This window comes from Catharus ustulatus, chromosome 4 (assembly GCF_009819885.2).
Source record: "Catharus ustulatus isolate bCatUst1 chromosome 4, bCatUst1.pri.v2, whole genome shotgun sequence".
Taxonomy (NCBI): domain Eukaryota; kingdom Metazoa; phylum Chordata; class Aves; order Passeriformes; family Turdidae; genus Catharus; species Catharus ustulatus.
In genome coordinates, this window is record NC_046224.1 from 21458564 (window position 1) to 21602170 (window position 143607).

The window sequence follows — 143607 nt, forward strand, 5'->3', positions numbered from 1 at the left end:
AAACGACACCACTGGCCCAAGATCTGGCCCTCATTCCTGGATTCAGAGAGATGTCCTGTGCAGCCTAGAAGCTGACACAAACCAAGCCTGCACCTGAGAGGCAAAGTGGGGAACAGGGCACTGCCCACGCCCCATGTGAGCGGTGCCACTGCTGTGCCTGGGGACATGGGAGAGATGGGGCATGAAACTACACAGGGGTCAACACACTGGCAGATTAACAAATACAGAATGTGGTTTTGGGAGGAACAAAACCACACCTGGGCGCCCTGTGTGCTTGAAACTGCACCCATTTTCTCCACCTCTATTTGCTCCAGGCCCTGTTACCCCATTTGGATCAAAACCTGCAGGACTGCTTTCATCGTTTTGAAATCAGCTGGGCAGGTTTCCAACTGGAGGGTGTTTTAGACCAGGTTCCCAAGACACAGTATCTCATAAAATTGTCATTTCTGTTCCCCTCCCTGCCTTGGGACAGGGAGGAGCACTGAGAACAGTCTCAGCTGCACTTTGTGCCTCAGGATTTCAGCCCTCCAGGGAAGCAGTGCCAAAGATGTCCTCAGAGGAAGAGCATTGCTTTCCACAAAGGCGTATACCAGAATCTTGTGCAAAGCAGATGGCAACACAGCAGGAGTAGAGTCAGGCAGGGAATTTCCAGGGAGATCTTTGTCCCCTGGGCCCTGCTGTGGGGAGGAGATGTAGTCTGTCTCAAGCAGGGCTGGAGAAGTTGGGAGGAACCTCTGGTTCCTCTTCTGTGATGAACTGTGCTGCAGCCACCACAGCATGAGCCCTATTGGAAGGGGTTTGTCAGCCTCCCTGCCAACACCCAGCAAGGCAAAAGGCCACCCAAGACACTGCATACAACAAACCCACCCTCACACCGCCCTCCCCTGAGACAGCACCACCAAGGCATCAGCCTTCCCCTTCCTACACCTCCACAGGATCTCCTCTTCCCCTCCAGCCCGGGTTCCCCACATGCAGGTATGGGTGTGCAGGTGTGTCGTGGTTTAACCCAGCCAGCAGTGAAGCATTGCACAGCTGCTCGCTGGTTCACCCACCCTGGGGATAGGAAAGAGAAGCAGAAGAATAAAAGTGAGAAAACTCGGGAGATACAGACAGTTTGATGGGTAAAGTGAAAGCCTCATACGTAAACAAAGCAAACCAAGGAATTAGTTCACCACTTGCCATGGGAAGGTAGGAGTTTCAGCCGTCCCCAGGACACCAAGGCCCCTCACATGGAACAGTTCCTCAACAAGAACAATGACACCACTCTGAACATCCCCCTCCCTTCTACCCCCACTTAATCTGCTGTGTGGTACCATTATGGAATGGAATATCAGCTGAGGTCAGCTGCCCTAGCTCTGTCCCCTCCCAGCTTCTTGTGCACCCCTGACCTACTTGAAACAAGAAGCAGAAAAGGCTCTGGCTCTGTGTAAGCACTGCTCAGAAATAGCAAAAACATCCCTGTATTATCAACACTGTTTTCAGCATAAATCCAAAGCACCACACTAGCTACTGTGAAGAAAATTAACTCTATCCCAGCCAAAACACACACAGAGTGGAAGCAAGGTACTGGAAAATGAGAGGCATGGTAATTACACCAAAGAAACACCACTGCAGTAACCATCCCCTTCAAAATACCAAGTCTAAATAATACTACAGTTCATAAAAGATACTTCAATGAGCCAGCACATGTTGATTTGGAAAGATTTTCCTTCACAAAGATGAGTCATAAAGAAGATTGAGAAGGTCTACAATCAGTGATTAAACAGCCTAGAAGCAAGGGAGTGCCCAAAATTGTCATGCTGTACACTATATTTTATTTCAATGCTTTGCTTTAAGTAAAAGGCTTCATTTATTTCATTTGTCTGGGTACAATGCATTTCAAATTTCAGATCTCCTCTTACTCACAGCAAAATTCAATTCTGTTGATCGTGTACTGCACAAGCTGTGTGGGAAGGTGTCCGAACTTTTTGTCTAATCAGAGAATTTGCTTCAATTGGTTTTTTTGGACTCCAATTAGGAAAGACCTTAAATTAAACACTAGGGATATAAGAAAAAAATGAATAAGATTGGAAAACGCTGGAAAAATACTTGAGAATAGTTGCCATGGCAATCCTTCTCTGCTTTCATGTGCTGAAGAAGACACATGCCAAGCATGAATGTCTCTTAGAACCCACCTAGCTTCCAAGTCAAAGCAGGGTGGGTGCTGCAGCTGCCCACGTGGCACGGGCTGGGCTCTGCTGTCCCACCACAAGGAGCCCTAGAGTCGGGGTCACATTGCACACCCAAGGTCATTCAAGTCACAGTGCAGATCAGGGTGCTGCAGCACATGGTGTATTGCAGGATGTGGTTTCTGGGATCTTTCACTTCCCCTTTTAAAAAGTCTGCACCTTAGATTCAGGCTCCTCAACCCAGTCTTCTCACAAGGACTACACAGAAGATACATCTGAGATTTCCTTGGGACCTTGGGCTGCTGATCAGTCAGACTTCACACTCAGTCTAAGAACAGTGCAGCTCCTTTCACCACAGTCACTCAAATTTCTCTTCATGGGGGTGGCAGCAGTGAGGGGTATGGGAGTGGCATGCACCAAACTCCCACCTAGGTATAGGGTCTGGATGTAGAATTAGATCTCAGGAATCAGGCAGCATTTGCACTGACCCATCTTCTGCAGCAGCTCCCACAGAGGATTGGAAAAAAAGCATCTGCCATGGCTGAAACCTGTCTTGTGCAACGGATTCTGCTGAGAGCAAAGCAGAGATTATGAATGAGCTGACAAAACCAGCCTGCTGTTGGCATAGGCACCAAGCAGAGACAGAGTAGCTACGCTGGAAGTGTTTCATCCATTACTGTCAGAGAAGTCACTTTTACCACTGATCCCGCTCTAATAAATCATGTTGCCAAGCAGTTTTATAGAGGCGTTATACATCCAAAGCTACTTATGGTCCTGTTAAAAGAGATGCATTTCTTTTTTAGCTCAGTGTGGCTGAAATGCTGTCACAGAAGAAAGAGAGCTGCTGCTCAGAGCGCTATTCTAAAAGAAGTATTATTGTAATAGGGAGGGACAACATGAGCTAGGAGCCACAATCTGCCTCCTCTGACCCATCGCCTTGGGGCAGCATTGCAAAACTGAAAATCTGTGACCATAAGCACAATAGTTTTGCACACACTCTTTGCCACGGGGATTGATGAAAATGGGGAAATAATGATGTTACTCCCTCACTCACCATAGATCACCCATCCCCTCAAAGTAACTGGGGTATTGTAAGTCTGGCAAGATGCATATGGACAACTTAACCAATTAGCTCTTTTATAAAGGCTGTCATCTTCTTAATGCAGTGTTAGATATATTAAGGCATGTGTCTACAAAGTAAAGAATTTTTTTCTGAAGCTAACAAAGCTCTCATTCTATCAGTCTTAAAACTTCAGCCTGCAAATGCTCACCCTCTGGCTGCATTCACTCTAGTGAGTTATTCAGTGACTACAGAAGCCAGACAATAGATCAAAGTAGCTGGTCTACACACACACTGCATATACATACATTTATACCCATATGCACTTACATATATATTTATTTATATATATGTATAAATGTATAGGGTTTGCCATGGTTAATACCAGCAGGAAAATTCCTTACCAACAAGTAGAGTAGCTTAGGAAGGTTGTATATCCAGCACAGCTAAATCTACATGGCACGTGTATAATCCCCATCAAAATTATGCTTTGAAATTTGGCTCTGTTTAAACATAGCCATTCCTGTGGCCAGTCTTGTCACCATCACACCACTGCTTTGCATAGCACTGAGAGGGACCTGCCAGTTGCTAACAAGCAGCAGGGGCACTCCTGTCACTGGAAGGCAGAGATAATTCCCAAGGCCACTCCCCTGCTCAGCCTGTCCAGCCCAGCAGGCAGCACTGGCAGCTGTGGAGCTGTTCCACTGACGAGTGAGGAGATGGGAAAGGGGCCAGGGGCAGCAATGCAGTATCTGATGCACAAACCCACCACATCCCAGCAACCCAGCAAGGCGACCTCTGAGAGCGCTGAGGGGCCTCAGCACGGAGAAACATCCACCTTTCAGCTTCCCCAGCACTGTCTTCTTAAACCAACACACAACAGGAAACGTCATGGTGCCCTGTCAAACAACTGAAAAGCACCAAAATCTCTCCATTTCAGCATTCACTGGAGACAGAAAAGAACACTGCACAGGCACAGAAGTGAAGCAAGGAGGTCTCTAGGCAATCTGCTGCACTCTAATCGCTCAGAGATACTGCAGGGAATGGAGAAAGTTTTATTTGTTTTAACATCAGTTCAGGAGTCAATTGCATGTAACAGTGCCTGTAGTCATGCTGGCCTTGGGTCAAAATCCAGAACCTCTGACTTCTGGCCCCAGCACGAAGAGGTTGCTGGAAATCCTCCAGTGTCAACAGCAACTCTGGCTGTCCAAACAAACACTCACTGGCAGTGACAGAGGCATATCAAAAAGCTGATTGACACAGCTGCCTAAGGAGCAGAGAGACAGCCTGCTGGAAACCCTCAGACAAAGAGTATTCCTACCCTTCCATAACTAAGGAAGGACAAAACGATGGACAGTAACTTTACCTTATTCCTAGAAAGCAACCTGACAAATGCATGAGAAAAAATCTACCTGGGTCCACCAAGTACAATAACGAAAATCCTTGGGCCACATCATACTAGAAACAGGGAAATACTTAGAGGAGGTCTGAGCCCACTGCTCCTGTAATCTTGTCTCAGGTGTCCACTGCTGTTCATCACAGGGACAGGTCACCAAGCTAGATGAATCTCAGTGGGACAAAATGTCTGGATCATAGATCATGTTGAAAATCAATCACGAGTATTTACCTGAACATTCATGTGCTCACTGCCTGTGAACCCCAGCCACAGGAACTCATAATTTTCCTCAGGTGAGCAGGCCCCTTGTTTCTACATTAACAAAAATACATTGCTTAAAGCCTCTCAGTGGCTGGAACAAATGGAAGGAGATTATTTTATCAGTTTCTGTCTTTCATAGTCAGATGATGCAGGGTCACACCAGGACACCCAAAATAGTGATTTATTGGAAAAAGAATTATGATTATTTATAAATGCTGTGACACAATTAGTACCCTAAACAGAAAGATAAACTGGCAACCTACAGTCTAGCAAATTAACTACTCCCCCTGAGCTCACAAAGTCAGTGATCAGCACAGAAGGTATAAATCACAATATTCTTTTTATTTATTTCAAAACTGTAGAAAATGCAGACAAAACACAGGCATCTTTGTGAGTACAGAAAAGACAATTCAGTTTGCATAAGGTTTTGACATTATTTAACAATGTTTATGAAATTCTATCCTGCCTGCCTTATGCAAAGGCCATAGCAGGGCTGCACAGTCAGAGACTACAGATGTTTACTCTCACTGTTGGGTCTCAAGCTCTCACTCTCTGTTCAGAGGGTATGTATTTTATAAAAGAACCCCATCATGCTGCTCAGCTGCACAGCTCTGTTTATACCAGGTTTACTACTGGCATCCCTAACATGAGATTTCACAAGATAAATTTTGAGAATTTTCAAGGTTTTGATCATTGAAGGTTGCCAGACTGTATCCAAACAAGCTCCAAAACGACCCTGAGAAGGCATAAGCTGGACAATACTGTGCTCCTCCATTCCTCACCCCCACAGGTTAAAATAATCTGGGACATGAATGATCCTTTTAGATTCAAGTGCAAGCTTAAAAGGGCATTTGCTGCTTCAAAAAATCATTCAAAAGCCTAACTCTTTGTTAGTTTTGATTTCTCTTTTTATTCTTCCTCCTCTCCACTGCAATCACTAACCACAGCCAATAGCTTTTCCCCATCATTGTTGGGGTTTTTTTTGCTTAATTAAATGATATCTGCTTCTTTTACCCATCCTGAGCTAGCTGCTCTTGCACACAAGTGACTGAAATTCTTATGAAGTTCACAGCAAAGCTCTTATATGGCTCAGCAAGAGAGAAAAGGAAGGCACATCAAAACCTCAGGTTTTCTCCTTTCACTGCTGAGATTTGTTCTCAGAAAGCAGGCGCTCGTGCAGCAGCTTGGCCAGCCAGAAGCCACAATGCCATCTGACAAATGTCTCTCAGCTCCAGGGGAAAACAGCTTTTGCAAAGCACCTGAACTATGGGGCACTTAACCACTGGAGGACCACACCTCTTTTAGTGCAAGTAAAGAAGAACCCAGTAGCAGGGTGTGTGAGTGCTCCCACTGGGGGCATTCTGCTGTCTCCCTGGCACAGCCAACACTAAAATGCTTCCTGAAACATGACCCACACTTGCTAATATATTTGAAATTTTCAAACAGCTACTCATTATTTGACCCAAGTCCCTGTTTTCCAGAACAGCCATGTTTTCCTTTTCCTCCTCTAAAGAATACAGCTGGTCTGAGTAGCCCTTCAGAAATTGACACATTTTAAGAAAAGTTTTTTTAGATTGGCACCCATGGTAGTTTCACCATATGTTCACCATTCTTCAAATGCACCCTCGGATCACAAGTAATAAGCATCTGCTTTCTTCCCAGCCTAGCACTTCTCTAATTCAATTAGATAACCACACACATTTCTGCTTTGGCCCTTGTACAGGCTAGTTTTAAAGAAATGCTACACAAAAGTAATAGGAAGGTGAGGAAACAATCTTGAGGTCTCCAGGTCCCATTGTCCAGCTGCTAGCTGAGATGAAGGCACAGCACATGCCAAAACATCCCTCCTCAAACAGAAGAAAGCTGCAAACTGAATCTGGATCTTTCTCTGAAAAACATTTCTCAGACAGATGACAGAAGCGTTGATCTTCTGCACACTCTGAATTAATGTAAAGGGTTTTTATTTTCTCTATGCTGTGTTGGCAGCAATGCCGTGTCCCTTTAGATTGTTTGTGGAATGGCAAAGATAAAAGCAGCATTTTACAGCTGCAGCAAACTGAAGGAGATAAAAACGTCTCTGTATGCACTTTTGTCATGTTCTCCTGCCCGTCTCAGGTGAGACTAATAGTCTGCCTACACTTGGACGTGACTCCTGTCAGGCACCAATCAATTAAGGACTTTTGGTTTTCTCAGCACTGAACTCTGGAAGCACAAATGAGATAAAAACAAGCCACAGAGAGATCAAGAGAGTCTGTGGCTGAGGACCTGGTCTGGAATGAAGGAGCAGAACCAGGAGGGTCAGCAAGTGTTCTTCTAAAATGACTTTTATGGTCCATAAAAGACTAAGGCATAGGCATGGAGAAAGGCAGTGATAGTTTTTTGCCTCTGCTGAATTATTAGTTTATTTCAAAGAGGACAGGGACATAGTGTGGGGAGGTTATCAGTGCAAGGCAGCACCATGGGGAGCCAGATGTTCACTCCTTCACAAACCAGACCTCATTGCGGCGTCCGTAAGGCTTCATAGGGGGGTCATAGCCATTGCACAAGTAGAAATCCTTGCGGTATGCTGCATCACTCCCCAGAGCAGCCTTCAGCTTGGCAGCATAGCTCACGTAATCTGCCTCTTTGGCATAGCCACCAAACTGCCTGCAAAGAAACCAGAGAGGGGTTGAGCAGTCCTGGCAAAGCACAGAAGAGAGAGAGAGAACAATATATAGCCACAGTGTATTTAGACACGCATTTTGATCCAGGCCCTGCCAACATGCACTCATGCGTGCACTGTTCACAGTGAAGCAGCACATGTCATCTGAGACAGATGAAGTCTCATGGGTGACACAGCCAAGGTGCAGTCATCCGTTGGGAGGCCCCAAAGTAATCCCCCCAAACACTGCCATGTATGTCAGCCAGCAGAATGGCCCTGCCCTGTGAATCAGCACCATATCAGAGAAACAACTTTCTAAAACACAAGGTTATCTCCAAGTCAGCTCAGCCCACAGTCCCCACCAATGCTGTCAACAACCATGTTGACTGTGGTGTGAGCAACCATCTGCTGGAAAGGTCATGAAGGAAAGCCAAACTCTAGATAGCCCAAGAAAAAGGGGAGGTAGGAGCAGACAACTGGCAATTACAGAACACAGTGCTATTTAAAAGGAGTGGACTGAAATGGGTCTGGCTTATGTCGACCTCCCACCAACAAGAACTGTTTCCACATCAGCCTGCACCTCACCACCCTCCCTCAGGGCCAATGTTTGAGACAAAATAGGCTGATATTGCAGAAGTGGCCCACACCCACAGCAAAGACCAAGCAGCAGTTGGAGACAAGAAAGAAGTCAGTTAGAGTCAGCCAAAATAGTCCAAGAAAGTAGGCAGGGAAGCCTCCAAGGGGTAAAGACAAGGTGAAGAGCTTATTGCTATTGTGATGCTAGTTTGAGTTCAGGCTGTCAGCCAACAGCCCAAGGCATTCAAAGGTGATTTGAAGCAATGCAGAGGCTGCTTGTTTCCATGGTGGAGTCTGGTATGAGTCCATCTGAATCAGGCTTCAGTGGACAGTTTGATCTGAACCACACCAAAGAACATTCTTAACGACTATGAACAATCTGGAACCCAGAAAGTGGGAAAAACAATAGATTCATACAATAGAAATGGCACAGTGTCTTTCAGTGATAGCCTCCACACCTGTTTACCCGGTGGAAAAAAAATCCATATTCCAAATCAGTGCAACATGACCAGAGGTAAGAAGTGACATAAAACACCTGTCTTCAGTCTAGACATACTCCATCTCCTTCTGCCACATGCACTCCTTGTACAGCAAGTCACCCAGTAAAACAAATACTGCTCTTCAGAGCACCCTAAAGACCTCATCACTTGAGATTGGAGACCCCAGGATGCATTCCTTACGTGGAATAAATGGTCATCCCCTGTCTTTCTTCAATCTTAATGCTTTCATCAGTAGGACAAGGAGGGTTGTCTTGAAACTGGCTTGGGATCCGCAGAGAGACTTTCACCTTCTGCTGAAAGGAGCCATCTTCAGCAGGAAAAGCAGTGATGGAGACAGGAGCAGTCATACCCATTCCAACCCCTGAAACAGACATACAGACATTACTAAAGAAGTCTAGGCTCTCAGGAGCCCACAAAATTACCAGGGAATTCACAAAAGCTAATTTTACTTTTGGAAAACTCCTCATATGAACAAACTTCTTGTCAGGAGCGGGCTCCTCTCGGGAAGCAGAACAGCCATCATCAGGTTTCTGCTTGGGCCATGCTCTATCTCCACACCAGAAGCCTGGGATATAAGTGTCCTAACTGACCTCTGGAATGCTTTTTATTAATGGTGCTGCTTTTGTGGTTCTGTGAGACACTCTGTTCTTCTGAAAAATCAGCTGTAAGACACCAGGGTCTGTAGCTCCAGGGCAGACCAGTGGCACAAATAAATCTACATCAGCATTTAAATTAATACTATCTGCACTTAGCTGTGAGCCTACAGCAAATACTGGCAGGAGCTTTCTCTTAAAACCTTCCAAATGCTGGTGGGGAATGATTCCAGACATCCTACAAGTTCCAGTGCCCCAAACCTCAGTGCTGTTATGGCTTGCAGCAGCCTGTCCATGCAGTCCACACTCCAGGAACAGCATGGTTTTTTCTTACTCATTACCACCACATGGCACTGAAGACCGGTTTTCTTCACTCTTCTTGCAGCAGTTGGGAACCTCTAAACCTCACAACCAGGCAGCCATAGAAACAGTTGAGATCAAGCTTTCTTTCTCATTTATTTTCCTTCGATGTCATACCTGTGTTTGTGTCACGTTATAGAAGGTACCCTTTCTACTACAGCAACAGCAATCATCACCTTTCCAAAAATATTGCTGCAAATAACATTTCACACTGCATCCACCTCCTACTCCTACAGAGACTACACTAGTCCCTCTACTAGATGGTAGAGAAAGGTGTTCAATAACATGTATATGCCTCAGAGCTACTCTGTAGTCTTCTGCTATGAATGGTTAAAATGCACACACTTCAGTAAAACGACAATTAGGAGCAATCACCTGGAAGCACTGCCATAAAACATTACGATATACCATTAAAAAGGAAGCTCATTGCTCATTACCCTTTCATGAATAAAAATAGCCAGATAAAATATCAAGGTCATAACTGTTATTTCACTGCCCACAAGGGCACATCATAGAACTGAAGTGTCCCAGATACCCCGGATTTCATCAGGTACTGCTCACCCAGGGAGCTGTGATAGATACATGTCTGCCTGTCCTCATGTTATCCCAGCTGCAAGGTAACTCATTCCTGCTCAAAAGAATAATTTTTGAGATGTCACCCTGCCACAGAGATGAGTTATAAGCGGACTCATAGCACGAGTTGGCTGGGCACGACTTAACCTGTTGCGAGTTTACTTTTCCCAGGGAGGGGCCATCCCCATCCGAGACCCCCAGTGCCGGGAGCCACAAGCCAGGCTGGCCTGCAGTGTCATTGCCTTCATCCATCCTGCTTTCACCAAGCCTCAACCACAAACATCCGCCAAGCCCCTCGGGGCGGGCAGCATCTCTCACCCTTGTCGTTGCTTCCTCCGACGTACTTGAGGAGCTTCACTGCCCCTTCCTTCGAGGCTTCGTCGAACGGCTTCCCCACCAGCTCCACCGCCGCGAACCTGCCGCCCTCGCACGCCCTCTCCTCGTAGCTGAGCTGATCCTGGGGAGGGAGATGGGGATGGAGGCGCTGCCGGGAGGAGCGGGCAGCCCGGGGGCGATCCCCGCGCTCCCCGCAGCGCCAGCGCCGCCCGCCCCGGCACAGACCTTCTCGCCCTTGCTCAGCAGGCGGTACGGCCATGCCTCCACCGTGCTCAGCAGCGAGTTCTTCACCATGCCCAGCATGATGCCGCGCTCAGCTCTGCCCGGCCCGGCCCGGCTCGGCTCGGCTCTGCCCTGCTCGGCCCGGCCCGGCTGGGCCCGGCTCGGCCCCGCTCGGCGGAGGTGGGAGGGCCGGAGCCGCCCCGCCCCAGCGCGGCCGTCTGCCCCGGGCGCGCCCCAGGGGCCGTGCGGGGCACCGGGAGCGGCCGCTCCGGACGGCGAAGTGGGGAGGGCGCCGAGCGGCGTGAGGAGCCGTGAGGTGCGGGATCAGATGGTATTCATCTCTGGGAGACGGGAAATGTGAGAGGGGATATGAAAGGAACGAAATACAGGAAAAGGGAAGTGCTGGCAAAGTGTGTCATGCATAGTGTGGAAGGGCACCGTGCTCCTGAAGTTGCAAAATCATAACCTCTTGGTTTTTCAGTCTTTTGTGGTCTTTTTAAAACAAACAGTACTAAAGGGGAACATAGTTGGTTTTTTAGGAAGTGGTCTGTGTCACTGGATATTGTAAGCTTTAGGTGAGGGGTAGATTTTAGGAGTTCCTAATAATACTTGATCTCCTTCCACTTCCCAGTCAACTGGTCACCTCTGTTTGAAAGTTCCATCCGATCCTTTCCCAGAAAACATGTAAATAAACGCAACAGAGAGCTTATATGGGTTCTGTAGCTGAATACATTTATATGCATAGAAGACTTAGACACCTTGTGACAAGTGGGGTTTTTTTTTGTATGAGCCATGTCAAAGGACAAGTGGCAGTTAGAGAAAGTGCCTTACCCAGGTTCTCTTAAGAAGAGGTTAGCAGAGGCAGAAATCAAATACCAGTCCCTGGGAATCAGTCCCGTGAGTCAGGCCAGCTTCCCCAGGCAGATGGGATAGAGGCATCTCAAGTTGCTCAGCTGGACTGCTGCCTCCTCAAAGAGAAGGTGAACAGTGCAGAAGTAGGCTGGTGCATAACCTTCCTTTCCTTCTTAAAGAGCAAAAACTAAAATTATAAAAGAAATAGGACACTAAAACTTTTCCATCTAGAGAGAGGGTCGTGCAAAGGCAAAGAGGTGAAAGAAGCTGGCTGTTATCATCTGATCAAACAGGCTGTGTTCAGGTCAGGGAGCTGGGCTGGAGCCTGGCATGGGCTTTCACAGAGTGAATGACAGGGGCTGCTATCACTGGTGTCAAGGTCACACATTAGTAATTTATTAACCACTTATGTTACTTGGTTTATTCACCATTAGGCAAGAAATTGCAGAATTGTAATATACATTGCATGCTGCAGGTTATTTGTTCTCTTTTAAAACAAATGGTGACTTTATTGTGCTGAGGAGGTTGTGCCAAAACTACAAACTTGCACATATCAGTGAAGAAATATGTGGACTGGGTTAGACTGGGGGTCCTTCTTGCCCTGTCTTGTGTCTCTGGCAGAAGCTGGTGGTGGACATCTAGATATAAAGTAAAAGTATGAATGATCTGGTCTGGTCTCCCACCACCAGCCATCTGTAACTTGAGGGACTTAGGGAGGACTCATCTTTCTGTTTCAAGTAATCCTCAATTTATACAACTTCAGGTTGCCTGATAAAATGCTTGTGTCTAAAATATGACCATGAAAGATAACGTTTATGTTGTACTCTTCCTCCACATAGACCAAAATAACCAGCAGTCCCTACAACCCCAAGCAAAGCATCCCTTGGAGGGATCAGCAGTCTGTGCAAGGATGCAGCTGTTGCTACAGCACAGCCTAGAAACTCTGAATGCAGAATAACAAGAAGTTAGGGGCCTTTCTCTCCTGTTATTCCCTGTAATTTATGTAAATATATTCTGAGATCAAAATGCTCTACATTTCCTGAGAAATTATGATGACAGCTTCAACAAAGGCACAACTGTATTCTTTTATCAGCCTTTTCACAGTCTTGATTTTTCTCTTCTCTAGCTAAGCAGTGTTTCAAATTCCCAAACAGAAGCCAAAGAGAGCCAAGTTAGAGTTTTGCTATTTTCTGAAAACCTGAACTCAGAGAATTTACATCCGGGAAATAATTATCAGATTGTCTCATACACTGCTCATACCTCTCCCACTCAACTAACTCCCAGGTTGCAGATAAAATTCTTACTGTATTAATTCTTCTGGTCCATTCTGAAAGATTTCATATGAAACTAGTTTTTCTCTCTTTCCTTTTGGAGGTTATTGTACTGTCATTGAATTTCTTTCCATAAACTCAGTCTTTGGGAATTCTTAAATAGCTAGTCTGCATCCTCACTGTGACTGGAGAGTGTTTTCAAAACAACTGTCATGCCAGACAATCATTTAGACATAATCCATTCTTTATTTGTGTTCTCATAAATTGCTCCATCCAGACCTTAAAGACAACTTGTTTCTTTTCCTCTCTGACTCTCCTTGTTATGTTTCAACACGTTTCAAATGCACAGTTGACTGCAATGCTGAATGGGAATCTCTGTATTGGATTTATCTTTAGAGACCTAAAGGGCAAGCCCACTCTATCCTCCTTCAGTGCATAATTTGATTCATGCACTCTTTTTTATCACCAGCTTTATTGTCAGGAAGACACAGGCAAAGACAAGCTGAAGGCAGGGTATTCTGGGTAATGCCTGAGGGACCAAAGTCTTTGGAGAGCATGGTTGTTAATTTTCTACAGATATTAATTGTGCTAAAGGATGTTGGGAAATGTCTGGAGGTCAGTGCTGGCATGAGGAGAAAATACTCTGTGAACTAGACACCAACTGAATTATTATCTGTGATTTTGAGGACTGAAGAGTCTCTTAAGCTATTTTGGAAGATCTTTCCAGACACCTATCTTTGCCATTAGGTATCTAAATAGTTTTGGGGGGGAAAATTTCCCTGGTTTCCCTGGGTCTTGGCAAAAATCAGTTCAGTGTATTAGAGAGTGCTGGAAATTCTGAACATATCTACTAAATAACAGCATTCTAAGTGCACAATTCCAGGTAGCTAAAAAAACACTCTTTACAGAAGGTGGATGTTCAAATTTGGTCCCTAGCAATTGATATATCTTCAGTGTTTTAGCATGATGTACAGACCAAGGTTATCTAGCCCTTCCCAACCTCTGAACATATGAACATGGACAATAGGTTAAGGCTATATTTTGAAACATAACTTCCTCTCCTTCTCCCTGCCCAGCTGGAAGTGCCAAGCACTAATCCATCTTTCTGCATCCATCAGTTGTTCAGCACTTCTGAAGTTCAAATTCCTCAGCTGTTTCAGATGGAGTGCTTTAAAAATAGGGAAGAAAGAGAAATTCACCTGATCTTTATAGAAATACCTTTCTCTGGTAAGCAGAAAGAATGCCTGCATAGACTAAAGATATTCAAGCTCAAGTAGATTGAGCTTGTCTACTTTGCCTGGGACACAAAACAGCCATCACTAAAGAAAAGGGTCAAGTTTCACCTACTGACCTAGGTTTGGAAGGCAGCAACAAAATGAAGAAGTTGTGGTCTCCTTAGCAAAGCTGACTTTTCTCTGTGCTTTACTTTTTTTCCCCTTCAACAATGTTCCATTGAGAAAGGCTTAAGCAGATGAAAAAAAATTTAAGGATTTCTCTTTTTTTTTTTCTGGTAGAGAATTAAGTGCTCTGAGGTCTCCTGCGAGCATATACCCTTCTCCTGTGTGTCGGGAGTCTCCGCAGCTGAGTATTCCCACGCCTCTGGCTCTGCAGAGCATTCAGTCGAAGGGGAAGGACAGTTTTGCTGATGACATTGAGACGTTCATTCAGTTCTTCCAGCCTTTTCCGTATTGACTGGACTTCCCTCACAAGGTTGTCCACAGCAGCAGAGACAGGGCGGAGACTACAAAGAGGAATACAGAAGAATAACTCAGTTTAGGGAGTGTTTCTGAGCATGCAAAGTAGTTGACCCTGACCTTTGTTTCTTGCTAGGTAAGGGCCCTTGCAAGCAACCATTAAAAGAACGATTGGGTATGGAAGACAGCCACTTTACTTGCTTTATGAGCAATTCTGATTTAAGTGATATTAAGTTTCTAGTAATTCCCATTATTCCCTTTTCCTCTCTTTCTTTCCTTGCCTCTCCTTCTCTCTTTCTGGAAACGCGAGATTGAAGTAAATTTTGTGAGCTTATTCAACAGTTAATATCTCCTGCAATGCAAAGGGGGAATATGATGACATGAACTAGTGAATAGCTTTCTCAGATCTAGGTGCTAGAGACTGAAATAAAAAACATTACAGACCAAATCAGCTTCTTTTCCCTGACCTGTGGCCAAACTCATGTGTGGATTCATAGAACAATTAATCTTTTCCAGGCTGTTCTCACAAGTGTGAGCTGCCAAGGGCATTTTCTTAGGAAGATTCTTGTAATACAGTGATGGCAGTTGAGAGTGTTTGACAAGAAATAGTTAGCAGAGTATTCCGTTTACTAAGCAGAGCTTGTAGCACAACAGGTATTGAGACAATATACTTTATTTCCTCCCAGCTGAGAAATATGAAAATTCATCTTTAAGAAGATGAATCCTGCTCAAGGAAGGACACCCAGAATAGGACTGAATCCTACCTCCCGCTGAGAGGAATTACCTGGAGAACTCAGGCAGGAGAGCATTTGGGTTGTTCAGCAGGGTATGCTTCATTTGCCAGAAGATGTCGTTTCCCCATTTCTCAAGGGTTTGAGTAATGCTGTAAACACCTTCTATGTTGACCTTGTCAGCTAGGTTAGCAGGATGTCCATGGAAGAGAGGAAAACAAATGTGTCAGCACAAGAAAATACAAGCCAGTGCTCCAAGTTTGATTCCATTTCCCATCACAACTCAGTTGCAATGAAATGCCAAATATTAAACAAATGTGGGATCTAAATTAAAAAGCAGGTAACTCTCCCTCAACAGTGTAATTCACTGCCTCCAGGTGCCCAGGTTTTCTGCTGTCACTGGATACCCTAGCTGATTATTTCTAAAGCCATTTTTTTCTCCAGGAGTCTTAGCAGCTACCCATCAATCAAGAAAGAGCAGTCATGAATGAGCACTATCTCGCTCCAAGGACAAAATAAGTCAATCTGCATCTCTGAGTTACTGAACGCCTCCCATGCTGAACCACCACTGTGACTTCCTACCGCCTTCTCTGTAGTTCCATTTCTGATGCTGGTCCAGAAAGTCCTCCTGAGATTTACTGCAGGGCAAAAGGATGAAGAGGAGGAAAAGAGGAAGAGTCACCATGATGGCTGTTGTAGGATCTTGTCTCTGTGGAGACAAAAAGTCTTGCTAAGTGCTTTGTTTCTTTTTTCTTCTCTTTCTGCACTTCCCATCTGTCACCACAACACCAAATTTCTCTTTGGTGATGTTTTTATTAAAAATGTTGTTCAAGTTGCTCAGAATAGGTTTTACACAACACAAGGACTTTTCTTTTTTCACAAGTAGGAACTTTATTTCTTTTTCAAGGAACTGAGTGGTACTGAGATGCTTCATCAACCAGCAGCAGCTGGGGAAATAGCTTTGCTTCCTATATGGCCGTGTTGGGATAGCACCTTATAGCTACAATTGTTCTAGCAGCATCAGGAGGAAGTACAACAAAGTGTGAAAATCACTGCATCACTACTTTGTATTTGGGAGAAACAAGGTAAATAACTATTAAACAATTTATCAAGTGTTTCATAGGGGCCAGAATAAAAAGAAAGATGTTCATTTTGATCTGATCCACTAACCAGTGGCAGTATCTTAGATGCTGCCCAGTGATGGAGCCTCAAAGGTAACCCCACCCCCTATGCACTATCTCCACCTTGCCCTGGTGTCACAGGGTCAGTTCCTCCTGAGCAAAGCTGCAGAGTCAACAGGACATGTACATGAACTGATGTGAGCACTTACTTAACTCCTTTTCTTTCTTGCCATCATTTCTTAACTGTTATCTTTCTTGCCGTCATTTCTAAGCCAAGGAAGTCAACCCTAACCTAGAGTCCCTTCTGGGCAAGTACCATCTCTAAATGCAAGCTCAGTCTCTCCACAGCTTACTCATGCTGATTTGTTATTCTGTCCCAATAAATTAGTCCCTCAGTGTTGAATCTGGTACTCTAATTAAAAAAAAAAAAAAAAAAGTCATGAACAGCTGTTCTGCTAGAAATTGGTGGAAAATATCCATTATGCACATATTGCACATAGCAAACAGCAAAAAATGCATTGCCAAGTTCATGGGGTTTAGTGATGATTTCGGTCATCTTTAGTCACAGTGATGGAGGGGCTCATGTGAGAAGCAGGCACATCCAGAAAATCTGAATTATTCTCCTGTTCAGGTACATGCATCAAAAGCCTAAGATCTCACTGCAAAATGTGAGGACATTAAATTTCTTTTTTAATATAACCTTCATCTCCTGACCATCTGGGAAGAATTCCGTCACCTCAAATCCTACCAGAAGCTGTAGCAGATAAAGCAGTAAATAAATAATTCCTTTCACTTTGTGCCTTTCTTACATTTTATCACTAGTGCATTTTAATTGCAACTGCATTTATTTTTCTGCTATTTAAAGTATCAGCATGAATATAGCCACACTAATGGAAAATGTCATGATACTTTAAAAACATTACTTTCCATCTGTCAGGATGTAATTTGTATTTAGTATTCTTCATCTAATTGGAGTATTCATTTAAAGGAAAAATAAATTACCTTCTTCCTATCTCACACACGCATACACCTTTTCTTCCCACTAATTCAGAGCTGCCAAAATAAAGATCTTTAAGAAGGTCTGACGATATCACCAAGGCTCATAATGAAAAGGACTTCATGGACCTTCTTGAAATTATTTGCATTGACACCATACCTCCTCCACCTCTCAGCTTTTCCAGATAAATGTGCCAGCCTTTACAGCTTTTTTTTTTTCTCTCTTTCTTTGAGTGACTATGCCCTGCACATGCCTTTTAAATCTTCCCTGATGGGAAAGAACTTACCAGACACTGATGTGTCTAATTGCAAATGGTTTGAAAATGCTGCCAACATCAAGGAGACAGTGTGGCTTCCAAGCTAATTGGAAAACTTCCTGAAGAGATTGTCCATTCCTTATCATTTCCACCTCCCACTTGTTTCAGTACCCCACAGCTGGGATACTTTGATCTTTCTCTATTTGTTAAAAGTAGGGTGGTAATAAATTCCACCCACATCTTATACTGAAAAATCCACCCTACTTGAGCTCCAGCTTTTTAAGACATCAGGTGTCCAAATGAATCACAATACCCACATGTTCTATTTGCAGGGCCTCTCACAGACCAGTTTCTTTGTAGCTTTGCTCCCTGCATTCCTGAGGGTCTACTGTAATTTATTATCACAGTAAACATCAGGTTATAATCCTCTTTGAAGTAGATTCTCATACCTCAGGCACACAGAAAATGAGCAATCTTCCCTCTCTTAGGTCAAATTGTAGGCAGCAAATGGATATTCACTAACAAAGTTCCTAGCTGAAAAAGTCTGTGGGGTCATCTGTAAGAGGAACCAGATCCCCAGCTGGTTCAAATATGTCTTCTGCTCTTTTTCAGAGTTGCACTGGAAAGTACTATCAGGGTAGAATATGGATGGATAAGCAGGGAAAATTCTCGCACATCCTTGGATGGAAACTCTTTCCTAAAGGCAGAGAATAACAATATCAACATGCTAGCTTTGTCATTGTTACTATTAATTACAATAATATGAAGTGCTGTCAGGAAATTACATCACATTCTGCTCTTGGAGCAGGGTAGGCTCAGTGATTCACTGGACAGTCCCTTCATCTGCAGGCAGTGAAGACCAACATATTTGTGTCATTATTACACAATATTCTTTTCATCTTTTAACCTTTTGATTCCTCACTTCAGCATGATAAAAGAGCTCAACTAGCATAATACCCCGAGCACAACCCTGCTGGGATCAGCAGTTGTGCCATCCAAGACAGAATCCAAAGCAAAGGAGTACTGGCAGTATTTGAACTCCCATCACTGTCCCTCTCCCATAACCCCTTTGGTTTCATGTCACTCCATTTCCAGTGCTCACCCCTCCTCACAATGTAGTGGGTAATCACAACAGAGCCCTGAGATTTCCTTGGTGTCTGCCTCAGACTTTGACAGCTGGGGTCAAGTGTGATGCCTGAAGTGCACCACTGCTTGTGGATTGTGCTGCCTGCCAGGATATGGGGGATTTGCCCTGGTTACCTGCTTCTAGTACCAAACACAGCTTCATTTCAGAGAGCCCTCTCTCCCCTGAAGCCTGAGGAGAACACTCTCATCCTACTGCAGGCATGCGGGTTGTTGCTTTACGATGCAGAGCTTGCCTGCCCCTTGCACATCAAGAGGGCATGAAGCCTTCCCCTGCACTTCTGACTGCTCTAAACACATCCTCTCCTGAGTGCATCAGCATCCCAGTGTGTTAGCTCAAGCCCATGCTTACTTTGAGAATAGGATGTTGTAGATTAGAGTTATCAATCCTGCAGTGATGCCTAAAATGAAGGAATTCTTTTTCTGCATTTGAATATTGAAATGTAAGTGAATTACATTCATGCTTTTCATTTGAGGTCTGTTCTCCTCTCATAACTTTTTCCAGCTCCTTTTGTGCTACTTTCAGACTGAAACAGAAGAGTGATTCTGGATTTTGGGTTGTTTGCAGGGAAATAAAATATACTTCTAAGTGAATCAGGGAGTTTGATCTTAGGTAAATCATAAATATGTAAAATGTAACTCTCACTCCAATGATAATGGGTATTTAAACATCAAAGTATGTTTAAGATTCTCTGTTTTGTAAAGGATCTCAATATATAATAAAGCTTTTTTTTGCAGGCTGTTGGAATCCCTCTATCTTTTTTCCTTCTATCTCTCATTTCCATTGCAATATTTTAAGGTTATATTACTTACTCCAAACTAAGAGACTGTTTTATGTATTAGGTTCAAGAAGGTTCAGGTTATATAAACCAAACAATTTCTTATTTACAAAAAAAAGAAAAAAAAAGCATATTGTAGCTGCATACAATTTCTAATTCCAGTTCTGTGAGACTCCCAGCCTGGGATCTGAAAGGTCTCTGAGCTTTTAGAGGAGAAAGCTGCCAAGCCTGTGAGTCCAGAACAATCAAAGCATTTGCAAGCCCTACTTGCAAAGAGGATGGCATTTGTTAGCTCTCCAAGCAAAAAAAAAGGAAAAAAGAAACATTAGCATATGCTTGTAGACTTATGTAATAGTGGAAAGATCATGAAAAAGGCCAAAATTAATTTCAAAAATTATATCCTGCAATATTAAGCCAGCCACAGTGGTACAGCTAGAATATCCCCTGTTTTAAAAGTGTCTATTATAAATCCATTGTAATGGAATATTCTTCAATTTACATGTGTGGGTATAATGCTACATGTTGGTACACACACACACTCAGTTTGAGGTCAGAATAACAATATGTAGGAATAACAACATACTCCTGAATTTTTCAAGTTGTGGTAACAAATAAATTTCAGTTAAATAGTGCTTTTTCAGATAACTAAGAGTTACAGTGCTCATTTTGTACCTGGATGTTGTGTGAAAGTGAAGAGCATCTGAATCCCTGAAACAGCCTGACCACCCTGTCAAACAAGGAGATCTGATTGACAGCCCTTATGATAGACAGCTGGGGTGATGCTGTTGCCAGCAGGCAGCCATAGTGAGGATAAAGAAGGGGAAAAAAAGTCATCCAGGTGCAAAGCACACATCTGCTGCAGTGCATCTGCAAAGTACTGCTGGTTTTCAGGAGGTAGCATTTACCTTCTGCCTCTTCTCCAATTGTGCCTGCTTTCTCAGGATATGTCTTATCTTCAACTTTCATTTAGTGCTTGGTCCTTCCCTCTTAGGAAGTTTCCTCTCTCTCCTTAGATAGGCACTCACAGATTTTGCACTCTCCATGTCTGCCTGTCTGATACTCTGCCTGACTCCAAGGATTTGCTTTCTCCTTCTTTCTTCCTACTTCTCTCACTCTGCACAGACCTGCCCTCTGTAGGGACTGTAGGTAGCAATCCTCCAACCTCCACGTCCATGCCAGTCAGCACATATTCCTTCCTCTCCTGGCTCTTCACACAGGTGCTTTTAGAGTCCCTCAATGCAACAATCTCTTTTTGAGGTGTATGGATCTATTTTCTCCAGAGGAAGAAACAAAACATTCCAAGGAAAGAAGGCAGAGAATTGTATACAAGCATTACCTTTGCTCTTGAGGCCGGTTCTTCTGTGATGAAGCTTCCAAATCTCTGCCTCCCTGCTCTTTTCCTCCCCTGAACACCCCCTCTGCATTTCAGCTTGCAACGAGTGACGTGTCCCTCTTCATTTCCCTGCTTTCCACATTTCCACAGTCTTTCCGTGGAGCCTCCTCCAGCTGTACCTCTCTTACCCCTCCCTCCCACTCCTGCAAACTAGCCATGTCTCCCTGCACATGGGAGCCTTATGGGAAGGAAAGCCTGGGCGATGGAGCCCTTCTCACAAACAGCTCTGTCTCCGAGGACACCCGTGTTATCTTTGCCCCCGGTTCTTTTGGGCAGCTCTCAGCTGCTGGCTCTCTGGCACAGCTGTATGACTTCTCGTACTAATCACAGTTTCCACTATGCAGCGCTTCTCTCTGGCTGCTTGAACCCTCCGGCCATCCAGTCATGAATTTGTTCACCGCGTTCTTCCTGCCTTTTAACTAACACGCCAATTAATTCCCTGCTGATTAGTTCATTCCTGATGCACTCTGCCAAATCTATTTCTAGTGGAATAAACAAGGATGGATGAATCGGCTGCAGTGTTGTTGTTTTTTTTCCCTTGACCCCCTCCCCCAGGTCTGCACTTGCCAAATCAAACAGGCTTTGGTCTGGTCAGTACTTAATAAAGAAATTTCCAAACACATGCAAGGTGCTAAAGGGATGAGTTTTGTGAAGCAAGGGGTGAACCCCTGACTCTGGTGCCATGTCCGTGTCAAACTGCTATTTTTCTGTGATTTGAGAAGATCTGCAGCCGCCACAGCCTGAAGCTGTAGAATTGCTGCACACATCGCTCATGACTAGACCCATGGCACTGCTTGCGAGTGCCTTGGCCAAATCTGCATTCTTCTTGGTATTACTTCTCCAGTATCAACTGGCAAGAACACCCTCTCTGCTTCCTGACCAGCCTATTCTTACTTAACTCAGTTTTCCACAGCCAAGACGCTGAACTATACAGTGAGAAAAAAGACACTTTTCTCACAGGGTGAAGGACTGCCCAGCCACTCAGAAAAACAGCAAACACCCAGAAGTGAGGAACCAGAGGATATGTGCAAGTGATACAGACAGAGCAGTTAAAAATGCAGTATTGTGATCCCAACAGATGCTGGTGTATACCAGTTGAGGAGCTGATTGTGAGGGAAGCTGAGTGGCTTTAAGCACAGTCCATAAACATCAGCCAGCACTATCATTTAGTCAGCCACTTAAATCCAGTCAAGAAGAGAGAAGTTCCACAGGAACCAGACTCAGGGATATCTGCTTCTCTGACACCAGAAGCATGTTATTTTGGCTGCTCCTGCTCCCCCAGTCCCACTGGCTCTGTGGCAGGGAAATTTCTGAGAAGACTGCCTTATTTATGGAGCCTTGCCATTGAAACAGCAGGACACTCATTTGCAAAGTTATAAAACACCAGTTTTTAAAATCAACGCACAACACACAGGCTTAACACAGACCAGCCTCCGGAGGAACTGGAAACATATTTTTTCAGGGCTCAAACAAGCAAACAAAATGTCCAGGCAACAGGCAAATAACCCAAACAATCATCTGCCTCCAGCTGTTCCCCATTCAGCATGTGGCAAACACAAGCCCTGTTATGCCTTTGTATCTCCCTGCTAAGAGGAAGCAAACTGCTGATGGTCAGTGTGAGATGGGGACACCAGCTTGAATGCTCTGAGCAAGAACCCCTCCAGAGACACGGGGTGAGCAAACCCAATGGCACTGTACAGCATGCATTGACCCAGTGCTGGCAGATCCAACGGCTCAGGGGGAGGAGGGCAATTCCCAGTGGCACATTAAGATGCATGCTTGCTGCTGGGCAGCTTGTGGGATTTTGCAGCAGGTGCTGCCTTCCCTCTTGTGCAACATACTCCCTTATTCTCTACCCTCTCCTTCTATTTATTGCATCTCCAGTTCATAAAGCACTGGGCACTTCCCTCTGGCTCAGTCGCAGAGTGCCCAGCATTGTCAGAACAACATTGAGACTAGAGATAGACCCACCAGGAATTTGGCTGGGACAACTCTCTGCAGTAACTCCCTCAACTAACACACCCCATGAAGGCAGCATGTGGGCACATCCCACAACCTCAGGTGCTGACCATCTTTTGGCTTTTTTTCATGCTAGGGTGAGCTGGTGTTGGTTTTACTGTTCATTAGAAACTCCATGGTCATCTGCACTACTTAAAATTGCCTGAAGTGTGCTGTTGTGCACCTGCTAGAAATCTTACCACTTTTCCTGGGTTTACTTGCCTTTATTTTTTTTCTGACTGTTATCCTTCACTGCTTGATTGTATTTATTTTGTTGTTTGAACAAGCATTTCCTATTTATTGCAAAGTCTACTCCTGTGCAACGACTCTGTCGTGGAAGGACTCAGCCAGGCACAGGAAGAAAGAGGATGGTTTTCCTGGCCTTGTCATGTTACCATGCAGAACAGAAGGATGGGATTAATAGAATAGGTAAAAACATTAGCTTAGACACTAGTAGAAGTGCAAAGATACAGGTTACTTCTGTTACTTCCCTCTGGACACCTGGAAAAAGGTACAGCTGAGAACAGCTCCTGCCCCAGCAGCTCATGAGGAGGCGATCGTGCTCTGATCTTACAGCAGAGCTGTGCGTGCAATCACTCCACTGTGCAGCTCTGCACAAGTGACCTTCTCTAGCTTGAGGACTTTAAATAGCAGTGTTTAATGTGGCTCCTTTCAGGGTCAAGGAGCAACCCGAGGTTTTAGTGCCAGCAGGCTGGAAAAGGCTCTAGTCTGGCAGACAGGTGGTAAGAAGCAAGGGGTGGTGCAGGCTCAGCACTGATGAGGGACCAGTGGCTGTGTATTTTCATGCTTTTTGGCTTGTAACATTTTTCTAAATGATCACGTTGTCTACACAAAGCTGTCAGACTTCTAAGCCTAACCCCAAGTATCCAATTTTTCAGCATCTGGCTTTTTCAAACTGCTTTGGAAAAAAACATAAATAAAATCAACAGTGACGTTCACATAAATTAATGATCTATTTGCAACTTTTTGATTGATAATAGAACACTTGACAGGTCCAATTTATATGCAAATCAGCTTACATTCACAGCATAAAGATGGAGAACTTCATTTCTCACGCTATGCAAATCATTAAATCCTCTGAACATATTGCTTAGTCATATGTTCCTCAAAAGCATCAGTTTAACCACAAATCACTTGTCCTTGCAATCCATTAACCTCACAGAGAACTCTGAGCTTGGGGAACAAACCATTTCTGTGGGGAAGTATGAAATTATGCTGCGCCACAAATGTAAAAGCATAGCAAACTATGTGCTTTTGCACTGTATGTGTGTGCCAGATGTTAGAAGATCATAAATGAGGACACCAGACTTCCCTGTTCCTGCTTCTGGCTGTTTTCTACCATTCCTTTGCTCCCAGCTCTAATTGGTACCAGAAGCATTTTCTTAGAAGGAGTCACTCTGCTGGACAGCTCTTGCCCCGTCACAGGCTTTGCTAACTGAGACTTGAAAAGGATCCAGGTTCTACCCTGTAAATATTTACATAGATACAGAACCGTCACTGCTCTTAAATTAAAGCCTGGAGGACAGGAAACGGCATATGGAACAGAAAGAGTCTGCATTCAGGGAATCCTGTAAGGGAAAGAATAACAACAACTGTGATGGCTTCTCCAGAGTTTGCCACCTGGGACTGCCCCCACAAGTGCTGTGTTCTCAGGAAGGTCTCTCTTTGAATCCTGGTGACACCAGTGGAAAAAAACCCTCTGGTACCAATAGATTTTGGATCAGAACTATCCCTTTGGGAACAAAAAAACCTTTCTTCACCAGCTAGACCACTTGGTGTCTCTCTTCTGCTCCTTATTTGTTGTTACTATTTAAGGAGCTCCAGGACAGACCTGGACATGAGAGAATGAGCACATTATTTGCAGAAACAGCACCTGAAACAGGGGCAAGCAAGAGCAGCAGCAGATGCTGAGGAAACGTGATGTGTTCATTAGCCAAATGGAGTGTCTTTCGATGTATTTAGCCAATACTCCTCCCTCTCACTCAGTGACAGAGGACACTGCCTTGTGAGCTCTCATTCAGTGACAGAGAACATTGCCTTGTGAGCTCTCACACAAATCATGGCTTGAAGAAGTGGCGGTGTTCGATGGCCCGTGTGTGGGAATCGGGAAGCTGGAGCCTTGTGGCTTTGGGGAAGCCACAAAACCCTCCTTGCTCCACTTCCCCATTGTGGGAAAGGGAGAGTTCACTTGTTCACTTAGCTCGGAAGGCTGCGGTGATGATTGAGGACAGATTTGGGAAACAGCCTGGCTGTCTTTTGTAATCAATCAATGACAACAACAAAATAAAATAAAATAAAATAAAATAAAATAAAATAAAATAAAATAAAATAAAATAAAATAAAATAAAATAAAATAAAATAAAATAAAATAAAAACAACTAGATTTCTTCCAACCAAAAGCTTTCCAAGAATGAAGGCATGTATTTATAGAAACAACAATCTAAAGGGACTGGCGCTTTCTGTGCAAACCACTGTGGATGACAAGCCTATTTTCCATCTGTCTGTGCCCACACAGCCGTGCAGGCTGCGGAGCTGTGGGCTGTCCTCGGCTCGCTGCCACCGGCCCGCCCCTCCCTTTGGGTCTCTGCCCCTCGGGATCAGCGGGGACACGCAGGGCCTGGGCCCCCCTCACGCCTGGGAACTACAATTCCCAGCAGGCCGCGGGGAGGCGCGGGGCGGGGGCGGCGCGCGAGCGCATTGCCGTGTCAAGCATGGCTACGGTGCTGTCCCGGGCGCTGAAGCTGCCGGGTAAGGGCTGCGCGCCCGCGGGCCGGACCGAGCGCCGGCAGGGCTGGGCCGGGCGGGGCCGGGCCGGGGCAGCCGTGCCCAGGGCAGCCCTGATGGCGGGAGGCGCGGGTGGCAGCCTGAGGGCTGCGGGCGCGTTGCCATAGTGATGTGGCGATGTGCGGTGAGGCCCCGCGGTGCGGGCGGTGAGGGGCGGCCGGCGGGCTCCGCAGGGCCCGGGGCAGCGGCTCGGAGCTCGCAGGGCGTCGGGCATGGCAGAGGGGGCTGGGCCGCGGCTCTGGGAGGGGGCTGCGCGGGGGGAAAGGATAGGCAGACTTCGCAGATTTGCTCCTGTCGGGTTTTACCCACAGAAGCCAGGCCAGGAGCTCGGTAAGTGCCAATGCAATTACCCGGGTAAATGTTTAAAGCCTGCCCGCCGCTTCTGCACCTTCCAGCCAGAGATCTTCAGCGAGATGAAAGGATATTCGAGCATAGCGGGCCATTGTGTGAGGTGAGCAGCAGTCCAACAGCCATTCTCTTCAGTAAGGAGATTAAAAAGGAATTAAAATACCTTGCCAAACCAGATCTTGGGAGCGTGCTAGTTGCTGTTGGAAGTACTGTAGACGGTGCCAATGCACCTGGCTGCATTAACTTCAATGGGAAAGCGCCTCATTGCTCTTTCTGACCGTGTCTTGCCTTTGGGACAGCCCTGGGACAGAGACAGGGCCCAGGTGTGTGCTGCTGGGGAGAGCTCCTCCTTGGCACTAGATACCACAGTGTCTGCATGGCCCAGTCTGTGAGGCTGCACTCAGTGAACTGATCATGCTTTCTTTTCCATCAGTCCATGAAGGTCACAGCAGTGTCTTCAAGGTCCTTCCTGCCATCTTTTCATTACCCTTACTTTTTAAAAGTCATTACTTTTAGTTTATGTGGTGCCTGTTGAGTCTCATTCAAAGGAATTTTGTTTACAAGTTGGTTTCTTCCTAGTTATGTATATATATATATGTATATATGTATATATATATGTATGTATATGTGCCTGTCTAAATGGGAAGGAATACATTTCCATGAAGCCTGTTCAGGAAGAGTGCAAACTGATAGATGTAGGTGTGTGTGCATTAGGGCATGACTACTGGGGAACTGTGCAACAAAAACTATAAAAAAAAATTCTGGTACCTTTGGAACCAGCATGATCTATTCGATATATGCTGTTGGGAAGCACTGATTTGGAAAAGATCATAACAAGCCTTGGAGATGCACTTAAGAGAACAGTTCTTGCATCAGTCCTTAAGTTAAATTGCAGAAATCATACCTTTCTTGTGTGTTTAATTATTGAAAAATGCAGCTTCCAACAGCAGTGAGAAAGCAGAAAGCCTATTGCTATATCTGTTTTTGCTGCCACATCTCATTAAATTAATTAAAATCAACACGCAGCAACTTATCTCCTCATGGGCTGAGAGATATGTCTGCAGTACCCAGTGACTGGTGCCTGCCAACTGCCAGAAAAATAAACAGAACATGAAATTAGTACAACAGATACTGGGACCAGTGTGCCATCATTGGAGTAATGCACTGAAAATGGCATTCTTCTAAAGTCCAAAATCTGCTCTTTTCACTTCAAAGTGAGTGCAAAGAAAATCCCTCCCAGTCAGTTGAAACCAGGAAAAATAAGATTACAATTAATATCAGCACAAGAAATGAATATTTTGTTATGACTAGGACCTCATTTCAACACAGGTTGCCTAGTGGGTTCTTTCTTTCCAGATTGTGATTGCATGATGATGATCTGTTCTTCACTGAGAGGTCACATTCCTCTACTGCAATAGTTGCCTGTGTGAAAATAGCGTTTGGGAAATACATGGGGGATTTTCAAAGTCATAAAATATGATTTAGGGACCTGCTGCCCTTGAAAACAAATAAGTTGGGGCATTTTCCCTCTGTTCTGTCTTTGAAAGCCTCCATCATCAGTATTTGCTTTTTTTCTAGTGGCTGCCAAAGAAAGAAAATCCAGGGTGGTGTGACCAGTAGCTTGCTCTGATTGTCACCACAGGCCACTGAATGGGAACCTCTGTTTTATCACTGATGCCATGGTAAAAATGGAATATGATTTAGAGCAGGTCAGAACAGAAGATGCTTTGTTGACTCTACCTGTAGGAGGGAGGGAACACAGAGCAGCAGGGAAACTGACTTTGCTGATACTAACTCATACCGGTGAAGTGGATGCAAGGTTTATATACACTTGGAGTCTCTTTGGAAGGCAAATAACAAACTGTGACTTTCACAGACCTGGTGCCTACATGAGGCTGCAGAACTGCAGATTGCTTTAGCACAGAGACTAATTTCTCATGAAGGCTACACAGTGGTTATCCTTTCAGGACATATGGTGAGAGTTTGACCAAGAGACCAGCTCAGATCTTAAGATTTCTACTTCCATGATGGAAAACTGAAAACTGTATGTATTCCCTGACAGCTGATTGCTTGCAACAGAGGCAGTTTTAGCTTTCTATTGATGGACAAACTGTTTTCCTTCACCCTGAGCCTTGTTGTGGACCAGAAAGGAGAGAATTTGACTTCTGGAGCAATTAAAAATAAATCATCATTCTCTAAATGGTGTGCGACTGCCTCTGTTTTCACACATTCTTTTCTGATTTTTATGTTTGTTTGGCTTTTCTGCTGAAAAGTCATCTGGGAGTGATTAGTGAACACCAGGTGTGTTATCCCTCCTTCCCACAGCAATTGACCTAAAACTGTGATGAAGTCATGTTCCTTCTGCTTTCTCTCCAGCCAGGTGAATCATGAGTTACATGTTCTCTGCACCACAGAACAGCCTGGGGAGGCAGAGCTGAGCACATGGCTTGCCAGCATTCCAAATGCATTCCCAAAACACCTACAGATTGGTTAAGGTTCTCTCTGAACAGTAGGAGATAAGTGTTTGAATCCTTAGAGATGAGATGTACAACTGGGTTTTACATGTGCTAGATGAGTGCTCCAACAGCCCTTCTTAAAGGGCAGTATCTTCCCTCCTTTCGGCTTAAAAAACCCCAAAACTTCAGGTCACTTTGTGCCTGAGTTTACTGAGTGGCTGTGCCTTCTGGGTGCCAAAAAACCTTTTGAGAAAAGACAGGGTAAAGGAATGCCAGTTTCTGATTCCTACGCTAGCTTAGACATTAAGACTGAGCAGCTCTTTGCTTTATAGCTCTCCTAAAATTCTCCAGATTCTTAACTATGTGGATCATCAAAAGCTGACATTACTGTGTAGTATCTGCTTGATGTTGCCAACATCTTAGTCCCTGCCAGTTCAAGGAGTGGGTGAGCCATATTTTCAAGGTCCTTTCTGTCTCCAGAAAGGGATCCAGAGTAAAACTGTTCCAAATAAATTTGATTGATACCAATGCTTTCAGTTGCATCAAGGATGAACAGCAGGTTCCAGTCTTTTGGTTGACTGGAATTAAAATAATTCAACAAAACATAGTATATGTGAAGCATAAGTATGCTTTGAGTTGTTTACTTAAAGGTCACCAGCTTCCAAAATCGGGAGCAATCTAATTAACATAACTGTCCGACTTTGACTTCCTGGGCTTAATACCAGGTCCAGCCACATTTGTTTCTCATGCCATTCTGACCTGGCTTGAACTGGCACATCTGGATCTGTTGTGAGAAGCTGCAAGTTGCCTGGCACTGAGACCTCTCTGGAATTTTTCGTTTCAACTGAGTAGTCTTTCAGTCACTTTTTAGTACAACCTACAATGTTAGACACCTGTGAAATTTATGCTGCAACCTCTGAGCAGAGAACTGTGTGCCACCAGAGTCAGTGGCCTTTTGTGCATTAAGGGGATGGAGCAAAGGTTATCAAGACTTATTGAAAAGCCCACACTTTGAGCTCATATTTAGAGCAGACTTATATGAAACAATGCAGTGTGTCACAGGGGTACGCCAGACCAACCCATAGGAATGCAGTATCTTGGTTTGGTACTCTCCCTCCACAAGAAACTGCTTTTTTGGAGTGTATATGTGTACCAGATTTGTGAGTCTTTTGTAGAAGCCCCTAATTCAAAAAGGAAGAGTCAGTCTTAGATAAGTGAATGTATTTAATATTTTTATTTCCATCTGTTCAGTGTGAGTGAGTTGTCCTGGCTGTTCCACCTAGTGTGGGGCATTTGGTTCTTAGTGGGATTGAAAGTTTTTCTTAAATCCTAAAAATGAAGCTGAATACCACTTATAAGTGGTAGAAAAAGGGAAAGTGAAGGCCTTTTTGTGGGGTGAGAAATGAGTAAGAAATAAGATGCATATGCTGCAAAATACACTCTATGCAAAATAGGCGTGTTGCATGAACTAGGTACTACAGTACATATGTAACTTGACTGTCTTTAATAGGAAAACCAGAAGTAAGGTATAGTATCTTAGTGAGGAAGAATAATCTTGAAAGCTCTAAAAATTCCACTTTGTAAAGCCTTCCCATCATCTTTGTGCCTGAGAGGGGTTACAGCTTGCATATTTTTACTTATTAGTTAAGCCTTTCATTACCACTTCAGGAATCTTTGGGCACAAGCTAGTTCCTGTTTCAGATCAGCTTTAATCAAAAGGAAATGAGACAGATACCTGGGATAGCAGAGTCCCACCTTGGAATCAGGGAGAGAGAGAACCAGATTGAGACTCTGCAATCATCAGAGCACTGGCCATGGCTCCATGCCCAGCCTTGTGGCACAGGGCAGCTCCCTGAGACGTGACCCTCCACTCGTAGCTCAGGGCAGTGACTCTGTGTAATCTTTCCTGTCCCCATAAACAGATGGCACTGGCCTTGTGCCAGAGTGTGTGACCAGCCTCTACACCTGCCCTCACCACACTCCCTGTGGCTGTCTAGGGTTTGGGGGAGGAGTCGTCTGTGTGCCAGGCATCTGTGCAGGAGACACCTAAAGCTAAGCTCCTTTCCTGCACCACCACCTGAAGGGATCAGTACCAAGTTACCTCTCTTGGCCAGGCTAAGCACAGGCTGTTGGCTCTGGTGGGAGCAGGAACAGAGCAGGTGTGCTGTGGTTGCCTTGGGCAGGGGTTGGAGCATTCTCTCTCACCATGCAGAACTGAGCCATGCAGAGAAGGTGGTGTCTTGGAGGAACAGCCTGATTCCTCCAGACATCAGCATGTTACTGACCCAAAGTGGCAAAATTACTTTCCCCTCATCTTCAGGGAGAATTCATGTTTCATTACCAATCAAGAAAGTACTAGAATTAAATCAGCTATGAATTCTGTATAGACATATGCGTACACATATATGTATGTGTATACACACACCCCTCCCCACACACACCCCTTTTTCTGAGGAAAATAAACTGTCAGCATCTTTTCTCCCACAGGTGCTACTGTGAAACATGGAGAGACCCTGTCATTTCTCTCACACTTCTCACTTGGGTCCATGCAAAATGCAGACTACTCTGTTGTCCCTTCTGTACCACTCTCCACTGCAGCCTTTTCTCCGCTGAGATCCTGCAAAAACTCATGTTTTATTGTCTCTCTCCATCTTTTTTTCTCAGGAAAGAAGAGCCCAGACCTTGGGGAATATGATCCCCTCACTCAGGCTGACAGTGATGAAAGTGAAGATGACCTTGTACTCAACATCCAGAAGAATGGGGGGGTCAAGAATGGGAAGAGCCCCCCTGAAGAGATACAGGACGCTGATTCTGATGTGGAGGTTGGGATGACAAAGCAGCACACGTCAGAGAGCGCGCCCGAGGGTTATCCTGCAGAGACAGCTGGGAGTTTGGAGCAGAAGGCTGTTCCCTCCCTCATGCCATACCTGCGCACTGCCATCTTTTTGCTCACTGTGGTGATCTCGATGATTCTTGTGCTGGTGTGCGCATTTCTAATTCCCTGTCCCCCTAGAGACTTACATAACACCTGGAACCGCAACCTAGGGCAGGGAGCAGGTGAGAAAGCCCCAGGAGCGGCATCTGGCATGGGGGAGGTGGCAGCTCCCAGGCTGGGCATCGGTGGGAGAGACCTATCTGGGAGAGCAGGTCAGAGCAGAGACCTTTCCTCGCCACTACAGATGTTCCAAAATCATAGACAGGTGGCTCAGTGTTGGAGCTGAGGCATGAGAAATCTGGCATCTGTAGATAACAGTGCCACAAAATTTTGTTTCTGCCAACATCAAAAATAATTTTGACTCTTCTTCCATCCTGCCTTTTTGTTTGGATGTTGTGCTCTGTTCCAGATGGAGATGGCCCAGCCCACTTTAAAATACAATGCCTCCCTTTCTGCAGCCTGGACTTTACCAGTACCTCCATGCTGAAGTATGTGGTTGTGTTTGAGAGGAGAGGGATTTTTTGTGTTTTCTAACTAGCTTAACTAACCTTTTTCCATTGTCTTCTAGCCCTGCTTGAATCCATAAATCAACATTTGAGATCTTTTGTTATTCTGTATGGGTCACTGGTAACATTTCTAAAGTATCTCCCACTCTGGCTTTAGCAATAAAGTAACACTGTTTTGTGAAATAATTTCTGCCGGGTCTAGATATGTCTCTCCCTCCTTGCTTTCTGCCCCGGCTTCCCAATCTAAGCTTTTCATATGATATGTGGCTCCACATCACCTCAAAAATTGAAGTGGGAAACATGAATCTTTTTCTGTTAGCGCCTCCATTTTTCCTTTCTCTAATTCAAATGCTACATTTCTTCCTTTCCATGCAATGAAAAATCTTGCCATGATGTGAGCTGCCTGCCCTTGGTGGCTCCTTAGCAGACTTTGTGAGGCTTGTCTACCCCCAAGTCTCATTTCTGGGCCAACCCCCCTCTCCCAGTGTGAAAAATGAGCTGGGTGGCCTTTTTGATATGTAGTGGCTCTCTGTAATTGTTGCAGGTGGTGTATTATCCCCACTGGAACTGTGTGATGTGAATGGTGATGGCCTCCCTGACATCCTCATTGTCTTCACTGCCTTGATGAATGCCAGTGTCATGGGTAAGTACTGCAGGTCATTTACATTCCTCTTGATGTGTCAGTATGGACCTGTTACACACAGGAAGAGTTTCTGCCACTGCAAATGCACTGCATTCCTCTTTTCAGAGTTCCTTAAAATTGCTGGTGTATTGTGCCTGTGGTTGGTCATGCTTAAAATTTTCATTACAAGCCTGTGCTCGTATACCTTTTGGCCAGCATCATCTGTTTGCCCTTACCTCATCTTGGGGCAACTGTCTCTTTGTCCTGCATTTGTGCACACTTCACTTTGTTTGTAGAAACCTTCAAACCCTCACTTTGCTGGCTTTTTCTCCAGGTCACTCCATAAACTTGCCAGGCTCCAAATCGCTGTTAGTTCACAAATAATAGACTGATGATGAGGAAGCTACTATTCCTGGCTGTTTAGCAGGTATTGCCCTGCTTTCTCCTCCTTGCCCCTTCTTTGTTAGTCCTCACACCCTTCAGGTAACATAGGAGAATCTGCTGATACTGGCCACCATTACACAGGGGCTGCCAAATCCAGTGTCATCCTATTACACTGGACTTTTGAAATCCTAGAGGTTCCCAGCTGCCTGCTGTACTGCTCCTGCCTATCCTGGCATCACCTGGTACCAGGTTAATCTGTTCCATCTCAGAAATGTATTCAGGGAGCAGGATACATTGCACAACCTGAAAAAAAATCTTGGACCAAAATGCCTTGGCTCTTCAAAGAGGCAATAAAAATATTAGAGGATAGGGAAGAGGCCTTTCTCCATGGCCCAAGCAAGGCCCTTGACAGTAAGTCCTATGAAAAGAAACCTATGAGAAAACTGTAAAGTAACTTAAAAAATAATGAGAGAGGAAGATACAGTTGACAAAAAGGCTGTATTCAGTTTATATGGGTTGTCCTTGTACTCTGTTTTGTTGCCATTGTATTGCTTTTATTTTTTATCCCTGCTATACATATAGGCAGCATGCTCTGAATGAAACTAGTCATACCTAGTTGCATCCTAGGCTGTAGCTGTGCTGGAAGACAAAAAACAGACACTAAAACAGGTGTAAGCAGATCACAATCCACAATGCACATAGCTGGATATCAGCCCAACTGGAGCTTGTGCTTGGACCATTCACACAATGCCAAATAGAGATAAGCTTGGAATAGGCACCCAGAGGAGTAATCTGGGACATTGTTAACTGTTCCTCCAGCTTGTACACTCAACAGCTGTAGCTGCATTCAGGAGTTAATTCTTCTTGGTCCCTATAAGTGTAACAAAAATAACTTGATCTGGGGCAGCCTCTTAGCATAAGCCACATAATTATCAGCTTGAGAAGAGAGTAAGTTTGATCTAGAGACTGGACTTAGCCTTGTGTTTAGCCAGTGGCCTATATATGCCCTTTGTGTCATCAGGTCACATGTTGTATGTGTTGCCAGTAAGACAGAAGTTGACTGGGTCTGTTGTTCTTTTGAAATATGTGGGAGCACATCTTAAATTATGGTATGCCCATACTAGGTGGAGAGTAATTACAATAACCACACTTATGTCTGTGCTAAAAGTTGATCACATTTGGAATCAGAGCCAACAGTCAATTGAAACAGCATAGACTACTTTGTTTCACAATTATTTTGTTCTAACTGGTGAATTGGAAAAAGAATGCCAAGTTCCACCAATTGGTTGTATTCAGTCTGTTTCTCACAATAATGAAGCTCCTTTGGAAAACAAAGGAGAAAGCTCTCAGACCACCAATCACTTTCTATTGCTCCAGAATTACAAACAAGCCTGCAGTTTTATATGAGGTGACATCTGCTTTAGGAGTCACTTAAGGTTTCCCCTTAGTACTAGCTGTTGTGTTGAGGGAAAGGGGATCAGAAGAACCAGTCTGATTTGACAGCAGTAAATTTCACAGGAGGAAGTCAGCACAACTGAGCACATTGTCCCCAGGAACTTATTTCTCTCTGCCCAGCTGACCACATTTCTTTCTATGAGGTCCAACCTCAGTGATTTTCTGGGCTGTTGAATTTCAGCCCAACTTGTTTGGAGATCACTGCTAGGTTCTGCAGCAGAGAAATCCAGCCATGAGGTAACATTTGATCTTTGCTTTCAGGCAGCGTGGATTTGTGTCTTGAACCACTCATCTCCAGGAGCTAGAGTTGGATCTTCAGCACAAGGACCTAAGGCAATGTGTTCATAGTAATCCCTCTGACACCAAGGGAATACATTCTCTCTTTTCCTGCCTCTTCTAGGTGTTTCTAGACCCTCTGTAACTGTGGTGGCACTTTCTGGTATGAATGGCAGCACCTTGTGGTCCATCCAGCTTCCAGAGGAGACACAAAGTGTGCAGTGCAATGGGCTGTCACTGGGGGCAGCTGCAGGGCCTGTCTGCCTTGTTACAGGAACATCAAAATTCCTCAGCCTTCTCAGTGCCTCCACAGGTAAAGTCAACTATGAGCATATTAGAAATATGCTACTGCTTTTTTATTTTCTTTAAAGGACTAATAAGCATGGATTATTTGGTTCTGGCACATCATGGTGGCTATTACTTCATCACACACAGAAAGGAGTCAAAACACTAACGGGAATAAGAAAATCCAAAACATTTCATATCTGTGGCAGCATCTTCATCTTACATCTTAGAATATTTTGAAGTGTTAATCTTACCCTGTAGCATCCCCATGTCATAAAGAATATGTAAAGTCTGTTCTCATTAGCATTGAGCTGCTGGTACAACTCAGGACCTACCTAACAGCACTGCAAAGCTGAACAACATTCCTGGAGAAGTTACATAAGGATTTACATGACATCCAGGAAACCTTGCAGAGAAATGAGGCCCACAATTGAATTGATTAGATGTGAATAAATACTGTGTTTTTAATCACTTGATCATGTGCACCTTCATTCTCTGATTGCTGTTTGTTCTACCACATTAATTCATTGGCAGAAATAGCCATAGGTAGGTATAGGATTGTTTTTGGAATCCACCAAAACATACCTTGAAGGTGGGTAACTATGGGATGAAAGTGTGTGTTAATATTAGAGTTCATCCAAGGACAACAGTTTCACCACAGATGCTGGCTCAGCAACAGACATCTCCTATCTCTCCTGACTGACAGGTGCTATGCCATTTATCAGCTGCGAAGTACCATTAAGTTCCCCTCCCTGCAAGGATTTCTACAGTCTGGCCCTGGTATTCCCACTCCACTCCACCATTTCTTCCATCCCCCTTAGCAGGTGCTATAGTTGCAGACTGTGGATGTGGGGAGTCGTGGTGGAATAGGTTTCAGGCATGCCAATCACATTCCATCCAGGGAGCAACAACTGTATTTTACCCTGTGATTTCCATACCGTTAGAACTTCTGTTACACCATCTATCTTCCTACTTTTCAAATGCTTTTAGGAACCAGGTTACTTGCACAGTGTTTTCATGGTCAGGACATTGAGCTGCCTCCTTTACTAGCAGGAGTAATGTAGAAATTTGGCCCTTGGTTTACTTTGTCTTTAAGGGGCAAACCTTATCCTACAGAACAGCAGAAAAACATTTTTAAAGATTGAAAAACCAGAAGTGTTGGCAAAAGAATGATGAAAAAGTAGCATCAAATTTAATTGTTGCTTTTTTTTATGTTTATTTGCAAGTCTGGTTTTACTGTGTTCCCAGCTGGGTCCACGCTGGACTGCTGAACCATTTGACATCATGTCTGTTAACATGCTTTCACCCTAAGGTGGAATGAGCATGTCATGCTGGAGTGGTAATTTGCTGCTGGGAATTTAACTGAGACACAGATTTGCACTCTGAATATCAGAACTGTCCATCTGTTTCCTTTCCTCACATCCACCTAGCCTTTAATGCTGGCTGAGGCAAACAACTGTTATCCTGCAGGGCAGCATTCTCATTTAGGTTCTCCTTCGTAAAGTGAACCTTAAATATTCTCTGCTATTTCAGAAATTGTTTAGGGCTCAGGTCTTTTAAAGAGATGCTAAGAAAGAAGCACAGCAGGAATTGAGGCTTGACTCAAAGGCAATCTGAAGAAATGCCGGGAGAAGAATTTTGCTTCCCACTGCAGTTTATCTCAGTTTATAGATGTGTCTTTCCCCTTCACACAGAATGGGAGATATAATCTCTCTTGCTCCCTTTTCAAGAAGATTTTGTGGAACCCTCTAGGGATGCCCTCTGGTTCCTAAGTACAAGTCTGTTTTATCCTGTCCTTTCCACAGGCAAGACCATCTGGACACTGAACTCCATTCACCTTTCAAGTGGGTTCCTGGCTGCACCAGCTGCAACTCTTCCAGATGTAGACGGAGATGGGATTAGGGATATTGTTGTTATGGCTCTCAAAGAGAAACAGGTACAGCATATCCCTATTCAAGGTTTGGAAGGACCTTTACTATTTGTGTAGAGGAAAAATAGACTGATGTGGAGGGACTGTAACTGGAGCTGCAAGAGCCCCTAATTTTCATTCCCTTGGATTTTGCTGAAGAGCACCCTTTTTCTTCCAGTAGGTCAGAGCAGTGAGATCAAACAATAATGACACTACCTGCATTCTTGACAGTTGGGAATGAACAGAAGGGTCATTATTTGTACCTGAGTGAGACTTGAGAATTATCTGTTTCTGTTCAGTGAATGTGTGTTTTGAAGTGAGTGCAGCAGTGTAGGGGTGGATCTCTTGAGAAAGGAGCATTTAGCTTATCCAAAAGAAATAAATACTTGTGTGACTAATTCAGATGCAGATTTCCTTTATGCTCATCCCTCCCCACAATTCTAACATCGATGTTGTTAGAGGAGCTCAGAATTTTGAAGCCCCTTTCATATTTGATGCATTTGTGTCAAGAGAAAAACATGGATGTAAGATGCCCAGGAAGCCAGACTGAGCAAAGAGAAAGCAAACACTATCTAGATCTTGCTGAGGGGGAAATGATCAATGCAGCTTCATGTTGTGGGGGTGGGAGAAGATTCTGAGTGCAGAGGTGCTTGAAAGCACTGATAAAAATCTCTACTTCTCTCTCCTTGCAGCCTGATCTGTTTTTCGTCTTGGTATCAGGAAAGAATGGAACTGCTTTGGGTGGGCCTGTCAAGTACAGCACCAATGGAGAAGGGAAAGTGATTGGCCCCCAAGTCCATGTCACCAGCCGGGGAGCCATCTACATCCTGTTTGGTTTTGGTAAGACGCACCTTGCCTTGCAGCATTTCACCTTCCAGAGCAAACATTTTTTTTACCTAAAATGGACCAGAATGTCCCTGTGATACTTCTGCCATGCCTTCTGTAAAAGCTAGGAGGGCAAAAGCACTTCTCACTACCATGGTGTGGAAAAGTACAGGAGCACCAATACCTACCAGTCTCAAATACTTTGGAGTTTCCCAAAGGCACATTGTGCCAGGGAAGTTCCAGTTCTGGGCATTTCATTGCCTTCTACCACAACTGCAGTGGTTCCAACCATCCTCTTTTCTACTGGGTTATCTTTTGCAGTCAGGATTCTTCATCTTTACTCTTCCTGGCAGGTAATGTTCAAGCAGTTGCCCTGAGGGATATCTTTACCCAAGCCAGAAACCGGGACAACTTTCCTGCAATGCTGCAGCAGGAGGAACCAGAGTGGGAAAAGCGCAGATCTGTCAACCTGTCAGAGCTCATTGACATTTACAGGTAGAAGATGGACTTGTCATCTTGCTGCTTCTGGGAGAGGAAAGGAAGAGTAGGCACTTATTAGTGCTCCTAGAGGTTGTTGCTTCTACTTCAATGCTGTCCTTCTCATTGTCCAGTTGATAACTGGGGAATACTGTGGGGAACCCATAATTTCCTCCCTGTTCTCTGGTTGTCCTAGCCAAAGAAGTGCAGAGTACAATAAAAGGGAGTCCTTAGCTTCTCCTGCACCTTTCTTCAGCTCTGTATGCATTGCAGAAGGGGAAAAAAAGAGGCATTCCCTGCTAATGGAATCTGTTTGGGAAGCTCAGTCCATGTGGGCCTCGATAGGAATAAAGTGGGAGAGCAAATGTGAACTCAAGAACTTCATGCATTTTATAGCAAATCGTGATATTTAGAAGACCCCACATTTGAATTTAGCTCACTTTGCTGAGGAACCCACATCACTGGGGAAAAGATGGACTTCTCCAAGTATAGTTCACATCTTTTGTAGGAATTGCCATGTGGACAGCCAGCTGGTGCTGAGATGTGCAGATACAAGCCTTGATCTCCTCTGTTTTCCTTTTGTCCCAGTGGGGGTGTTGACTTTCTGCAGACAGTGAAGACACCTGACACAAACTGCAGCAACCTGCTCATCACAACCAAAGAGAGCTTGATCCTGCTGAGGGGACAGGACCTGGAGCACCGCTGGACCCTGGAGCTGCAGAATATCAGCAGGTTACTTGCTGGGAACATTTTTCTCTGCTATTTCTTCCTGTACCATTTCCCGACTTTCAGTTCTAAACACATGTTCCTTAGAAATTCCTTAGAAAGCAATTGACAGTAATTCTTCAAATCTAAAGAGGAATCTAAGAACTGGAGGTGTGTATTGTTGAGCCAAGTGAGGAGGGCAGGGGGAGCAAGGAACAGAAGACTGGAAACTTGAGCTGTGTGCTTGTCAGTGATCACAAATAAGGGGCTTGATTCAGGTAGCAAACACTGAAGTCATAGGATGATGTGGCATTGGAATTAAGTGGATTACTGATGTGTGATTCAGCCCACATTCTGTCCAGGGCTTCAGTGGAGAGGATCAGTTACATTAGTGATGTTAAGAATTTAGAGTAGGTGAATGAGTATGACCCAGAGATCTTAATGTTCCTTGAAAGTAGAAAATGAGCATTCTGATGACAGTCAGTACACCATCTATACTAAATGTACACCTTAAAATAATACTGCTCATCCTCGAATTTCACGTATGGAAATTAAGTAATTTTCCAGATCTTGTGTGTTGGTAATAACCAGCAATTTTAGCTTGCCCAGTATTAAATATTTGCAAAGGGCAGTTGGGCACAATTGAGGGAAGTTATGTGGGAAACAATTGCTTGCTCTAGTATTGAGAATAAAGAAAACAGCTCTCAGCTCTGTCACCCAACTGTCAAGAGCGTAAATGGGAAGAAGGCACTGGAACTTCATTAAGGAAAAAAAAAAAGGTGTTCAGCTATCTTTGATATTCAGGTAATGTCTACATTCTTGAGGGCTGATGAGTGACATAAGCCATGACTTCAAGAATGAGTTATGGCTAGTTGATCGTGCTATGGGGAAAGGAAATGGACTGGAAATGTTTTGGGCCCAGAATCTGCAGACTTCTTAATGTGTCTGGCTTTGAGTTTAAAGGGTAAGTGTGTATGTGCTGACTAAGCAAAGCCACTTCATAGGTGCTCTAGAATCATATGCAAGAAATTTCTAAATGGATGCAGTAATAAATTGGAATATACAAATCAAGAAGGGTTGAAAACTTCTTTACCATTATGTTTGAGGTTGGAAGGTACCTCCAAAGATTTCCTAGTCCCAGCTACCTGCTCAAACAGACTCTAGAAAAGCTAGAGCAAATTACTCAGACCTGTGTGCTATCTGGTTTTAAATATCTCTGAGGACAGAGACTTCACAACATCTCTGGGCAGCTAGTATTCAACGTTGCTGCTTTTTCCTGTTCCCTGACCTCCCAAGGGACAGAGTACAATACATGTAGACGAGCTGCTTTGTTGACACAAATTTTGCGTCCCCATCATTTAAAAACAATGAAAGCAATTCTTGTTCTAGGCCAGTGTGTTAAAATCCTGGACTACCTGTTTTCTCAGAGTTCAGAAAGACAAAATTTACTACACTGAATGTATTGTGGGCAAGCATTTAATTAAGAGGTTTGTTTGGATTTTTTTAGCACTTAAGTTCTACTTAAGCATCACAGGCTGGGGGACAAATTCAGGTCAGGGATGTTACCACAGAGTCAAACAGACTGTTAGACAAAGATTACACAAAGCCAGCTGTGAGCACCCCTTTTCCTAGGTAAACCTGCCCCAAGCATACAACTTCAACCAGGCAGACTGAGTCCAGACCTGTGGGAATAATTTCTGAGAAAACCAACGTGACTACCGCAGATGTGCTGCATTTCCAGATAGCTTTTGACAAGATCCCTGGAAAACCATAAAGGAGAGTCAGTAGTCATAAAACAGGGGCGAAGTTCAGAGACCATGAAATTGAGAAAGCAGTTGCAAATTGTGTTGTAAATGGATGTTTCAGATGAGAGAGGATTAATAGCAGGTTGCTGGGGGGATTACTGTTGGGCAGAATAATTACTAGCCTTCTGGTTCATTTGAGAAAGTGCCCAGGGGATTTTTCACTTGATTGGTAGCATCCAATGTGCTTATATTTGTGTGCATTCCGTTTGTGGGATCTGCACTGACTGTAACCCATGAGGGACACGAGAAGAGGCACCTTAGGAGATCTTTTGAGTTTGTGGTCATAGGATAGAATTGCTTGCTACTTCCTTTTGCTACTGGAGAAGTTTCAAGCTATAGGAGTGTCTCATGATACTGCCTTGAAAGCAGCACCTGGTTGCTAAAGGTGTCTGCAAAGCAAAGGATGTTTGATGTTGTAAGTATAAAGTCAAACCACTGCAGTACTGTGGTATTACTGTTCAGGAACCATTCTGCCATGCCTGTTTTAAAGGGGAAGATGGAAAAAAGTGGGAAAAGGTCTGGACAGAATGTTTTGGCATGGAAGATTTAAATTACTGAGTTTATATGATCAAAGAGAAGCCTGAGAGGTGAGTTCATAAGCTTGTGTAGGAAATAGAAGCTAACAGGCATATCAAGAACAAGTGCCTTGAAGCAAAACCCATTCACGTTCAAGAAAATGAAGATGCAGAAATGTTTCTTTGGGTGAAATTAATCATTAAAACTGATTGTCATGAATTCAAAGATGAGGCAAAGCCAGCCTACTGATACTTGGCTAATTGGGTGAAATACAGAAATCTGTCATAAATAAAAGGAGAGGATATAGTCTGATGATCCTGCCTTGCTGTAAAATCTGGTTCTGTGAATTTTGTGGACTCAACTTTTGTGCTTATTTAGAATTGTGCGTCTAGCTGTGGTGAACTGAAGGAAGACAGAGGCAAGGCTCAGAAAGCCAAAAGCAAGCAAGATGGCTGAAAAAAATTATAATGAGACATATTAATGTATTATGTCAGCCAGAAGTGGGAGGATGAGAAGGGACTTCATTTAACCTGCTTAAGGTCATAAAAAGGTTTGTAAACCTGCCAGCAGTAAGAATACAAGGAATCATGGGCTGACATTAATGTTGAGTTTATTAAGATCCATTTCACACAGCTAAGGCAGCCTGGGAAATCCACTTTCTGCAAGAGGCCAAATGTGCCAGTGCATTTTGGAAGGGCTGGGTAATTTTATATAATTATAGCAACAACAGGTACAGTTCTCATGCAAAGGAAAGCATGATAGAGTCATGTACAGGGAGATAAACAGATGTCTACACAGCCCATCAAGGGGTGCCCCCCACACAGACAACTCTGAAGAACGGCTGACAAGCAATGGGTTGCTTTACCATTTTTCACTTTCCTGATCCACCAACAAATGATTCCTGACAGTCAGAATAGTTCTAAGTGGATGAAAGATCTTATTTAGCATGACAAATCCTGCCATTTTAAGAGGCGGAATGGAGGATGAAGGCAACTATTCTGCCGCCATCTGAAATTACTTTTTTTCTACCATGGGGCTGAGTGTTTCTTTTTCCAAATTTACAGCCAGCCTGTACCAGGTTACTTTGGTGCTGACCAAATTCTGGACTTCATGCTGCAAGCACAGACTGGAGAGGGGAACAAAAAGGTAAAACAGGTGAAGGCAAGGAGGGCAGTGGCAGCACGGGAGTGGGGGAGGTTGGGTTTAAAGAGACAAACCTTCTCTGGTCCTTGCTTTTCCCATCTCTTTGGCCAGCACTCATTACTTTGTGGCCACAGGAATGAAAGGGAACAGCACAGGCCATGCCTCTGCAAGGGGGCTCTGCATACCCACGCCTTGACACCTATTAATGCTTGATCTCTCCCTGCCTTGAGGTGGTGGTGGTAGATGGCAAATCTGGCCTCCCTGTTTGGAACCAGGAACTTCCATGGCAGAAGCAACAACTCGATGCACTCTCAGTCATGACTTTGGACAAGAAGTCTGTTTTTCTCTTCTGGGCCGATGAAACACAGCCTGTGTTACAAAGTTTGGTGAGCATACATGCTTTCTTCACTTTGAGGTTTCTCTGTGAAGCACATGCAGTCTGTCTTTTATTCCTATTGTCAACCTAACATAAAAGAAAGGTGTCAGGGACATCTCTGGCTTTGACATTCTGACTTCTCCAAGCCTGAACACAGGAGTTTTTGTGTGCAAATTCTTCATCGTAAAGCTTTATTGACAGAAATTTTGCATCCACAAACCCCAAAATTTGTGAAATTCATTTTTTCTTGCAGCACTGAGGAGCTGTAACTGCAGATTTGTTCCCAGCCCAGAGTGCTCCTTCTGTCCATGCAGGCACACAGTTTGGCATGGAGACTCAAACTTCCAGACTGTAGCTTTGCCCATCAAACTGCATATGACAGGGCTAGATTTCAACCTTACCAAACAGAAGTTGCAGAGCAAATTCTGTTTTAGGGAAAAAAAGGTTTCAGGATTTAATCTTCATAATACCATAGTTTTTCATTCTCCGATCCATGTAAAAACAACAGAGTGTCAGAAATTTTTTTTTTTTTTTTTGACAAAGCTAGACTCCCATTTGCTAGCCAGTTATGTTTTTGTGTCTTGCATTCCAACAGCAACCTGGTCCCAGACCTGAGCGCCCAGGCCTGCACCACCTCTATCTCCTCCATCCTGTTTTTCCTACAGTCCTTTTGGACCTCACCAATGCAACAGACAAAGTCATTGCTTCAGCAGGTGAGTATAAATGGAGGAGAAACTACCTAGGCTAGAAATACAGAGAGACAAGTAGCTGTGAGAAACAATGGTCTGTAGTTGTGCTTTTAAAGGTAGCACCTAAGGTCCACCACACAAGGACAACAATGGGAGAAAAGATTAATTCTCCTTCTGAAGGAACATCCTGTCCATCCCCTACTTTGCAAATAAAAGACCCACAAAGTTTCTTAAACATTTAACCAGGTGGAAGGTTTAAGTTTGATTTGATGCATGTTTTATACCAGAGAAGTTGTGGTGCTTTCCATGGAGCTATTTTAAATTTAGTGCAGTGCATGAAAAAATCACTATAAAACTTTTCTCTGTCACCTTAGACACATTTCTGCTTTTGTTTGCCATCTCCTGCTCTTTGGGATAGGAGCTGTTCTGCTTTTTCCTCTTTCTTTTTGTGAGGGGAAATCCAAAATACATAAGTGTGTTTTCAGGAAAAAGTAGATCTGGATTTAATATCTATATAAGATTGTACAGTGCCTGTTCAATTTCCTTGCTATTTTTAAAGCAGTTCAGCAAATAGCCAGCCTCTTGTGCATGGGAGTGTGGGATGAAAGATCAGTTCATCCAGAACTGAGAGAAGTAGGCCAAGAAGCCTAGAAAAACTGCTGCATAGTAATAACATCTAATTGGACTTTTATCAAAAACACAGTTCAGTCAAGAACAAATACAATACTATTTTTTCAGGGGTTTTTTAGAAACTAGGATTTCTGAGGTCTGTACAGATCATTTTGAAGTGACTGGAGTCACCTGACTTGCCAGTGCTTTACAAATTTCCCTTTTTATAGAGGTAAAGAACAGCTGCTATCCTATGTCAAGCCCAAAAGCATAACCTGTAACCAAATCCTTCCATTTCTGATCTATATTTCAGTTTCTTTCCTGGAAAAATGTTAAAATAATTTTCCCTTATCAACTAAGGTACTATGGAATTGTAAAGTCAGACTGAATGTACTGTCAGTCTAGTGGATGTTTTGACTGAGTAAGGGCTATAAGAAGATACATTTAGAAGAAATGTTATCATTTGTTCCTCACCACTATTTCCTTTCCCTTTTCTGATGGACCAGTTGGAATTAATGATCTCCAAAAGGATGCATTTCACATCACTGTGACAACAACTGCAACCTCTGAAAATCAGCCAGGATTTCTCTCAGTCAGCAAGCTGGGCCTGAAGTGGGCCATGATGAGTCAAGGTCGAATGGTGTGGTTAAAGGATAGCAGCACTCCAAAAATCAGCCGTGGAGAAGTGAGGCGATTTCTTGCCCGGATGAAATTTGCTGACTTTCCTCAGAAGGTGAGATAGTGCAGGAATCCCTAATGAAATCCAGGCCTTTGAAAACATCTGATATCTTCCCTACAGACACAGTTAAGCTGCTCTTTGGGATGGAAAGGGACTGGTGGGATGCAAAGTGACTGTGTGCAGATGACTGGCTGCCCCTTGGGCATAAGCTGGACAGATTGTGAAGCAAAGATGTGCTTAGGGAGTTGAACACAGCACAGGATCTTGGAAAGAAACAGGGATGATGATTGTAAGAGACTGAGAGATTTGCAGAGGGATCAGAGAGGTGGGAATGAGATCACTTGTTTTGACATGGGCAAACAAGGGTCCTCCATATAACGGTGCCCAGGTTCTGTTGCTGACTTGTAAATTACTACTTTACCAGACTGGATGATAATAGATTTTGGCTTTAATGTTTGTTTGCCTTTCCTTCTTCAGCTCTAGCCTGGTGGTTCCTCAGATGTTGGTTGGATCTGTGGCCTGTATGGGGTATATAGGAAGCTGCTCTGTGTATCTTCAGGAAGACGGCTATATAGAGGGAATGGGGGCTAAAAACACTTCCCCTTTCTTCAGCTATCTGGGGAATGCTGCTGGAGGCAGGTTTGACCTAGGCAGACCTGTTCTGTACCAGGGAAACGTTGTTCAGCAACTCCCCCTCCATATGCTGTTCTTGCATGCTTCCTTCCAGGTAACAAATGTGATTTTAGAGTTTATATACATATATATATAAAATCAGGCTTTATATATATATGTGCTAATTTATACAATATATGTATATTTTTTGTATGTTTAATTTATGAACAAGGTTTAGGACACACCTTTTTATGTCTAAACAGTGTTCCCAAGCAGTCTAACAAGCTCTGTGCCTAGAATGGGCCATGATGAGTCAAGGCAAGTGGTGTGGCTAAAGGACATCTTTAATCTTTTTATTTTTGAAGAAAAGACTCTGGCTCCTGCAGGGTTAGTGTTACCCACAACTTCTCCTTCAGCTCTCTTGTCCATGCAGTTGCCAGACTCACAAACTAGTTCTGTGGCTGAATAACCTAATCTGGAGAAAGATGGTCTCCACAGCATTTTCCAGACCCATGCACTTGTGTCTTTCTTTCCCAGTTCCAAGTTCAGGGCACTAAGTTCAGGCATATGTGGGTGATTTAGAAGTGAAAGATTCACAGCTTATTTCTCCCAATCCTTAAGGTTTGTATGAACCCACATTGTCGCTGTAACATCACACTGCAGTCCAATGGGTAGTCTCCCTTTGCAAATGTATCAGAGCCCCCTTGGGATACAAGTCTAGCAGATCCCGACTGTCACTGTAAAGGTCATTCAGTCTTGTCACAGAAAAGCTGATTCTTATGCTGCAGCTCCAGGTTCAGACAGAGACAGTACTAGAAGGCTCTTCTGTGCATATTTGACTGTTTTCTGAGCTCAATATTGCCATTTCCTTGCCAGTCTAGCCCTGTGTGCAGCTCCAGGAGGAACAAGCTACCCCTGGGACACATTTGCTTGCAGTGTGTTTTGAACTGTGTCCTAGAGTGTGCCCTCATTCTCTGTTGCATCTGAAGAGGATCTGCATGAATTTTCTTGTAGTAGAAAAGACAATGTAAAAGGGAACCACTTTGATGCTCCACAGCTTAGGGCAACAATACAGGAACTGCTTTTCTGCCATTCTAAGTCCGGCCTTTGACATTAAACAGAGGCAGGCTGAGATGAGAATTGCAAAGGACTCTTCTGTCTAGCATGTGCCCTTCCAGCCTCCCCACATTTCCCCATGAGTTGTGAGGTGACAGCAAGCAGACTTTGACCCTCCTTCATGGGCACATGATGGGCACATGAGCCATGGGTTTGCTCTTCGAGGCCCTTGACACCTCTCTTTGCTTTATCACCCTCTCTATCCTCCCACATCTCTATATAAAGCTTCCAGGGTAGCCCTTCAGGTTTAGCTGCAAGCCCCAAGGCTGGTCCTTGGGCCCTGATCTCCTAATGTCAGAGCCTGTGAACAGTTTGTATATGTTTAATGGTATTTTCATGTAAATAGCTTTGTATATATTAGCACAACTGTAGCAATGGCTCTAGGCCTGGCATTTTCCTCCAGACAGGGTTTAGTGTTTACAATTTGTAGTCAGTTAATAGAGCTGCATAATAGGACTGAAAGTGTGAGGACCAGTAATGTATGAGGGATTAAACAGGAGTGCTTCTTCCCTCCTGTCCAGCCACCACCTTGCTGGGAAAGGTGAATTGGCTGTTACCTAAATAGTTACTCTTCTGAGATTCTTCCTGAGAGAACTGATACTCAAGAACAGTGATGTTAGCTCCTCCTTAATGTGAATTCACCCTGCCCACACACCCCCCACCCTGCCCCCACTGTGAATAAAGAGTCTGTCTGTATATTGTTGGAAAAATGTATTTGAACTGCAGTGAAGCAAAATAAATACTGTGTACAGCATCATGTGTCATGTGAACCAGTGTTTCACCTTTGAGAGATTATGAGTTTGCTTGGGGTTTTGATTCAGGGGTTGTTTGCAGTACTTTTACAATGGACAAAAAGGAACAGATGAATAGAAGTAACAAACGTAAAAAGCAAAAGTCCTGCCAAATTCTTAAAGGTTGCAAAGAAACAGTAAAAAGACCCAGACAGCAAAGTACCTCAGAATGGGAGATTTTTGGGCAGAAAGCAAGAAAGGGACATGTGGGAGTCATTACAGATCGGGAAGAGGAGGAGACAGATGTCTGAAAGCTACCCCCTATTCCTACTGCTGCAGGACTTTTAATCTGGGGGCAGGAAGAAGAGTTTGGGCTTAGAAATTAAGACCAGACAGCGTATTCAGAGTGGGTGACAGCTGATCAGTATGAACACTGATTGCCTTCACCATAGCACTCAATGGAGGTGTTGATGGAAGGTCAGTGTGATACCACCAGTGCAATTTGCCATCTGGATGGTGGTCTGTTCCCAAGTGCAATACTGGGATAGGACATCTGACTCCTCTCTGAAAGTGCTTGGAGACAGCTGGCACAGCATGTCCCTTCAGTTTCACCTTTGTCAGATGAGGGCACCCATCACACTGTATATGACCAGGGAGGACCCCCAAACTTCTACTCTAGTTGGCCTGACCCAGTGCCTGCCTCCTCACTCCCTGAAGAGACAGGAAGAGCTCCTCAAAACCTGCTGGCAGTGGTGCCAGTGCTTGGTTCAGAGCTCTTGTGCCTCCCAAACCTGTTCTGTCCTTGTACACTCATCCCTAACAGCGATCCTCCCCGATTGTCTGGCCCAAGACTTCATCCAGGTCCAGCTCTGGTTCCCGCTGTAGTATTTTCTGCTGCAGATCAGTGTAGAAGTCGACTCCCTCAGAGACTGAATGGAAGGCCTTGCCTTTGGGCTCATAGTAGCTGCTTATTTGCTGTATGAAGCACTGATGGTGCTGAGGGTTCTCCTTGAGGCTGTCATCGTATCCCTTGATGTGGTTCCTTTTGAACTCCAGTATCGTCTTGGTGTAGTTATTGAGAGTGGTGACAGCAGAGGCCATGCAGCAGGTAAAGGAGGCCCAGGCCATGCTGCCAGAGACACACAGAAGAAGCACATGCTGTGAAAAGCCACATAGGGTAAAGGAACACTGTGACATACCCCAGTTCTCCCTGATTTGCCAGGCAGAAGCTACTGGGCACACACATGAACTAGAGCAACTAAGGCTCATAGCATTACAGTTTTTAAGGGTTATCCCACTCAAGATTCTTTTTAGATCAGTGGGATAAATATTGGTCATCCCCATGACAGGGAAGGGAGTGATACAGGGAAATGGGCAGCAGGAACATCTGGAACACGCCAGAGCAAGAGAGCACAGTTTGGAAGCAAGTTCTGTATTGCAAGGCTGTGCAGTGTCTTACTGTGTATGAGGTTTGTCTACCTGAGTGTAACCAAATTGCCATCCTGGCATTTGATGTCCACAGGTGGCTTTAAGAATCAATGTGGTCATCATCATACGCATTGCAAATTGAACCTGCACTTTCCATGGGCAACTGCAAGGCTCATCCAACTGTTTTTCAAGTCAGGTATGTCATGCTTGGCTGCTTCATCCTTTAGAGAAAGGCACACTGAGCCACTTGCTTTTTGCAGCTCCTCTTCCTGGCTCACAAGTGGCACTGTGGTCTATTGCCTGCCTTTCCTCCGTCCTGCACTAGAACCATCTTAAGATGACCTTTGCCTCCAGTGCAGTTTCCATTATATGGCTGGGCCAGCACTGGAGGAGATGGTATGACTGCTGGTTGGAGGCTGAGCTGTGCCCACATCTTTAGGCACATGTCTAGGCTTGGTGTTGCAGGAATAGACTTTTTGGCCCAGCATTGGTTAGTGAAGATGCCAAACCAGCATGCAACTTATTAAAATTGCAGAAAAACAAGGTGTGTTTGAGAGCATCATTACAAGCGTGACATTGGCCTCTGCACACAAGGAAGAGTTGAGCCCAAACAGGGCAAACCAGCTGAAGGGCAAGCCTAATTAGTCAGCAGGGCTGAAGGCAATTCTTCAGGTGTGACCCCATTGTTTTCCCTGTCCTTTGGTAGCTTTTCATTTAAGTAGCCACCATTTATTAAAACAGGGTGAGGCAAAGACAGGAGATGAACAGTAGGAGAACCATGGTCCACTGTCTTTGGAACACACAGAAGGTCAAGAAAGGAGGAGGAAGCGGATGGCATGGCTGAAGCTCTAAAGGCTGGGGAGGGGTGAAGATGGCTTCAGAGCTCACATACTAGAATGCCCAGCCATAGTCCCACGTGTGCGGTCTCCAGTCCTCTGGTCCCAGATTAACTGTTGCCTGGAAGACTTGACTGTACATCATGTGTGCCACCATCCCAAGGAGACCTGGACACAAAGGACAAAGCAAAGAAATTACAGCAGGAGCTAGAGCAGCATATTTCAGCCTTGAGTGAAAAAGCAGGTGCTCCAGTGCTGAGATTCCAAGACTACAGTAATACACTTACCTGACAGCACTGAGGAGACAGCAGCAAAGGCATTGAGCTTCATCCCACAGACAGGATTGCCAGTATGCAGAATTTCCACCATCATGAGGATGAAGCTGATGAGCAGCAAGCTGATGTACAGCATCTCTGAACCCAGAGACAGCCACAGGATTCCTGCCAGGAATACAGGATGAAACCATGCTCAAGGAAGAATACTCCCCTCTCTCAACCCAATCCTGAAAGGATGTCCTTTGGATAGAAGGGAATGAAGCAAAACATTAAATACCCAAAAGCAATCTCCCCAGCCTGTGAGCAAGGGATAAATGGATGCTGTAGGGGACAGAGTGTGTGTCACAGAGGATGGCTTGGCTCTTCTAGCATGGCAGAGCTGAGAGGAACCAAAATGCCCTCTGTAAACAAGCCAGCATTATTCACAAACAGCAAGGAGGAAAGCAAAGGGAGAAAGACAAGGGGAGCTTAATAACTATTAGCATAAATGGTCCTAGGTTAGCATAATGGTCATAGATTGCCCACGAACACATCAGAACTCTAATCACAACAACGAAAGCAAACAACTTTTAACCTGGGACTCAACTAGTTTAGAACTACATGGTACCCCAAGACTGTCTGGGACATGGCCTCTGGAATTCAAGAAGCCTCTTGCAAGCCTGTATTCCTCACTGAAACCCCAATTAAAATGGAAGTGCATTCCTTGGGTTGATATCCAACCAGGGCAGTAACACTGACCACTCACCCTGCTTCTCGAACAGAGCGCAGGTACTTTTATGCTGGGATTTAGAATGGGATTTAAGTGATACCACAGTCCACAGCTGAGCTGAGTTCTACAGCTGTGCAGTAAGAATTGGAGATGAAGGCACTCTGTAATGCTGGGCTGTGGAAAAGCACAGGATTCACTGAGGAAGAAACATTAATCTGACAAATGAAGCAGCACTGTGAACACTACTGTTAGCAACTATTAATGGCTGTAGAGGAGACATTCAGCTGGGGAAAAGGAGTGTGAAAAAAACCCTCATTAATGTGGCACTGACTTGAATACTCAACATCATTAGTGCCATATAGTCACCCAGCTCTTTATCAGAAATAGATGAGCTGCATTCCCTGTTTAAAGGAGCTGGCTTGCTTGCTGCATCACCATCAAGGAGAATATTTCATTAAAGGTCAGACTGTCAAAAGTATTCTGGAGGTTGCAGGCACCACACATACACAGAGACCTTTGCATCATTTTCTTTGTGAGTGCAGGCTTCCCACTGATGATGCGTGATTTGGTCTTGTAATGTTGCCCGTATATTGAGGAGCTGCTCTGCACACACCCAGCTCAGCCAGCTCATCCCACCATCAGCAGTCACACCACCTTGTCCAGTTCTAACCCAGCTATACAATGGCACCTGCACCAATCATGCTAAGATGATACTTTGTGCAGGAAGGGGTGAAAATGGTGTTTGCAAATCCCCAGCATTTACTACACCCTTGCTCTCATGGTTTGAATGCCAACACAGGCTCTGCACCTGAGGCCTTTCCCTTCACATACAAATGTCTTCTGAAATTACTTGCCTCCAGCCTCCATCTCAGGGAATAGTTAGCAAGCCTACACCAATTGAAAAGCCTTCATTAAGCAGAATCTCTGTAGCATATGTACATTTACATCAAAGTATACTGAAGTTATCCACAGGGTGATTTGAAACATGTTGACAATGACAGGAGGGGTGATCCCTCCCACCCAAATGTAGTCTTGTATTTAATGAGGCCAGGACTTCACCTTGAAAACATAACTTTCAGATGTTCAGACGTACCACAAAGTAAGAGGTGATTCAGCTTCCAGATTCATCATATTAGACCCCAAAACTGAAGCACTAAGTTAACATGTAGCCTGTGTGGGAGGGACTGCCCTGAGGCTGCATCCATCCTCTTCCCCTGTACTACAGCAAGATGACAACTCCAGTCCACGCAACTTACTACATGAAACAAATCCCACTTCATACTGGAGGGAATCTGAGTTTTCTAGCACTGACTTCACAAATGGCAGTGGTTTATGCCAACATCTGGGAGGAAATCTTTGCTCTTTTAGCAACCACAAGGACAGGATTTTATGCCTGGCTCTTTGGGGACTCACCCTGCTGTTCCCACACAGGCAAAATGTTGGAGGTCCCCCATCCCAAGAGATACACTCTATAGCTACAGTGAAATACAAGGATTTGCTCTTACCTCTCTCTGCTGGTGGTGAAAGCTCAATAAAGCTGCGGCATTTCTCTTCTGAAACACAAAACCAAAGTTTTTTGTTCATAAAACAATGCAGGGAACATAGAGGAAAAGAAAATATCTTCATCTCACTCTCTTTTCAGTGCATACATCCAGTCATCCCTGAATCTATCCATCAGACCTCACTGCCAGTCTTTTTCTGACTATGTTTCCAGACCTTCACTGAGGCAAAGGATGAGAAGGCAACATTTTCCTGCAAAACTAGAAATGGCCTTTTGAAAAAAAAACTTCAGCAATTCATAAATCTTACTAGCCTCTGGTGAATAGAAAAATCTGTTGCTATTCATTCACAACATTACTGATGATCAGGTCTGTTAAGGGTGTAGCTTGTAACAGACTGCAGATCCATCACTTCTGCTGAATTCCCACACACCCTAATCTCAGAAGAGCATTTCTAGCACTGCTTCTCAAAGAAGAAAGCAAAAAAAGAACTTCCAAGTGAAATACTTCATGACAGAGATGCATGTCCCCCTTCTGTGGCAGAGGCTCACACAAAAATATGGTCCTTGGTCCTCACATTTTAGGCAAGCTATTTCAACAAATTGTGTTAATATTTTCTTTGGTTTTTTATGTTGGCCAGGCGCAAACTACTCAGTCCCAGCTGAGGATCCATCATTATTATCTGTAGGTCTCTGCTCCTGCATAGTGCATTACTGCATTTGAGGGTCCTCTCCTCCACTTGGCACAGTATTTTCTCCCAGACATTTCCGCCTCACATAAGAATCTCATTTTCTTAATTTCTATCCCCACTTCTAATCTTTCCAAATCTCCTGTGTTACTTCTGTCATCCACAGCTCTCAGGATGCTACCCAGTTTCGTGCCATCTGCAGTTCTCATTAACTTGCAATTTGCTACTTCACCTAGAACTGTAATGAGGATATTCAGTAATGGCTCATCTAAACTGATCCTGAGATTAGCCTGAATAATAAAATCCTTTCTCCAGCTGAACTCAAACCCCTTTCATTCTGAGTAGTCCCTTTTTTGTTGTTTTTCTTGTCTATGCAGTTGCTTCAAAGATGCACAGTAGTGGGTGGGTTGTGCTTGATTTACAGGAAGCAGGAGACTGAGACTGACTGTGCTTCTACCCCATGCTCTATCCCGTGTTCTGCTGCAATCCAGATGTTACATACTTTCTGTGTTCCTTCAGGCACTGGGGTTATTCCAGGACTGCCCAGTGGACAAAAAAGTCGTTTAGAGAAATCAGTCAAGGGATGTAGTTTCATTCCCAAACGCATAATGGAAAAACAACCCAACCCAACCCAGTTCTAAATAAACACATCTCCTTTCACAGTCCGTCTGGAAATGCTCACAACAAAAAGCAGCCCACTTGTTAGGACATGAGAGTTTCAAGCACTTTCCCTTCTGCTCCAACCCCTCCTCTGTCTGCTTTTCTTCACCAGTTATTTATTTTCAAACTCTGACAGCAACAGAGATGAAAAATACTACACTGAAAGGGTGGCTTGGTTAAAGCAGGTGAGATGTTTGTACTTGAGCACAGCTGAAGGGAGGGTGGTGGGCTCAGGGGAATGACCCTGATGAAAGTGACTTTCATCACTCTACCTTTAGATAAAAATCTCTGTGTCGGCCACCTTCTGGATTGGTTCTGATACTTGATGTGTGTACCAGGAGTAAAGATCATCTGAGCACTGCAAAGCATCCACCTGTGCTGGCTTGGCACAGGTTGCAGCAGAAGCACTTGAGCAGGTCTGGGCAGGAACAAGTCAAGGGTGAAGGGAAGCACCAAAGGTCTCTAGTACATGTTGCACAACCAGTCCCTGGCAGGATTTACACTGCCAGTCCCACATGGTCAAAAATCACAAATGAAACCTGTCACAATATCACAAAAACTAAAAACAATTACAGTATTGCAGCTCTAATCCTCAGGTCAATTAACCTCCTAGCTTTAGTTCCTTTGGGTTCAGATCTTCCAGTTTTTTTCTCTGTTTCTATAAGGTAGTTATTATCTTTCTCTGTATTTTTTTCTTTAAGAAAAGCCCAGTCTCTGTTTAATAACACAAAACTACTCAGTTTGGTGATTTAAGAACACCAGCTATTGTAGTTCTCACAGTTATAGCTAAAAAAATAACATCTCCATAAAATTACTGTACTTATATTTCTGAGAGGACATGCACAAATTTACCCTGAAGAGCATGAAGTAAGCTGTGCATAGGAATGGAGATACGGGGAAGGAGAAAGAAGGCTCATGGAAGTTCCCATCAGGAACTTCAGGATTAACACTGGAACATCAGGAACCATGAGGATGAACAGTGCCATCATAAAGTCACTGCCATCACCACCATCACTTGCATTTCACAGCCTCTATTTCAGGCCAAAGAGACAACCATTCTCCATTTCCCTGCTCGTTGAACATTCCAGTGAAGGACAGAAATATATTGACTGCAGCAGTGCACAGGGCTGATACCATCTAGGAAAAGGTAGAAGACTTTTCTCCTGAGTATTCTCAGCCTCCCACCTTTCAGTTTCCAGCTTCTGGGGAGTAAATACAAGGCAATAAGTTGTGGCTGCCTGAGCAACACACTACCTGTCCCTTCCAAGCTCTCTTCACAGGAAAGCCACATCCCTGTGTGGAAGTATCTGAAGGCAAAGCGGTCATCTCCAGTCTCCCAGCTGTAGTGCACTGAGTCCTCAGATGAAATGTTGCTTGGATCTCCTTCAGATGGAATGGGGACACCGATGCACTGAGGGGCTTTGGTCTTCCCACACAAAGGCTTGGGTACTTTCTGCGTCCCGGTGCACCAGTAGCTGCCCAGCAAGGCTGTGGTGGAGAGGGTGAGAGCCAGCAGGTTCAGGATGACAGCCAGGAAAGTGCGGCGCAATGGCAGTCCCTTCAGCAGCTCCATCTGCAACACACAAAGAGGAGAGACCATCACACCAACCACTTATCCCACATAGCCTTATGAATCCCACCTTTTCCCAGCATGCGTCTGTGGGGAGGGATTATGAGCACTCTGCCCTCCTCACAACATCCCAGCAGCTCACCCAGCATGGAAGAACCATTTCCAGAAAGCCAGGGCAGTGGACCAATAGGTCAGCTTCAACCATTTCAAAGTATGCTGAGTATCTGTACTGGGGAAGAGAGGGTGACATGGCAGGGCTGAGTGCATTGAGGTGTCTGAGCACATGAGCAAAATGAAAGGGACATCAGATTCATCCATCTCAGAGATGACAGGGAGAAACTGTTAACCATCTTTCCTGAACACTGTGTGTTACCTTTACATGAAATATAATGAATGCTCTCTCCAACTACATGAGAAATCTTGCTGCCAAGTGTCCCACAACACTTTTTCAAGCAGTTCATTACTGCACCTAGGGAGGAGGAGAGTATAGTGATTTCTCAGTGGGAAAAGGCTGGAAAATGTTCCCCTATTGCTGAAGGTCACACATCAAAGCAGTGACCAGCTCAGCAAGGACACCTGGCTATCCAGACCTGGCCTCTTAAGTACATGACACAGAGCAGCATCTTCCACCTGAGCTCTCATCTGCACATCAGAAATTTGGTAGGGTGGTGGGATGACAGCATCTCTGCTTTCACACAAAGTGCCAAAGGTTTTTTTCCCTATAAGAGTGAATGTTGCCACAAACATTCTTACTGATTTCATCTCGTCAATAAAAGTAATTCTCACTCAGAGGGAAGATAAAGACTTTAGGGTTCCTGCAAAACCCTGCCCTGACTCCTGAGAGCCCCAAAATACCACTCCATAGATTGATTAGATGTCATCTACCCACACATCAACTTTCCTGTAATCAATGCATGTCTCTTCCCACGTGGCACTCCCTATGTTTGGCACAACTTCATCCAGATACTCCCACCCTTTCCTATTTATGACTCTGAAAATCTATTTACCCATGAATAGATTCAGTTTGTACAGACACTGCCTGCTGCTGGTCCTCTTCACTTAACTTTGGCTGACTCACCTGAGGCTGAACGTGTGAGAAAGACCCAGCATTCTGTGGAAAATACTATAAATAAACAATACAAGACCCAGCTTTGCATTGTTTGTGACTGCACCACAGATAAAAGTGGTGCAGTTAGAATCATTTTTTCTGCTAACCAGCAAGCTTGGAAACATGGTCAACAAAGATGGTCCTGAAGCGCCTTTCGAAAAGCAGGACATTATTAGCATCTCATCACACTGAGAAAGCAGTGCCTGACCCCAAAAATCCTCATTGAAAGCAAGAAAATACTCAGCTCCTGAAATTTTCTTGCATTTTTTCATACTCTGGCTTCTTTTGTCTCTTCACCAGGACACTCCTTTCTGCACCCTGGAGATGGTAACATCTTAGTGATGCCATAACTAATGGCTTTCAGGATTTGAAGGTACATTGAATATCACCATTTTTGCAGAGTAGGCACCTCCTAGGAAGAGTTTCTGGCTAAGATTAGTGGCAAACTTCTCACTGAAAGTTTTTTTGGTGGAAAATTTGCCTTATGACTGAAAAGGAAATTACAGATAAAATTGCTCTTCTCAACAACATAATTTTTCACCTGAAAATTGAAACCTTCAGCACAAAAAGTTTTTCAGTTTTTCATCGATGCCTAATTGTAAGATTTTCTGTCACCCGGTTTTGGGTTGATAATGCTTTCATTTAACAAAAAAAATTCCACTCACAATATTTATAAAAATCATCTTTCTAATTTAAATCTTCAGTAGTGGGGAAAATGTTCTCTCCATTTGATTTATGACAGTAGTTGAAAGGCCGTATAATTTCAGGAAGAATGTGAGGGAAAAGACATAAAAAATACAAGAAACAAATGAGTCAGAAGTAGGAAGTGGATCAAGGATGCAGAAGACATATGGAATGAGAACCAAATCTCAACTACTTCCTGAAAACATTGTTAGGAAAACTTCCCTCCACAAAATCCAAGCACTCACTGATGATAACCAACCACAATATCTAGAGAGCCCCAAAAGGAATGATAGTTGAATTTACCTTAGCAGCAGGTCTTTGAAGTCCTGTTAATTTGGATGAACAGCACAGGAGTGGGACTCACGCTTTGCCTGCTGTTTTGTTCATCTCTATATCCTCCAAGAAACCCAACTGCTGCAATATCCCTTCCTCCTTTGTCTGATCCCCTCCTCCTTTGCCTCACCAGTGATTATTAAATGCGATCCTTCTGACCAGCAGCTGTTTGGTGGAAAACGGTCATTTTGTAATCCACAATGCAATCACAGCACAGCTGTTCCGAGAGATTATATGGGAAGCGATTGGTGCTGTGGGTTGGGATTAAATGCAGAAGAGTGACCTGTATTAACTAAGTAGAAGGTTTCTTTAAAACACTGAAAGATTCCAGCCATGCCCATGTGGTAGCTATTTGGGAGCTTGTATGGAGGAAGATGGCAGCTTCAGCCAATGCTGCAGGGGAGGAGTGACCTTAGCTTGGAAACTGCCAGCACCCTTGGCATCAGCTCACCCCTTGCACTGCGCACTGTCTCAGCACAGTGGCAAAGACCAAAAGCATCCTAGCCCTAGGATATCTTCCTGGCCACACCTGATAATTGCAGAAAGGGTAGAATAAAAAAAAAAAAAGGGGAGATGAATGTTTATGCAACTGCATCTTCTCTGTGGACTGAGTATTTCATCACTGAAGAGATACCAATACAGCTCTCCCCATGGGCACTGGAAATTTTGATGCCAAAAAGAGCTCTTAGCAGAAGAGCTGCTGAGTGGCAGACTGACACCATGGCCTCACCACCACGAAGGAGGTATTTGAAACTGCAACAAGCCAAGCCAATAGTCAAAGGATAGGAGTATAAGGCAGATTTTCAGTGTAACTTGTAGTGCAAAATGTGAAGATCACTGGGAATCCCAGCTGGTTCACGCTGGAGGAATTTGGGAGCCTAGTAAGAAGAGGCAGAGATTCACATTCTCACAGAGTCCCCTCTGAGGTCTTGTCCTGAAAGTTTAAAGGCTCTCCAAATACCTATGTGGTATCAAACCCATGAAGAGTGACATCATCTCTCATGAGAATGTGCTAGCCACCAAAGGGCAGAGCTGCACTGACTCAAACTGCAAGGGAGGGGAGCATCCCAAAGGAAGACACATCCTGCCTTCCCACCGTGCCCAGTGCCAAGCGGGTGACGCTCGCACCACCGCTGGGAGGGAAGGAGGCAGATTCCCTGCATGCTGCTCTGCCAAGACAGAGGAAACCAGTGATGCATCCATTCTCATCCCCCACATCTCACACCAGAGCCCAGGTGCAGGTGCAGGAACAGCTCAGGGTGACAGCACAGCCTGTGACAGCCCCACACACGGGCAGCAGATGGAAAAGTTCATGGTCCAGAACACAGGCTGTGTCCCAGGCTCCTGACCCTTCCTGCCCTGAGCAGAACAGGCAGCAGCTCTGGGGTTATTTTAATCCCAGTCGCTGCATAAACTCCTCTAATATAGATAAGCATTTCTAAGACGGACTAACTGAAAGCAATGCTAAATGTCCCTGTGCTCTATGGACTGCCTGCAGGTTTTTGATTAATAAAAAGGTTCTGTTTGAAACAGATGTGCTTAATTTACTGAAGTAGGTAGAACAACAGCTGATGCCATTTAAAAGGGGAGTGATTTCTGTTTTTCTTTCTTTTTTTCAGTCTGTCTGCATCTGGACACCTTAAATTTAACTTCTAAATGCCCAGTTAAAAAAAAAAAAAAAAGCAAAAACAAAGAAGCCTGGTTTACAAGCTCAAGAATAGATAAAGTCCATCTCTACTGATAATCCTTAGCACCTTCCTAATTTTAAGCTTGGTTAGAGTATCATTAAAACCCAAGATTCTCTGTCAGTTTCTGAAGCTGGGTTCGTGGCACATGTATCAATGAAATTAAACTGAACTAACTTTTATATGGATAAGAATTCATGTTGGGAAATAAATTTATCAGAAATATGCTATGGTTTAAAAAACATGCTTAGAGCAGATTTAGCATTCTGAGTAATGGCAGATATTTATCCTTCCAGAAGATGGCAATCTTTCTCTAGTCTTCTTTTTGGGAGTCTCTGCTGCTCACGTGTATGCTGGGGGGAAGCAACACTGAAGTTTAGACTTCTATTCCTTCCCTTGAAATTCCTCCCCTTGAAATTCCTCCCCCCCCACACTATTTTTTCTACATTTTTATGAACACAAACTCTTTACCTTGACTCTGAAATAGGGTGTGGGTCTTTCTGTTGGAGTTATCTGAGCCTGGGAACCCTTGAAATCACTGGGAAAAGAAAAAAAAGAGGAACGATTGCAGGAACTTAGCTTTTGCTCACCTTCTGCCCTGCATGAAACTATTCCTTCTTACACTTTTCACAATATTTTGTCAAGTATCACACTAAATTTCCCCAGATTATTGCACACAACTCATAGAACACCAACACCAGAGTATGCTTCCTGATGTTCAACAAACTCCCCTTCACAAAATTATGGGGATTTTATCTGGTTTGGATTTGGATTTTGGTTGGTTGGTTTGTTGGTTTTTTTAAAATTTTTTATATCAACCTCACCTCAATCTGACCTATTATAGACAGGAAAATCAAGCTGTATCTGTCTTTCACCCTGCTGTGCCTCCAGTTTTCTCCTCTTTGTATCTGATATTTCCCACCATAACTTGGCTTGGCTAGAGTTTTTGGATGTCTCTTTCTCTTTGAACTCAGCAGCAGCCAGTCCCTGGTGACTCGTTTAAAACTCGCCCATTGAAGTGAATGCCCATAGCAGTTGATTTCCTGTGCAATCAGCCAAATGCTTGACTTATAGAAACAAAACAAGGAAACTAAATGAAAAAAACAAAACAAAACAAAACAAAAAAACCCACAAAATCTTTGCACAGCACCACTGTGGAGATTGCCAACTCTAAAAAAGCCTGGGCGTGGACAAGTGATGCAGTTTTATCCTGGCTCTATCACCAGCCTTGGGTGTATCCTGCCCCAAAGTGACAAATTCAACTCCCAGGGATGTCGGTGGAAAAGAAGGTCAAGGAGACCTTGCAAGATAGGGCCCAAAACTTGCAATATTTAACGGGTGGGTCTCAAGAGGCACAGGACTCCCCAGAGCCCCCCATGCAGCGATCCTCCAGGGACATCAGGGACCATTTGCTGTCCTGACATTGGCTCTTCAGCTGACCTGAGGAGGAAAGGAGAGGAGGAAGGGTGGCTACTCACACCCAAAGAGTCACTCTGTGAAAACTGGACAAAGACAGGCTCATACTCACCCCTCATTCCACACATTCCTCGCACATGACACTTCCCACCGCTCCTGTTCTTGCTGTTTGTACAGGAAGATCACTCGGACCCGCAGTCCCCTCCCTTACTGCCACGCAGAAAGCAGGATGTCTCCCGAGTGACAGGGACATGGAGAGAGCCAGACTTCTCAAACCCTGTGACAGACTGCAAATGCCAGATTTCTCCCTGAGCTCTGAATAATTCCACTCAGATTGTAACCTTTATTTAGCTGTTTGCATGATGCATTAACTCTTGCTCTGAAAATGACCTCACCAGGCATATTTTTTCTAGCCTAAGCACATTTAAAGGTGAATTCTGTTTTCAAAGATGATCAGCTTACATTACAAGACACTGAGACTGTGGCAGAAATAAAGATTGAACTGGACTAAGTAAATGCTTCTTAAAGATGGACAAACAAGTCAGTCTGGACCTAACTACTTTTTTTTCTTTTCCTTCTAATTCTTTTTTCTCAAAACAAGTCTTAGTTGGCTGGATTTTTTTTTCCTAATCTTTATGGTTGTCAGCCACTCAAAAACCACACAGAAAGCACACATGAAAAGGAAAAAACCAGATGCAGCAGCAAAGATTTTGAGGGCTCATTATTGATTCTAGGTGTCTCAATTTCTGGATAGAAAATTTAAGACTATATATTACATATAAGGTTAGGGTGTTGCTTTTCACAGAGTACTTAAACTCTAGGATGCATTCACCTAAGCACACAGAAAAAAAATAGTATTTATGTAATTTAGCTAGCCATAAACTGTAAACAGACAACAAAACCACAAATTTATACACAAATCTGTAAGGATATTAAAGAGGTGCCAGTCCAGAAAAGGATCTGTACAAAACTCAAGTAGATAAACACTTACCTTATCCACTGGTCACTATTCCCATCTGCTCTCCTGAGGCATCCAGTGAAATACTCAAGGTGATCATGGATTTGCCCCCATGTCTTTCTGTCAGACTGAACATGTAGCAGCCAAGAAATTCCATGAGATCTGACCAGCTGCTTTGAAATGTACCCAGCCTGTCATTTTATTGATGGTTTCATTCTTTCTGAGCTCGCTAAATCATCACAGCACATTATATCAGCTGCTAGATTGGCAGGGCGTCCACTTCTGCAGAATGAGCCTTTGTAATTTGGTAGTCCCCTCTATGAAAATTGTTGCTACTTTTAAATCTACCACTGACGAGATCTCAGTCTGTTACTACTCAGAATCACAAACATCCAGACTCAGTGACTGCCACAGGCTCATGGGGCTTCTTATCACCAAGAGGAGCCATTGCAACAACATAGTCCCCTCTCAGATGTAACAGAACCCAAAGAACTCTGGATAATCATTTCTAGCCATACACAGGATTCCTACCAGGGCTATAGCACATATTTTATGCAACTAACTGATATTGACTGTGCAGCAGAATATGATGGAGAACCCATCACATCCTTTGAAAAGTTATTCCAATGATTAATTAACCTCATTCTTAAAATTTTGCTCTTGCTCTGTGAGTAGTGTCTGCTTTAGCTTTGCAACCTGACCAGGCTTCTCCAACACACAAATAAATACCCAGTGAAGTGATTTCCTAAAAATGTTATTGTAAAAGTCACAAATCAATGCGTTTCATTAGAGGCACACAGTGTGATCTAACCAGCTGGCTGGTGGCCCAAATTCCTAGTTCTGTACTTGGCGCTGACACATAATTTTCCCCTCCCATCGGCCAAGTCATTAGTGGTGCATTTACACTGCAGTCAAAGCAGTGGCAATGATGGGGAGTAAACATTCAGTGCTTGTTTTAATTGGGTGTTGCTAGGAATTCACTCCAGCAATGTGGAGCACAATGCAGAGTACAAACCTAAGTCCAGAAACAGAGTAAACTGTGCTAAGCTCCCCATTGCCATGGCTGGACTGATAGTTCAAAATAGCCCTTGTTTCCATACACTACAAAGTTGGGTCTTTGGACTAATTCCCACAGATGTAAATCTGCAGCACAGGGGATCCTTGTTGATACTGGAATCAGCACAAAGACAGCGGGAGACTTTCTGTTTGGTACTAACAAAATTTAAGGACCTAAAATGAATCTGTGCAAAGAGTACTTCAAACATATGCAGGTGATCTTGGAGTCAAGGATATGTTTAATATGTTTTAAGGCAAAAAAAAAAATATTGAAACAATGCAGTTAAACCACATTGCACTTTGGTTTCTCTAATGGAAATGAGAAAGACAAAGCAACTGTTCTTTGCTTTAATTTATCTTTTCCTCCATTTCACTATGGTGAATCAGAATAAGCAGAGTTAGAGGAAGCCTTTAAAGATTATCTAATCAATCCATCTCTATCACTATGACCTTAGCACCCTGAAGAACTTCAAGCCTATTGTTAATTTTTTTTGCAAGGGACATACCACTCCATCCTGGAATAAAATCTCTTGCAATACCTTTTTTTCTACTCAAATCACAACATAAACCAGAAAACTTCTCTATCTCTACTAAGTGCCATGGTATCTATTCTACATCTGATTTATTTATTCACATGGATTGTCCTCTCAAGGCCACTGGAGCTAGGTGGTTTATTAAAGTTCTACTCACATGCTGGTATTTGAGGAACCAGTGCCTCAAAGGAAACATCTAAGCTAGCAGGAAAGGTTTGGAAATCTAAAAGAGTGAGTAAGACAGAGAGTTAGCTTTTTTAAGGCAAGGCGTGGGAGGTGTTTTCGTTCTTTAGCTATTAAAAACTCCTTGCTTTGACAAGAAAAAAAAAAGAGGGAAGAAAAAACTGGGAGGGGAAGGATTAATGAATAAAGAGGCAGCGTGGCAGGAGATGCAGCAAGCATGGTGGCCAGAAGGCACGAGCGAGTTTCTCAGGCTGTGTTCCCTGACAGGGCAGGGGTGGCAGCAGGCACAGATCAGAGGAGTCAAGGTCTAATACGCTGTCGGAAGAGAATAATGAGACCAGCTTTCCTTACAGTGCTGAGCAGAGGGGATTTGTTACAGTGGCTGCTTTGACAACAATCATGTTAGATATTAAAATTGCACCTTTTATCTTTCTGGATATCCTGATAATTATCCAGGATTGAGGGCATCTCCTTTTTTCCCTCGGATTTGATGCAGATTTGAGATTCCTTTCCACTCCTCCCTGGCATTTTGGAGCACTGACTTCACAGACAGTGCTGCTGTGGAGTCCAATCTCCCTGCTCATGCAGTGTGGGCAGCACATTGTGCCCCAGGGAGGAGACAGGTCAGGACAGGGCAGCGGTGACACCAGCCTGGCCGCGTGCCCTGGAGCCCAGTGGGGCAGCAGTGCCAGGAGCAGCTGGTGTCACTGCCGTGGGCGTGGGGTGGATGCTGCACGTGCATGCCCTGCCAGGGGAGTTTCGGGGCACCCAGGCTTCCCTACAAGTCCTCAGGGGAAGGAGTGCCCCAGTTGTTAAAACACAAACACAAAATATTTTGGAGACAGCCAGCAGAGAAATTGGGCGTCTGCTTCTCTTCTGCTGTATTTTTTTTTTTGTTGTTGTTGGCTTTCTTTCTGTTGGGTATTTTTTTTCTTTTCTTGCTCCTCCTCTCTCCAGACCTCCTTGTTTCCTCATAGCCATGTTTCCACATGCCTGGGCAATCCCAGTTCCATGCATGGGGCAAGGACACCAGTTCCCAAGGGTGACCCAGCCATGGAAGGGAGGGGGTCAGGTGCAGTGACACCATCCTGGCCCAAGGGAGGCAGAACAAGGTGACCCTGCAGCCACAGCCAGGCTCTTTGTGCCTTTGTACTTGCATAAACCTGGGCCTTAATCTGGGTCTTAGATCACAGGCTATTTTTTCAATCAGGTTCACAGTTTAAGAAAAAAATATATATGTATAAAAACAACTGTCCTTCCTAACTCCCATCATTTTTTCTGTGCAGGCCCAAACTGCAATATCTCAAAAGTTCATTATTTATTTATTTGTGGGGGCCTTTGTCATAGATGACAAAATGTCTGTTTCTGACAGAAAAAGCGTGATTTATTTTAATGCAAGACATTGCTCAAAATGTGGTTTGTTGGGTTTTTTTAAAGAAAAAGTAATTAGGATATATTTTAATGTGGATAAACCAGAACATTCCCCTGCCAGCCTTGTTCTCAAGAAATAGCAAAGTGGCCTTGACTGAAATTAAAAACAAAACCAAAAAGAACCCTATAAATCCACTGAAGCAGACGTGAGCTAGATGATGTTGGTTTCAAGCCTGGCAAAGGCAAAAGCAACCAAAGCCAGACCTTGTGATGGAAGTGACTGTTATAAAAAAGAGGCAGCACTACCAGCACTGTCTGCTGTGTTCTCTGTACCCATTAACATGCTAATCTCCACATTAGTCTTTCCCAGGTAGCCAAGGACTATTACTGCTGAGCTTTACAACTAAGCATTAGGCATTGTGGCTAAACAGCTTGACTGAACAAGAATTATTTGCCATCACCTCATGTTACCACAGGCAGAACTCAAAGAAATTAGGTCAGGCAGAATGGAAAGAAAATTTCAGAAACCTCTTCCAAACAGTGAAAAGTAGTCCTCTGTGGTAGAGTTTCTCATGGGAAGCAAAGGATGCAGGCTGGATAATGCACTGGAAAATGTATTGCAGGCAAGAATCTTGCAGGAACTGGGCTAGGCTAGAATGTAAAATAATGGACTGGATGAGCTAGCAAGATTTTTCAATCTGTAATTTCTATGGTTAAAAAATTGCTACAGTTTGCATTGCTTGAAATTCCTTCACACGAGTTACAAAATCTCTGAGTGAGGCAGAATATGAGGCTGGAGCAAGAGAGGTGGGTCTGTTTTCTGCATGACACAAAGGAGGAGAAAAAAAAAAATGAAGCCTTCATCCTGGAAGAGGCTGTGAAACTGGGAGACTGGCTGGAGAGAAAAGGAGGGAACACAGCTTGGAGGCACTGCTCCCACAGGGCTGAAGCATGGGTGAGATACACTGAGGACACCATGGTGAAGATTTAGGGGCTAGGTCAGTGGTAAAGAGGGTGGCTTTGAGAGAGCAGTGACACTGCCCAAGCATGCTGCCATCACTCATGGCCAGTCTGCAGCTCTGGGTAAGAAGTGGGAAGGCTCAGCTCCCGCTCTCTGCATGACTCTCCAATATTAGTTTCTACCAACAGATTTTTCAATTATCAGAACATTTTGATTAGGGGCTTCTCTCCCACACTCCTTGTCTTTAAAACAACAATTTTCTGTTTTGCTTTGGTTTGAACTCAGATTTCAGAGGGCTGGATTAAAGCAAGGGATTGAAGAGCTGGTCTTTCACGCCAATCCAGGGCTGGAGAATAAATATCCTCAATTACTCCCATCAGTCATGAAGCCTCACACACACCTTTACCAGTGCACTGCAATCCTGACTTTCAACATCCCTAGCATTTCAGCTCATGACTGGATGCAGTCACAGGTCAGCCACACCCCTTTCAAAGCAGGGCACTGGCCTGTGCTAGGGCCCTTCACCACTTTTGGTAAATCTGTCTGTGTAGCAATCCTAAGGATGCCCTTGGGCTCTGCTAAGGGACACCTGAAGTCCAACCTTATTGAGCAATTCCCAGTTCTCTTCCCTAGGAGAGTTCAGTCAATCCTACTGTACCACATTTATTATTCCAGCTTTGGGACACCTCTAGGGCTAACACATCAGACCAGGAAAACAGCTCCCTCTGCAATCATCATGCTCCATATTTGGTACACAGGTGATGTGGGAAGTACAATATTGCTAAGATTCCAAACAAAACCATTCTTGAGCTTACTGGTGTTTCTTTCCACCCACAGTCTGTTACAGACCTTAAATGTGTGCTTCACGGCTTTGTTGGAGCAGATCTGCTGTTTTCCTCTCTTCATAGATTAAAATGCATTTTTTTGATTATTAAACGAAAATTAAAATCTATAAGGAACTTCCCCATAGAGCTTCTTAACCATTTTTACTGTGGCTTAAGCTCTGCACTGAAGATCTAGAGACTGTTGTTTTAAAAGCTCTTCTGAGGTCCTCCAGAAGCTTTGAGATCTTCTAGAACAGAAGAACTACTGATGTCTTTTCATTGTTGCTAAAGAAAAACCTGTGGGTCACAGATCAAATCTGGCAAGGTACAGGCTGTCCCAGACAGCAGCAATAGCTGCCTTGGGGATGTGTTCAGGAAAGCGTGGGCAGGGGTGTCACAGGAACCATGCATCCAGCCTGGCTTTGTTTACTGTATTTCCTAATGGGAAGATTCCTGTACTATTCCTTCTCCACCTTCCCAGGCGTTTACCGGTATCTTGACTCAGACACCAGGCTCACATAACCAAAATGTACAGGCAGGGAAAGTGACCTGATGTCTGCAGGACCTTAGCCAGTTTATTCCACCACTGCCTGGAAAATAGCCATGGCTTGGGATGCTTATGTCCACCCCCAAAAACCTTCTCTCCCTTCTTCTGAGCCCTGAGCTTCTCTCAGCTACTAGGTTATGTGTAGGCACTAAGAATTCCCACAGAAGAGAGCAGCAGGGAACGCAGGGAGTGCCACTTCAATCTTCTATCCCAGAGGCAGATTTAATCGAGTGCTTTCTAGCAGTGATGATGGAGAATGATTCCCTTTACAGTCATTTGGAGGTTCTCACAGAGGCTTTCCCTGTAGTGGTCGTGTCTTTCAGGGACACAGGTGCATCAGCTGAACACAGCAGATACCTGTTCTGACCCCATGCACAGCATTCACCCTTGGGGTTTCTCCTGCCCACATTGTGGCCATGGTTTCTCTTAAATCTCTGTCTTTTTAGGGTAGCATCAAGCTGGACTGGAAAACTTCAAATGACAAGGAATTTATTATCCCTAAACTGTCCCACTAGCCACCCAACCTCACAGCTCAGAGTGCACACCCTATTTCTAGATGGTCTTCACTGCCAGCCAGTGAGGTTACTTCTTTATTAGCAATTAATGCAGTTCAAGACATGCACAAACCCTGACAGGCATTTTTCCATGTTGTTCACATGCTTTGTGGCAAGTTCTGGCTTGTGGCAGCCACTGTTCTCGGAACAACAGGAAGGTGCTCTTTTAACAGCTCTGACAACATGGACCAGGGCATCATTTCTAACAGATTATTTGGGCAAGGCTACGTTCTTTGGGGGAGAAGAAGTTTTATTCAGATGGATGCTGTGCCACTTGCTCTCAGGTTCAAAGAACTAACGCTGGATCACTTTATTTACCAGTGTAGGTGTAACCTAGACTTCAACAAGACCTTTTTTTGCCAGCACTGTTTACTATTTGAAATCTATCTCTCAAGTGAAATATTTGTGGATGCTGATTAAGTAAATTCCTAACTTTCTTTTACATAAACTACATTTTGAGTCCTTTCCAGGTTTTACCATCCTTTGAGAACTTCAAACAGGGAAATAGAAGACAGTCCTCTAGCATGATCTCACCAGCCAGACCTGCACTGCAGGCCCTCCCCAGTTTGCCTTCCTCTTAGGAGCATAGCACAAGGCACAAATCCTCCTGTCCCCACCTGTGTGCCTCATTTCCATGGTCAAGGATCCTACAGATTTGTGCCAACTGGAGAATACACTCATCTTGTCCCTGAGAGGAGCTCTCTGGAGATGAAGAGTTTACTGGGTGGGTGCCAAGTTACATTTCCACTGCTCATCTTGGACACAGAAGTTAGTGGGACTGAAAAATTGAACATGTTGTCCCACTCACTGTTCCCCTCATACATTTCAGAGTGACGTCTTTCCTAATCTGTCAGGGTTTTCAGCCTGGAGACTATTTATTTTGATTCCCATATCCTCAATAGTGGCATTGTGAGACAGAACACTGTCTCCTATCTCCCTGTCACATCCCAATACACACCTTGCCATAGCATTTTGTTGTTTCAATGCACTTAAGGCACCCATCTGTGCATTTTGAGCTGACCTTACTGTCATTGTCCCCCTCCCTGTCATTTATGTGATACGCAAATTTGGCAGAAATTAAATTTTCCTGATAAAAGAGTTCAGGAGATGATAAAAGATGACATCCATAGGCACCCCACTAGAAGCACTTGCTAACAAGAGGATGTCCCCTGGCAGATGCTTTCTGAGGTCTAACCATTGACACGCTTTCCAGCCGTGCAGCAGGGGTAGTGTTGGTTATTTGCCTCTAGAAACCCACAAGAAGGTTTCTGCATCACAGTCCAGGGACTCTTAAACACCGTGATGCTGTTCATTCCATCACAGTGCAGAAATGGCTCCCACTCAGTCTCTGCCTCTGTGGCCACAGCAAGGCTCTGTCATTTCTGTTTGCAGGGCTGCTGGAAACGCCAAGCCAGGCAGCCACTGCAGGCACTCGGTGCTACAAGTCAGGTGAGCACGTAGGCAGTGTCACCCTGTCACTACACCAGCTCCCATTCACTTGGGGACACACTGAAGCAAGCTTTGCACTATTGCAAAACAAATACTACGGAGTTTCAGCCTCACCAGCCCGCAGGTGTGACACGGCTGTCACTGTGCCTCAGCACAAGTGTCACTGCCTTGCTAGGCAACCATCACAACAAGGCAATGGCCTGTCAATGTACCACGGGAAGGTCACAAGGCTGAGTCTTGAATCTTCAGCAGTGAACTCTGGGGCTGCTTTTTCTGAGCTCTCCATGGTCAGGTAGCTCAGGAGACAGAGATTCTCTCCAGCAAACGATATTTGCATGAGTAATAAAAAAGGAAAAAAGGAAAGGAAGGTAAAAAAAGGAAAAAAGCCTCGGCCTTTGTGAGCACAAGTACAATTTGCAGCTATTAGTTTAATTTCCCTGCCATCAGAATGTATTTTTCTCTCTATCTGTCCATTTTCTCCCCAAGGCAGATACTTCACAATCCTAAAAAGTTTCAGGCAGTATGTTCAGCCCTCTTGGAAAACACCACACTTAGCATACTGGAAGCTTACTGTCCTCACTGTCACTGCAAAGACTTCCCCCTGAAGCCTTGCCCCTGACTGGTAACCTCTGCTGGGCCACTCAGAGGGGCAAGTTTGCCTTCAGCAGAGAGCAAGGTGGCATTAAGTGCTGAGCACTAGATAAAGCCAAGAAAGCAGGAGTCTCATTGTGCTAACCCTTATCTCCAGAAACACCTTTGACATGCAGAATGTTTGTTCGAGGTGATTACCTGGGTGGAGAGGTTATTGTTGCATAAATTATTTACTTTTAAAACCACAGTTATTTGCCTCCACCCTCCTCACCGCTGCCCTGTGTACCCCAGTACTAACACACCTTAGGATTTGGGAGTGCTGGGAAGAACTCCAAAGAGCTCTAGGAGGATAGCTGTGCCAGGATGCACCTGGACAGGGACAGGTGTCCACTGGGGCCAGTCATTAGCACAAAAGAGCAAAAATAGTCACCTACCTCTGCTGCAAGGGCCAGAGTAGCCCCAGGGGAGCAGGGGGCACAAGGGAAGGCAAGTAAGATCAAGCCTGGTAGAAAGGCATCAATTCCTTTGCCTTTCCTTGTCTCTGCCACATCACAGGCCAGGGTGAGCTTCAGTTAATCAGCAGCACTTTTGGACACGGTTAGTGGTGAACATGGTGGTGGTGCTGGCTGGACAGTTGGACTTTAAGATCTTACAGGTGTTTTCCAACTTTAATTGTTCTGTGATTCTGTGAAATAGATGCAGTCTAGCAGGCCTCATGTACAGCAGGGATGTGCTCCCTCCTATCAGTGCAGGTGAGAAGTATATCTGACTCTCTTCTTCTAATGCTCTGTGTATCTGAAACTCTCAGAACATTCCTTAAATGCCTGAAGGGAGCAAGCAGTAGAATTGAATGGAAGGGCATGGATTTGGATATAAAGGTGACACAGCTGCACTGATAAGAAACACCTTAGAGTGCAGAGGGGAGATGGAAAATCAGCACTGGATTACTGGTTAGAAGGAGCCTGTGTTGCCTGAGGTCACTGGCAACACATTCATTGGGTTTTTATGGTGCAGAGTCACACCCATAGGCTTCATCCCAGACAGAACAAGTTCATTTCCTGGCCTGCAGTGTGTCCTGCAGTGTCCAGTCCAGCACTGGAGACCAGAACCCATAGGCTTCCATTACTGGGTTTCCCTTGGGAAGCTACTCTGCACACCAAGAAAAGTCACTCCTGATATTCAACTAAAAATTTCCTTTGCTTCCATTACACCAGATACTTTCTTCTGGATCTTGTCCCTTAAGCAGCATATTCCACTTGCCTTTGTCCTTCCAAGACAAAATTTCATCACTGCGTATGCAAGCCCAGTTCTTCAGCAGAATTGCCTGTCCCAGCCCTGCCCTGCCTTGGTTCACCACCCTGTCAAAAGGAAGCACACGACTTGCAATGCTGGGAGCAAAACTCAGATTTTCAGAATTATTAAGGAACCATAATCCCAGAGCAGGTTGTGGGAGTTGCAGCAGTGGCCATGTGCAGCTGCCACAGCAGGCAAAGAGGCTGCAATCCCAGTGGGACAGGACTGGTTACCTCCAGAGGCAGGTCTTGCTGCTCCTGATGACAGCATTGTGATCACCAGAAACAGAAGGTGTCAAGGTCAATGCCACATATAGGGAAATATTCCCCAAAGTATCAAAATTGAAGAGAATTATGAAAAGAAAATTGTTTTCCTTCAGGCCAATCATTGCACTCTGAAACAGGGACACAGATTTCCATGACAGCCATGCTAGTGATGACTACTGCCTTTCAACATCAGAAGGATTTCCAAGAGCAGTGGTGGCTGATTATATTTCTGACCAGCATCTGGCACCCTGGGGCCTGGCTTCTGAGCATTGCCATAGAGCAGATAACATTAATAATCATTACTAATAATACGGTTTGGTTTGTTTCCTCAGACTGTTAGAAGAAGTTGTCAGTAGGAGTAATGAGCAGTGTGCTTGCCTTTCATGCCAGTGCAAATTTAATTCCAGTGCTACAAAGGTATTCAATTGGCTCTATGAGGCTGTAGAGACACTAGCTCTAGGCACAAGTAGCCATATTCCCCAAAATACATGTCTATTCCAGATGTTCTGTCTCACTAAAAGAATAATTCAAGATTGAGAAAAGAAAAAAATAGAGTCACTTATTCCCCAGAGCTATTAACCCTTTGTTCCTTCAGTGGGCTTACCAGGGAAACAGTTACAATATGTGAGTCAAACTGAGGTAGTACATAGGCTGAATATGGCCCAAATATGTGCAGACCATTAAATTACATTACATTTGTGGGGCAGCCTGGAAAGCTAAATTGAGTCTGACAAGTACCTATAAAATCTGTCATGGTTTAAGTCACTCTTGTTTAGTGGTTTATTGCTATCCTCTGAGCTATGACACACGAGGTGAGCAGTGCCTGTCGTGGTATGACGTGAAACAGAACACCATAAATCACATCCAGCAATAGTTATCAAAAGGGGAATGGATGCCTTTAGTCTCTCTGGGATTGAGGATTAGAAAATTGGGATATATCTATTATAATAGATTCTTCCAGCTCTTGAGTGCATGTACGTACACAATACATCCATTCTATTCAGAAATGGGCTCACTTACTTTAAGAGTAAAAATTCAACTACCAGCCACAAATGGTTCCCAAATTATACTAACATAGAAGAATACAGCCTCTCTAGTCTGTTCAGATTTGCAATAGAAGGAACATCAACGCAGATGTTTCCAGGCAAGGAAGCAAACAGTACCTTGGTGTGATGCCAGAAGTTAAGGCAGTTGAACCCATTTGGGTCCCAGAGATCCAATGCAGGGTGAAACCACTGAGGCTATTGTTGAAAACCAGTGAACTCCCACAGGAAAGGCACAAGGAGCTGCTGGCCATTCTGGGAATATAAAAGCAGACAGACTCCCCTTGGGGAACAAACAGGACATCCCCCTCACTTTTTATTTTTAAAATTACTTTAGGGAAAAGACACACCTGTGTCCTCTGTGCCAGGCCTTAAATTCCAGACCACCGGTTCAGTGATCTTTGTCCTGTTAGTCATGACTGGGCCATTTACGACAATGATGAGTGTGGCTGTAAGCATTGTAAAGCGCTCCATGATGCAGTCATAGAAGAAAGTCTATACAGGCTAGGCAAACCCAGTGATAACAAGCAAGTCTCTGTTCTGAGGTATTCAAAATTGAATTGCAAATTATCCAGCTTCCTGGCAAGCAGGGGTCAGATTACAGCAATTTACTCTAAGGGGGCGAGGAGGATTCAAGAAACATGAAGTTTTATTCTTCAGTGGTGGAAGTCAGTAGAATCTGCAGAAGTTTGTAGTAGGAGTTCATCTTTGGGTGAGACAAAATGCAGCCCACAGGCCACTGGCTGGGCCATTTGGACAAAGTCAGTTGTGGATGTTGGAATCTATGCAATGCTTCATACATTTCATTTTAACTGTTGCTAGGTATGTTTAACACCTCAGAAAAATAAAGTTCTTTTTTCTAATTGCTTCCAAAGTGTATATTTGAAGACCTCAAAACAAGGAAACCCCTAAACCCAAATAAAAATTCCGTTGTAGCAAAGAAAGTTTCACACTTGTAAAAGGATGTCAGGATCACTGGTTTCTTCACAGGCCGCTCACAAAGCCCTTCTGCCATGTCTGCAACAGAGCATTTAGACAGAAGGTTACATGGATTGGATTTCAAAGCAAGGAAGGTCAGAAGAGATCTTCCAGCTGTGAATGGCCTCCAGATGTGGGCTTTTCTCCTCCAGTCCTGGGGGAGGGGATGAAAATGCCTTTCATTAGTCTCATAAAATTAAATGGAAAAACATTGTCTACTGAGGAGGCTGGACAGCAGAGAAGGTGGAGTCAGAAACTGGGAAGAACAGAATAGGAAAAAAAAGCAGGACCACAGCTGAAATAGTTCAGTATGTGTATCATCCTAAAAGCTGTAGCCTCTGAGGAGGGATTAGACATTAAACAATATACCAGGCATCAGTAATCAAGGCATTTGAAAAGGAAAAGGCCAAATAAACCAAAACATAGGGGTTTTTTTCTGGGTTTGTTTTGTTTTGTTTTTATTTGGGGTTTTTTGTTTCGTTTTGGATTTTTTTGTCTTGTTTGTTTTGGGTTTTTTTTTTTGTTGTTTTTGGGAGGTTTTTGGAGGTTTTTTGGGGGGTTTTTTGTTTTTTTGTTTTTTTTTTTTTTTTGCAGAGAGAATATTTTCTCCTTCCTCAGACTATGACAGGATCCTAAACTGGGAAACACCTCCAGGGAGGCTGTGTCTGAGATGGCTTCTGGGTGAAACTGTGCTAAGCCACAAACAACATGCTTCTCTTACCAGCACCCCACAGTCCTGGACTTGTATCTCATTATCTTTTCTTCTGCAAAGATGGTCTATGGACAGCTTATACCTCCTCTCAGTTTATTCATGCAAAATTATTCTCCTTAATTGAAATTTGTCTCCAAGCAATGAATCTGTGCAAGCTGGAAAGACCAACATCCTTGGGGACAAATTTTACTCTCAGTTATTTCTGCAGATGTACGACTCACAATTGTAAATACACAGAATCCAAATTTCATTGCTGATACAAAATTTGGTACTTCCTGCTTGGACAGGTGTAACTGTTTGGATCAGACAGCCAGAGCACACTTACTGCAAGAGAAGATTATGTCTCTTCTATCTCCTAAATATCTAAGGAAATCTACTGCCCTGGCAAAGCTAATAGGGAAAGCCATGTTTTCCTCATTTAAAGAACATTACCACAATCTTTGCTTACTTTCACTCAAAAGTCCATATTTCTGGATTATGGTATGTCCTAGCACAACGGTGCAAAGAACATTAGAAATGTTAGAGATGTCAGCTCTTCATCTGCAAGTTTTTTCTCTTTTCCAGCTCATCAGTTCACTTTCCATTTCTCCTGCAATATGTTACCTGTGGTCAGATTATAATGTGGGAAATTACTGTAGAACAAAAACCCCAAAAACCAGCTTGACTAGAAAGGTAAGATGACCTGTGCTAACCCAGACTGAAAAAGCAGTATCTCTTCTCCTGCAGTCGCCTCACTTAGGAAAGAAGTATAAGAAAAAGAGGAAATACAAACTGTATCCCAGCCCACCTTCTCAGCTCCCATCAGCCTGCTGTTTAGGACACTTCTGATGCAGAGGTAACATCTGTGCTGCTGCATTTGACAATCTCCAAAGGAAATACCCTGCACAGATGTGCCCAACCCCTTCACAGATTGTCTTCCAGCAACAGTCTGTGGCAGACTTCCATTATTCCTGAATGCCTACGTGGAAAGCTTGTTTATTTTAAACCTGTTGCCTAACCAGTTTATCTGGTGCCATTAGTTTTTGTGATATGGAACTGCATGAATGTTAGCTCTTTGTTGACATTCTCCATACCATTTGTGATTCCCTTTCAGGCATCTCTTCTTCAAGATTAGCAATCTGTGTTTACCCAGAAACTATCTCCTACTTCTGATCCTTGTTGATGTTCTCTCTTCTCTTACTAGTGTTTCTTTATGCTCTTCAGTGTAGTAACCAGAAGCACTCACAACTTTCAGACTTTCAGCAGACCATGAAGTACACAGAAGCATAATCATGTTCTTTGTTTCTTCTGTACTCATTCCTAACATTTCTTTTTGGCTTTTTGACCTCAACAGAGCCTTGAGAGATTGTTTTCAGCAGCTTGCCTGCAACGAATCCAAGAATTTCTTTCTCTACTAGTAGAAGCTGACTTGGAGACATTAAATATATCTGAACAGACAGACTGTTTTCTTCCTAGTGGAATTCCCTTGCATTTGCCACCACTGAATTTAATCTACCAGGGAGAGCCCAGGCACTCCCTGCCAGGAGATTTTCTGCAACCCTTTGCAGTCAGCTTTATGTTGCCTCTCTGGAATAACTGTGGTACTCAAGTAAACTCACTGCTTATGTTCCTGTCCAGACCATTACAAGTGTGTTGAAAAACACTAGTGCTAGCACAGAGCCCTGTGGGGTCCTTCTGATGAGCTCTCTGTCGAGACTGACCATTTGAAGTGCTCAGGTTGAGCACTCTGTTTTCTTACTTATGATCCCATTTACAGAGCTCTCCACAGCCAGGGTTTGCCTCTGAGACTGGTCCAGTGCAAACGAGTGCCTGGCACCAGCCCTTACAGATGCAATGTGCTCAGACAACAGGTATGTGAGGCCACTCTTTCTGATAACTAGACCTAGTTGCTTTAATGGCCTGGACTTTAAATCAAGAAAATCCAGGGATAGGAAAGTGAACCCAGATGCTTGCTGCTGTCTGCATTATTGAGTTTCAGGGCATCTGAGGGCTGCATAGGAAAACCAGAGTTACTGCACAAGCAAGGTTGGAGCTATTCACACCAGTGGAGGATAGGGTGCAGATCTGCACCATTCCACTGCATCTCCTCACCTCCATCTGCCAAGACTAGGATGGCTTAGAAACAGATCAGTGGGCCAAGTGTGAGCACAGCACACCCTCCACTCTCCTCTGCCAAACCACAGGCTCAGACAGGATGTCACCCTTATATCCTATTCATTCAGCCCATCAGAATCCCCCAGTCAGGATTCCAAACTGCAAAATACACCTCCTGCTCCTGGTTGTGCAGCTGCCAATAACCTCATGGTCATGTGCCCCACGGTTTCAGGTGCCACACTGTCTCCAAGGTGAGAGGGGCCACCTTGGGGGAAAGCAAATAGGAAAGTATCCCAGGCATGAAAATGCCTCTGTGGTTCTCAAGACAGGAATTTCTCTCACACCCATCCCCTCCCTCTATTCCTCCAACACTGCTCGGTGCAGTTGCTGAACCAGCGGCAGCAACAGCGGGCAAGTTTAGTCACTCCAGCACCTGGGTATCGATTACACCTGAAGGTGGAAAACAAGCAATCAAAAACACAGTGTCAGCTTTGCCAGAGGATTCTCCTCAGCTCCCAGTCTGGGCCTGCTGCCAGTTCTCACCCTGCTGTACTCCAGCATCCCAGCTCTTCCCATGACAGGTGTTTATTCAAGCAGAGGCATTTCACTTCACAAGTCTGCAGCCTTCATGTAAGGCAGAGAATTTCCAGAGCTGCTTTTCTGAGCAGCATTGAGCAACCTAACACCACTGACAGCCAGGACAGGCAGAAAACAGAAGCTTCTTTGTGTCTGGGTCAAGCCCTCCCATTACTTGTTTCTGCTGCTGACATTTCCCTAGACGGCAAAAGGATTTTCAAATTACAGTGACAAGCTGGCCTTTCTTATATTAAGAACTCAGCTTGCATAGTACCCAGCAAGTCACAGGCTGAGCAACAGGCCTTCAAAGAATGCTCTCTTGGGAAGGAAAACCTCCACAGATCTCTGACTCAGAGCCTCTCATCTTGGCAACTCTCTCCAGGCATTTTGGAAGGGACACAGTGCATACCCAGTGATCCACACTGGCGAGCAGCATCAGCTGCTGCTGGAACAGAGAGTGGTGGAGAACCATCAGTGGCCACTTGTATTCCTATTGGGTGGGATCAGTTTCCAGCAAAAAAGAAAGGCTGGAATTAGTGCCTCCAATGCAGCCACATATCCTGCTCCCCCAAAAGGGGACAGCAAAGACAACAATAAAACCCCTCTGAGAGATGAAGATGCACATCAGCTATTAAGACTTTGCAGGTTCAATTTGTCGTTGTTATTTCCATCCTGCTTTTGCTCTGCACCCACTTATTTTGGTGGCTGTGGCTTGCAGAGATCTCTCTCAACTTACAGAGCTTCACCATGCCTACTCTTTGTCCCATGGCATGGATATCACCGCTGCATGGAGCCATGAAGGTGACAGCACTGGACTGGAACAAGAGGATAGGAGGCAGCACAAGGAACTCCATAAGCTGTGCAGCCCATAAATGCTCCTTGCCTGATCAGAGCTGGTCTGCCCTGCCACACTACTGCTCCTGACACACGATGAGTCCATCCTTGCTGTAACATTTGGAGACTTCAAAGGACATCAGTACATCCCTCCTCCTCCACCCTGACCACTTCTCTTAAAGACAAAAGGATTCTGCAGCCAGCCAGATGGAGCTGGTGGTGATCTGGCAGGAATAGCTGTCCTGCAAGTGCTCCATGAGTCAAAAGGGCCTTTCCCCACCACTGTAGAAAACACTGTCATTTTAAGGAGTCCAATCAGCTATAAGAGATGTAACACAAGTTACACAGAAGTTCCTAACATGTGTCTCGCTGCCTCTTTAGCTACAATAACAGAAATACGACATTGCAGTGCCCTATCAGCCACCTGAACACTGCCTGCCCCAACACCTACAGCAGCATTATGAGGAGGACCCTGCACTCAGAAGACTTTTGCTCTGTTCTTCTGGAAGTGATGAAGATGATGCTGTCTCTGTTCCTCTGTGCTTCATTTGACAAAAACCCCTCATCGTTCATACCAAACCTGGCCACCACAATTGTTGCAGGATTTTCAGTTTTTGTGCCTCATTTAGCTCAGTTTGACCATCTAGTCCAATTTTGATGAGTATTATAAAGTAGATCCATTTTCTTGTGTATCACAGGAGATGTAACATTTTTTTTCTCAGTAAGGCAATACCTTCAGCTTTAGGGCAACTCTTAAACTTCAGTACAAGGTTCAAAATCTGCATTCTTTCAATTCACCTCCAAAAGTCTTTATTCCTCACTTGTGAGGATTCTTCACCTGTATGATGTTCTTTGCTTCAATTCACTAATTCTCACTTTTTGTCATATATCTCACAGGGCTGAAGATGTTCAGACACACCTATCAAATCCAAGTAATCATTTTATGACATTGAGATGTTTTGCTGAATTTTGTTCACAAAACATCATCCTTAATAAGCATACTTGAAATCCAAAAGCCCAGGCTTTTAATACTTTGTGCTTTCTAATTACCCTCAGGGCCTGGCAATGTGGTGAGTGCTCCCTTTTTCCTTCCTCTTGCTAACTCATTTCCTCCCCCATATTCCCAGTATGGAGTTGCACAAGGACATAATGCCTCTGACTCTGACTGGTATGAAAGTATCACAGACCATCCAGGCAATTCCTCAGTCCCACAGCACAGTGTGTGACTACACTAGAGAGAGATCCCTTATCATAGGGTTCAAGTGAAATCCTCTCAGAATTAAAACCTTTAGCTTTCACTGTCATTAGCACTGCTAGGGCATATCTGGGGATGAAATATGGCTCTGAGATGTGTGAATGTGCAAGGGACATCAACATCTGAAGAACTCTAAGTGACATGATCTGTGTTCTTCTGTGCTATCACATTGCAAGCTCTTCTCCAGCTCTCTCTCTTCTGTCCCTGTTAGGTTGCTTCCAGCTGTATTTCTCTTGCAAGTTCCAAGGGCTCACACCCTCTGAACAGCTAACTTTGAATTTATTTTCCCTCAGATAATAGGTTTGCATTTTTCCAGTTTGAATCTTGTGCTATTATTTCCTGCCCATATCCTGCCTCAAGCACGAGGGAGCCACACAAGCAGTGACTGTACATCTCAAAAGCAGAAGGAATGGAATCATGAAAATTTTTGTGTTTGTAAAAGCATAAGGCACAGACAAGGAGTGGGTATGCACAAGGGGAAGCAAAGTACACGTTATGTTTCTTCTCAAAAGTCCAGTCAAGAACTGGGAAGAAGCAAGGGAGGAGAGAGCAAGGGAGGAGAGAGAGCTTATCAGAGAGAGTTATCAGACTTTGTCTGTGGTGAGAGGTTTTCCCCCACACAAATTCTCTCTTTACCACCAGTCTCTTGACATGATGGCACTGCTTCAATCCCTGATTCATTAACTATAAAAATTGCCATGACATCGATTCAAGCTTCTCTAGTTCTGTCCTGCTGCAGATGAACTCAGAAGCTGGCCTGTGGCATGACACAAGTAGATGTTTCCTCTTTCAGAAGGGAACCACTGCTCTGCAGTCACAGCAATCATTTCCCTCTCTGTCAGGGAATGAAAAAGCAAACCTAGACATTTTCCCCTCCCTCTTCCACGAAATGGCAACAGAACGGAGAGGACCCGCCAGCCTCCTGCCAGCTGTCTGCACTTTGTTCAGGAATTTGGAGCTCAGAGGCGTTATCCTTATTATCTGTGTCACCCTTGGTGTTCAGCCCTGTCTGTCCTGCCCTTACCTTGTCAATGGCTAGCTGTCTTTCCATCCCAGAAACACTTTCCTTTTCTTCTTCTTCTTCTTCATATATATTAAGTGTAGTGCTTTTCCCCCTCCCATCAACCCTTCTCCTCAATGGAAATCACTGATGGGAAGCCCTCCTTGGGCTTTTCTTTCCATTTAGTTGTGATCAGCCTGCTTGGTTTGTTAATATGCCAGGTCCCTTTCAGTCTCTGCCATCTATTTTCCCAGGCTAGCACTCTTCCTGCATATCTGTAGAGCCTGTGACACTAGAACATTACTTAAATAAACGCATGCTGAAATTAAAAAAAACCCAAGATACTGTGGAGAGTGAGAAGCAAGTACAGAAGCCTTCGTGTGCCTTCCAAACCTCACCTCTGGCTGCAAAAGGAGATTCTTTCTCAGAACACCAACATCTGCTCTAAGAAGAAAGTCAGCAAAACTTGAGTAGAACTAACACATGCATACAGCACATGGGAGCAGCAGATAACAATAAATATGTTCCAATATCAAATGTCCAGCACAGTGCAAATGGCACCTTGCCCCAGCCTCTTAGCCAAGGTCCATTTTTATGGACAATCAACACAGTTACAGTCTAGGATGCAGGACAGTCAAGCACCTAATTCACTTTGTTGTCACTGAATGAAAAAAGGACAGTAAGGCACTGTCAATTTATGCCATTTCTTGGTGCTTGTAGGATTTTCCCCTCCACTAATATGGTAAAACCTGTTGGTGAAGCAATCAGTTCTGTGCAGTGCACAGTACAACAGTCACAGAAGACAGAGTTAGAAATGAACCAGGAGCATGAGAGAACAATAAAGAAAACCTCTGGTTGCCAGAATACATAAGAAAGGCCTTCATGTGCAGGTGGGGAACAACACCAACCACCAACCCTTTGATGTGGAGTGGGAGAGGTTCTTGTGGAAAGTGACAGCTCACATGGGTCTGCCTGAGCAGAGGTACCATTTGCACATTATAAGCAAATATCTTCAGCTGGGCTGCTTCCAATGGAAAAAAGGAAGAGACTAAGATGGAGGTTAAAGTAAGGGAAAATAGGATGGGGACTGCAGTTCTGCTCTTATAAAAGCAGGGGAAGACGACACCACATTTCAGATGGCTCTCACCACACCTCCTTTTACACCAGAGCACAGAAAATCGTTGGGTTTTTTTCCCCTGCTTTGGGTCTCTGTTCCTAGCTCCAGCCAGCTCACGCTGCTTCCTCCATGTGTTCAGAGCCTCAGCCTGAGGATCATGTTCATCCCACAGCACTTAGAAAGCCAAGGCACCTTTGGGCTACCCATCCCCTGAGAACAAGTTCAAACCCCTCCACCAGTTACAAATGGATTCCATGAACCAAAGCCCGCAGAATCTTCTGCAGCAATTACAATGTGATTGTCAGACAATCTGAGATGCAAGTCTACAAAGTTATGGGCCTTTCCAAATAGGAGGAAAAAACTAAATTCCAATCACTATGAAACTATGGTAGGAATTATTTCTTTTTTTTTTTTTTTTAATTCCTGTTAAGAGACAAGGGAACTTTTGGGTCTTCCCAGATGTGATAAATGAGGTGTGGGGAATGTATTCTGTCACATGTCCCACTCATACTAATAAAGTCCTGGAGAGAACTATTCCAATTTTTACCTGTTAAAGCTTGCCTACACAAACACTATAAACCCAGTGCATTTTCTATTCAATACCTATCTTCCACTTTCAAAAGAACAGCCAGTCTGGCAAACTTCAGTGATTTTGGAAAAATCATACATAGATGTTTCTGTGGGTTTTGTTCATCTGGTAACTGTTCATACAGTTACCAGAGTACTTAAGACAGAGATCATCCCTGACACAAAAAAAACCCAAAATTAAACAAAACACAGGAAAAAACCCAAAAAGAAAAAAACACTCCCCCAAACCCCAAACAAAAGCAAAAACAAAAGAAAACCAAAAAACCCATCACAAAACCTAAAACATCAACCCAACCCAAAAACTAAATAGTGCACAGGAAGAGTTACAGCTGTTCAGTGTTGACTGTAATCCACCCTTTTTTTGTTACCATTGAGCTTGCTAAGTCAGCCACCCTAAGTACTGAACATCCAGCAGTCCTTGGAGGCACAGGAACATGACAAGACACATTAGAGAACTGACCAAAACCACAGAGGTGGGACCTCCAATATCTGCTTCCTCAAAACTGAGTGAAGCTATAAATAAGGGAACCACCACCCTTTCCTCTCCAGTGGATAACTGCTCACATTTGAAGCCCTGCACAGTCAGGCATGACAAATGCAGTTTATCATACAGCTCTGGGATTTATCCTATATCTCTGCAAATTGTTGTATCACGTGTATAACCCCACAACACACACACAAACACATCAGTTACACCACTACAGAGCAGTATGAAACTTGCTGGTTTCTGTTTCTTTAAACCTACACACCAGCTGAGGCTCAACCCTGCCTTCTCCACGTCATGGCAAGTGTAGTAGTGAACACCATATCACTTCCATTAGTCCTGCGTGCAGCCAGCAAGATGATGTACAGGGTAAATAGCACATATAAAAGAGTAGGTAGAAAGACATCCTATTTAGACTGAGGAAGGTTTAATATGCAGTATGTGTTTGCAGATAGCCAGAAAAGCACATCCAAATAGCATATATAGTTAAATTGCTGTTGACAGCATCCCAGAGAGCATGGGAACTCAGTTACAGAACTTTCCCAAGCATAGATTCTTGCATCTGCAAAAAGTGCAGAAACAGCATGTATGGTCTATATCTCCTATAATCCCCAGTCTCTAAAATCAATCTGTTCTAGATGTTTCCAGCCAAGCCTGGCCATGCCTCCCCCACTCCTAACTCCACACCCCATTTCCCACTCATATCCTCCATTGTGCCTTTGATCTGGACTTGCAGAGGCTTAATGCTTGTCTTATCTAATGTCACTGTGGACACTCACCTTTAATGCCAAGGGCTACTGTTCACAGTCAGTAATAATGCTTGCAAATGTGTGGGGCATGGCAAAACAAGCAGAATTACAGCAGCTGCAAGCTGCTTGTTTGGAAAGAACTTCAGCAAAGGCATGGCACGTGTAGGAAAGCTTCACCCTGTCATTGCCCGTGGAAATGCTAATCCAGATTCTCACATCTTAAATTATCATTTACCTCCAATTAACAAACTGCAGGCATTCAGAAAAGCCTGTGAATTGAGTGCTGCTCATGTCAAGGGACACCATGAAGCATGGCCATGGGGATCTCAGGCAATTCAACCTCAGTGTGTCAAACTTGCAGAATGCTTAAGACTTTTGATTTCATGTTGAGAGTTTTCACATCATAGGTTTTCTATTGCAACCTGCCTTGTGGAAACCATGCACCATAAAGGAAGAAATTGCTGCAGACACACAGAGAAACCAGCCTCTTCTCTGGATGTGCAGACAGAGCTGGTTCTCCATCACACACATATTGGGCTAACCCTTCATTCACAGAAACAGCTACAGAAAACATGATAAATCTTATCAACTTGAAACTTTCTTCTTCCTTAAGCTACTAGTAAGCTACTTCCTTAAACTTTCTCTGTATCCAGATGAAAGGTGGGAGTATCTCAACAAACTACCAATCTGCTCAATGGAAGCTGAGCTCTCCCCTGACCTCACTGTACCTTGGCATACCCTCTCTTCCTTAAACCATCATCTTGCTGACGTGCAGCATTGCAGCACTGCTCCCAAACAGGAGCATCTATCTGCACTCCTGTTCACTTGACATGTGCTGTTCCCCCCTCCCATACCCAGCTTGGCAGGTCTAGCAGCAGGGATGAAGCTGATGGTTGGCAGGGTAGCAGTGCTCCTCCAGGGCCATGGTCACAGCCTGTGTGGCCTGTCTGGTTACTCTTGTTCTCTCTGCTGGCTAGGCACCAACACTTCCAGATGGAGAGCTAGGAAGCAATCCTCCTGTGGGGAAGCTGATGCTGATGCTGCACAACACCTCTGCCTCCCTGTGAAGCCTCTGGTGTGGGCCATTGCCTGTCACAGCCTCCCAGGTCAGAGAGCAGTTTGTACAAAACTAGTTTGCTCTCTCTGGACAAATAGTGCTTTACCAGTCACAGCTCACTTCACACCCAGCCTCTTAGGGGGCTCCACTGTTGCTGCCCCATGTGTCTTTTTGATACAGTTCTGTCTGCTGGGTCCTGGTAAGCAATTCTGTGATTGCAGGCAGCTGCTCCCTGACAGGTGGGCAGCAGCTTGTGAACAGGTCTGGGGCAGAGGATACTTCACCACAGCTGAACTCTGGTCAATAGAGTTTGCTTTGAGATCCTGCACTCTAGTGTTTTGTATGGAGATGAGCATCCCTCACTCCAATAAACTCTGCCAGGGGAACAGAGCAGGGGAAATGGATGGTGCAGCTCAATGCATATGCCAGCTTCTACTGCAGGGTCAGCAAATAAACTTTTCTTTCCCTGAATATTGTATTCATATATATCAACAAGAAGCACATTCTACTTCACGGGTACTAAACACAGTTAGGCTTGTATTATCCTTGTGGAAAAAAGACTGTCTTTCCATCAGTGGAAAAATTCCCACGGGATTGTCTTTGCCAACCATATGTGTCATCTTTACTGCTGTTTTATCCATAGCTCTTTTTTTTTAAAAGGTTGTTATAGTCTAAAATTAGACCAGACACATATCAATAACACCAGACAGAAGGAATAATCTGAAAACCAGTAAAATCTTTTAATCTGTGTAGATTTCAAATAGAACCAGCTTCATTTTTCAAATAAAGGCAATCCAATATCATCCTCATTAAAGTGGGAAAGGCCTTTGCCAGGTATTTTGTCAGTATCTGCTTATCTCTTGCTGGGCCTTGCAAAGGCAGGGTTGATTCCCTGCAGTAGCAGACTGCCAACTCTATCACAGTATGGATCATATTTTAACAGGGATGCTTTCTGACAAACTTCTTCCCCTTTCACCCACATCTCAAGCACATCACTATTCGGTCTTGCCTGTAGCATCTAAGACACATCTAACTCCACCAGCCAATTCTCAGCAAATATAAAGGATCTATTTTTAGAAGTCTTTAAGATGGCAAGAAATGCTGACCTCAGAAAACTGTGGATATCAAGGCCCTTATTTCTTCTTCCCTGCCCGTTTTCTCTGTGGAAGCAAACCACCACTATCTGGCCAAATTGCTCCAGAGTCCCCACCAGGCCAGAGCTGCATTTTGAGCATATATATCTATATATATATATAAATATCATATATATCCTTGATGTATTCCCAGAAGTCTCGTCCATGCTAACCTCACAGGTCCGATGTGAGTTCCCCCGAGCTGCCAGCCTCAGTGACTTCTCTCCATGCAGCCCGGAGGGGATGCAGTGACTCACCCAGCCTCGGGATCCCCCCTGCCAACCCACTGTTTGTTTGAGTGATTTTATTGTTGAAGCCCTGTTGCCACATTTGTAACTATACTTTTTTTTTTTTTTTATGACAACCAGAAGTTCAGTTTTATAAACAGATGCTGTTGTGGGCCTCTCTTACTCAGCTGGATCAGCGTCAGCCTTTTTCCAGGCTGCGGTCTCTGTGCTGCACACTGAGTCACAGGCAGCCCTGCACAGATTTCTTTGAATCGCTGGTTTCCTCCCAGAGACTCTTGACACCCTGCCAACAAAACAGGGCGTAGCTCATTAATTTTTTTTTTTCCTTCTTCTCTTTAAAGGCAGTCTGATTCATAGTAACTCCTTTAAAACAGAGTGGAAAGACACCACCCTCCCACACCACCGGAGGAAACTTAAACCAGCACCAGGTCACTCCCCTTCACTCCAGCTCTGCGCTCCAGGACACCGGCACTGCAGCACAGCACTCTCCTTCCAGAGGTGCAGCACCAGCCCAGCCCACACGGTAAGAGCTGTTCTTGAAAATCCTCACAACTTTTCTCCCTCAGAGCCTGCTCCCCTCTCCTGGGAGAACCAGTCTGCCTTTCTCCTCTGCCCCTTCACTTCTCTTCATCTTGGCACTCGAGCTGGCTATGGCACACACTTTTATTTTCACCTTTTGCTGTGAAATCCAGTTGTGGTACGGGCTGGGTTGTGCCCTGGTTGCAGCCTCGAAGTGCTGGCAGCAGCAATGTTATTTTCAGCTCCAGGACACGTGGAGCCAGGGTGCAGGCACAGGGTGCCCAGCTTGGGCTCACGCTCAGGAGCTGCTGTGTGCTTTTGGCGTAGCATTATTGGGCAAATGTGGGAAAATGCCGGCTTGGAATTAAGGCTGCAGGCTCAGTTTTTCTGGCGTGCAAATATTTCTGCTTGTCTCTCTCCCCTCCATAATTAGCTTGCCAAGCTCTAATTTAAAACAATAGCAGTCATTCCAAGTGAAGACTGAGAGGCCCCAAAGGTGCAGACTCTGGGGTGCAATGGAAAGAATCTCTCTTATTCTTTTTCTGGGGGTTCTGGCTCCTGAGGCTGAAGCCAAGCCCCAGTTCTTGAGCAAAGCCACGTGAAGAGATGTGTGGTACACCTTCTTTGGCAGCACAGACACTGGAGTGGGGAGCACTGCCAGGTGAAGTGGGGTGGAATTGCTAGAAGCACCATGGTCTGCTGGTAGGGTGTGTGTCAAGGAGGTAGAGACACTGATGGGAAGTGTGGGATTGCAGAGACTGGCAACTTTCCCTCTTCACCTCCCTTTTGCCGCGCAACCTCCCCCTCTTTCTTTCCCTCCTCTTCTTCACCATTTCTACTGTTTCATCTGTCTGCTATGGTTTGTATCCTGTGGTCAAATCTGAATTATTTTTGAGGTCTGAGAAAGGGAGTGCAGCAAAGCCAGTTTGTTGGCACCACGCTGGTTCCTGTTGCAGGAACTCAGCCCGCCCCTGCACAGTTTTAAGGGTTTGAAAGAGACTGAGCAGTATTTAGCCGAATACAGTCAGGAATGGGTGGGGCTCAGGCTGGAAATGTGAATAATTTCTATATGAATGAACTAGAAGCTGAGCTGACCGTAACTTTTTTGAAAAATGATGGATTTTGTGAATTTTCATGTCCCCTCTGTCCCTGTTGCCTGTAGCAACAGTAATGCAGTGGTGCCTTCTGACTGAGAAATAAATGTGCTGGAGTGGTGGGAAAACTGACTGAGACAGCAAGTGTTCCCAGGGCAGTCAGAAACCAGAATGGGAAGAAAGCATTTTTGAAAGTTGTCATTTAATACGAATAACAATTAAATCATATTGATATTAAAAAAAATGCTGTGGCCATGGAACAACTATCACTCAGAAGCTTCAAATTCCTCAAGGCACCTCTAAGAGCAGATTTGCCCAGAAACTGCCCACTTGACATTTCTGGATGTAGTGGGATTCTTTTCTGAGCAAACACTCGAGAGAGGTGGGCTCGAAGAGTGTGAAAACTTGGAGCCCATGAGCTGCTGTTCCTATGATAACAGGGGCTTGAGCCAGCCAAATGCCTCCACCCAGTGCACCTGGGGACTGTGAGCATTGAGAGGGTAAGGGCCTGAAGGCAGCTTATTTCTATTTGCTCCCTTGGGGATTAGCGTGTGAAAAGGATCAGAAGGGAGGGACCTTACACTGTGGTGGCTGGGAGCAGCCCCTGAAATGCAGCTCCTTGGTGGGAGGCTCTGCACACCCCTGAGGAATTCCTGCCAGAAGGCTCTGTGGAGGCTCCCCCAGCTGTGACTAACGAGGCAAACACATGACACATGCTCTGAGCCATTCATCCCGGCTGCCCTGTGAGAGCAGGGATCTCCACTGGGCACACGCCATCCCCAGGGAGATGTCTGACAGCTACGCAGCGAGCCACACCCAAGGACACAGTAATGCAGGAATGACGTGGGATCGTGGACAAGCACCAAGTTTTGGAGTGGGTGCCTCCGCTGCAGGGCTGCTAGAGCTCCCCCAGTGAGACCCTGCTGAGGACACAGAGCCCTGGGCTTGGAAAACCAGCCCTTCTGGCTTAGCCAGTGGTCTTTCAGTTTTGCAGTGTGGGAGCGATGCAAATGCGCGCAGGAATTACTGTTTGGTGGTCTGGGGTGGAGCAGAGCTTGTATTTTGAAACAGTTCTGGGAGATCTGCTGATAATAGCCAGCATGTTTTTGGTAAAAGACCCACCTCAGGGCCTTGCTTATGATGAGATTGGGGAGATTTGCTGCAATCTAATGCACTAATTCGTCACCCTCCCAGCCGCAAGGCTCACACATGGCACTCAGCCTGTGCCTGCTTCTGGTTCCTCAGAGCAAGCAAAAGTGGGAGAGAGTCTGCTTCCATAGCCCTGCCTGCTCCCATGGGGCTTCATGGGCCCCAAAATCCCCAGCTGGCTGCTGGGACACCCCTCCCTTGGCATGTTTCCCCTTGCTCACCCCCCAGTTCACTTAGTGCTCCCTTCGCTAAGTGCTGCATGGATGGCAAAGGAGGAGACACCTGATGCTGGGCTGGAATTTGCCCTCACGTGCTCAAGTGCTCTGTAAGGCAAGAAAAAGCACTACTAGACCCCTTTGATCTCAACAGGCTCCTGTGCCTGTACCTTTCAATAGGGAAGTGACAGCACTGTCACCCAGCACAACAGAAGGCAGGCTGCAAGGCATGGCACTCCTAATTTTTTTCCTTCCTTCTGTTTTCCAACAAAAAATTAATGAGATGAAACTAAAAGATGAGATTTATTTACCCTTCCTTCAAGGCAGGGAGAAGTAAGAGGCCTGGAGCTGCTATTTTACTCCTCTGAAAGGGAGGGCGAGAGAGGGGATTTCCAATCTTCACATCTGAAGATGGATGCTTTATACTTCATTGGTCTTTTCCACTGAGGCAAAGCAGCATTCACAGAAAAGGAGGCTCTTCTCCATGGCCCTGCCAAGGCTGAAAACTAACACATAGCCACAGTGCTGCAATAGTGGCAGTGAACAAATGTGCTGAAGCACATCTCAATTATGCCTGTATTGATCTTCTGTCAGGGCCAGTCCACACCCAGTCATCCCACAGCATGACACAGGGCGTAGCACTGCACAGAAGGAAATCTGGAGGGCCTCTTAAGCTGCTTTCTGCCACTACACTGCAGGGAGAGCAGCAAAGCAGCACATCTCAGGGCTGCCATCTGGAGTGTGATTTCTTCAAACCCTGCTGGGAGAGTTTTGGAAAGTACCTCCTTAGCTAGAACAGCTTGACCATGAACAAAGGAAACTCTGGCCAAATTTGAAGCTTCATGCACCCTGCTCCTCCTCAACTGTTTTCAGGAGGGCAGAGAGTATATGGAAGGTGCTCTCTTGTTAAGACCAAATATAGCCCATGCCTTGTCATAGAAGGGAGGGACACGTTAGGACAACACAGCTCCAGAACCCACATTGCCTGAGGGAGTGACGAGTTTGCCAAGATCATAATTAAGATCTATCCCCTTTACCCTGTGAAAACCAGTCTGTAAAAGAGGCATGGGGAGACACCCATGGTGAGAGCCCAGGGACAGATCGGGGCTAGGTCATCCCCAGTCCTGCAGGAAGTGCACTGATCTCTCAGCACTGGAGTGGCTGACACAGGTGAGCCGTGACTCATGCTGAAGGCTTAGCTCTTGTGTTGTGGGGCCACCTGGCAATATGTTTGTATTTGAGGAAATCCAGGGTGAGGACCTTTGTTGTCCTTTTGCCCTCGCAGGGCAGAGTCTGCTGAACGATAGGAGTTGTGAAAGCAACTGCCACGACTGGGTCCATTGTCCACATTCTTCTCATTCCAGAGAGATACTGTCCCTGTATTGGCTCCAGCAAGCCTCTGGGAAGGATAGTGGTAGCCATGGGAGCAACAGGGGAGAGCTATAAAATGCTCAGAGCCTGGAGTGGGCTGGTGAGAGGATTGCTGAAGACCAGATCCAGCAATGTGGACCACTGCTGGAGGAGAGCTGGGCACATCACCGGCTGTGACAGCCTAGGCAGCTGAGCCAGCCTGCCTGCTAACTGGCCACCAGTGGCTGCAACTGGGCCAGCGTGGTGGCCCTCAGCAGGGGAGCTCCTGATGTCTCCAAAGCCACATATAACATGAAACAGCTCATACCATACTGATCACAGGTGTAAGGAGCCCTCTGAGAGCCAGAGGAGGTGTGTTACATCACGACCACCTTTATCCCACCCTGCGCAGAGCACTGACCAGCTCCAGGCTACACAGCATCCTCCTGTGTCTGCTTCATACACATGCTCCCCCCAGTTCATCACTTGTGCACTTCGGTTGAAAGAAAGAGCTTTCACACAATTTTGCATTTGAATCTTGCACAGTCTTTTCCCAGATGGCTGGCAGGAGCAAAGGCACCCTGAAAGCAGCCTGACCCAAAAGATGGGACTCTTTAGATATCTGAGTCACACTGACCTCAGTGTCTCGTAGGCTGTACTGGCATGTTCAGAGGTTTTGCAATTTTAAGAGACAGACACACTATAAGATACAACTTCTGTTTTAGAGTTACACTCCATAAAAAGAAAAAAAAAAGGAATATCTAGACAAAACCGTCTATGTAAATCATAGGACTGCAGTTTTAACCCAAAAATGCAGCCAAAAGTACAGCTGATGTGGGCTTTACAGTCCTTCAACCTCTGTCTCAGGGCAGTTGCAAAGAGGAAAAGCAGGAAGCCCCAGCAGAACTGATCTGTGTTCTTTTGCTCATACCCCTCTGTAATCTGAGCTTTCCTGTCAGAGCTGTCAGATAGTTTCTCCCGCTGCCAGTGCGGCACAGATAGATCCGTGCACCCGTGAAGAAGCTGTGCACACACACAGACACACACACAGAGTTCACAGGGAGCCCACAGCCACACACTCCCATTCACAGAGGGAGCCCCACGGAGCTGCAGATGCACACTCCTGCACACAACACCTCAACACCCAGACTGTCAGTCCTCCCACATGTTTCTCGCCTATCTTGGGATCTTGTTGGAGCTCCTGCCAGCAGCTCTGGTGTCTAATTTACCCACCCAGTGCTCTGAGGGGTAAGAGTTCTCTGCATGGCCCCTGTGCAGGTGCAGAGGGACGCCCCTGTGCAGGTGCAGAGGGACACCTCTGTGCCTCCCTTAGCTCTGGGGTCCCCTTCCCCAGCCCTCCCTCTGCCCATCAGTCCCAGCCCTTCCTTGGCGTGCGGGTGTCAGGAGTGACAGTGTTTTCTCCAGCAGTGGCTGCTGGCTGCCTGCCAGGCCCAGGCAGCTGCCGCTTCCCTTTCCGACTACCGAGCAAGCATTGGAGTTTCAGTTGATGTTGTCACATGGCTGAGCGCTCAAGGGTGGTTTCTTCTGGAGAAAATGCCAATTTCTCACTGTCTGCCCTAGGAATTCTGATATTTTCCCCACTCTCATATGAATCATGAGCATGAGAGCTGGAAAACCCTTATGTGTCATCTTTTGTGACTCCCCTCTGCATCTTTCCATGAGTGGAGGTTCATCACCAAGGGTAGATTCTTGAGGAATTTGTCAGATCCCATAAGAAATTTTTCACATGCTGGTGTTGCACCACTCCCTTGGGAAGGCAATTCCACTGATCTCTTGGAGTCCATTCTGCCAGGAAATGCTTCACAAGAACCGAACAAAATCTTCCATTAACTTATTTTCAGCTGTAGTCCCTCAGGTCTACACTTCCCTTTTGGTTGACATCAATCTGCTGGTTTTACAACCTTGCTGTACCCGTGTGGTCATCACAGCCACTGCCCATATGTACGTGAAATCTCACTGGCATAAACCAGAGGCTCCGAAGGTCTCCGTGTGCCCACGCCCAGCCCTCCTCCCACACATGTGAAATCTCTTCCCAGAGGCACTAGCCTACTCATCCACATGTCTATAAAAAGCATCTGACTTGTAAATTGAGTCAGGCTGGTCTGTCAAAACCAGGCTGTCAACAGCAGTGCTGACATACAGTAGTTTGTAAAAGTCTGGAGTCAGCAAGGACTCTGGATTCATCAGGATCTGAAGCAAGAGGCAGAGCAAAGGGTGAAAGCAAAAGGATTCTTCCCTGTTGCTTAAAGTTGTCATGAGCTTTCCAATAGCAATGTGACATGTCCAAAGTCATCATGGCACCAAAATACCAGAGAGATATTCACATCTTTGCATCCTGGCCAATGACTCTGGGCACAACGAGGACTGATGCTCATAGCTCACAGAGGGACAAGGTGTGCAGTTGTAGTAGTCCAGTATGCAGTGATGCCTTCAGCTCAGTCAAACTCTACAAATTCTGCAGGTTTATCTCACACTGAGGTTTCCCTTACTAAAGGACCTTCAGCTTTAGCTTCAGTTTCAGAGAAACTCACTTTGAAAGGAGTCAGAGGTCGGCAGTGTGCACAGGCAGTGCGATTTAGATGTCCTCTGCTCCCTGAACACTCTAGAGAGCTACAGGATATTGGCTGGGTTCTCACCTCAGCCAGCATCTCTCACAGTATACCTCACCAACTCAGCTTGGGAGAGGCAGTCCCAGCAGGGACCTCAGTTCAGACAGGAAGATCGAAGTCAGATGAACTACATCCATTAAGGAATACTTGAGATCTGAAATACTTCAAATTTAGTTGAGAGTGCCCTGATTTTTACCCGAAACAACCCATTGTTCCTGCAGAAATATCCTGTACACTCACCCTCTAGTCTTTTCACTGCAATGCACTCTGTCAGAAGCAAAGGACCTCTACCTAATCTGGCTTACCCTCTTGAGTAACTCACTCCCTGTATTTAAGAAACTATACCACTGGCCTTTATCATATCTCCAAGTGGCACTTCACATTCCATCCTGATCCTTTTCTAAGAAGCAGACGAGGGGCAAGGACTCACTTCTCCATACTGCCCTCAGACAGAAGGATCCAAAACACTTAAGTAGACAGAGGGGTGATATGGATGGCAACAATCTGCCTGCATGAGAAGTCTTTCTCTTAGTTTTTAATAGATAGTACCAGCCTGCTTGAACTGGGGTGCAGCAGAGCTGTGTGTTGTTCCCCAGTATGTGTACTCCTGCATGGTCAGAGAAACAGTCTCTACACAGCTAAGAGTCTGTCATGCTTATCTGCAGGTTTTTTTGTACTGAAGGATTCTATGGTGTTTCTTATTCGTGCTTATTGTTGGTGTGTTTTGTTATTTCTCTTCATCCATCACCCCATGAAAAGGAAAGTCAGTCCACTGTTATCAGCACATTATCTTCTCTTGGCTCATGCTGGCTCTTCAGCAGGTGCATGACCACTTCCCCACCAGCCTGCCCTACCTCAGTAGTCCTTCTACTTTTATGTCTCATTCCTTTATTTCTTGGCTTAGTTGGGGTCTCTCCTCTGAAAGATGCTTGGGGAAGACTCACAAGTTGTTTGCTTGACTGGCTCTTGAGAAGCAGTCCTAAAACTGACAGTGTCCTGAGCACTTAATCTTTCAGGGTTAAATTACTGTGGGGTTTGAGAACTTTGGGGTGAGTCAGTGGAAAAAACTGGCAGCTCTAGGAAGGCTAAGACTGACTCATAGCCCAAGAAGAGCCTGAGGAACTCCAAATGCAGCTGCAGCTTAGGTAGGAGAATGGAAGAAAAGGCATTTGCATGCAATTTTGTCCTATTGCTCCAGCAATGTGACCCCACCCTGTACTGGAGAAAGATGTCTCACACTGAACAAATGGAAACGATATCCTGTCAGTCCCCAATGCTCTGCCAATTTCTGTGTCTAATGGGAGGAAAAGTCCACGCCATAGCATCAGAGACAGAAGTGAATCTATTTCAGTGCCGTTCCTTCACCCACGGCTCCTCTGGGATTGTTCTCTCGTGTTTTATTTAACAGGCAGAGAGATGAAGAAGGGAGAAAGCAGATGAATACAGAGGGAGGCTTGTGCTTTAACTCACAAAGAATCAAAACTAAGCTGTGAGCACATATCCCCTGGGGGAGTTTGCATTTGATAGCGTGTGTATTCAGGGAGAGGTGCTGACGTTCTGAGGAAGTAGGTGCACTGAGAGCACCTGAACTAACACTGCTCTCCTGCAGTGCTAGAACAGGCAGAAAAGGCAAAAGGAATAAAGGATTTCAGCTTTTTCTTAGAATATTGGTCAAAGTCCTGGGCATGGGTTCATGATTTTGGGGATTTTTTTACATTGTAAAGTAACATTTATCCATCATTTTCATTTCTGAATGCAAACAAAAGATGCATTAAAAAGGGCTGTTCTAGTCCTTAGGATGTCGTGAAAGTAGGTTTTTAATCTTTCAAGTAGAAAGCTTTGTTTGAAGGTCCTAAAAAATAATAAGGAAAAAAAAGCACTGAATGAGATTTTAAAGAGGCCATGGAAAAATACATCCATCTAAGAAAGAAGAAAGTGTACCCACTGTTCAGTAAAGGCAAATTTCAGAGCAGGCAAATTTATCAGAGTTTGGTTTATGCTTGCCAGTACCCTATAGTGTCAAGAGCACTTGTTACAGTTTGTGTAGGAGCCAAGGTAACCAAAAAAATAATGAGAAGTAGTCAAAGGGACAGGAAGATTTGACTGAAGAGTTTGCTGCAGATATGTCACTTAGTCATGGCAACAGCAAGAGTTTCTCAGTTTGAGTTGCAGTGGTGATATTGGTATCAGTTGCCATCCAGCATTTTGAAACGCTCATTCCTTTTACAATCAGTGGAAAGAAGGGGTTTAACTCTTAGGTCAAGTATGTTCATGTGGTAGCCTGCATAAACTGTTGAGGGTTTTAGCAGTGCTGAAATCACAAGTGACTGTCACTACAGACAGGAGAGGTCACAGTGACCAGGCCAAATCAAGATCCAGAGCATGAGTTTGCTAGGACACCTCAAAGCAGACAAGCAAGTCTGGCCTGCACTCAGCAAGTCAGGGCTTAACATCTCCAGAGGGTTCTCCAGGTGAAGGAAACCTCACAGTAGACAAGATTTGCTGAGGAGATGGGACTAGCCCAAACCTAATCTGTTTTACTGAAGAGTAGCATTGTTTGGATGGGAGCAGTGACCTAACAACTGGTTCCTTGAGATCCTAAACTCAAGGAATTCTTCCTGGCCACCAGCTATTGCTGAACTGGTCAAAGTGCCCCTGGAGAAGCCTGCCTACCCACTGTAGTTTGGGAAACTGTATACAAAGCCAGGAACAGCTGCAGCATTTTACAGTAATGCACTCCCACTCATGTCCACAATGAGAGGAAAGACAGTAGTGGAGTAGGTGGAGTCATCAAGTAAAAAAGACACATGAATGGGACTTCACAAAGCCTTTTGTCACAGTTTGTGTGAAAGACATCATAAAATATAAGTGTGTTGTTTCATGACAGTGTTACCACACCCTGTACAAATGGTGACAGCATCAGACCTTACCTGAGTCACCTGGACCAAAATAATTTGACAGCTAACATTAATCACATACTTGATACAGCTCTTCAATCCTAGCACTATTGAGGGAAAGAGCAACACAGCCCTGTCAAACTTTCTAGGAAGTTTACTGGCCCCAGAGTGGACTCAGTAAATGTTTCTGCCTGAAACACTTGATCTGTGTGAATTGTCTGCACTCATTCTCACAGCTTGGATTTGTTCCTTGTATTTGGTGTTTTCAGGTAAGAAGCCATCAGTCTTGACAAACCATGTCATGCAAGCTTTCTAAAGCACATTCCCCTGTCTTTCCAGTCACATGTTCATCAATGACAGGAAATCTTTAGAAAAGAAGTAAAAGTTTGCAGGGTACAGAGGCAAAAATCTCCAAAACAAACCAAAGAGGAATTTGCATTACAAAATAATCTTATTGCAATTATAAAGTAACCTGCATGCCTCAGGTTTTAAAAGGGAAAAGGCAGTTTTCATTGGAAACCTGGGCATCTTCCCCCACTCCAGAAAACATCATGGTATTTCTTTTCTGGTTACTCCCCTCTTCACTTTAAGGAGCAGTCTACTGAGTAGTGGCCACTTCTCTGGCTCACTCTCCACATCTATTCAACAGCTGAGGCACCAGGGAGATCTCAGTCCCCCATTCCTTATCACCTGTCTGTGACCCAGACCAGCTGGGAAAGGCTGAGACACCAGAGCAGAACAGGGAGAGAAAAATCTTTTCTGACCTCTGTGAATCCTATGGACAGAAACTTCTCTTCCTAGAATGTAGGCCTGGAATATGGCATTTTCACTTTACACTAACACACATCAATTTAAGCAACCTGTGTATATATTCAGGCTATTTTTAAAATGCCTCCAAGTTATCTACCCATGTTCTACATCTCCTCCCATATTGGTTCCTTAATCTTTAGGGTCTCTTTAACCTCTTGACCAGATTTTCACAGAGCTTTTAGTAGTTTTTTTTTGGTGAGTCCACATTTCCAGAGTGAGCCTAAGGTCAGCCTGGGATTTTGCGTGTAAACAAAGCTTATGGTAATGCTGTTCTTTGACTCAGCCCTTCATGTCCTCCCTCTGTTCTTGTTCTCCCTCAGAGCTCTCTGTTCGGTGACACCACCTAGAAGAGACCCAAGATGTTGGTGCTACTGGCTGGTATCTTTGTGGTTCACATCGCCACTGTCATCATGCTCTTTGTCTCCACCATTGCCAACGTAAGTAGACTGCCCTGGACAGGACATGGCTGTCACCTCCTGCAGCAGCAGCCAGCTCAGATACGGCTGGCAGGTGGACAGGGGTGGGTGCTCGGGTGAAGAACATCCACTCGCGGTCACCGGGATGGGTGATGGGTGCGTTCAGGGGGCAGGAAGGCAGCCGGGGTGGTACAGGGGGTACAGGAGGCAGCTCTGCCTGTCACCTCCCCAGACCCCAGAGCCAGCAGCACCTCCACGCCCCTCATCAGGGAGACTGAAAGTCGGGGAGGTAGCAGTGCCAGCCTTGGCGGGGCCAGGCTGTTCCCACCAGCACATATCCCATGCCAAGGGGAAGTCTGGGCTGAGGGGGACCCCTGGTGGCAAAGCTTTCCTGCCCCTTGACACAACCGTTCTGTCCTGTTTCAGGTTTGGATGGTGGGTTCCTCCAACTATGCAACAATCTCAACAGGACTCTGGCTGCTGTGCAACAGGACCTGCACTCAGCTGCCAGTCACCAGTCAAGATGAGGGTGAGTTACATCTGCATTTTCATCCTGGTGAATCACAGGACGTTGATGAGCACTGCCAAGACTGAGTCCTGACCTTCTTCCATCTATTCTCTGTGTTTTGACAGCTTCCCTTAAAGCTGTGCAAGCCTTTATGATCCTCTCGATCATTTTCTCCGTCGTGGCGCTCATCCTGTTCATTATCCAGCTGTTCACCCTGGAAAAAGGCAAACGTTTCTACATGACCGGAGCCGTCATGCTGGTTTGCTGTGAGTATGCACCTGCACACCCTGCCGTGCCTCTGACTGTGTCCCACTGCCTCTGTGAACACAAGTAACCACATATGGTCACCAGGGGAGGTTGTCAACCAGCTATATGCTTCCAGTGGCCCGATTTTTGTTACAAAACAAAACACTGGGGAACTGGAAAGTGTTGGGTTGGGATTTTTTTTGCTGTATATCATGGAAGTATTTCCAGATTTTCATTAGGAAGTCCCAGTGGGTTTTGCAAAATACCTTTGAAAGACAACAAAAAGGATTAAAGCGTTTTGAGGGAGCAGAGGAATAAACAGTTAGACAGCTACTGCACATGGGATTCAACATGTAGCACCAAACTGTCGTCATATCTTATTACTGATTTCCTCCTAACAAAGGTTTATTCCTCATGGCACCCACTAAACAAGCCCCAAGTGTCTTATGTCATCACAGCTGCAAGAGAAATCCTCCACAAATAAGCCTAATGGGCAGCAGCTCCTCTCTCGTATGGCACAAGACATGCATTACAATCTCAGGGGACAGCAGTACTTCAGAAGTCTTGCTGCAATGCTGGTTTCTGTGTGTTTTCCAACTCTATTTTCCCTCTTTCTTCCTACAGGGATGTGCATTCTGATTGCAGTCTCCATTTACACAGCTCGGTTCACAGGCATGGTGCCGTTCTCCACAAATCCTCACCATGGCTACTGCTTCATATTGGCCTGGATCTGCTTTTGCTTCAGTTTCATCATCGGCATCCTCTACCTTGTTCTTAGGAAAAAATAAGGCTGATGGGTGTTCAGGGGAGAGGGTTGGCTACTGGGAGTGGGGAAGAATTACTCTGCTGAGAGAACTGTTGGGCCAATAGACACAAACAGCCACCATCATCACCACTGCCACCACAGAAAAATCACTAACAAAGCTAGAATCCTCAGAAACTCCTTCATCAAAGAGAGGGAGAAACAACTCCTACTGATCTAGCACTTCTGGGGCTAGAAATCTGCAAGTGACCCAGACAGCTCTTCTCCTTTTCTGCAATGTTGTGCCATACCTTCACAAACCTTCAAGCTCAGCAGTGATGACTAAAGGGCACCACAAAAACAAGGGCTATATAATTTTCCCTTCCTAGAGCCCTTCTCACTTACATTTGAGTGTGCCTTGTGGGTTGGGCAGTGAGGATTATGACCCCTTTATTTATCCATTGATACAAATGGGATGGGCCTTTTGTTACATTTTATATATATACATATATATATATATATATGCACATAAGTGAACATTAAAGACATTAAATTGGTAAAAATTGGATTTATTTTTTATTAAAATATCTACAAAAATAAGGCAGCAAATTTTTTTGCTGTTCTGTCTTCTATTTGATATTCCCATGATTGAATAAGATACAAGTAGGAATGGCAAATATACAGTCATGGATGATGGAGGGAGCGAGAGACACAGAGAGAGAAAGACAGAGAAAGAGAGAGAGGGAAAGTGTAGGGGTGAAAATACACAGGGGTTCTTAATTACAGAGGATGCAGTTGCTCAGTGGTACACGTGCAGAAAGGGATCCATCTGGATGTGTGTCTACACTAAAATAATCTTCTGTTCAACTCCAGAACATGGTAACAGCCCTGTTACATCACAGATCCTTACTGAGACATGTCCTTATCTGTCAGCAGGGCTTTTTTCCCCTTTTTTATGGTATATAATATTAATTGAGTGCCCCACCTTGTGACAAAGCTCATCTCAAAAGCAGGTAATGGTTAGCAGAGGAAATTTTTTCCCTAATGAGAGATCAGGAGAGATGAAGCAGGGCTTGCGAGTTTTGCTCCTTGCTGCACAGCCTTAGGCCAGCCACTTAACCCAGTGCTTTTCATCTGCCAAATTCTTCCATAAAACTAGCTACCTCCCAGGGTTGCTGAGAGTTTCTGAGTCCACTCTGTAACACAAGATCCCCATGTGAAAGGCTGGCATATGAAAGTTAGGCATTGGTACTGCTGCAACCCACACATTTCTGTTAGTTTGAAGAATCTCAGTCACAAGAGGCAGTTGCAAGAGACGAGGTCAAAATTTCCTGTGACTCCATTCACAACTTAAAGGTGGAGAGTATAAAAAACCATGTTAGTGCAGACTGTGCATGGATGCTATTTACCTCTCTCTCTCTTTCTGTTACATTTTCTTCTTACGTAGACTTTATCATTTGGTGGATATATTCTAGTACTGTATGTTGGTGTTTCATTAACAAAGGTTATTTCATATATAGTCATTGTAAATATTTTGAAATGCATATTTTTAACTTTGTGGGTATAAAAATAAAATCTGATTCCCTTTATAATAAAGAGTTTTGTTCTGTTGGTGTTTTTTGGGGGGGTTTCTTCCCATTAGTGTTTCAGGTATTTGTTAGCAGAAGTATTTGCTGTTCTTACTGAATCACAGCCTGCCTCTTTAAGACAATGCAGGACTACCATGTTCTCTTGCATGCCGGAATATGAGATTTCCTGTTCTGGAGGGAAGAAGGAAGCAGAATCACTCTCAGAGATCCTGTTTCAGGCTGCCTGCAAGCTCAGGCAGACAGTGTGAGCAGTGGTGTCACTCAGTCTCAGCTCCAGGCTTTGCTTCACACCCAGAAAAGTTGGAAACATACACTGTCACTCTGGCAGAATCTCATCTGTCCCAAAGCAAAATAATCAAGGTGTTTGTCTGGGTCTCACCAGTTGGTATAGCTGTTACCCCTCTAGCATTGTCTGGCCAAACACCTCTGCAGTTCTAAACCTTAAGCAAAGAGTCCAAAGCCCAGGACACTGGCAGATCTCAGAAAACTTGGGACACAATCCTGTGAGCTGTGAGGTAAGAGCTACCAAGAATCAACTGTGTAGGAAATTTTTCTTTACCCATAGGGAGAACTAAGACATGCTAATTGAGGGTAGAACGGTGACATGAATCTTCAGGAGCTGAAGTTTTACCAGAGGGAGACCTCTTACAGCAGGGTGTGGGAAGGGCTCACGGTGTGTGTCATGTGTGGACACTTGTCTTGGTCTCAAGAGGTAGTCACAGAATTATAGAATATGCTGAGTTGGAATGAAGCAATCAGGATCTTCAAGTCCAACTCCTGGCCCTGCAGAGGCCATTCCAAGAATTACACCCTGTCCCTGAGAGCATCGTCCAAATGCTTCTTGAATTCTGCCAGGCTTGGTGCTGTGGGCACTACTTAGTGCTGTGGCCACTGAGTCCTGGTGTTCCTCATGCTCCTGGCACTCCTAGAAGGGCAGGGTAACCAAAGCCCATCTGTCCAATGTGAACAAGGCTAACACTGATAGGTGAGGCATGAGGCACTCACTGAGGTGGGAGTAGGGAGGGAAGCTAGCCAGTGAGCCTTGCAGGAGCACACCCACTGCTAGGCTGGTGTCTGTGCCCTGTTCCTCGCACGGTGCAGATGTGACCATATGATACCTCACAGGATGGCAGGGCCAGCTTTGTTGACATGACTAGGACAGGTCATAGGCAATGCTCTCAATTTTTGAACAGTGGTATCCAACAGCATTTGTGTCACCACAGACTGCTGTCATTGATAGCTTAGAAAGGATACGAAGGCCACTGGACACTCTGGGTAGCTTGGTTTGCCTGAAAAAAACCACTTGGGCCACTAAAGGATCAGTACCCTAATGTACAGGTGGAAAAAGTCACTGAGTCCCCTGGCATCTGACAAACCTAGTTATCTGGTCCCTGAAGTATAATTCATTCCAAATGAGATAGTCTGTTCCACATTTAGTAGCTCCCACCACCATCTTCTGAATCTTGTTACAGTAGGGGCTCACAGGCATGAAATCACATTTGGCACCATCAAGACAGAGCACATCAAACAGAAAAGCAGATGCCAACAAATATGGATCAATTACAAAACATAAGGAAGCAGAAAAGGATAGGAGCAAATAGCACTATTGGTTGTGTCATATGACAGATGTTTGCTCAAAAATCATCTTCAACAGAGCCTGAAGTGACACTGACCCAGTGCCACATGAACTGTGAGATGCAAAGTCATGTCACTCCTGCAAGAGCCATTACAGGGATTTCAGGGACCAAGCTCCACAAGGCCCAGGACCACAGCAGACTCCAGCACTTCACAGCAGAGTCCTTGGACTTGGAAGAGAAGCCTTTAAAAGAGGAGAAACAGAGAGGAGAAATTCCCATGTCTGAGGTTCAGCTACAGAGCAAAAGGATTCCCCCTTCCTGGTTCTTTTCTGCAGGTCACTGCAAGGAGAAAGGTGCTTGACACAGACAAACGACTGACTAATTCAGGGCATTTGATTATAGTAAATCAGCTGCAGAAAGCACTAAGAATGAGGGACAGCCAAGGAGGAAAGAGCTTTTTGGACAAGAGATATTCTTGCTCTGACCAGGAAGACACAGTGTGTAGGCTGGGAAGAAGTAGTCCAATAACTAGTAACATTAAGGGGTTTGAAATTATCTCTACATATTCATGGGTGTGTTGCAAAAGCCGCTGCAGACACCTTAGAGGAGAGCCCTGCTCTCTGAATGGCAGAAGCCCAAACCAGCCAAGCAAAGTAAGTGACTCCTGGCCTGATCAAAGGGTGATGACAGCACTGTGAACACAAAGGCAGCAGCACCTGCTGCATTTACAGAATGTGGCTGACTGCCAGCACACCCAAAGCAGAAGAATGGCTTGATTCCCTTGCAGCAAAGACAACAGAGAAAAACCAAACCACCACCACCAATAACAAAATACAAAAACCCCCAAACCAAACAAAACTAAATAAAAACCAAGTGTGCAAAGAATGAGGAGCTCATGGGAGGTACCAAAGATGACGCCAGGAGTGATATAAAAAACTACAGGCTGCTTCCAGCACTAGAATAAATGTCCACTGCTGGCATCCTGGGTGCAGCTAGACCAGGAATCTTTTAACAGAGGAAAGTAAGGTGAAATCAGCCTGATAGATTATCCCACTCAAAATATATCCAGTCCAGGGGTCAGCCTAGAAATGTATGCTGTGGTTGTACTAGCTGTAATTAGAAGGCTGCCTAAACTTGTGATTATTTATATTTGCAGCTCTGCCTGCTCAGATAATAAGAGCAGTCAGGGTACCAGTTGATTGTTGGAGGAACTGGGGAGGAATATTAATCGCAGACCCTCTGTTCCCGCATTGCACAGTTGGTGAGGTGCATCACTGCAGGCAGCTCAGCTCTCCCAACATTGTCAGCACCATAGTATTGAATTAGATACACTATGATCTGATGCATGATGACAAATCTCATGTTGCACAATTCACTCAAAGTATGTGGGTATCTGGTATAAATATACACCTTGTCATCTGTTACAGTGCTTAGGAAACCTGATTGCCTTTCTGCTCAGCCTAGCATGGAAGGCTGTAGCTGGCAGCCTTCCTCCATTCCACCCCCTCTCAGGCTTTTCGTGTGAACCATGTTAGCCAGAGACCAGAGGGGTCAATCCATAGCAGATGCCTCAAGGCAAATACAGAAAGCATGCTCCTCAGCAGAGATTTATGAGAAGCCAAGATGCTTCAACTGATCTTTGAGGCTAATTTCAGTATCAGGGTTTGAATGATAGAACTGGATCTATCTAAGGGAAGAGGCAGTGCTGTGGAGCTCTGTCCAGTGAATATGGTAACTCTCATACAGATGACCTGGAGAACGTAACACAGTCAGAGGTGCTGAAGAAGGGGGTTTTGGGAATGCTCCTGCCTCTGTCAGCCTTCCAGATAAATGTATAGGTGGACAAAAGACTAGCTTTTGGAGTTCACAGATGGATGGGACTTTTTATGCAGAGTTTTACAGAGTATCATAGATTATTTTTTTCTCTGGAGCAACTACCAGAATAATTTAATTGATGTGCTCACTGCAGAACTTTTGGGGCCTTGCTCTGATGATAACATGGAGCTGGAGTAGCTGAGTTGTAATTTGGTGAGGGAGGATGGAGGAATGTACGGCTGTGTGAGGCAGGAGTATCAACCAAACGAGGCAGTGTCTTGTTATCAGAGCCCAGAAACCGTAAATGCATTCACCAGGGCTGCTTAGCCAAGAAAGCAAAGGGTGCTGCTGTGAGCATGGCCTGTGAGGGGTGGGGTCAGCATGCCGCAGAGGGGGCTGTGAAAGAGGCTTCCATGTGCTTCTCACACTGCAGCCACGGCAGGCTTCCCCCGTGCTCCTGGGGAATGCAGGGCTCCCTCGGAACTGCTGGCAGTGGTGTCCCAAAAAGCTGAGTCTGCTAGCATTTTGGAGGTACATTTAGGTACAGGACTGCATCCAAAGTACTCACCAGTTTCATTTATGGACTTGGAGAAGTAAACAATAACCTCAACACAGCTTGTGCATATGTTTTAGAGGGTTCTGTTTCTAAATGGCATTAGAAACAGGAGGTGCTTCATGCACATCGCACTGAGGATGATCCACTATGTGGTACAGCAAGAAGCTTCGTGGCAAAGAAACCACAACTCTGGCCCTTTGCATCCCAGCTCTGGAAAGTACTTGAATACTCTGCAAGAGAGCCAGAGATGAGGAGGTAATGCAGAGGTCAAATACAGAAGTGAGGTACTCAGGATCACCCCTGGGCAGACTGGCAGTGATCGGAAGCCATGAAGGAATGGGGCAGTAGGAAGAAGTGGGGTGTCAAATTAAGGGACAGGAGGGAGAATGAGATGGACAGGAAGAACAAACGCTGCATAAGATGAAGACCATCACCACACAGTGGGGTTGGGGAGAACAAGTAGTCTTAGCAGGGAGGGGTATGGAATCTCGGACACCTGAGACCCACTGCAGTCATCTACCAAGCAGGCAGACCCTCATTAGTCAGTGGGCTTGCTTCCCAGTACCGTAGGCTCACATTCACAGTTCTGCCAAAAACGGTGGTGAACTGCTGTAGAGCACCCAGCACCGGTGATGGACCCAGACATGCCCGCTCAGCCACTGGTGGCTGAAGGCCCTGGTCCCCTGTGTTGTCACTAGAGGTCAGTGCAAGCCCAGCAAATGCCTCTGCTGAATTTATGTTTCGATGTGGTACGGCCATCGCCAGCCAAGGACGGTGCTGATTTACCACAGTATAATTCAGAATCGGGAGCATGCCCAGCCCCGCTCGGCAGCCCTCAGATGGGCTCCCTGCTGGCCCGTGGCACGTCATGAAAAAGAAAAACGCAGCATCTTGATCCAGGCAAGAGGTGACATCATGGGAGTATTTACCACCAGTATGAAACCCACGGGGCAAATGGAAATGGAGGAAGAAGTCTATGGGGAAATGAGCAAAATCTTTGGAATCATTAGTCTGGAACAGAGGACCATGGCTCAGTTCCCTTTGGTTACTGAGAGCTGTTTTGGGCTCAGGGAGGTAAATGGGTTTGCCCTCTTCTCCTGCAGTTAATGCAAACCCCTCTGCTGTGTACAGACAGAGAAACTGAAGCAAAGAAATAACATCAACCTGGGGGAAACAGACTGGAGGCAGAGAATGGAGGAGGTGATGGGATGGCCCGAAGACTTCAGAGCTTTAGGACCTCAACATTTCCTGCTCCAGGAGACCATAATTTCTAGCTAACTTCCCTTCACTTCCAGTGGATCTTAAGAAAACAGGGTCTTTTTCTTGCAAATAGCAAGTCTTAGGTCCCTAAAGACTGACTGCAGCACAACAGTAGCTAAACCTATGCTGAGGCAACCAGCTTTCAGGGGTGTGGTTTTAATCCTGATGATTTGCCAGTGAAATCTGTAGAAGCTGCAGAGGCTGGGCAAGGTCCATCAGTTTAAGTATCTCGTTTCAAACACCCAAGACACAAAAATTGGACAGAGGCACCCAGCAGAGACCTTGAATCCCTGCAACAGGGGGACACAGAGAAGTCTCTTTTTTTTTTTTTTTTTGTCATGTATCTACTAGAAGATTTGCAATGACCTTGATGCAATAAGAGCAAAGTTTGTATTTGCAGTGCAGTAAATCTAGTGGTCCCTGTTGTATAATTGCTTGCCCGTAGAGAAGCATGACTATAATATATAACACAATGTTACTTAGGCCAATACATATGCTATAGATAAAATCCTACTTGCTCAGAGAATCCACAATCAGGAAAATGAGCCCATTCTTAATTTCTTGCCAATTTCAACTATGTTGCACATGTATCCAAATATCAGCAAGGCTTTTGTGCCACAGTAGAGTCAGATCTATTTGGAATTCAAGTGGAAAACACTACACAGCCCTGCTTGTGTTATGCCAGATGGAGCTAAGAGAACAAATCCATGTCTCTATGTTTTAAAGTTACTCTTTTCCTCAGAATTACTGATCTGAGTAGGATTCAAGTAAAATGGAGCTCTTCTTTCATCAGGGAGCTCTCTCTGAGAAAGTGCAATGGATGGGAAGCCATAGACCCTGAGCCCTTGTTTCTCCTCTCTTTCACTGCCTGGAATTTCTATTTATAGCAGCATTCTTCATATGCATGGATTTAACGCAGCTTTCATAGTTCCACATCACCTGCTTTACAAAAATCAAAAACATGGTTGCAAAGTCACTTCCAGCAGGTCTGGAAAGACAGATTTCTGTATGAGAGAGAAATCATACTACCTCTGCTTTCTATGGGTCTATGAAAACCCTAAGTCTGATGGTTTCCAACAAGCAAAACAAGGCTACTATGTAAATTCCTACTTTCAAGACAGATTAACAGGCACAAAATAGGCACCACTTGACATTATTTAGCCAAAAGCACCCTTCTCCCAGTCTGATCCCCAGCCCTTCCAGGGGTGGGCTGACTCATACATGCCTTGTCACACCCCCACCACACTGCTTCCCTGGGGACTGCATTCCTCTTGCTTCCCAGTGCTGCCACCCTCCAGAGCTCCCACTGGTATTCAAGGGGCAGAAGTCTGGCTTTAGTCCTCAAAGCCATCAGCAATTATCTTGCATCACATTTGCCACTTTTCTCTATCACATGTGCACTCTTAGCTCCCACCGGTGTTGAAAGCTTCCAACAGCCCTTGCCTTTTCAAAGAGCACTGCAGACAGCCATTTACACTTTAAATAGACATTAAAATGAAGCCACCTGCATGCCTTCCAGTTCCCAAACTGCAGAGCAGAGCAATGGATAATGGAAGTGTACCAACACATCAACAGTTTCCACTAGCAACTGCTGCAGAATAGCTAATACCAACTTCAAATATGGTCAGGAAATGGCTTTTGATGTCAAATATAAGTTTCAACCCCACAAGAGTCTCTAAAAAGAAACACTTTGTTCCTACCCATCCTTGATTTGATACCAAATGGATTGTGGAAAGGGACCAAACACTAGAAAGAGAAATAATAATAGAGGTGCAGTTTTAATTAACTGATCCTATATTCTTCCCTTTTCTACTGGACCCCCTGCCTCACTCAGCACACAGAAGTGCTCTGTGGATGAGGCTATCCTCGTTATTCACTCTTGTGGCCATATTTATCTGCACACCAGCAGCGCACTGCACAGCATACAGAATCTGCTTCCTTTCTGGGCTTTTCAATTCACCTCATTATTATCACCATCAAGCCATTCCCAAACTCTAAAGAACTTTTGTCTTCCAGCCACCCCTACAAAACCAAACCATTATCACAGATATTTTAGTAACAGGGGAATTGATTCATAGGCAGATCACAGCTAAAAATCTGCAATGCTGGCCATTAATTCTAGCCACCACAGTGGCCTCTACATATAAAACAGCTCATGGCCACTGCTGAAAAGTTGAGGGGGTGTGATGTGCTCAGCATCACATTCAGAGCCCATGGTAAAGGCAGAGAGGGAAGAGTGTATTTCCACAACCCACTATAATGTTCTCAGTACAGTAAGCTGTATTCATCTTCTTGCCTGCATAAAGAGGTTGAAGGAAGATTGCATGCCTCTCCTTAAGCCACCGGGCACCTCAGGTCAGGATTCCTGATCGGGGGAACACCAGGAAGCCTCTCACCAGCATAAACACCAGGGTAACACAAGAACACAAAGACAAATGTCAAAAGGATCAGTTAATCTTAGGGCACCTCTGTGAAGACACCAATAGTCCCTGTACAAAAATCTCTGTGCACTCAAAGCACAGCTCCCATAGGTTTCAGCTGCAGTGAGGTCTGCAAAGCAGGCCCCAAGGGCTGCCCTCAGCCCCTTTCCTTCCCTGCAATAAGTCATGTCTGCATGGATCTGCTTTGAAACAATTGAGCAAAGCTCTGTCTTGGCTGAGCACCAAGTGCCGCACATTTGCATCCCAACTTTACGCCTTCTTGCGCATTGAGCCCATCCAGATGGCAGGGTGTATTCGAGGCTTAATGATCTGCTTTCCCTTCCCCCAGTATGGGCACAATAAATCACTGGCAAATCTTCCTGATGGTCTTTTAGAGGGAAGACAGATCAAACACACATAGTGAGTTTCAAAATACCAAGTCCTCAGGAAAATTATGATCTGTGACATTGGTACAGAGCATGGATTCAACTGGATGACTTAAAATGCCTGCAGCTAAACTTCCCCTGCCAGTCTACCCTTCCCAAGTCTCTGTGCCCTGCACTTTCTCCTTCACCAGGCAAAGATTTTGCCAGGCTTGGTTTGCTTGCTCCACTCTTGGTAACCACAATTCCCTGCCTGCTTCAAAGAAGCAATCTTTTAGCAACAACACTCAGATCAAAACTTTTGAACAATCTCAAGAAGACAAGCTAGTGTTTAATCTTTTGAAGTCTGGGCACTACTCACCTCAGAGGATGCTGGAGACCTGGCTGTCGGGGCAGAATTTTACACACCCAAGTCATGACCAGGAGATGCATGTGCTCATGACATGAAACCCAGGTGCAACTTCTGCTTAGAGAGCACGGCACAGGACACAGGGATCTGTTTATAGGACCAGACCTTAAATACCAGGGCGAGCTCTTAAGGTATTATTTTATGTGGCTGCATAAAAAGCTTTTCTTCTTTGATGAGAGGGTAAAGTGGCACACACAAACTTAATCTCAGCAAATTGTCACAGCAATCTGACTGCCCCCCACAACATCACACAGAAAGCTGTGGCAGAGGCAGGCATTTCTCTGAATTGTCCCGGCAGTATTAAACAGCCTTAGTGTGGAAGTACCTCTGTGTCCATCCTGGGGACCTCCACTTCATTCTCTTCAAACTTTTCAATATCTGCAGGGACTAATATAAGGCTTTGTGCTTTGCAGCACTTACTGCCACTGAGCTCTGACCTCTCCTAAAGCTGCTTCCACTCTGCCTGATCAGTGAGGTTCTGTGTTGAAGCACTATGTCCTCTTGTATTCATCCCAGTAAATTGTTGGGGATGCCAAAGCAATAATTCAGTTTCACACCAAACTTTTATTGTGACATTTGCTGGGTAATCAAGTCTTTTTATCATCAAAAGACTGTTTTCCAGTGTGTAAAGTAGACTTTTAAGAACAAATTCCCTGCTCTGGAGTTCATTGTGTTTCTGGCCACTTAAACTGAATCTGACAAGTTAAATTATTTGTATGCCTTAAGCTAACCATCTGCATGGGAGTAAGCATCAGGTACAGCTTATATGTAGTATACTCCACAAAATATAATTTTATCCACATGTGCATTCAAACAAAATGTCAGTGCTATTTCTCAAAGAATATGGGAGCAAAGGCCAGGGCCCAGTGGAATAATTTTCAGCTTTTAAGTGACAGACAATGGAAATGATCCAGTCTTGCATCTCCAAAGTACTGGCAGATTGGCTAGGGTTTGGATGCTAACAAAGAGATTGAGTACATGGGCCTGGTTTCAATTAATAAGCATGTGTCCATATGGCTCTGTGTGTGTATGTGTTTATACCGAGTGTTCTTTCCTGTTAATGGGTGTTGCATAAGTACAAGCATGCATGTGTGCGCCTGTGAAGAAGAGGTTCAGAGATAGTTCAGAAATGCCTAGCAGCACAGGCAAAATTTGGTGTTGATAACCAGAACAAAAGGTTTCTTTCCTGGCAGGAAATCAGACCCACGCAGCAGCAGTGAAAGCACCCAAAATTATACGCTGACCATGCAGGATCTGCCACTCTGTTGGGGCAGAGTGGCCACAGCTGGCACTGGGACAAACCTCACCCATGGAGACAGAAGCACCAAATACAACCAAACCTGCTCCTGGCAGGCACACCAGCCAGGTTGACCTGCTCTGTCTGCCATGCAAGGAGAACTCCCAGTGCCTATTGCTGTAAGTGGATGGTACCACTCTCCTCGCAGTGACAGATCCTGCTGTTCTGCTGCTCTGCGCAGCCTGACTCCCGAGGAAATGTCCTGCTCATGCCCTGCCTGCAGCTAGCCCACCTGCATGCATGTCAGACCACACACATGCTTCTGATTTGTCAGCAAACCACACAGCTCTGTGTCTTGTCCACATAGCACTTGCTTCTCCTGTATTTAAAAAAAAACCAGTGTAGTCGTCAGATTGGTAGCTGTCAGACGGGTAGAAGGAGGAAGAGGCAAACGAAATAAAATACTTTGTACATGATAGGAAATTACTACCCAGCAATTTTAAAACAATCTGTGCATTCTTAAGCTTAATTTAATTATTTATCTCCCCTATACCATCTCAGTTTCTTAAGACAGAACTGTTTTTGCAAATGATAGGCTAATTCAAAATTATTATCTATTAATGAGGTGACCATACAGGACCATGGACTCTGATAAGGTATTTACCTGTTATTTTAGGATTATCTTGACTTTTCAGATATACATTTCCTTCTTCAAGATGCACTAATTTTGGATTGTTCTAACTAATGCTTACTTTAAGCTGGCATACCTTCATATCTGTTGTTTTCAGTGCTTTAAGTACTCCTTCAAGCTCCCTTAACTTTTGGTGCCTTCTTTTGATGCAGAGATAATCCCCTGTGACAAACAGCAATGAAAGACACAAAAGAATCCACAACCAAATGCTTACTCCAGATTTTTTGTACACAAGCACTTGCAAGTATCTCAGCACCTCAGAAATACTCTCTGCACCTTGCATTATTTTCCTGCACAACTCTATGCCCACCTAATTTTTCCACATTTAAATATACTTTGTATAATTATTTTCCCCTCACAATAATTCTAATTGTATAATTCACCTCTCAACTCCCAACCAGGACTCAAACACAGCTTTAAGAGTTTTCATAAATCACAGCCTAGAGTATCCTGCAGTGCAATGACAGAGCCAAGTACGAACATAAGCTTTTCAGAGAACTGGTGTCTGAAAATGGGTCTATCCTGCCACAACACAACCTCCAGAAGCATTTTTGAGGCCAAACATCAACTCCACGAACCTCACTGGACTGAAGAGCCTACTCTGAGGATTCCCAACTGGAAGCAATGAAAACTAAAGGTTCCCAAGGGTCTCAGAGCTGAGGGCTGAATGGGGAGAAGCCTACCAAGAGAGAAGAGAGCAGGAAAACAGTAGATGTTCAGCCACTTACTCTGCAAAAGAAAACTGTTGTCTGCCAACTTCCTTTCAACAGCAGCACAATGACAGCTCGAGGAGATCTCAATGAGCAAACAACATATCACACACCCCTGAGGTCCCAGCTCTGCTCAGGAGTGCCAGAGGCAGTGCAACCAGATATGTTGGCCAAAAAGATAGGAGCAGAATGTTAGGATCCTGGACAAGTGAAGTGAGAAACTGGGGACCAGAGCTGAGGAATGACAAGAGGACTGGAGTGCTTTATGGATGGGGTTAATTCCAACATTCATTTATTTTAAAAGCCTTTTTATTTCATTTTGATGATGGGATGCAATTACATGCCAAAATTAATATCCTAAGACAAGACACAACAGATGGATACCAACCAGGAGGGCAATAAGAAGAGACAAGGAAGCAATTCCGGTCAGTCTGACAGATCATGAACTCAGCAGCCTCCTACCCATCCGTATCCATTCATAAGCACATCAAACTTTGTCCTTCAGACTCTTTTACTATTTCCAAGAGAATTTAATTCCTTGTCTTTTTCCTCATCAACATTTTTACAGTGTATTTACTCCAAATCTGTAAAGGACTGATTTTCCAAAATCTCGTGACTGCGTGGAAAGAGGAAGGAAGTTTTGCAGATGAACTGAGGGAGAGGTCAGAAAACCAGCTCAGAATTCCTAAATAGCTGAGCTCCTGTATCCACAGCAGCCCACACATGGCATGCCAGCAGTGCAGTCTGACCTGCAAGTGAATGGGGAATCCACGTGGCATCTAACACATCCACAGCTGGTTTGAAGCTATAAATTTTCAGGTTCCAGCCTGACACCATGCTGGGACTTACCAGGGGAAAAAAAGCACAAGCAATTCTTCCATCCTGGTGATTCATTCTTCTGTGTCTCAGACATCACAGAGATGAAGCCAACTGTACCTTTTCAAGCATTGTTTCCCTCAATTAAATAGAAACCTAGGCACCCACAGCAATGTCTGCTATCCTTTACAAAAGAGCTAACCACAGTAAATGCAAGTTTTCATCCTGGTAACATCTCTGAGGCCAACGCCAAGCATGTGATGGATTTAACTGGAGAGCATGAGGGACTTCATGTCTAAAAAAACGGAAATCACTTAACTGAGCTGAAATCATTATCTTTATGGAAAGTAATGCAAGCTGATAATTTTGGTAAGGATGACAAATTCACTTCTTGCAGCATAATTCATCCTGGAGAACCTGAGTGCACTTTCTGGATGCCAAACAGCAGCTCCTATTAAATTTTTGCAAATGTCTTGACAAGCAATTAAATTCATCACAGCTCTTAGGCTGTGATAACTGAGAGTATGAAATAACCCAAATATGTGGTAGCATCAGTAACTTGCAAAGAGGGCAATACCCTCAGAAGACAAAACAGTGATGCACCTCCACTTGAAACAGCACTCTACCTTCAAGCTTTTAATGTGAAACCCAGACAGAAATAAAGCCATCCACTCATTTTGCTTCAAATTTTAGTTGGAGCAGGATGTCAAGAAAGAGATAACAGAAACTGAACTAGAAACAGAGGGGCAAAAACCTAGAGGAGTAAAGAGACTGTGGCATAAAGAAAAATTATAAAAATTGTATTTACTTAGTTTCAAGAGGTAATAAATAAGTGAAGGCAGCAATAGATAAATATCAAAGGAAGTTGAAGGCAAAATTATTGCCTTGTACAGGAAATGGAAGGGGATTCAATTACGATAGAGGCAGGTACAGTGAAATGTTTTCCATATGGCATCTAAATAATTTGTGGAACTTCTTGTTCAAAGATGTCATTCAGGTTAAGAATTTAGCAAAATATAGAGCAATATTCATGCATCTTGTAATGGATGGGATTTTTTAGGAGCTTTGTGTGTATTGTAGGGTATAAAAACCAGATTCTAAGTGGCAGGGATTAAGCAGAAATATCCCTCTGGGAAGGTTATCCTTGAACAATGCCTTTTGGGATGCTCCCATTTCCCCTGAATTGCTACATACAAACCAGAGGTAGCCTACTTCACCCTGATCTCATCTACAGGATAATTTCAGAGAAGTGTTATCACAGCTGAATGGAGGAATTGCATGCTATTTAATCCAAGCCTATTGGAAATGCCTGGCAGCATCTCAGGCTGGGCTGTTAGGAGATCAATTATTACACCAATAAAAGGAATTAAACGCTTTGTCAGAAAACCATCAGAAGTGTGACTGCCCTAAAACATACACAGGTCAAATTCTCTGTTGCTGCTCAGCTGGAAGAGGGCCTTCCCCCCATCCCTGCCCCAGTTCCGTGCCACAGAAGGAGGGAAGTAGATTACAAACAGCAACTCCTTGCAGCGCCCCAGGTGAAAGTAGCACTTTCCCCCAGTTCCAGATATTGTTAGTCGAAAAGTTCCTCCTGGGCTGATTTGCATTGACCTACAGAGACATGTGTGAATGCAGTCAAGTGTTGACCTCAATGTCACACAATAAGAGTAGCAGTCACGGCATAATGGCTTGAGGCTGTTGCACAGTTTATCGAACACAGAGAGGCTCTGCCTGCCCGGTGGGAGCTGGGCTGGCAGCACTACAGTTGTTCAGCAGCCCTTGGCCCCACAGCAGCTGGGAGAGCAGAGCTGAGGGTGACAGAGATCACTTTGAAGACACGTACCAGGCTTTTTTCATCAGTGTGAGAAAATGAGATCGTGCCTGGCTATGGAGGAAGAGAGAGAGGGAATGGAGTTTTTTTCATTATTTGGATCCTGAAGTTTTAATTCATGGGAAAGCAACATACATTTTCGGGATGAGGCTACTATCTCCAAATACAAGGCAATTTGCCTTTAGGATGAAATTTACAGTACTTCTGCAGTCTCCAGTAGAAAAACTCAGTGGCACACTAGCCCCTAATTCCAGGTAACTGTGCTAGAGGACTTGCTCAAGCCTCTTCTGCACCTCATAAGTCAGCACAGATCATCTCGGTGGCTGCAAATTGCTTAACTCGGTGCACTCAGCTCCTGGTAGGAGTCAGCAGTGTTTCACTGGACTTGTTCCTCCCCCTCCTTGCCGCCTCTCTCACACATGCATGCTCACACTGAGGCGAACAAGTTTCCACCTCTGAGTGAAAGGTGACATCTCTTCAGGAGGGTTGTTCAGCAAGCAGGCAATTTAATCTAGGCTTTCAGAGTTCTCCTGATGTCCAGTGGCTTGACTTGACTACCTATGGCTCTATAGTGCTTCTAAATCCTTTGTCCTGTAGGGATTTGATTTTTATTCTCTCTGAGACTGGAAAAGAAAAAGCCTTTTTTTTAGCATGTATCAGGGGCTGGCATAGGAGACTAAAAAATGCAAGGTCATCAGTTCAAACCAAGCCATATCATTGTGAAAATGCTAACAAGCCTGTGATAAGAAGGGAACTCTCTTGCTTTATACAAATTATTGGATCACAGAAGGGCCATCAAGTCCATCAACTTTGCATTTTGTCACAGACAGGATCCTACTATCATCTACTGTATCACCCATACCACCCCACCAAAGCTAGATCAGGCCCAGATCTGCTTGCCTTGCAATATCACACCATCATCAAATTGATTAACTATTCAATTGTCTCAGCAGCCTGGCAGGGCAGGTAATGACTATTATTGCTATTCAATGCAGGAGAGAAATTGTGGCTGAGAAATCACTTAGCCTACAATCAAGACAGTGATCTGAGAACAGCCTGGCTCCCAGGTGTCCTCCTAACCCCTACAGTTTTCACTTAGCAACAAGATGAAGACTCAACCCATGTCATAATGAAATTTATACAAACTATCCGTCAGAGTGAAATTTCATAAATGACCACAATAATTCTTTTACCTATTTATGTGCAAACTGACAGCACTTCAGTAATCAGATTGGGGTGGTGCCTGTCTGGAAAACAAGCAATCCAAACCTGCTGCAGTTCTCAACATGAGACAGGAGCATCAGGTTGACCCCAAGTCTACAGCAAGTTCTCCCCTCTGTCTGCTTCTTGGCTGGCCTTGGACACACAGCATCATCTGTATTCTGTCCTGCAACCATCTAGCAAGGAGGTCACTGCCAGCACCCCAAAGAGACTGCATGGCCACCTTGCTCCCCAAAATAAGAACCTCCTGGGAACAGGTTTTCAAGATCCCCTGGTGTGTATGCACATGAACACACACACACTAAAACTTACTGCTTTTTAATAATACTAATACCAAAAAGATCACAAATGCCCTCTTAAGCAGTATTTGCTCTTTTCCTCTTGTAAATCAGATTTTCTTTCCTTCTAAGCTGACTTTTGCCTTTTCCTCACAAGGGACAGCTGCCTAGCTAGGAAAAAAGAAATTCATTGTTTCCTTCTGGATTTGCACTGATTGCTGTCTCACCATCGAGTCCAGCACACAAATCACAGCCCCACTCACTCAGAAGAAGGTAGCTTCTTCCAGAGGTTTCAGCAATGTGCCAGGAACACAGAGACAAGAGATCCTGCATGACAGACTTCTTGAGGGGAGTATTTACATCATAATTGTCTGTATTTTATGATTTCTTAAAGTAGTGCAGCTTCTGTTCTCCAGATGGATAGGAGAGATGATATCCATTGTGTCTTTTAGACTGTGGTTGTGTCAAAGTCTGACAATAGCATTAAAATGGTTTGGTTTTCAGAGGCAAAAAGAGAAGTACTCCATAGCTTGATACTACAGGGAACAGCACACCAGGAGAGCAAGATGTGAGTCTGATCCAGGGGAACTGACTTCTGATCATGGCATCTTTGGGAGGCATGACACCAGAAGAGATGTCCCTCTGGCCTAACCAAGCACACACAATCTTTTGTTTTTAAGACTCTGGGGAAACCAGCCAGACAGTGGTGCTGCTACCGCTAAAGTGCTTAAGAAAAGAAGGCTGAAGGAAAAGCGACATCTAGAAAATGCAGCAGAACTGCATGGCATTTCCTGTATCTTTCCTCTCCCCTTCTTTCACCACTTCCTCTGTTCTGCTTCAGAGACTCAGATACCCTCAGAGAGCTGTTAAAAATTTCCTTCCAAGATGGAGATTTAAAAGGAAGGATTTTGGCAAAGTTGAAGTTTCAGTACTTGATAATTTGAAGTTAATTCTAACTCAAAAACACTCCCTGGATTTTCTTTAACTGCACAGCAACAGCTTTCATTAGTTTCCACTGCCTGCAGAGTAAATATGGCACTTCTCAGGCCAAGCCAATTTTCCAAGTAAACATTATTGAGCAACTGAACAATACCACTCTTAATAGAAAGAACTTATGAAAATGTGTGGGAAAACTATTCTTAAAATGTTACACCAACATTTGCAAAGTTCCCTCTTAAAAACACACACACAAAATGCAACTTACAAATGACCATCTACTCAAAAAATGAAAACAAAATGTTCCATGACCACCAGAGGGCTTTGCATGTATGTGAGAAATGACCAGCTGAAGCTGACTCCTTAATTCATAACAAAATCACTGTGTATGCTAAATACCAGGCAAGTCTCTCTCTCCATCCATTGCATTTCCTTACATGCAACCAACCAACCAAACAAAAATATGAAAAAACTGTCCTCAACAGTTTTCCTTGGAGAAAATGCCCATGAACACATCCTGGTAGTGTGGGTGCTGTCTCCATGCCTTCACAGTCAGGACAAGCCACCTCACCTTCAAACACTGAATACCAGAAAACAAGAGACATTTTAGAAAGCATTAAGGGGTAGAGGGCAGAGCAGGAGGAAAATAAAGCAAATAAAGAGAAAAGAGAATGCTTCCTTGGGAGAGCATCAGTCATGCAATATGCACAGCATTTGTCAACAATTCTCAAGGCTGCTGTATGGAGATACACCCATTCAACAGTTGGCTGGAATTGTGAGCATAGACACTGAATCTGGGAGAAGACACGTCATAGAATCATGGAATCATTTAGGTGGGAAAAAACTCAAGATCTTTTCCCAGTACAGCAGCATTTAGACGCCATGCTGGATGCCAGCAGCAATAATCTCCATGCATAGCATACAGTTCCATGGAATCAGTGGAATTGGTCTGGTTTCAGCAGGACCAACAGAAATAGCTCTTTTCCAGAATCAGGAGACACCTGTGCTTCGATGAAGTGAGTAATGTTGTTTGGTCTGGTTTGGAGTAGCTTTTACTTGACTCTTGCATCTTCCAAGGATACAAATTTACCCCCTGAAAAGCCCAAGGGATGTGTAACTAAATCAACTAATCTGAAGAAATAGAGTCGTGCAGTACTACATGTTGCTTGGGAACCATGAGAGGATCAATGAGATGCTCCTAAGGGATTATGTCTTTTACCTCTCAGTGATTTTTGTGGTGATTCTGACACTCACTTAGAGAAGTGGCATCTAATCTTTAAACTCCTGACAACTGAGGTCTCAGGGTGAAACTCAGCCACATGCTGAACAGCAGATATCCTTACTGGTGCACATCCTACCAGCTGCTATGAGTGAGGATGGTGAAAAGAGAAACTACTGTGGGGATGGCCAGTAACCAGGAGCCTCTACATATCTGCTTAATGCTGTGCTGTGCTTCGTCCCAACTTTCCCAACCAGAGGCACCACCCCTGAATCAGCTGGCAAGTGCCAAAATGTGGAAAAGACACAGAGAAAGGGGAACAGTTTGCATTACCATATTATTTTAGGCACAAATATCTTTTCTGAATCTGATTTGTATTCAAATTACAGTTGCTGACCCTTAGATGTCCAGCAATCCAGAGAAGGTGAGATTGATTTCCATTTCATAACCATCATTCATGAGAGTTGACTCCACTCTGCCTCATTTACTGCAAACTGTAGTACACTCATCTAGAGATCTTTCCAGAACCCAGCACTGGGCAAGGTTAAGGTACACACACTGCTACAAGCCTATAACCTGTGAGGCTGCATGAATCAGCAGCACAGAGGAGTCTTCCAGTTTGATCTGCTTCAAAGCAAGTGTCTACCTATACTTCCAAGAAAGGATCGAAGACCCCACAAGGCAAAAAACCCAGGAAGCATCTTGCACAGATAGCCAGCAGATTGTTATTCTTAGAATGATTCTAGCATAAAATGTTTCCCAGTTTGTCTTGCTGATAAAGATAGTTCTTAAAACTAGACATGATGAAAGATGCCATCACAGAAGAAGTGCTATCTAGGATGCCCAAGGGGAGCACAATCAGTGTGTGTGAACACAGCATGTGTCACAGTGTATAAGCAAACAACAGCATTATGCTCATGAGCAATATCTCACTGAGAAGCCAGGCAATATCTCCTGAAGTAGCCAAGCTTCAGTTATGCACGCTCAAGGGGCACAGAGACTCCAGGGTATGGAGCATACTGATGACTGCATTTACCAGTGAAGACATTGTTGAAAATGTCCAAATGACATAAATATTTCATTCCCTTTTTCAAATTTGAACAAGGCCTGTGAGGTAACATTCATCATATTAATATTAGATCTCTGATAATTAGGCATCTGGGCAAAACTACACATTTGGGTTCCCTCTATAGCAAAAAAAAGGAAGAAACAGAAACCTCCAGAGGGCAATTCAGTGGGCCTGACCACAAAACAAACAAGAAGAGGGCAGTACGACTCACTCAGTGAGATGGAGGTATTTCTCTTTACAGCATGACCTCACTAGATCATGCTGTTGATTTATGTTTCTCTCCCTGACTGCAGAAGGACCCCAAATGGCAAACTGTGCCTAAATGTTTAACTTTTCCATGAGTAAAGTTGAACAAGATGAATCCACCTTCCCTTTCTATCAGTGTGTTAAAATATTTAGCTATAAAAGAAACAGAAGTAGCTATTTTAGAAAAGAGCTTTCAAGAGATTCTAAGAAAAATCCTCCCTTTAGTGGTTTTGAAAATGAAATGAGAATAATAGATATTTCAACTGTTCTAGCATGAAAAGGTGTTAACAGTATGGCACTTTTAAAGAACTCTGAGATGACAAGACTGATTTTCCAGAAGTAATTATTCAGGTTCATTTTGAAAATTCCCTGCAGAGGAAAAATCAGAAATACTGCTTTTCATTCCCACATTGCCAGCAAAGATGTTAAGCAGAGCCCATGGACTTTGGTAAAGCTAGAGCTTCCAAGCCCCAGAGAATGAAAAAGCTACAGCCATCACTATCACAGAACAAAGGCAGCTCCTTGGGAGGAATTATTTTGCAAATCCATTGTTGAACTGGTCTGTTTGATTACATAGGAGACCTGGCAGACATCTTGTAATAAACAGGAAGAGCCAATGCTAACTAATTTACCTAAGGAGGTAAGAGTAGTGGTCAGCAGAATTCAGCCATGGAGGTCTCCAGGAAATCTCCAGGTGCTAGAGATGCCATAGACAAAACCAGCAGAAGAGAAGCAGACATAGGATGACCATATGTCCTAGCAGAACCCAGTTTGCAGCTCCTGAGTACTCCTGAGTGCACCTAGCTATCTCCCAAAAAACTTTTAGGAAATTCTTGCCTTGCCTTAATTTTGTAGGAGGGAAAAAAAAAAAAGAAGAAGAAGAAGAAAAAGGCTTGCTGGAAGTAGCAAATCTATAATTATGGTAACTAGAAGCAAGAACAGCTTAAAGAATGGCTGCTTGAAAGACTTAGTGAAAAATGCCTCTCAGCAACAAGCAAGATTTACCCTGGCAGGAAGGGAAGAAACTTGTCCCTCTGGATGCTTTCCCTGCAGCCAAGGTCACACAGAAAGGGGTTAAAGAAAAGCAGTCGTTCTGTATGTCAGGTACTGCCTCGGGGGCATGGCTGGGAGCCGGAGAGCAGAGGACAGGTGAAGGGGACAGCAGCACAGTGCTCCTCTATTGCCACGTGTGCTGACTCCCAACAACCTGAGATCTGGGCTAGGCTGCCCTCCTGCTCCTGACAGCGAGGCAGCCACAGAGGCACTAAAGGCAGTGTTGAACTCAGTGTTGAACTCCACCCCCGACAGCACCACCTCCTAAGTGCTAAGGTTTGGCTCTCTCCTCAGGGGCATGTACCCAGATTTCTGTTTCGAGCGTAACAAAATGCTGGGAAAAAAGCCTTCCAACATCTCATATTCTTGTAAGGGGAAAAGAGACAGGTTATAGCTTCTTTATTTAGACCTGTTTTTTCTTGTGGATGACATAGGTTTTTAATGAGAAATGGATGCTTGTATGACAGCTCATACTCTTACCCTTCCACAGCACATCCATGTGGATCCACTGTGCCACACATCTCCAGTCTAAACCTGTGTTCCCTTCTGCCCTTGCACAGCATCAAGGCAAAGAAATGTGCCAGAAACATGGGGCCTCCTTCTTATGCCTTTTCAAAGGAGCATCTGACCTAAAGAGCCAAAGGCTGTTTTCCTTAAACATCCCTCTTCCTAGCAGCGCCCAGCCCCTCTCCCGTGTTGTTTCTCAGTCCATCCTACAACACAGAGCAGCTGAGTGTCCTTCAGAGGGGAAACAAAGGATGTGTGAAAACACCTTCCTGGCTTCCACCCTTCAGCACCAGAGGCTTCTGCCTGTACCCAAGAGCCAATACTCCTCACTTCCATCTCTTCCACCTACTTCCTAGAGAAAAACTTCACATGCTAGTGATACTGCATAGAAAGGAGAGTTAGAGGGACAGTACACATGGCCAAACTCAGGTGCTGCTTCTTCTGACAGAGAAGAATAAAGCCACTACAGAGCAGCCAGCGTGGCCAAGACAGGGGTCTCACAGCAGAGGTACCGCAGCTCTTGCTGCAGCACCCTGCTGGCTGGGACAGCGTCTCCAGCCCCTGCCAGCAGAGGGGACAACAGGTCGGAAACCATGACACACTGACGTGTCCCCGCTCTGTCCCCATTCTCTCATCCCTGAGATCCATCCTGGGGGAAGCCCCATCTGCTTCTCGTTCCAGACCATGTCATGTCATAATTATTCCTAATTATGCCTCATTTAGCTTGATAGGTACCAGACTGAGAAGGATGGCCTAAAGAGAGAGAGCATCTTGCCCAGCCGCAGCTGCAAGGAGCGGGAAGGGGAAGTGCGAAGCAGGAATGACCGAAGGGACGGGGCGGCACCTCCGCACGGGCCCGAAGGGACGGAGCGGGGCGGGCCCGGCTTCGCGCAACACTGCCCGGCAGGGGGCGGCCGCCGGCCCGATGAGCCCCGTGCCGGCCCTCAGCCCTGCCCGCCGTGCCCCGGGAGCGGCCCCGCGCTGAGGGAGCTGCCCCGGGAAAGGGCCTGCGCTGAGGGAGCTGCCCCGGGAAAGGGCCTGCGCTGAGGGAGCTGCCCCGGGAAAGGGCCCGCGCTGAGGGAGCTGCCCCGGGAGCGGCCCCGCGCTCAGGGAGCTGCCCCGGGAGCGGCCCCGCCGAGCGCCCGCCTGCCCTGCCTCACACCAGGGCCCCGCATAGCCCCAGGGGCCAGCGGATCCGGCTGCCAGTTGGATCACAGTCACAGAGTATGCTGGATTGGAAGGGACCCACAAGGATCTTTGAGTCCAGCTCCCCGTCCTGTACAGCACCATCCTTAAAAAGTCACACCCTGTGGCCGAGAGCACTGTCCAGGCACTCCCTGAGCACTGTCCAGGCACTCCCTGAGCTCTGTCAGGCTTGGTGCTGTGATCACTGCCCTGAGAACCTGTTCCAGTGCACAACTACTCTGGGTGAAGAGCCTTTTTTTAATACCCAACCTAAACATCGCCTGACACAACATCAGGTCATTCCCTCGGGTCCTGCCCCTGGTCATCATAGAGAAGTCAGTGTTTGCCCCTCCTCTTCCCCTCACAGGAAGCTGTAATCACAATGAAGTCTTTCCTCAGTCTCCTCCAGACTGAGCAGAACAAGTGACCTCAGCCGCTACTCCTCATACACCTTCCTCTCAAGGCCCATCACCATCTTCGTTGCCCTCATTTGGATGTTCTCTTAATATCTCTTTTACTGTAGTGCTCAAAACTGCCCCCAGCACTCGAGGTGAGGCCACCCCAGAGTAGAGCAGAGTAGGACAATCCCCTCCCTTGCCTGGCTGATGCACCTCAGGACAGGGTTGTCCCTCCTGGCTGGCAGGGCGCTGCTGGCTCATGTTCAACTTGCCATTGACCAGGACACCCAGGCCCCTTTCCATTGCACTGCTTTCCAACATCTTATCCCTCAGTTTGTATGTGCCATACCAACAGGTTTGCCTCATCCCTGGGGCACCAGTCCTGCACTGCAGAAAGTATTTGCAATTGGTCACTCCATAATTGGCACTACAAAAATAATGTTGCCCTGGTCGGGGTCACAGCATGTTTGGGTTTGCATGTTCCTCCATCCCCACTGAAGGCCTACACAAGTGTTTTTTAACCAGTGCACTTGTCATCCTGCAGGAATGCTCTGCTCCCTGTTTTTCCACACAGCAACATCATCTCTAGGTACCCTCACTGATGCACCAGAAGACATGCTGAGTGCCAGGCAGCAGATCCTCCATGACAAGTACTGGGAATCGTATGTCTCCATCACAGACCCTGGCCGCTCTCTTCCCCTTTATGCATCAGCCATAGATCAAGGCTGACATGTCACCTGCTGATATATGGGTCTAGCAACAAGTAAAGCTCAGGAAGGTACAAAAATGTCAGGTATGTTGACCAGTGGATGTTGGTTTTCAAGGGATGCTCACTGTTCCACACATCTCTGTGGCCCACGCTTCAGTAGTCAGGGAAGAGGCAAAGGAAGCTGTCTAACCATAATATCACTGTGACCTAGGCAAAGAGACATTTTCACAAAACATGTTAGGTCAGGAGGGAAGTGGACAGCACAGGGGTAAAACATGAAGACATGGCATCCTCACTTTCTGGAAAAAAAAAACCCCACCACTTTTTTGCTTTGGTCTGAGCTCCTGCAGATAACATGGCTATTGGGTGAGTGAGGGCTCCACCACAGTCAGCTGCAAGCTGCATCGCTGAGGTGATGCAGGCATTGCATCTGCAAAGCTGCTAGCTGTCCCCTCTGCCTGTTTGCCCTCCTCAGGAACCACCTCTCAAGAAGCCCACCAGAGCTACAGGCCTTCATTGCACCTGTCCTTCCAGCTTACAGCTGTTCTGCTGCAGGGGGATAGGGTCAAATTCCAGAGGGAGAGAGGGAGGCAAAGCCACCTGCAATGAAATCAAGTGACTGCTGTGGGAAGAAGCCAGGCAGCAAAGGAAGGATGATTTACTGACACAAGCTAAGCCAATATAAACACTTATGATACAGGTGCCTGTGCTCTCAGATACTGCCTGACTTAATTCAATTGTTTTGTAAACCGATTTAGTTAAATCTGTATAAAACTGGTGTTTAAACAAGCCCAAGCAGTGGTTAAAATGTTGTTAATAAAACATCACCAGAAAACAAATATATATTACGGAGGCTTCCTTTTTGCTGACAGGACACATGCTTTCTCACTATTTCTTTTTCCCTCTGTTCTTTTTTTTAGAGGTTGTACGTTCTGCTGTGCCATGACTGTCTCTTGCTTTCTGTACTGTTCAAAAATAGGGTTGTCTCTATTCAAAAGTCTGCAAGTCCATCTCTAGCATTTCTTATTCTTGTGTAAAATAGAGCTGGGGAGACATTTATTTATTTTTGTATAACCTTCAATAAGATTCAACCCAGAGCAATATTTTAAAGCAGATTTTAAGCAAAGTAGTTTATTCTGGATCCAGCTGACCCTTTTCATTCTTTCCAAACTGACCTACCTTACAGTTTGGAGTTATTTAATCACTCTGAAAAGATGTTCCCATTTTTCTCGTTTTCAGCAAGGTCACTTTTTTTAGCAATGTTGTTATGTTTTTGGTATTTTTAAGTCTATTCCATAATCACACAAATCAAAATTTATCTGTGTCCAAAATTAACTTTCAAAATACCAATATCTTCTCTCAAACTTGCCTCCTCACATGCCCAATTAGTTTGGCCTCCTCCACCAAAAACCTTTCATTTTTAAAACAAATGCATGACAGAGTTATGGAAAACTGGGAAGACAAAATAACTCTACCCCTAGTAGAAGTCAACAACAATAAGACTAGCATAAGTCAACTTTTCCCTAGGCACATCTCTTTTTGTGGTCTTTGATTCATTCCGAAGAGAAACTTTGGCAAGTGCCTCTAGGATCCAGCTGTTTGCATACTTGCATGATGCCCTGCAGCAATTGTTCCCTTGGGAATGCAAGTGAGGGGTGGCTGGGGCAGCCACACTAAGCAGGAGGAGTTGCCACTGGTGAAAATGAAATAAAAAGGGACACATTTGAAAAAAAGGCAGTGGGGGGACAGAAGACAGCAAATATCTTGTGTCAGTTGGGCATCTCTGAAGGAGTTAGGAGGGATATACAGACGCAAGGTGGGCTGGTCTGGTCTGTGGAAGGCATAGGAGGCAGCCTCTGGCAGGAAGGGAGCAAGAACCAGTTAATCTCTGACACAGCAGTGTGAGAGCTATGGGCTCTGGAATGAAAAGAGCCAGAATGCTGAGTTGGGCTCAGTGGCTGGAGGATGCACCCCTAAGTGGAACTCTAGCTTGGTGGGCATCCACTGTCTGCTCCTACTGCAGTCAAACTGCACCCAGAGGCATCCACTCTCTTGCCTAGAGAGCAGCCTGGCTTCCTACCCTGTGCCTGCTGATTTATACCCTAGAAGCCAGGCAGCCATGGAGAACAGCCACACAGTGTGTCAGTACCTCAGAGGAGCCTGTCCAAACCCCCACGGCCTCACATTGCTGCTGCCTAAAGAGCCCAGACTCTCCCCTGAGGAAAATGGTGTGCATACAAAATCTCATGGGAGAGCTTGTCACCCACACTCTCCCATCTGTCCCAAATTCTTGCTCTTCATCAGTCCCGTAGCCCCTTTCCGCTGCAAGACTAAGCTGCAGACTGGTTGGGGTGCCAGCACAGGGGTTGGCTTCTAAAAGCTGTGTTAGGAAGGGAACTCTGCTCCAAAGGACACATTCAGAGTAAGCCCTGGGTACATTTGGCAGGGATCATAATCCACAACCACCCAGCCTGGTGACATCGCTGGAGGCCTCAAGAGTAGAGAGTCCAAGCCAGGATTTGTGATTGTTTACCTTGACATCCATTTGGATACACTCCAAGTGTAGACAAGGGATTTAGATGCCCAGATTATTTGCCCTCATGGCAGCAATGCACAAATACAACTACTAGGAAGATTAGAGATATTCCATCTGCTTAAATTGCTCCCTTTTCCTGCCAGCTCTGATAACCATGATGATGGGGATTTAAGCCCCAGTGCTACTAACTGTGACTGGCACCAGTGTGATGATTATATTTCCCATGGGACCACCCTCCCAATTCTGTGCAGTCCAGCTATGCACATCTCATCACAGCAGTAGTCTCGTCTCTGCTTGTAGGACCCCTATCCTCATCCCCCATCAACAGACCCCAGCAGCTCCTGTGCAAGGCACTGGATAAGACTGTAACAGAAAGATGGCTCTTGGCTCCTTATTTGGCTGTTTAAGCAAATGGAGGTAGTACACATCATGAGAAAAAACAGCAGACAACAGAAGGAATTAGAGGAATTGTAGATCTTCGTTTTCTTTGCATGATTGCAAAGTTCTTATGCTAGCTTTATTCATACTTCGAAATGTCACCTCTTTGGGCTGTGGCCAAAAATATTAAGTCCCAGTCCACAGTGGAAAAATAGAGGCTTCAAATAAAAGTATCTTTGCTAAGCTTGAACTAAACCATTTGTTATCAGTAATTGCTACAAAATAAGAGGCACTCTTCAGCCCTGCATCTTTGGAAGGAAATGCTAGAAGTAATTATGAGTTTAGAGTGCAATTGCCTAATGGTTTAATCTCAAGCACTTTCCTTGGTGGTAGACATTTCTGTTGTTACGCTGTGAACTCAACAAGAGTGTATTTTAGCACACTGTATCATTTGGACCTGGAGAGCAAACTCTTCCACTACTTCGAGTGCTCGAAGCTGTAGTTTTGCTCCCCAGAAGGAAGGCACCTCCCAAAGCACACCCTTGCTTTGTGAACAACATTTTCCATGGATACTTGGGGGAATTCCACCAACTCTGAATCCATTAGAAGCTTTTTCTAGCAAAAGTTAGAGGTGTCCTAAACAGATAAAGCGACAGCTCAACCTGACTCCTATTTGAGAGCACAGATAAGGAAACAGAAGAGACTAATCTCCCTGGGAGGAAGCCATGTGTTTTGCAATCTTAAGCCTTCCTGCAGTGCACACTGGGGTCTCGTAATCTTCCCCTCTGAACCTTCTCCTGGAGTGGGACAATTGCAGTAGATTATGGGAAGTCAGTGATGGTGGTTGATGGTTGATTTCAGAGCACGTGTTCCCAAACTACCAAAGAGGAGCAATTTGGTCCATAGGAAACCCCTCCTTTTAATTTTCTCTTTCTGCAGTAGGCCCAACATTCATTAAGATTGGTTGTTGATTATCTGCACTCTCATCATCCCACCTTAGTATCTCAGCTGTGAAATGCAGCTCCTCTTATTCCTGACAATCAAATGCTGTAAACCTGGGCATTCTCCCATGCTTTTGTGTGTACCAGCTTATACATTTGGAGGGTCAGAGGATGCCTTCAGGGTCATCCAAACCCTTGCTGCACTCAAATAAATTGTGTTTTTCTTTTTCTTTTGTTTTTAATAATCTAGAAAACACTGTTTGTCTTCTAGGACTGACAGTTATCCCCACATACTCAGAAGCAGCACAACACAGACTACATCCTTTGTAGTCAGCTTTAGCATGTAAGGGCAGAGGTACCCAAATCTGTACTTCTGGAGGAAAGAATGGAGGGAAGCTGTGACTGAGGAGTGTGCTCATAATAATTTTATCTGAAATGCACCCCACAAATTTCTGAGGGAATGTAACATGATGGCCACCAACATAAGACCTTCTGCTAGGCTTTTCAAAAGGTTTTCACAGGCTGTGAGTCACCTGTGGGTTGCAAGGGAGGAGTTGCAGTGTGACATTCATTGTTTAGAGTGAACTGTAGGACATGAAAGGAAACAGGCAGCTGCACAGCATAGTGAGGAGCATCTCCTCAGAACCTGACTGCTCCTAAATCTCTTCTTTCATCTGTTATGCAATTCAACAACCAAGATGCCGACACTCAAGTGCAATCCAGTGCTATGCAATGAAGCAAGCAGGCTGTGGTTGTAGGTTTCACAGCAGAGACTGCAAGGCATTGAGTCTGCAGAAATAAAAATCATTGCTGTGAAAGCACATTTCATCACTTTCTTCCCATGAGTGGAAAAGCTTACACCTCCTTCCTTCTCACCCCTGATACCCCAAAAGACATTCGACTGCATTGTATAACAGGGAAAAACTTAATCTGCAAGACAGGTCCACAGCAGCAGGACTTCTCCCTTGCCCTCGGGGAGAGCTTTTGGGCACAGGCAAAGGAACTTTGTATCACACAAAGCAAATTGCTGATTCGTAGTTAGATTGTCACAGAAAGCCATTAAATGACAGAGACAACGAATAAGAGGGTAGGATGGCAAAGAGTCAGTTTAAATGGAAGAACAATTTTGAGAGTTGTTTTTTGTTTGGGTTTTGAAGAATAAGAGCATTGCACTTCCAGCATATGATGCACAGTAAATGCTGAAGGGCCAAGCAGAGCAAAAAAAAGGGAAAAGGCCCTGAAAACCTTCAACACATTATTAAAATACAAGGAGGAAAAGGTTTTGTTTCCATGGCAACATATCCTATGGTACTTCTGCTGGAGCAATCTACCAGAGAAAGAGAACTTTCGCTGTTAGGTATGCCAGTGAAGTGAAAGATAATTACAGAGACCCCTTTCCTCAACTGGGTGCATTTGTAGATTTTCTATTTGATGTGTGTAAGTGCTCAGATGTTACAGAGCTCCTGGAAATTAATATTTCCAGAGATGACAGGAAAATGTAGGTACCTGTTGCAGACCAAATGTCTGTGAAGGTCTGGTGCATTGTGGTTTTTTTGCTTTGCTGTATGAATATGGCCCGAGGTGTCAACAGAAATTTAAGAGTTAAAATCGTTCTTGACTGCAGATTTTGGAATAAGAAGTTGCAGTTTTTCATCCAAGACAGGAGGACTTTGTTTCCAACTGCCACCTCCTGTTTCTCACATACATGTATGTCAAAGCTGTAGTGCTCCATGGCAGCTGTTTTACCACAGCAGCATGGCATGAAAGAATTCAAGAAGAAAAAAAAAGGAATAGAAAACAGGGGAGGGAACTGAAGGGATACAGAAAATACTGATATGAGAAGAACTGTAACAGGACTCCAAACATAGCTTTCACCCTTTTACAAAGAGCATCATTGGATCATCACTTTCTAAAAATGATGAGCTGTAATACTAAAACTATCTGTCTATGGTGTGGTGATGCTCAGGGGCACAGAGAGAGGCAGTTATGCATTTTGTAATACACGTGGGTAAGAGAAAGATTTAGGTGTCTGTATGTTGCAGAGGGAAGTCAAGAATGAATTGCAAAAGTTTAAAATACCTTGTCTAAAGTTGCAATGAAAGTTTGTGGTAGAAGTGGTTGAACCTACAGCTGCTGACCTCCATCCAAATGTCTGACGCTATAACTATCTCCAGAGTAGTATCTCCAGGTGTTCAGTTGAAATCTGCAGATGCAGCTCAGTCACTGAGACCCACCATAATTATATGGATGAAATAAATATAGTCAGCACAACAGCTCCATGGTCATGGGAACATGTCAGATGCTCCTCTGCCCACCATGGTTACAGCAAAGACATTTTCTTCCCCAACTAGAAACAGCACTGACTAAACAAAAGAAAAAAAAAAGAAAAAAAAAAAGAAAAACAAAACAAAATAAACAAACAAAAAAACCCTCCAAAAACACACACACACAAAAAAGCCCCCACAAATACATAAAAAACCCCCACCCTAACCCAGCATCCTTCAGCCATAATAGCCTATTACACAGAGGAAGTAGGAGGGCATTTACCAGCTGGAAGGAAGGTATTGCTACAGTCATCAGCTCCACTGAACTCACTTAGGGCCGCTACAGCTGCCCTGTCCTGTATTTTAAGGACCAGACTATGAAAGGACATGCTGAGGAATATTTCTATTAGGCAGGTCTGTCTGATGTCTTTCTTCCTCATTTTGACTCTAACTAACTTTTGGGAAAAGAAATACGGGGTGGACACCGAAGTGTGCCAATAGTTGAGAAAACAAGTACCCATGCCTCAGATTCAATGCCAGGATCAGCAGCAGGGAAACATGTTACAAAACGTGTTTCAAGGGAGCAATCTTAGCACCTCTGGATCATGAAGGGGAAAACATACATAATTGTTGGCCTGGACAACAGTAGCCTTTCTTCAGTCCAGGGAAAGAGCTGGCAGTAAATGCCAATCCCAGCCTGAAGCTGGCAAAGCTGTTACAGAAAGCAGACCAGAAAGAGACCGATGGCCATAGACAGCATCCTCCCATCAGTTTCTGCAGTTTTGCCTTGCAATGCTTTCTCTCCTCAGTGCTTCAGACTGGCCTCCAGTCCTTCTTTCATCCCACCTAATCTAATGCCTCTGACAGCAACAACCATAACTGCTGAACTCAAGTTGCATTTTGTCCATTGTGTTTTCATGTTGTGCTCCAATTATCTATCATGGATTTCTCTTGCATGCTCTTGGGACACACAGGATTTATGTATCCACATCTGTGCATCCATGGGATAACATCACCTTAATAAAGAAGTAGATTTCTTTCCTCGATCAGGTTTCAGAAAATCAAGGTGGCCATTTCAGAAGAAGGGAATTGGATTTTGAGCCAAGCATGATTTTTTTTTCTTCTCTTCCTTGCAGTACTCTTCATACTGAGAAAATCTTCAGGGACTTCTATGCAGGTCTGCATAACTGCCAGAAGGTGGTTGTGGAGAAGCATTTTCAGCAGCCCCTGGAAGGCTACAGGAGGGCTACAGTGACAGAGGGATGCTCACAACGAGTCAAAGTGCAGGTCTCTAGGCATGCAGACTTGACAAGTGTGACAGGATTGAATTTCCTACAAGCTGCACAAAGAGCCTGTAAGTGATCAGCCTTGCAGCTCAGATCTCTGTGCTTAGGTATAGGTATCACACCCTCCTGGGCTCAAATTAGGGAGTTCACAGGTTGGAGTTCAGCATGTAGGACTCTGGAGGAGCAAAGCAGCAGCTGGAAAAGGTCTGAGGAGAGATGGAGCATAGTTCCCCCATGAACACCCATGGAGCATGGAGTCTCCCCCAGCCCAGCACTGAGGGCATCCCAACTGGCTGGCTTCAAGACAACATGATGCTGTAATTCTCATCTATCCAGTACTAAATTATCACTTCCCATTGCTCCCTTTCCCTGCAAAACTTTGAGAAGCGTAAGGACTGTCTGAATATCTGCTGGCTTTATGTAGCTCATAGGCTTGTCAGAATGCAGAACTGGTTCTCTCGGTCCATCTCATGCTAGAGATCCCCCTTGCACTGGAAAAGCATCAGGAGTAGGGGTCAGTGTACAGCCTTGCACACAGCCTGCCCTAGGGGAAATAGAGTTTTCATTAGCTCCTCTTTGCTAGAGGAGCTGCACTCAGCCAGTAATCATCTCTCCCAGTACAAGCTGGTAAGTGGGCAGAGAGCTCAGTGCCTTCTCCCTACTGTGAGGACACCCTATCCACAGCTGTGAACCTAGGTAAAGTGCCAACAAATTATGGAGGCGAGGCAGAAAATCATTCCTACAGTTCCATTTGCAAGATAAATTATAGCATCTGCTTCTGAATTCAAACGAGAGCAATGCTGCAGCCTTTCTAACCTGCTGCTCTTGCTGCATGGTCATCACCATTTTCTGGCTGTTCTGGGAGCTTCTGTGAAAGTGAAACACATTGCCAGACCTCAGACAGCTATTAGCAGATGCTTGTCTGGATTGCAATAGAGATCATGACTTGTGTGGTTGCCCACAGCCTCAGGAAAATGGTCAAGGTCTGAAATAAGATGACGGAGATGGTAGATCTGCTCTCACCTAGCAGTGCTGAAGGATCAGCAGTGAGGTGTAGGAAGCAAAACAGGAAACCGTAGTCTCTCTGGTCTCCCATTAGCAAGCATAGTAGAAATTGTACTAATGCACCAAGGAAAAGTGACTCACATATGTTTTGTCTGTGTCATATCCTCAAGCTGGGAAATTCTCTTTGCGTACCTGCCATGCAGAGCTGGAATGCACCATGCATTTAAGTCCCTTAAGTTACAAAATCTTTGTCAATATTTTGATCTGGGCTGGGATTAGGCTATGGTTTGCCTCCACATGGCTAATGGAGACACAGAGTAGCATATCCCCTTTGCAGTATACATCTGTCTCTTCCTCTTTCTCCTGTACTGTCCTTTCCAGTAAGACAGCTCCTAACTCACTGTGAAACCTGAGTTTCTCACCTACAACTGGACCCCCGTTCCTATTGGAAAAAGGTAGATAACAAGACAGGATAACAATCCCCATTCATAGGGATAATAACCCCCAGGGTATGTGCCTGATGAGCTGGTCAACTGGTGTCTCTCAGAAGACAGACAAATGGAGAATCAATCCACCCCTCCATGGCAAACACACTTTCAGAGTCTGACACCTCTGCTCTGACTTGGATATCTCTAAGAATAGTATGAATTGTACTTTGGAGTTCCCCATGTCTGTGTCCTGGCTACTAGAGTTACAAAAGATATGTCCCCCCTTTCCTCAGCAAATGATTGGATTAACCTCTCTGATGCACAAGGATGATACAAGAACAGCCATGTGGGTTGAGGCATGTTGTGATAAGTCGTGGTTCACACCAGGCATTCAGTTGTGCCTGAGCCACTCTGGCAGAGCTGCCCAGTGCTGGCCCTCTCATGGTCAGTGTCTCCTGCCAGGAAGGAGTAGAGAGACAGCAGCCAGCGCTGCCATGCTGCAGGGCACTCCTCGTGGTGCTCCTGCTGCCACTGGCCTTCCCTCCAAGAGCCCATCTGCTCATCTTCCTCCCTCCCTCTCATCTTATGCAAAGCAGCTCATTAGTCCGATTAGCAGCCAAGCACCATTTCTGATTGTTCATCAGTGATTCCTTTGTTGCCCTCCATCACTCCTGTTGAGCCTCATTAGTGCTGCTAGGAAGCAGAGGAGCTGTTGGGATATTTATAGGAAGGATGGGGTGTTCTTTAGGCTTTATTGCTGTCTAATATCCCTTCTCCACTCTCTACCTCTTCCCTTACCCCAGCCCTTCCTTAAAAGCCCTCTTTTAATATGGAGCTTATCCAGGGGGTACAGACAGGAGAGGACTAGTCTGATGGTTTTGAGTCAGGGAGATGAGAAAGACAAGCTGGAGGTGTGCAGAGGCTCAGTCCTGGGTCAGAGTGTACAAACCTACATAGGACGGAGTACCTGGAGCTGGGGTTGAGGCTGTGCCCCTGTGCACACACACACACCAGGTGTGGTATCTGTAGCAGCCCACAAATGAATCCAAAGGGGTCATCATGTGCACACAGCATTGTTGGGGAGGTATATGTCCCAGCTACGAGCACAGCTTGGGCATGCAGCACCAGTGTCAGCGCCTGGGTGTGAATGCATTTCCATGCAGGACACCCACTTCTCTGCCTGTAAGCTGATGGAGAGCTGTAACATGCTCCCAACAGCTCCAGAGGGAGCAACTGCCTTGGTTACTTATAAAAATATTCTTTCATGCAGCACTTAATTATGGAGGCAACTAGACAAAGACTAATCATTCATTCTGATACAGAGAGAATAATCATTCTGACAGCAAGAGATATTTGACTTCTTAGGGAGCAGAACAGAGTGTGAAGAGGAGGAGGAGGCTGAAGAAAAACTACAGGACAGTGAAAGGAGGAGAAAGGAGGAACAAAATCCTAAATCAGTTACCCAGTACAGACATCTTTATGACTTCATAATGGAATATGCTTAGTGTCGGCAATCTTTCCCAGCATCACGAGGACACCTCTCCCTAGTCCAAGCCTGAGGCCCTGATCATGCCAGAAGTTAAACCAGGTGACATTTTAATATTACTTTTCATCTCAAGATTGCATCTTCCTTCCAAAGGGTCCTAAAGTGTTTTTATAACCTTTCCAGGCACATAATTCATGTCTTGTGGCACTGAAATAATGTTCCAGAGAAGGATGAGCCATCTCCATCACTGCGCAGGAATTTTGGACAGAAAGCAGTGACAGCTTCTGTGTCCCCCTTAAACCATGGGGTGTGCATGTGTATGTGTGTGAGGAGGGGGATTTCAAAGCTGCAGAATGCAATTGCAGAGTATGGAAGCTGGCCAGGAGCTCTGGCCAAATCCTCAGCTAATACGTAGGTTAGCACTAGGGAGCTGTAAGAAACAGCACTGGTGATCCAGTGTGACAGTCCTCCCTCTGCCTTCCTGGTAGGTCACAGCTCTGCGTGGGGTCTGACCTCTGCACGGTTGGGGATGACTCTTGAAAGGTTACAAGCAGTGGTCCTGACATGGGTAGTCAGTCCTGATCAATCACCAAAAAATATGGTATTAATCCAAGTGTCTTGGACAAAATCCAGGTTTGGAAAATGGCATTGCACATTTCTACATTCCCCCTTTTGGGTTTCAAGCAAGTCCAATGACTTTTCCCTTCAGAGCAGTGCCTTGCTGGGAACAGAGATGGCTCTGTTCCAATCTTCTTCTCCCACAGTCCCTGAGTATCTGCTCTGTGCCCAGAGCTGGCATGGGTGAAATGGATCCCCTGTTCAAGACAGTGTACCTATCAGGCTGTGTTATGCCCAGTGCTGTTCTCCACTGTGGCTGGTGGAACACTGCCCTGTACTGCCCACTGTGATGAGTCTTCCTTACTCCCCACCAAGGGTGCACCTAGTTGACTGTCATGAGGCAGGGTTGACCTTCACTCTCTGGGAAATGCTGCTCTGCTTTGTCCAGAAGACCTCACAGGAAATCAGCATCCTTGACACATTATGAGCAAGAGCCACGTGAGGATTAAACAGAGCCCTCTGTCCTATAAATCTGACAGGAACTGACCCTTTCCTTCCTTAGCCAGCAGACTGCTGCAGTGCAACCCAAAGCTTTTGGGGAACATCTGCACTCCCACACAAACAGAGCTGTCTCTCTGGCTGCCTAAGTAGCAGGAACAGAGCTTTCCCTGCCCTCTGCAGCTGCAGGCCATCATGCATACAGTATTAAGTTTGTATCTCCTCTGCCTTCCTCACTGTTCTATCTCTCCACTTCCAGCTAATTTAATTGACTGCTCTGGTTATGAAGAATCATGATGTCTAGGCACCAGGAGTAATACTTAGCATGATATTACCATTTTCACATCCCAGGGCTGTGCAAACATTAACTAACGCTAACTCTAATTAGCTGCAACTCACTGGAAAGTAGGTAAGCTTGATATTAACCCTGTTTTTATAGCTGGTGACACTAAGACTCAGAAGGTTTGAGTTGCTTGTCTCTGCTATGGAGGTGAGTTCAGCTAAAGTACCAGGATAAAAATGGGCAAATACGTTTTCCAGGCTGTTTTACCCATTCTGAGGGGTATTCTGGCCTCCCAGACAGCGTGCATTTGACCCAGACATACCTCAGGAGCTAAGCACAGGATGCCTCAGTCCTGCCATGCCACAAGCACGTGTGCTATGCTCAACCAGCTGGGAACCCCTCCCCTGTCTGGCTGGGAACCCCTGGGACCCTCACATGCTGCCATCTCCCCTAGAGCACCCATCTGGCAAATGCAATGCCACCTGGGCTCAAGGAGGTTTCCCAAAGCAATAGTCATGCAGCACAGTACAGCAGAGACTTCCTCTTTCTCCCATTTTCCCACTGAAAGTTGTTGAATGAAATGGCAAAAGACTGCACTGACAGTGCTAGAAGCTGTATTATGAGTGGAAAATGATGCTCTCAAGTCCTGCCATGGTCCAGTTAGCAAATGCTGGAGAATAAATGCAGTTTCTAAATGTTACATTTTTTCTAAATAGAGTATGGCTCTTGTGAAGGGACATTTTATTTTTAGATATTTTGTTCTTTTCCACTAAAATCCGAAGTTACTTAGGATTAGCATTGCACACTCAGGAAAAGAGTTAGGGAAGTCCTTCATTCTTCCTCCATTCTTGCTTCTCTCATAGTAGACCTTTCAATGAGGCCATCAGAAATACTGTCTGATAGACACACTGCAAGATTGTTTTATGAGAGGTTCTCCATGAGACAACTGCTAAATCCTGCAATTAGTTCATCTCAAAATTCCCCCAAGCCACTTCTATTAGCAATAGCCCTCACCTTCACACTTCTCCGGTTCACCACATCCTGCTGCTGTAGCTTCCTGCCCAGAGGTGGCTGCATATTCCCTGAGGATGCATCCACTCATGCTTCTTTCAGTGCTGTCAAGGTCCGCACAACCTGAGCAGGGGTCGGGATGGTTCGTTCGACCGCGGGGTGCAAAGGACAACAGCAAGAGACTAAGGTTTTGTTCAGCAACAAGCAGCAAAGCAATTTATTGAGGGCCAACAATTCAGTTTTGGGGTAATGGTGAGAAGGAGAGAGATAAAAAGATGACAAAGTAGGGAGAGAGAGGAAAACAGAGAGAGACACAGAGAAAGAGAAAGAGACAGAGGGACAGAGAGACAGAGAGACATAGAGAGAATAGGGGGAATAGCTACCAACAGATGGGACATCCTCTGGTCATCCGGTGATGTCTTCCATCCATGGGGAGAAAGAGGTCTCAAAGGTTTCTTCTGAGAGTGATAATTTTATAGTCCATCTCAAGGCGAGGGGCCACTGGTCAAAAGGTGGGGAGATTTATGGACTATTGTGTTCAGAGGACCATGGCTTCAAGAATCAGGTGCAGAAAGTATGGCTATTCTAGCCCCGCATCTGCCTGAGTCCATTGTACCGTGACAGTACAGCACACACCCGACACAGTCCTTGGCAAGCATCCACCCTAGCCAGGCCCAGTAGCTCCTGCCCAGAGTAAGTGGTGGAGGTCTCAGGGTCTCAGTCTCTGATGATGATTGTGAGGCAGATCAGGCAATCTTCGGACCGACTCTTACAAGTGCATTGCTTGGAGGGGAGATTGAGCTTTGAGCTCAGCTGTCCCCAGATGTGCAGCACGGGGAGTTAGGGTCTCTCTCTTACACACACCCTGTGAAAGCTTCCCTGATTAGTGTTGCATTTATAAGGACAGAAAGGTTGGGAAAACATTGAAATGATTGGTGAAAATACCTTTGTCCAATGCAAGGAATGGGTGGGAAAAGGGGTCAGGGATAGTGCTGGCTAAGGTGTTGATTCCTGAGTGGAACAGGATGCCACTGTACAGTCCTCTTCCTTTGTATCATTTTGCTACCACATAAAATCCAGATTCATGCAGCTCTGGGATATGGTAGGCAGTTAAGGTCCCTGTTTCCCAGGAGGGCAGTGTGTAGTCAGAGAAGGCATGGAAAAGAGCAACAAAAATGGCCAAGGGTTGGGGTAACCAGTGTGGAAGGAGAGGGCAAAATTCCTGTGCCATTGCTTTGAGAGGAAAATATTAGGAATCTTTACAGACTCCTCAAGTCTGGTACGCAAGGTGACAATAGAAGTGCTGCTCACAAAATGCCGTGGTGCTAGTGGTGTACACAGTGAAGGCACTGCTGAGAGCAGTGGAGTTCCCATGCTATTCCAAAATACCCACCACAGGGCACTGAAAGTTGAGTTGTGATGACCACTGTTCAGACTCAGTGGGTCACTACATTCTCTGTCACACCTGTATCATGCACAGTGGGTGTGCTTTCACACCAAGCCCAGCCGATATGAAATGAAGCCCCGCAAATGAAAACCTGCAGGGGTCCAGTCCCAGTAAACCACCCACCACCTCCAACCCAGGCACACCTCAGTGTACACGGTGGGCAGGCAGCAGAACAGGCAGCATCCAGGCACCTTTCAAGCACTGGCTCCTTTATACAACCACCAAACTGCTCCATTGTTAGCTATAGTTGTAGCCTCACATATAGTTGTAGGCCTTGTGTTTGAAGCCAAGAGGGCTGTGGCTGAGCAGGAGGAATAAAGAAGCCATTTCACATTCCAGTGGTGTCCCCACCCTCTCTGTGAAAATGGGGTGGGGGGAAAGGTGCAAAGGGACTTCAGATGCTATTGTTACCCAGGCACCCTGAGGGGCTTAAGGACAGAAGGAAGAATGAAATTGCAGTCACTTCCAGTGTCCTTGGGAAGATGAGCTCTTGGGTCCAGCCAGTAGCCACAAGCCACCTGCCAACTGAGATGAAGGCTTTGTTTGTTGTTACTGCACTAGTCCATCCCTTCTTTCCTCACTAAATATATTCCATTAGCAGTGCTCAATCTGACAGATGTCTTGCAGCTCACACATGAGTTAGAGCCAGAGTTGACAGGGAAATGAAGACAAAGAAGGATTTATATAACCTGTAGAGTTTCTCTCCATTCATCTTCTTAATATTCCCTGCACCCCTTTGCCTCAGGACTACAGCCTTGCATCAGGGCTTGTTCATTCAACATAGTATGTACAGTCTTTGATGGCAGAAGACATCATATGTAGGAACAGGTCGTAGAGAAAGACAGAAGCAGAGGAGGAGAGAAAATTATCCCTCCTTCAGTTACATTCTTTATGGAGAAGAAAGCAGTGTCAAACTGAGGAGCTTTAAGAATTAATTTAACCACAGGCTTTGGAGCACACACCACCTACCTTCACAAAGCTGTGTGTGAATATTCCGTATTTCTTTTGCAGACCATCTTTTAGGTTTTAGTTCACAGTGACTCCTTTGCTAGGAACTGGAATGCTCTGCTCTTGCACAAATCTCAACTAATGCGGCAGAGTTGAATGGGAGGCCTTATCAGGGGAGATGATTTTATTCTAAATCCCTGATTTCATTCACACTCATTCTTTCGTGTACACATCTTCTCAGGCACCAACAGGTGTATGCCAATGTACTCCAGCTAGGATTCCTTCCAAAGACAGAGGAACAGGGGACATGATGTAATGTGTCACCACATCTCTAGTTCATCTCAGGCTAGGTTGGGATCTGTCTTTTGTTCACTTCAAGGATTCACAGTGATTGGGATCTCTTGTCTCCTCACCCGGCTCCACATTTCAGAATAATTATGAAAGATTTTCTTTAGTTACCTTACCTGGATATATTTCATGGTTCGAGGCTTGTCCTTTATCTTACCTCTTAATGGCTTCAGTCTGTCTTCTGCATTCATCCCCAGTCAGGGTGTTTTGAGAAGCTGCAAGATGTGGTGTGATCCTGATGATCTACTACCTTAGGTGTGATCAACAGCTGTCATTCCTGTTTTTTGCAATGTCCTCTGGTGCTGTTCATGCCAATCCATTCAACTCTCAATGTTTCTGTTAGATCTCTATGGTATCTCTGGCTGAGGCATAGTCACAGCCCACACACCTTCTATCACTATGCCTGGAAGATCCTATCATAGAAGACAGACTTTTTAAATGCATGGCATATTTAGCTGAAGTAAAGCTACTTCACTCATTGGTGATTCTTGTGTCTGTAACAAGTATGTTCTGACTGCACAGTAATCTGCAGAGTTCATCAACATGACTTCAGTTACCAAGAGACTTGTGGATGTGTAGAAAACCTGTCCCTTGGCTGGCCAGTGTCAAATCTGGATAATAGACCACAGTAATTAGGAAGAGGGAGAGGAGGGAAGGGGGAAAGGGTAAGTCCATATTTGGGCAAGTAAAAAGAAAATCTGACAGGTTGATTTTTTTCCTGTTTGGACAGCTGGGCTGAGCCCTGGCAGAGTGAGACATCTTGCCTAGTGAGGCTGGGAAAGGTTTCTGGTGAGTTCAGTTTTCCAGAACTGCATAATTTTTGTCATTTGCCTCTCAGGTGCCCTGGGCTTAATCAGAGCTCCATTCCACAGGGTGGTGTCCCAGCAGGCATCCAATAGCTTCTCATTACAGATAAATTCAGGATCATGCTGTGAGGGACTAAATGAAGCGCATATTTACTGACGTACTTGGGTGCCCAGGAGTTTCTGAAGCTATCAGTATGACCCTGGCAGGCACCTACATACTGTTGGAAATCTTCTCCCAAGGACTTACCCTGCATACAGTAGAAGCTGAAAGCAGGAATGAGATCACCACAGCTTCTTTCCATCCCTGGACCCTATCCAATAGCTGGACCTGTGCTGGCAGCCATGGCAGTGCAGAGGTGAGACAACTGACTTCAGGAAAGATGGTTTTATTCCTCCGCTCCTTAGGACAGGTGCCTAGCAGACCAGGATATCTGGGACAAATTTACTTGCATTGGATTTGGGTCCTTGAGTAGAGTCTCACATTGATGTCTGCACCAGCTCCCCAGAGCTGCCATGTGCTGCACACAGCTCCTCTTCCTGAACACGGAGCTTCCTGTACCCAGCCCCCAGCACTTCCCAGCAACTCAAAATACAGAATCAGATCTGGACTGAAACTAGTGGTGGTTGTATGCAAGAGATTTTTAGAAAAACGTGCTATCAAGTAGGAACTTGATGGTTTACCACTTGCAGATGATATTGCTTGTATTTTAACACAGAACAGTCAATGTTTGTGGTAATGCTTCAAAATTGCATATAATGTTGATGGATTTGTGCTTAGTTTATTATTATTATTATTACTCCTACTATTACTATTATTATTTCTGTTTTATTCAAATGGCATTACAGTTAAGGCTACAGTGTCTATAAGACAGTGAGGTGAAATGTCAGGTCACTGATTCTGCATGAGCAAGATCTAAATGACCCTGTAAGTTTCTTCCAACCTGAATCTACAGGTTTGACCCCAAAACATACTGGCTGTTTTCAGTTTTTGAAGAATTACTCTCTGAATACTGAATTTATCACACGTATGAGAGAGTGATTTCTTTATTTCTTTGGAGTAGCAATCTCTAAAAAAATTTAAAGCATCTTACTCAAAATAACATTTAACCTGGAAGACATGTAGAGGAACACACATGAAAAAAGAGCTTAGATTCATTCACAAACAGAAATAAACCAAAAGTAGCAGCACCCAGGTACTTAATGCAGTTTTGAGGCTTTTTATAGAGTTGAGAACAAGTTAACTCCCTTGTAATCACTGGAATGATAGGAGATGGCTGAAATGGATCAAATACAATGCAGCTCTTTTGTAGGCAGTGAGCTTTTATCACTCCACCTACTCTCTCTGTTCACCATCACTGAGAGGAAATATATTGATTTTTCTCTAGATAAGGAGAAGGGATAACATTAGGAAACAGAGGATATGAATAAAAAATTACAGCTAAGATCTTGTGGGAAGTATGACAATGCAGTTCAGATCTTATTCTCACTATCCTAACCTCAATGAGGAGCTTTGGGCAGGTGTCCTGCTCTGTATAGGAGTAAATCAGAGCAGCTGTGGCATTGAGGTTACTGCCTGGTCATCACAGTCAGTCACAAAAGTGTTGCTCAGTTTAGGGTCTGCAGGATGCTTCACCAAACTTATGACCCATATTATGCCACCATTGTCGTGTGGCATTAGAAGAGGTTAGACAGAGTGCAAGTGCTGTCATTGTTGTGGATTTCTGCATTAAATTGTAATTTGTTAAACAAAATTCCCAGGTGATCCTAGGAGGCAGCATTCTTGCTTCCTCAGAGAAGGCCTAAAAACGGTTCAGATGTCTAGCAGGAAAATGAATAAGCTCAGCAAATATCTTGAGCATGTAAGCAGAACACATCAAAGGTACCTGAAGTTTTGCAACTTTGTGATCTGCATCCTATCTTGAGCTATGACTGTCTCCAGAGATGTAGAGGAAGATGGAAAAGGAAGAAAATTAAGAAGACAGGAGGAGTAAAGCCTTTCTAAGTCCTGACAACTGCAGAAACACTGAATATAAGCCTGACACAAGATAAATATAACAGAAACAGAGACTGAGTTCCCTCCAATTGGGTAAGACAATTGAATATATAGTTTAATACTCATATTTCAAAGCTATTTCCTCTCTTCAGAAATGCACCTATTTAGTTACAGATGCTTATCAAGCTTCTAACATATTCTGTTGAGCAGGGTTCAAACATTTCAGTGGTGAAGGCAAGACTAGAGATAAAATGAGCCTTGGATCTTGACTGGATACCTTGCCAAAGATCCAGAAAGCTAGACATTATTTCAACATTTTAAAACCAGAATATTGCATGCAGACACAGCTGCTTTCAGTCACCCCACCTTGATTACAGATCCCACCTTGATTATAGAACATGTCACCCAGTTGTGGAGAGATGTTACTTTCTGGCATAATAGCTTCATATCCACACAAATTAATCCCAAATTCATGTTGCAAATGATGAGTGATCAGTAGAATGGCAGCAGCACTACACAGACTGTCAGGGTTTTGTGCCTTGTAGGACAAAGAGATTCTGGACATTAGAAAGGGACAAACCCTTCCTGGAACAAGAGACACTGTGGGCTCTTCAATATTCACTCAGAACAGAGCAGCTCTGCTTTTACACTTCACTTGGAAGGTAGAATACATAACCCGAAAATGGATGCTAAAAGCATATGAGATTCCAGGAAGAATGATATTTTCCAAAACTATATGCAGCCTGCTATGCTAACTATGCACTTGCTCAGCCTGAACTTGCAATTTAAATATGTTGAAATGGGCTAAGAACTGGGACAGGGAAAGAAACCAGGAAACCAGTCTCCAGCTAGTTTTTCCTGTCTTTGGACAGCACCCAGTATTGAAGAAGTCTAATCTGGACTTTGTTCCCCAGTCCTGTGACCATTACTACTCTTGTAAAAATCCCAAACAACATAGCCAAGTGCTACTGCAAATAAAAGGTTATATAAGCAGCATGTAATGCCACCTGGAATTTGTCAGAGGAACCAGAATTAACCTCTATAGCACTGAAAAAACATGAGGATCTCTGTTCACATCTTTTCCAGAACTGCAGTGGCCCAAGCTCAGCTGATCCACTATGTGCCCACCACAGGGTGGCATCCACTTAATTTTCCTCAAAAGGTCCACGTCCACGCATTGATCAGGACAGATCTCCCTCTGTTACATACACAAAAACAAGTCAGAAAGGCACATCTCTGTGCCAGGGACACTGGAAGTTTCAAAATATTAGGTGGCACAGATGTGTACAGGGAGAGATGCTGGGAAAGAGAATTTGAGCAAAATATTAGCAGAGTCTATATGATTGGTTTTGGGTGGTGAAAGGGGACTCCTCTACAGGGATTTGTTGTCACCTCAAGGTGTGTAGTATATGCCAAGGCTGGGATAGAGTGAGGCTTATTGTACCTCCCATGTACTTAATGATCAGCTGTGGAGAAAAATTAATGGTACAATAAGGGGATTCCCCTCTGCCTGTAGATTTTGTGAGCTCCAAAACTTTCTGAAAAATGAAAAGAAAAAGCTAAAAGAGATTGGCTATCAAAGCTGAGCAGGGAGAGGTGTTTTGACTCACATACAGTATTAATTCCAGATTTGCACAGCAGCCTGTTCTACTCTTTGAGAGTATCACTGGGCAAGGAGAGAAAATTCTGTTCTGGAGATGGTTTAAATACTTATAATTCTATTGGAGGCAGGATGTCCAATTTGGCACAAATCCTCCATTTTTGCAGGAAGATAGGTCTTCTTATCTTCAAGCAAGCCAGCCACTAGGTCAATAGACCAAGAAAGCCTATCTCAGTACAAATGAAAGGTGATTTGCTGCTCAGGTGGGCACAAGAGGAGAAAGAGATATCTCCCAGAGAGGCCAGGAACCAGACAAACTGTACACCCAACCTGGCAGGCAGCCTCCATGAGGACACTCATTAAGATCAAAACTGCTCCATGGTCCTCCAAACTGAAAGATTGTGAGAGCAGGGAAACAAGTCTGACACAGCAGGACATTTTGAGTAGTAAGGACCTACTGAGTAAGGTAAGCCTCATAACCCAGCCCACTGGAATTTTCTGAGGACTGACTGGGGCACAAGAAGCCCAATCTGTGTCTAGGAAAAATCAAATGTTCTCTCTCACACAACAAGCTGGCTCAATCCCATTTCAAATGGCTCAAGCAACTGAGCATTCCTGGTTGTCCATTTACGTGACCCATTTTCTAAAGGTGGCCAAGGGGTTCTGCCAGCACTATAAACTGCAGTAAAATTTAAAGGCCTCCCTTAACTATCTGAAAGGAGGTTGTAGCCAGGCGGGAGTCAGAATTTTTTCCCAAGTAACAAGCAGTAGGATAAGAGGAAACACCCTGAAGTTGTGACAGAGGATGTTTAGATTGGAATTTTTTCCCTTGTTATATTAGGAGAAATTTTTTCACCAACAGAGTTGTCAAGCACTGTAACAGCTTGCTTAGAAAAGTGGTGGAATTACAATCCCTGGGGGCATTTATAAAACATGTGGTTGAGGCACTTCAACTTACAGTAATTTCACGGTTATAAGCCGCACCATTTTGACTAAAATTTTGGTCCAAACCCAGAGTGCGGCTTATAATCAGGTGCGGCTTATATATGGACAAAAAACCAAAAAGTTGCTGAAACCCAGAAGTGCGGCTTATACTCAGTGCAGCTTATAATCGTGAAATTACTGTACTTAATTTAGTGGTGGACTTGGTAGTTCTGAGTTAACAGTTGGACTTTATCTAAAAGGTCCTTTTCAAACTAAATGATTCTATGATTCTGTATTCTATGATTCTTAATAGCTTCTCCCCATGTGGCAAGGCAGACCAGCCCCCCTTTCTGCTTTTTCAGGGGCTTTTAACACCTAATTAATTAGTACTCAAGGCAGAGTTTTATGTAAATTTTATTTAAATCCCAATCAGTGCTCTCATTTCCTCGCAGAATTATTTTTACCATAGCGTCAGCACTCAGGTGGGCAAGGAACAAAACTACCTGAGGAGCAGAACCCTATGTGCCCAGCCTGACAAGGAGACTGGGAGCACCAGGACCATGGGGGAGGCTGCCAGATGGAACAGAGACATTCCCAGCATGCAAGCCAGTGTTGAGGAGAAGGAGTAGGAGCAGTTATGGTTTCAGGGCACTGATAAGCTCTGGCAAGATTTGAAGCAAGCATTGGCTGTGGAGCTGAGCATAAAGTGCTGTCTCCTGAGGACTTAGCACCCCTCCAGTGGGGAATGGCCTAACACACAGGGATGCTGATGCTACAGCCACAAAAGGGAAGCTGAGAGCAAATCTAAAAACCAGTCTCAGTCTAGGGGTGGTGTTTTTAGCCTATGTGCAAAAGCAGCGAGTGTCACAGCAGACACCTCAGTGGAGCCTGAGCATCATTGCTGGAGCTGCCAGGTATGAGACTGAGCCTGCTGGGATCAGTCCCCCTGCTACCAAGGTTTGGTGGAGTTCCAAGGATCAAGGATCCTGAGGATCAAAGTGTTGCTGCTTCTCTCCAGTCTACGGAGAAAGCAGAGATTCATTAGCATCTTCTATTAGACCATTAGAGTGAGACAAGATGCTTCAGATCACAAAGAGGAACCAATCACTAACCTAAGACATAGCCACGCAGAAGAGGTCGGAGAATCTAGCGGGGAAGTCTCAGGTTGCTTCAGATTGGGAAAGTGAGCTCATCCAGGTGATCCAGAAGCAGAAAATGAGTTAATGCAGCAGGATACCCTGTTCAACAGCACAGGACAGCTGCTTCTTCTTCATGACTGCTGTTTCACAATTTCCCTGGGAATTCTTCCTCTTCATGCTGCTTACATTCCCCTTTTCCCTGAGGCAGCCATGGTTCACTGAGGTCAAAAAACAGTAAAAACCTGGTCTACAGTGCAGTCTGTGGAGTGCAGATTTTCAGCCACCATGTATGACCCTCCACAGGGGAGACAGCTTTGGAATTCTTTTTATCTCATCTTGTTCTGATTTTTTAGCAGCAGCCAGGAGACTGAGTCAATGCAAGTGGCTGTGCCTCGTGCTGGATGGATTCATGTTGTTAATCCTCTCTGCCAATCCTTCAACAGCTCTCACTGTGCTACTCAACTCTTCAGAAATCTATCGATTTGCTGAAAGATACCTCATCTTTGC

General features: G+C 44.8%; 4 protein-coding genes across 7 annotated transcripts; 2 read left to right on the forward strand and 2 right to left on the reverse strand.

Annotated features, from left to right (window-relative positions):
• Positions 1–5208: 5208 nt before the first annotated feature.
• On the reverse strand, positions 5209–10841 carry HEBP1 (heme binding protein 1). Its single transcript, XM_033058064.1, has 4 exons — positions 10690–10841; positions 10447–10585; positions 8783–8963; positions 5209–7531 (listed from the first exon to the last, which is right to left on the reverse strand). Exons 1-4 carry the CDS (start codon positions 10765–10767, stop codon positions 7360–7362), a joined length of 570 nt encoding a protein of 189 aa, XP_032913955.1. The 5' UTR covers positions 10768–10841; the 3' UTR covers positions 5209–7359.
• A 14750-nt stretch (positions 10842–25591) lies between these two features.
• On the forward strand, positions 25592–47211 carry FAM234B (family with sequence similarity 234 member B). Of its 2 annotated transcripts, none has more exons than XM_033057762.2 (13): positions 25592–25690; positions 31195–31587; positions 32516–32614; positions 34833–35021; positions 36799–36929; positions 37595–37742; positions 38081–38222; positions 38793–38936; positions 42295–42376; positions 42604–42759; positions 43345–43462; positions 44554–44780; positions 45204–47211. In XM_033057762.2, the coding sequence occupies exons 1-13, from the start codon at positions 25654–25656 to the stop codon at positions 45207–45209; spliced, it is 1872 nt and encodes a 623-aa protein (XP_032913653.1). In that variant the 5' UTR covers positions 25592–25653; the 3' UTR covers positions 45210–47211. The 2 variants fall into 2 exon arrangements, with proteins under 2 accessions (XP_032913653.1, XP_032913654.1); XM_033057763.2 differs by lacking the exon at positions 25592–25690 and adding an exon at positions 26023–26177.
• Positions 47151–61345, reverse strand: GSG1 (germ cell associated 1). 3 transcript variants are annotated; one of them, XM_033057765.2, is made up of 9 exons: positions 61068–61345; positions 60189–60363; positions 59132–59198; positions 54993–55074; positions 54535–54853; positions 51939–51986; positions 49737–49889; positions 49506–49617; positions 47151–48314 (listed from the first exon to the last, which is right to left on the reverse strand). In XM_033057765.2, the coding sequence occupies exons 4-9, from the start codon at positions 55053–55055 to the stop codon at positions 48002–48004; spliced, it is 1008 nt and encodes a 335-aa protein (XP_032913656.1). In that variant the 5' UTR covers positions 55056–55074; positions 59132–59198; positions 60189–60363; positions 61068–61345; the 3' UTR covers positions 47151–48001. The 3 variants fall into 3 exon arrangements, with proteins under 3 accessions (XP_032913656.1, XP_032913658.1, XP_032913657.1); XM_033057767.2 differs by lacking the exon at positions 54993–55074 and adding an exon at positions 56946–57140 and having other exon boundaries at positions 61068–61344; XM_033057766.2 differs by lacking the exon at positions 54993–55074 and having other exon boundaries at positions 61068–61343.
• A 23455-nt stretch (positions 61346–84800) lies between these two features.
• On the forward strand, positions 84801–98696 carry EMP1 (epithelial membrane protein 1). The gene is made up of 5 exons (XM_033058133.2): positions 84801–85053; positions 95515–95631; positions 96037–96139; positions 96244–96384; positions 96989–98696. The coding sequence occupies exons 2-5, from the start codon at positions 95554–95556 to the stop codon at positions 97150–97152; spliced, it is 486 nt and encodes a 161-aa protein (XP_032914024.1). The 5' UTR covers positions 84801–85053; positions 95515–95553; the 3' UTR covers positions 97153–98696.
• Positions 98697–143607: the final 44911 nt, after the last annotated feature.

Coding starts and splice junctions, on each gene's coding strand:
- HEBP1 (XM_033058064.1), bottom strand. CDS start 10,767: ATGCTGGGCATGGTGAAGAACTCGCTGCTGAGCACGGTGGAGGCATGG. Junction 8,964..10,446: donor CGGAGGAAGCAACGACAAGG/GTGAGAGATGCT, acceptor TGTCTGTTTCAG/GGGTTGGAATGGGTATGACT. Junction 7,532..8,782: donor GGGATGACCATTTATTCCAC/GTAAGGAATGCA, acceptor GTTTCTTTGCAG/GCAGTTTGGTGGCTATGCCA.
- FAM234B (XM_033057762.2), top strand. CDS start 25,654: ATGGCTACGGTGCTGTCCCGGGCGCTGAAGCTGCCGG. Junction 31,588..32,515: donor CAACCTAGGGCAGGGAGCAG/GTGAGAAAGCCC, acceptor TAATTGTTGCAG/GTGGTGTATTATCCCCACTG. Junction 38,937..42,294: donor GAGCTGCAGAATATCAGCAG/GTTACTTGCTGG, acceptor CCAAATTTACAG/CCAGCCTGTACCAGGTTACT.
- GSG1 (XM_033057765.2), bottom strand. CDS start 55,055: ATGGTTGAAGCTGACCTATTGGTCCACTGCCCTGGCTTTCTGGAAATG. Junction 54,854..54,992: donor AAATGGTTCTTCCATGCTGG/GTGAGCTGCTGG, acceptor TGTGTGTTGCAG/ATGGAGCTGCTGAAGGGACT. Junction 49,618..49,736: donor TGTCTCCTCAGTGCTGTCAG/GTAAGTGTATTA, acceptor CTTTGTGTCCAG/GTCTCCTTGGGATGGTGGCA.
- EMP1 (XM_033058133.2), top strand. CDS start 95,554: ATGTTGGTGCTACTGGCTGGTATCTTTGTGGTTCACATCGCCACTGTC. Junction 96,140..96,243: donor AGTCACCAGTCAAGATGAGG/GTGAGTTACATC, acceptor GTGTTTTGACAG/CTTCCCTTAAAGCTGTGCAA. Junction 96,385..96,988: donor AGCCGTCATGCTGGTTTGCT/GTGAGTATGCAC, acceptor TTCTTCCTACAG/GGATGTGCATTCTGATTGCA.